The sequence below is a fragment of the Stylophora pistillata genome, chromosome 12, assembly GCF_964205215.1.
Source record: "Stylophora pistillata chromosome 12, jaStyPist1.2, whole genome shotgun sequence".
NCBI classification, from domain to species: domain Eukaryota; kingdom Metazoa; phylum Cnidaria; class Anthozoa; order Scleractinia; family Pocilloporidae; genus Stylophora; species Stylophora pistillata.
The window spans coordinates 4,901,459-5,037,500 of record NC_142530.1 but is presented as its reverse complement, the minus strand read 5'-3'; the positions used below and the strand labels follow the sequence as shown (position 1 = coordinate 5,037,500).

The 136,042-nt window shown below is 39.0% G+C and overlaps 5 protein-coding genes and 4 pseudogenes across 8 annotated transcripts in view; 4 read left to right on the top strand and 5 right to left on the bottom strand.

Annotated features, from left to right (window-relative positions):
- The first annotated feature begins 22,658 nt into the window (after positions 1–22,658).
- LOC111340970 (uncharacterized) lies at positions 22,659–26,295 on the top strand (annotated as a pseudogene). The gene is made up of 5 exons (XR_015994057.1): positions 22,659–24,809; positions 24,893–24,980; positions 25,168–25,422; positions 25,682–25,757; positions 25,976–26,295. The product of XR_015994057.1 is annotated as an uncharacterized LOC111340970 (transcript).
- A 339-nt stretch (positions 26,296–26,634) lies between these two features.
- Positions 26,635–74,455, top strand: LOC148718499 (spondin-1-like; annotated as a pseudogene). Its single transcript, XR_015994134.1, has 9 exons — positions 26,635–26,682; positions 37,175–37,582; positions 37,947–38,059; positions 41,361–41,604; positions 41,752–41,777; positions 48,612–48,705; positions 53,198–53,250; positions 65,539–65,562; positions 74,047–74,455. The product of XR_015994134.1 is annotated as a spondin-1-like (transcript).
- A 5,148-nt stretch (positions 74,456–79,603) lies between these two features.
- Positions 79,604–81,452, bottom strand: LOC148718498 (uncharacterized; annotated as a pseudogene).
- Positions 81,453–82,908: 1,456 nt separating this feature from the next.
- On the bottom strand, positions 82,909–83,863 carry LOC148718497 (uncharacterized). Its single transcript, XM_088741561.1, has 2 exons — positions 83,695–83,863; positions 82,909–83,525 (listed from the first exon to the last, which is right to left on the bottom strand). The coding sequence occupies exons 1-2, from the start codon at positions 83,861–83,863 to the stop codon at positions 82,909–82,911; spliced, it is 786 nt and encodes a 261-aa protein (XP_088597687.1).
- Positions 83,864–110,476: 26,613 nt separating this feature from the next.
- LOC148718486 (uncharacterized) overlaps positions 110,477–136,042 on the top strand; it is a 153,811-nt gene continuing 128,245 nt past the window's right edge. The window contains exon 1 of the mRNA XM_088741008.1: positions 110,477–110,503. The gene's annotated coding sequence lies outside the window, so the exon portion shown is untranslated. The remainder of the gene's footprint in view (positions 110,504–136,042) is intronic.
- Positions 113,737–114,654, bottom strand: LOC148718496 (uncharacterized). The gene has a single exon (XM_088741560.1). It carries the CDS (start codon positions 114,652–114,654, stop codon positions 113,737–113,739), a length of 918 nt encoding a protein of 305 aa, XP_088597686.1.
- Positions 114,701–116,302, bottom strand: LOC148718495 (uncharacterized). The gene has a single exon (XM_088741559.1). The coding sequence runs from the start codon at positions 116,300–116,302 to the stop codon at positions 114,701–114,703; it is 1,602 nt and encodes a 533-aa protein (XP_088597685.1).
- On the top strand, positions 119,030–120,080 carry LOC148718494 (uncharacterized). The gene has a single exon (XM_088741903.1). It carries the CDS (start codon positions 119,132–119,134, stop codon positions 120,011–120,013), a length of 882 nt encoding a protein of 293 aa, XP_088598029.1. The 5' UTR covers positions 119,030–119,131; the 3' UTR covers positions 120,014–120,080.
- On the bottom strand, positions 120,939–126,580 carry LOC148718493 (uncharacterized; annotated as a pseudogene). Its single transcript, XR_015994275.1, has 6 exons — positions 126,476–126,580; positions 124,338–126,278; positions 123,814–123,850; positions 123,225–123,326; positions 122,354–122,500; positions 120,939–122,175 (listed from the first exon to the last, which is right to left on the bottom strand). The product of XR_015994275.1 is annotated as an uncharacterized LOC148718493 (transcript).

The following is a 136,042-nucleotide window of genomic DNA, read 5'->3' as shown; positions in this document are numbered from 1 at the left end:
GTTGATGTGTTAGGGCCTTTCCCACCTTCTAACAAAGGAAATAGGTACGTTGTCGTTTTTAGTGATTATCTTACTCGATGGTCCGAAGCACTTCCTGTTCCGAGCGTTGAAGCAACTGTAATTTCTCGTCTATTAGTGAATGAGATCATTGCCAGACATGGTGCACCTAGAGTTTTGACAGAGGAAAACATATCTTGTCCAAAGTAGTCACAGATGTTTGTAAGATCTTCCATATTCTCAAAGTTAATACTTCTAGTTACCACCCGCAAACTGTTGGCTTAGTTGAAAGATTTAACTCTACTTTATGTCAGTCACTTTCAATGTATTTTGCAAAGAATCAAAAGGATTGGGATGATTTTATACCGCTAGTTTTGTTCGCCCATAGAAAATCAGTTTTAGAAGCCATTGGCGTTTCCCCTTTTTACGTTCTGTATGGCCGTGAGCCCTGCTTGCCTGTGGATGTCGAGTATTTACCGCTAGTCGATGACCACGTGACTGCTTCAGTTTTTGAACACCGTAAATGGATCGTTGAGAACATTGAATTAGCGCAAAGTTTGGCTAGAGAAAATTTGCAGCGTGCTCAGGGAAAAATGAGGGATTATTATGATCACAATGTTAAAGAACCAGCGTTCGAAGTTGGTCAACGTATTTGGGTTTATACTCCTCGAACTAAAAAGGGTTTATCTAGGAAACTTTTACAAAAACCCCCAACAGAGGTAACCCGTGCGCAGAACGTCCACCTTTCTCTGTATAAAGCACAAGCTGATACGAAGGGTTTCTTGCTTCTTCCTCAAGACAGATGTTTCTTCCTCGAACTTGACATCGATGATGATTACAATCTTCACCCGTTTCTCGCTTGAGTACACCTTTCGCGTATTACAGTTATGCTTCTATGACTGCGTTCCTTTTGTCTGTAATCTCTGGCTCGTATCGTTCCGGACCCAGTTGTTCAAAGAGCGGATAACACTATCCAGCTGATAAGTGTTACCAAGACGTACTGGGCTATCCACTAGATAGAGATTTATCTACTAGATAGCGTTATCCGACCTTCGAAAAACTGGGATCTGTTCTATAACTTTCACGATCCAGTATGCATAAGGATTTCGAATGAATCATTCGAAGTAACTGATCTTCGTCCGTGTATTGATTGACAGGAAACCACATGTTTTACGTTCTGTGCTTCCATTGTTGTGTGTGAATCTTGAAAATACGCGCGGAAATTTCTAAGATAAGAAATTTCTAAGACCGCCCTTTTGACGACATTCCAAGCTTATGGACCTTTTCATAGATTGTGTGACGTAGGCCTGTCACTCATTTTCACTCATTTTCTCATTTTAACCTGAGTATAAATAGTTATGACATGTGTCAATCAATGATAGAGCAATGACAATGTGGCAATGGGTGTATAAAAACGGTAGTAGTAGTAGCGTAAAAGAAAAACTGAAGAAAACATGTCTAAAAAGGAGACCTATGCGTCTGTCACTGCAGAGGCTATTCTGAATTCTCCAGAGGGGTATTTTTATTTAAATGGTCCGAAGTTAAAGGGTTTGGTGTTTGGCGAAATTTGCCACTTCATTTCACAAAACCATCCGCAATTTGTGAGAGAGAAACGGAAAGATTGGGTACATGGCGTCAGCTGTACTCTTTCGCGTATGGACTGTTTTCAAAAAGCTATTGACCGTGATGGATGGATGATACATCCTGATTATCTTTGGAAGTTTACTAAAGAGAAAAGGTAAGTCTGAGCTTAAGTCATGTCTTTTTGGCTGAACATGATATCCGTTAGAGGGAAAGGTCTCTATCATCTAATATTTTAAGACATTCAATGTAGAAATAGAAAGTATAGATTAATACGCAGGAATTCCCTCTCTCGTAGAGTCAAGAACGAACAGGTTGAATGAAGATCGAAAAGAAGACACAGTAGCGACCAAAGAGAACTCATCCTTATAAACTAAAAGAGAAAATCCCACCACCGTCTTTAAAGAAGAATATTCCAGAGACTTTACAACCAGGAATGACTGTAGACCACATGTCTGCAAAGACATGTCCATTGAACACACTGGTAGGATCGAACACAGAGGTGTCGCAAGTATCACTTACTGGTACAGAAAATAGTGGAGTTTGATGTGATAGCAGTTTTTAATGCAGGGAAATGAATGTAAATGGCAGATCATGTACATTTCTAAACTTAGCATTGTCATAAATAAAATTCGACAAAAATTGTTTACAAAGTGATTTTATTTTGTCTTTGTTTCGCGTAAAATTACACACATACTATCCCCCTACTACAGTGGTCACACGGTACTCATTCCCTCCTCTTTCTCATTATCATCATCATCATCATCATCGATTTCATCCAATAACGGTTTTTTGATCAGACGATTCAATAAGAATTTTCTCCTGTCCACGGCTGCCTCTAATACCTCTCTCCAATCCATACCTTCTTCATTCATCAATCGTCAAGCGGTACGCATGACTTTCCTGTGTATTTTATCCTGTTGCCATTATAAACCAACAGGCTTGAAGTTAAGTCGAAGGAAAATACAACATCGCTCGTTTTCTGCATATTCGATAGGGCAGCTCGAAGAAAACCATCCAGGCTGTTCAATAACCATTTTAACTCGCTGATATGAAACATTATAAGCCAATTTGTAACTGGTAAAAAAGCTAAAAAGTAAAAAAATGATGGAGCAGTCGTCGACTGCAGGCAGACATGACGGCGCATACAAGTAGTATATGCATCACTGTCATGTCAAATCATGATAAAAAATGTTTAGAGGTAAGTTATCAAAAGTTGCGCTGCTAATTCAAGACCACAACTGCACAGATTTTAAAGCCCATTTAAATAAAGGAATAAAGCACACCAAATGCCCTTCTGCATTTATTCACTAGTCTTTTGCATCTAGTTATATGTGAGACAAATGATGAGGAGGTATTTTTATGCATGAACATGTACTGATTTTAAGATTTTATTACCAGGAAGAATTGAATGTGGCTAAAGACATTGTGTACAGTTAAGGCTTACATGTAGCTTGAGACAGTGATGGCCAGCAGCTTTTTTGCTTTCCCTGATAGTTTTCTGGTACACTGTTATACTCCTGAGTGTAAAAAGTTACAATAAGATGTCAATTGTCGACCCAGAAAATGGCGTAAGACAGCTTTTGGGTCTCCATTCAGAATTCAATCCACTAGATATAAAGCCACATTACATTAAGGAGCTATTAGACAATAACTTAAAGCTTTAGTAACAAGTAGTACTGCACAGTGGTATGACTAAAATAGTGTTTATTGCTGACTTTTTTCTGAATTAATAGGAGCTAAGAATTGGAGATTATGAAGCTGCACGTAAAACAGGAGCAAGTGGAGCAACTGGAGCAACTGGCTCAACTGATTTTTCAGGTCTTGCCACAACCTCAGCCTCAGGAGGTCCTTTGGGATGGACAACTTCGACAGGATTTGGTTCTACACAGAAAACAACAACTGGGTTTGGAACCACAGGTCTGTACGTGTAAATAATTGTGATATTACTCTATCTTGTTAACTTAGAGATCTTAAGCCTGTTAGTTCCCTGTCTAACATCTGAATTGTGATTTTAAAGCTGTGTTTTTTTTTTACAAACCAGTTAAAAACCTTGCATAGTATCATTTAACTATTGGTAATGTCTTTTATAGTGGATAAGTTTGTTTGATCTCAATACAATATGCCTGTTTGTATGTTGATAATGTAACCAGAATGTATACTTCACACATTTGGAAGGGTTCAACTGGTAAATGTACAGGTGAGTAGGAGATATTGGGGTGTCAAGCAATTTGAAAAATCAATTTAAGTCCATCCTGGTCCATTCTTAAGAGAGTGTCTCTGTAAAAGCGGTCCGGTCAATTTTGCTTGAGACACAGAGTTCCCTCATTTCTTGTGTGTTGTAAGACATTCACGTGCCTATAATAAAACCACAATCCGTTTGATCGGATCTCTTTATTTTTCAAAGTTTTACGGAATTGAAACTTCACTCGAGCGAAGGCCTGTCGTGACACTTTTCAAGACTTTAATTTGAGACAACTTTGGAGGACAATTTAAAAAAACTACGGAACTCAGCAAAAAACAAATACCACAGCCATGTATATCAACGCTATCTTATCCATCGAGGCGACTTTCGTGAACATCACATCTCAATCAAAGAAACAGGAAGACTTCAATGACACATTATCGGTTCGCTTAAGTCACACACGCGAAAACCAATAAAATTTAAGGTAAATTTTTGAAAAAGTGAGGCGTTCTTAACTGATCCAACTAACATAGCTAGGAAGAACACGCCATAGAAAAGGTAACTACAGAATAAAACTTTGCGGCATGACCTTTGGGAAAACTTTATAACGCCACGAACTTACCTGATTTTTGGCAATCTCCGAGTTTGGCCGCCATTTTGAAGGACTTGTCAACATGAAGCGTAACAGATATAAACCGAGCAGGTAGATCTAAAACCGTCTGAAATACATACGGAAGCAATTCAAATGAACTTTTCTTTCAATTCAAGCGGTAATGTTTGCAATTGTTTGTTAAACTTACCATTCCTACATTTCCAAGCGACCATTTCTTCCAACAATTCAAACACTACAACTAATGTTCGAATTCCCCTCGTCGATTCCACCGTAAGAAATAACCTGTGTCCCCCAAGCTTCGACTCGAATGTGAAGTACGAATCACATAACACAACTGCTTCATCTTCGAGGCAATATCAGCTTGGTTTTTTTATTTTCTGATCGACAAGAACGGCGATTACGAAGCGATTGCCATGTTTACCTAATAAACGAACCGCTGACCAGCCGCTAAGTGAAAACAGTACGACTCAAGGGTGAGGGGGAGGGTGTGGGGTGGGTGCAGGCAGATTATCAGAAGATTTTTGGGAACATTGGAATATATTCATTAAAGCATCATAATATACATTACGATTCTCAGTCAGTTTGTGCAAAAGCATGTTTTGTGTTGCAGATCTAGACAACTTTTGTTTTGCTCCGGGTACTCTTTTTCTCTTTAAATACGTACATTTCGTTCCAAAAAGGATCGGCATCAGTTCATATATTTATAAACAAATCTTTGCCAATGTAAATAAATGTGTTCAGATAGTCGAGATAACCATTGAACCTCTTGTATCGCATCAGTGGTAAAGTTTCTTGTCTTTGCTCAACTCCGAGAGCGTGGAGCGGCAAAGACGCGACACATGAGTCACCAATCTCGCGGCTACTCCATGCTCACAGGATACGCGTGACCTCACTATATTCAAGAAAAATAAGAAACTGCTCGCAGTCTGTATTCTGTTTAACTATTTCATAGGAGTGACGCGAGCCTCTTCAATTGAGTGAGAAAGTCACAAACCCATTCTTTGCCTAGCGAGCGTAACCACAGACCACTCATGAATTGCTCCTTTGGCGAGGAAATCAGTGAAATCGTATCGAGTATACAAAGTTAGAGCGAGTTCCTTTAGACCTCCCGAACTCGTATCGCGTTGGCAACAATTATAGGTACAGGAAGAAGTCTTAAAATATGTTAGATAAATTTGTTTCATACTTTCTGAAAAGTTAAAGAAATTCGGGAGCTTTCCTACAAAGAAACTAAAATGGTAGGTAACCGACTTAGTTTTTCAGATAATTTACAATAACTGAAAATCTGAGTGTCTGTTTGTGGACATTACGTCTTGCCCAAAAATATAGTTGCAAAGATGTTTATAGTTTGTCCACGCGATTAAGCTCTTTTCTTGTAACCTGTCATCGTTTCACAAACACCACGGCAACGCAAAACCTTTCCGAGCCTCCTTAAACACGGTGGTTGTCCAACCACACCTGTATTGTTTTTAACAGAGAACACTTGCTTCCCATGTATTTGCCCAGTGGTTGTTTTGATGACATTCAGGCCACACCTCATAAACTTCGTGATCCCTTGTGGACCCCAGGTCAGAGGTTAGCGGAGAAAGTTTGCGCCAAATCTCAACACGAAACATACTTATAAAGAATTGTAGAGGGTAACTGAAATGAAAAAGAAAAGGCGTCCTGCATAGTAGTCTTTCAAATTTCTTTTTAGCCAACAGGGAGTCGTGCAGAGGCATGGGGCGAAAGCAACCAAAAATTAGGAGCAGGCCGGGGGGAGGAGCTTACTGGCCGGCCTTTTCCATGTTTTTGTGTATGCAAGCGTGGTACACCAAACATTCGGTTTACTTATAAAACTCTTTGTCGTTGTCGTATGAAAAAAAAATGGACAATAAATTTGAAAATGAAAACGGAATAGGAATATAGAGGCAAGACCGATACAACGTAGATAAGTTTTAAGACGGAGCACTATATTTCGGCTGGCCAAACCAGCCTTCTTCAGGTACCTGAAGAAGGCCGAAGTTCTTCTGGTGCCTGAAGACGTTGTATCGATCTTGCCTCTATATTTATATTCGTTATTTTGGGCCGATTAGATCATGGCTGATCCAACGTACAAGAGTAGGATTATCGCTCACGGTTGCTTGCTGAACATTTCAAAAAGAATAGGGTTTAGTGATAAAAGGTCAGATCGATTAAAAGTATGAGCTGAGACTAAAATGGTTCACTTGACAATTTTATGTCGAGCTTATAAGTGGGAAACATAAAAGCCGTAAAAATCTTGAACAAAAACTCATCTTTCAAACCGGCAGTCTAAATCACACAGGGATCAACGAACGCTTTTCATTCCACTAATTTATTCATGTTTTTCTCGTTGCCATCCTCCCACCAATAACGTAGCTCCATTTTCTGCCTTTAAAAGCACACACAACCCACAATTCCCCTATTCGCTCCGACGAAGGGCTAACGCTCGAAACGTCAGCTTTTGTAATCACTACGGTGGCCAATTTACCATTTCAACTTTGTTGATATATACAAAAAATTGTACATTGCTAGTTTTATTAACGCCATACGTAAATGACATTGCTTACTGTTGCGGGAAATCATATTTTAGAGTCAGCTTTGTATATAAATCAATGATTTTGCATGCATTCTTGGGAACAGCAGAAATGACTTAGAAAAAACATTCTAAGTACAGTGTTCATTCCGTGCAATAGGGCATAAATAAAAGGTTCTCGTAAAATAGACACCTTATTTTTACCACAGAAGACAAGCAAAAGGTAATATGGGTACCCCGGTTAAAAATACATCGATAACTCTATGAGTTAATACCAATTCTGATTTAAAGGAAAAAGTTATGAGAACAAAATAAAAGTAGTCCGTACCACTAAGCATGCCTTCACGGTTTATACTGGGAGTCCCAAAGTTTTTTAAGCATGTATTCTAATATCTTATGACTATAAGTCCCCACCCACCCAACCCCACACCGTTCTGTTTTCACTCAGCGGGTTGTCAGCGGTCCGTGTTTGAGGTAAACATGGCGATCCCTTACTGAACACCGTTCTTGTCGATGAGAAAATCAAAATACTAGCATGATATTGCCTCGAAGAAGAAGCAGTTGTGTTATTAGATTCGTACTTCACATTTGAGTCCAAGCTTGGGTGACACAGGTTATTTCTTATGGTGGACTGACGAGGGGAATTTGAACACCAGTTGTGTTTGAATTGTTGGAAGAAATGGTCGCATGGGAATGTAGGAATGGTAAGTATTACGAATAATTTCACATTTTGCTGCTTGAATAGAAAGTAAAGTTTACTTGAATTGCTTTCGCATGTATTTCTGACGGTTTTAGATCTACCTGCTCGATTCGTGTCTGCAACGCTTCATGTTGATAAGTCCGTCAAAATGGCGGCCATACTTGGAGATTGCCGAAAATTAGGTAAGTTCGTGGAGTTATAAAGTTTTCGTAAAGGTCGGGCCGCAAAGTTTTTTTCTGTAGTTACCTTTTCTATGGCATCTACGTCCTAACTATGTTAGTTGGATCAGTTAAGAACGCCTCACTTTTTCAAAAATTTTCCTTGAATTTGATCGGTTTTCGCGTGCGTGACATAAGCGAACCGATAAGGTGTCATTCAAGTCTTCCTGTTTCCTTGATTGAAATGTGATGTTCATGAAAGTCGTCTCGATGGATAAGATAGAATTAATATACATGACTGTTGTATTTATTTTTTTGCTGAGTTCCGTAGTTTTCTTTAAATTGTCCTCCAAAGTTGTCTCAAATTAAAGTCTTGAAAAGTGTCACGACAGGCCTTCGCTCGAGTGAAATTTCATTTCCGTAAAACTTTGAAAAATAAAGAGATCCGATCAAACGGATTGTGGTTTTAGTATAGGAACATGAATGTCTTACAACCCACAAGAAATTAGGGAAATCTGTGTCTCAAGCAAAATTGACCGGATCGCTTTTACAGAGACACACTCTTAAGTCCTTTAATTTTGGACTAGATCGAGTCAGTTGTACAAATGCATTGTACAGTTGTACGTTCATATATATCAGAAACATGTTTAATTGAATTTTCAGGCATGTTTTGCACTGGTAATACCACAAACCGTAATCTGTTTAACCAACTACTACAAACAACTATAGGGCTCTTTGGTCAGCAGGAAGCAGAGGGACAGACCTCCAGTGGACAGACAGTAATTAAGACTTCTTTGTTTTCTATTTTTTAAGTAACAAGCTAGTGTAGGCAGTGTTCTTCTTTTCAGGCGGTCACCAGATACAAACCTATTCATGTATGCTGACGACCATCAGCTATATGAGACAGGGTGGGAGCACAACTTCGTATCTTCCAGGCTACAGCATCAAGGAAAGTTAGCCGTGTCTTGGTACTGGGATAACTTTCTACTTGCCAACACAGAGAAGTTTCAGTGTCTCACTATCAACCCAAGAAACATTGACTCAGATAAAAAGACTGAAACACTGCAGGATGAGGATCAGATCATCACTGACACTTCGCAATTTAAACCGCTTGGAGTTGAAATAGATGACAAGCTTAATTTCACCAACCATGTCAATAACATTTGCATAAAATTGAAGCAAGTCAAAAAGTTGGTGTCCTAGTATAGAGATTGCGAAATTGATACCATGCAAAGCAAAACTGATAATTTACAAATCACCCATCCTACCTTACTTAACATATTGCCATCTGGTATGGTATAATTGCAGATTCTCTGACAGCAGAAAAATAAAACGGATTCAAGAACGTGCATTTAGAGCAGTATTTATTATAAATCGCACGAAAACCTTTTGGCTCGTGCAGAGCTACCTTCACCATATATTAAATCGAAGACTGCAAGATATCGCCATATTAATGTACAAAGTAAAATATGGCATCACACCGAGTATTGTTGACGAACTGTTTAAGCAGAAAAGCACTATTAATTAGTTATTCACTTAGGAACGGTGATTTTGAAATTCCTACTATTAACTATTTATTCAAACCATTCTCTTAGTTATCAAGGACCTCATATATGGTCAAAACTGGATGATAAATTGAAAGGCTCCCTGAATGTTGAATATTTTAAAAAGAACATTAGGAAAATAGACCTAGCGTCACTCTTAAAGAACAGCAATAGCTGCTGGGACCTGTGCAACTTAGTGACCACCTGTTATATATCTACCTACTGTGTTCGGGAGAAAATTCCCCTGTGACGTTGTTTTCAAAGAAACTAATTAGCAAAATACCATCGGATAGTTAAGCAACACCGTTTATTTATTCACAAGGTGTGACAGTTCGGTGTATATATAAGATTCGGCATATTCAAGAATTAGTCTGTTATTTTTCGGAGGGATTTCTAAAGCTACGTATCATTTTAGTAAAATTAAACATGTTCTGCGAAACATACTGTTTTGATGTACAATTTATACATTTTATTCATATAAATTATATGTACATCCTTCATAATTTCTTATTTGTAAATAATTCTATTTCATCTTACCTATTAATTTACTTGTTTTATTATTTCTTTTTTGAGTCCCCAACTAGTTGTGAAAACTAAATACATAGAAACATTGATAAAGCTTTTACTTGCTCACTTACTGTTGTGACCGATCTGGTAGGCAAATAACGGAGGATTACAACGGATTGAACCTTAAACGATAGCTTTATTCCACCTACACGAGTAGTGGTCTTTTACAACTACAGTCATGCGTTACATGCCCCACTGAAGGGGAGTCTGGGTCCTTGAACACTACACTTACAGTTAAAATTTCCAGCAATATTACTTTTTATCACTGCCTAAAATGGCTTGGAATTCTTGAAAATTCAACAGGCAACAGGATTGCTCATATTACCAGCTTGAGATTTTCTTTTACCTGTCTCGACTTTGTACTAGAAATGATTTGTTACAATAACTGGATTCAGATTTAAAGTCTGCATCTTTCTTCGTATGATTTGTGTTTTTTCCATTTACAGTTGACTACCACACGGGTTACAAAGAAAGTCGCCAAAGAAGCGGTTAAGCGACCGTCAACGAAAAAGTGGCGAGGAGAAAAAGGTAAAGAGATTTCACACGTTATATTCGTAGCTTTTATTATCCTTTTAATTTTTCTTTATTTTTTTTTTTTTATAATATGTCTTTTTCCCGTGAATGACCTTTAAACCCCAAAATCACACACAGCACCCTTGGACCGCCTGTGGCTTACCTTATATTTGCGTTTAGAGTACATTTCGCTTTCATTTCGAGTGGACTTTGAACAGGTGGAATTTATTCCTAACACTAGTAATAACCAAAGGTTAGGAAATGCAAGCGAGGACGATGTATTTTTAGCTATTTGGAGGCCCATGGGGGAGAAAGTATTTCTTTTACGGGGTTGAAATTTTAGTCAATGACGACACCCCCTGTATTTGCTGTCATTTCACCGTGATAGCTCTACGTTTTGACCGAGTACTGTTACAATACAGTTGACTTATTTCGAGGTGAACAAAGTGGTTCAATGTTAGAACTGTGGCAAAACTGTGCCGATAATTTATAAACAAACCGATGTGGGTGATATGCTGACAGCTGAGTTGGAGTGAAATAATATGCACACATGCACGACGAAAAATCAAAGCTTCTCTCTACGTGTGTACAGCGGAGATGCGCGTGAGAAAATAGCGTTCTTTGCATTCCATGCATTCTTAGTGGAAGACTTACGAATTGAGCAAAAATCGAGTCAGAGTCAGGGCCAAACTACACAACTGCCGCGCATGCGTTTGCAAAAGCAATGTTGAGATTAGGATTACGGGCTCCTCTTGTCGTCCACAATGAGAAGGCTGCTACAAATCACTACTACCAAGGTGAGTATGTTATTAATTACATGAAAAAGTAAAGATATTTACATATTATGCTGATTATCCATTTTTCTTTTCTCTAATCGATAATTACCGCTGGTGAATGAGCACGTCGCCGATCTATTTTAGGATCATGCTAAAACGCATGATTGTTTGTTCGCCATTATCAACCGCCACTTGATCTGAAAATAAGACCAAAATTTTTGTGCCAACGGCTTAATACCTTCGTGATATAAGAGATTAATGGTTTTGCTCAAACATACATAGTCCGTGAACCTAAAAGATAATATCCGCTTAGCATCAATGAACCGTGTCGCTGGCCTGTAATTTGAATACTTCCTTTCTCGAGGCATTCAATTTCACCTTTGAACTATGGCTAGCCAAACATGACCGCTTGATTTTTCTGTTTAACCAGCGAAAGATGTGTTTTAAATTTTCCAAGTGCGACCGCTCGAACCGAGCGAGTGAATTGAATGTCTAAGTCAATGCAGCACGAATACTGTTTTTCGTTGTTTTTCGGTAATTTCACATGGTGTCATGCATTTTCCTTGATTGTTTGCTTGTTTCACTATTTCACTCAGCGTGGTTTGAAATGAGAGAAAATAGTTTAGACGGATTACGGCAGCATTCTGAAGATAAAGGCCGATAGTTTCGAAAGAAACTGTTTGGGGCTGCGTCGGGGGGGCTAACCCGTGCCATACTCTATTTCTTGAGTTTGATTCTAAAGTTGATTTAATTTTTTTTTTTAGCAGCTGCAAGATTTTTATGCACCGCGTCATGGAATTTCTCTCAATGAAAAGGGCATAGTTCCCTCGAAAGGTGAGTGGCCCTTTCTTTTCATGTCACTATCGTACAATAAAAATGTCATACTTAAAAGAAAAAAGGCAATTGTTTAAAAACACAGTTAAGCTCACCCTAGATTTATAGTTATAAGTTCTGATACGAGAGAATTTCGAACAAACTTCTCTCTCGCAGAATAGGCATAGCAACCAGCTCAAGATGCTGTGAGTTAGCAAATTACTTACCGTCATCGTGGGTCTGTCTTTTTGCACTTCAGTGTGGGTCTTTATTATTTCAAACCGCCTCCCGGTTAGATCAATTGGTTAGAGCGCCGGATTGTGTTGTGTGGGAGGTCGATGGTTACAGAGCTTTAATATGTTGTACGACTAAAGAGACTCGAAGAGCGAAATTTTGATCAAACTACCGTGTTTTTACAGTGCCGGTTTAGATCGTTTTAAAGTTATTTCAAGGGCGTCGAATGTGTTTAAAAGATGTAATGTCTTATTCTTGCTCTTTACAGAGCGTTATGTCGTCAGATTCGCAATGGTTAAAGTACGATAGCCAAAAAATTTTCCCAAGAAAAGGGGTTTTAAGTTAAAAGCATTGCCAAATATGAGCGCGGGAGTTTTGAACTCGGGCAGTCGAGTTCCCCTGGGAATCTACAAAGGAAAAACAAGAAAGTGACTACAAGCCGTTTCAGGATTTAGGTTAAAACCAGAATTTCCAATCGTCAAAATCCTTTGAAAATTTGTACAAGGCCTCCTTAAATGTCAGACTACCATAACCATATGCTAAAACAGAACATTTGGATTCAGTTCATGAAAAATCAAGCCTTGATGTAAATCAAAAGCGACTAACGAGTGCCAAAAAAACCCCTATTTCAAGGGAAAAAAACAGAACTTATAGGGGGACTGGAAACTCTGTGATTGTAAAATATATTTTATTAATACCTTTTCTATAAAAGCCGTATGCTAAAACTAATGAATGTTACGCAGTTTCGTCAAAATATTAAAATAATAAGCCTTGGTTGACAATTTCAGGCCATTTTCTCCGGCTATTGTTTGGCATGTTCTCGCCGACGAGATTTCAAATTTAGCGCGGTTGGCTACACAAAAGGACCCGGATGTGTCGCTGAATTCTCGGCAATGTCATGGTCTTTAACTAACTGAGAAGAATTTGCTACCTTTCTATGATATGAAGAAAAGGATAGATATTCTAGTCTTCTCGGATAAGGACGAACAAACAGTAAGTCCCGTCTCCTGCAGGGCTGGAGTAGGAGACGTTAATTTCCCACACACGAGATTACTGTGTGATGGATGTCCTCCCCTGGGGTGGGATGGGTGGGATATTGGGCGCACTTAATTTGGAGCCTCGCTCTGTTGTGCGACCCTCACCATACTCTGGTGAAAGTGATTAAATTAAATAAATAAATAAATGCTGCTATGAAGGTATTGGATAAACCATAAACCATAAACCATAAACCAAACCATAAACCATAGAAAACAATTTCTATGTCATTTTCAAGGAGCGAATTAAATGGAAAGAACTTGCGCTGCCAGAGACTGTCGAAAATCTCATTCAGTCCATTCCACTCCACTCAGCAAGGGATGTTGAGGATATTGTGATTCAGTTTCAAGAAGTTCTGCAGTTGGAACCAGCATCTCTGACCAGTCCAGAAACTGAGACGAAAAACGTAACATGATTCGTGGCCTTGTCCTAAGAGCTAAATCTGAGAAAAGGGATGACTTGGTGAGGCACTTACGAAAGGTCACGCCTGCTGGTACTGCTGGTGAGTGAAGGGAAGTTGAGATTTTTCCCCAGGCTCTTACGGGTAAGGGGAGATAGTTTTCTAAGATTTGAAGAAATACTCTCGTAAGCTTTTTTTAATATAATAATAATAATAATACAGTCTTTACATTGCGCTATTTCTATCACTATCCAATAGCGCTGGATAGTGATAGCATTATTTTAATGCTCCTTTCCATGCATCATTAAAATAATGTCAACGCGTGCTTGATTTTATTGTCCTGTTGTATTTGTTATTCATGCCCTTTTGATCTGCGCTAAGTATTATTTTGGTTTTAAGTTTTCTAAAATATATTCCGCTGTATTCATCTTTTTCTTTTATGTTTGTTTGTCTCCACAGGGCCGTTGTTGAATGAGGATATGTCAGTTGGTTGCATGCCACTTGAACAAGACAAAGATTTGACGCTCAGCCTCTCGGGTAGGGAATAAAGTTGGCGTCTGTACACCCATTTATTTACAAACCAGTCGTCACTTTTAGTCGATTTCATGGGTTATCGCCCTCACCTCTTAGAATGAACCTGGATAAATCTAGGCCCCGACAGGATTCGATTTTGCAGATGCGTTTGCGGATCAGTTCCGTAGCAATTTGCACCAATTAGCAACACAGTTAAAAACAAAGTTTGGTTTAAGGCGCCGCAGTCTGTTTTTCATTTTGTAAAACAATATGATATGTTGTTCTCCGTAGGTAGGGACGAGTGGAAACTTTTGGCAGAAAGGCTGGGTTTCTCTCAAATCGATATTCGCTTTCTAGACAAGAGAGTTGTAAGTCCTTCTGACGTCGTCCTTGGCGCTGTGGGAGAGCATCGCCACCTGAGTGTTGGAGAAATTTATGACACATTGGTCGACTGCGACTACCAGTTATTGCAGATCTCATGTAAATTAGAAAATGAACACCGAAGGCAAGCGACAGAGCAAGAAGCAGAAGCGAAGAGCAAGGTAATGGTAGGAGACATTTTCAAGAGGTGCACGGAACAACAAATTTCCTGAGCTCGCAGGATATGCGCGTCGAAGTGTATCGGGCATTATTTTAGCAGGTAACTTGCAATTGCACTTTTATAAAGTAAGGAAAATAATTTCAACATACACTGATTGTATTTGAAATTGTGCCTCGTTGTCCTAGCGAGTATAGTACACAGGTTTTCTTCCTGTAGTTTATCCATATTGCATGTTATTCTAGCTTTTAATGTTATTTATTAAATCTTTCAATAGTTGTTTTTGTTGATTTCCATTTAGAACATTGTTTACTTTAGAAACAACAGTAATGATATCAGAAGTTAGCCAAGCCTAAAAGCAGAGCTAAAGCGGTTTTCTTTTCCTTTTTTCGTTTTTAAGTAAGGATAGTGTGTGGGGAAAGATAGGCAGTCAAGGTTATCTTCTTAGTGGTTAGAGAGTGGGCTTTTCAGGGTGGAAATATATTTGTCATGCATGTAGACACTATACTTTTGGGGCTGATTTCTGTGTCCTTCTGAATGTTTTTCACAAGTAATGAAGGAATCAAGAAAAACCAAGATTTATTATATTGGAATATTCTTATAACATTAAAGCCAGGATTCACGGTGTATGGAAGGGATGGTATCTTCCGCTAAAGAAATTCGAAAAAGTAACATTCAAGTCTATTTTGAAATATAATCGTAGCCATTCAGTGTTTCTTTGTGATTCAACACTGACAAACTTTCTTGAACCGCGGAGCTCGAATGAAGTGACAAGGTTTCCTTGTGCATGTAACGTCTCTGTATTGGTATCCAGTTTTCTTATTTTTTGAAATAAGAATAAGACACTTTTCGTTTCAGAAAGAAAAACATCAGATTAACCATTCATGTCGTGGTTACCCACTGATACCCCCTTGGTAAAGAAAACGTTTTGAGAGTGAAGTGCATTACTGAAGAATAATGATTTATTATAGTTCATGCGCACTGAAATATACTCGATCTTCGGCTGTGCATGAATTCGTTTAGAGTATAACTAGCAGCCCATTTTATCTTCCGCTTGACCTATATGTATGCTATGTATGTCAATATCAAGTCAAAGTAAACTCGTGTGCGTTTATCGTGTGATTGAATAAAAAAAATCAATAAATCTTGATTCGATGAAAGAAAGTGAAAGATTTAGTTAACCACTTTTTCCTTTCCATTTCCTTAAATTTCCCTTCTACATTGTGATTAACCAATCGTACTCCTGAATAGAGAAGTGCATTGTGAGAATAATATGTCTCCCATAAAAACAGAACACAATGAGCTAAACAGGGCAACTGAAGCTCTCGATCAGCAGGAGTCCACAGCAATAACTATTGTCACCCCCACTGCCCCCCCCCTATTTTCCCACAGCGCCATGGCCTGATAATGCTCCATTTTGTAGTTGGACTTTTCACTCGAGCGTTTATTCATTGACGATCATAAACCTTCTTCAAGTTAATTATTTACCTTAATAACCTTTTCAGCTCTCTCTGTTTCCTAAATTGAACCTCCATGACAGTGATATAGGTACTTAGTTTTATGACTTTAACTAAATGAATTTATTTATTCTGGATGTTTGAAAACCTACCGGTCCCCAAGCTGAGACTATCCAGTAATATCACCTCTCTGTAAATTCAGTGATGAAAAAGAAAGATTAAATGATAATAACAAACATCGAAAAAATTGCGATACTCCTTGCGCGATACTCCTTCTGAAAATCAAATACCAAAATGTAATTTGGGCATGTGACTTTGTTAATGACACAGATTTCTCAGTAAAAGCTTCTAATTTTAAAGAGCACGATGATCTGACACCAATTAAAAGGGCGAAGTGGGTACTCCATACATTTTGAATTCTGTTTCAAAATGTATGACTGCTTGACTGAACCAACGAACATTATTTTAAACGCACAGAAAATATAACACAGATTTTGTAACTTTTTGCTATTTATATTTTTTTTCCTAAGTTAGCTTTAAGGAATGTCTCAGAAAAAGTGGTGTTAAATCCTAAAATAATTTCTTCAATATGTGCGTGATAGGTCCCGAGAAGCAACATGAAAAAAGCTTTGAGTCAAAAGCCCTTTTTCATAATCCAAAGTCTGCTTCCATGTAAAAGAAAAAAAGAAGCATTTTATCTCGAATTTCAGTTGTTCACCTCTTGGTTTTTTAATAAGTAGTTCTTTAAAAACAGAGTTGAAAGACCGTCTTACTGGCTTCAAGTTGGATCGACTTTGATCATATAAGACGAACAAAGTGCACAGAAATAGAAGTACATAGAAAATCGAGCTTTACCTACTTTTTCGGAGATTTCTTTAATACTGTCGGCATTAGTCAAGCCAGAGATCAGAGCAGCAACCGTAAGTAGAAGTAATGTCATGGTTTTCATCATCTCTCAAGGGTTTGATTCCCGGCTCGATCGCTACTCGGAAAGGATTTCAATCTAGTTCGACTCCACGTGTAAACGACGCTGTGATGAATTCTAGAATGCCTTTATATAAACCCTTTCCCACAAAGACCGGAGGCGTGCATGAGACACTCAAAAGAACATCTGCAAGTCGAGCATGTCCTTAGTCTCCCTCGCAGCCCTTTGTTTTGAATGTCTCGCAACGCTCCCCCAAAAGAACGGCTGCTGACAACCGAACTACGTTCCTTTCTCATTGTCCTTGCGGTTTGGTCGCGGTCTATTGAACAGACCAATCACATACCAGAAAATCTGAATGACATACGGTTTCACGCGAAAATTGTGGATGTTGGGAGAAACACTGAAGAAACTTGTCGATGAGAGCTCGAAATGTTTCACTTGTTCATCGTTGTGCCCTGGTAAAGATAGAGTATATATTTTGGGAAAACTTCTCACAATTTCGTTCAAATTATAGAATCTACGCTTAACATAGACGTCAACTGCTACGCCAACGACACGAAGGCTAGATTGTTTGAGCGGTTGTTAAAGTTTCAGCGAGCAACTGAGAAAGTGGAAGAAGCTAAAAACTGAACTAAAACTCTTTATTTGCACTATTTCAAGAGGTTACTACAGATTATAAAAGTCAGAATATATAAGAAACAGTAAATTACATCAATAATCAAAAGGAAATACAAGACGCCTTTCAATCTAGGCCAAGGGCTAAACGCTTGCTTCGACCTACAGATGGAAATCAGGAGGAAAAAAGCGCGTGCTTCCCGTCAACAAACCGGGCGAAGCTTCGAGAAAACTGCAATTTAGGTCGGCCAACGTCTCCTACGCTACTTCTTCATTTGCCAGTCCGCTGCTAGCTGGAGCGAACCCGATTAGTTATGTTCGTGGCTTCTTATCACCGGTACAGGAAATCGACCCGAATTATCGAGTGTTTCCGCACGTTGGTACAACGCAACAACAATAACAATAATATGACCACTTTCATCGGTAACATGGTCAAACACGAGCGGGAGTGCTTGATATATTAACGATTTCCCGGATCCTGTAGGCAACTTAGCAAAAACATCTTCTCTCTCGACTAAAAATTTTTTAATTGCAAGCTTCTGGTGAGCTTTAAGCTCGAAAACTTTGAACTTTGACGACGCTTTGCGAAAAGCTCCTTCAAGCACCGCCGTTTGTCTTGTGTTCTCCACATGAAGATCGCGATAGAAAACGATATCTGATTGGACGAGTCTTAAAAGGTGTGTCTGGCGCGAAAAGGTTCCTGAAAATGAAACTCGAGCTGTGATTGGCCCAATTCGGAGAAAGGAATGTAGTTCGGTTGTCAGCAGCCGTTCTTTTGGGGGAGCGTTGCGTGACATCCAAAAAAAACGGCTGCGAGGGAGACTAGCATGTCCTCACATGATTAGGATCTTCTATTTAAAGAGACAGCAAAAACGACGCCTGAGCGTATCGCTGGAAAGCATGTTTAAGCATGGGTGGAGGAGTGAAGATTAGTAAAAGCTACGTTTATATATTCAAAAGACACGTGGCAAGAGGGAAATGATTTGGGAGAAAACCATTCACACTGTGTGGGTATCTAGCTTCCTATCGAAGAGCTGATTTTAGAAATTTAATCATCTGTGTTAGTTGTTGCTGATTTTATCCACTGCTGGCAAGTTGACGTTTCTTTTGAGAGTCGAAACCCGTGATGTACTCTCTTTTCGTTTTGATTCAATTGACAACGCACTTCATGGATCAAAAATTATATATGTTCAAGCTAAACTCACTTAACTTCAATTACTCCCCCCATACAATCCGGAAGAAAATTATCCTGAAAAGGCAGTTGTTTTCATAACAGTTGTACTAGCTAAAAAGATAATTACAGCTCGAGTGCAACTGAATCTTCTTTGTAGTTTGGGCTTTCGTGAGAATATCGTGTAATTTACGATACTGATCAATACACATCAAAAGTTCCTTCCTATACAAACGACTTAATTTAGTCGCTCTACTATCTAGATCCTGAAACGAAAGAACTGTTTTTTTCTCACACATCTCAAGACCAACTTTTCTACTAAGTCTTTTTATTTAGTACGTTTTTTTTGACCGAACCTGATAAAACATTCTGCAAGCATTACTGACTAGGGTTACGTCGGAAAAATCTCTGACTTTCATTTGCCATTGCCAGAGTCCAAGCCTTAATCTAAATTTTTGTTCTTAACGCCCAGAGTGAAACAGAAGAATAAATAAAAAAGTTATCTAATTATGATCTCGTAGAGCCTTAATTGACATCGAGGTTATGAATTACTCGACACTTTCAGTTAAGGATTGTTTTGGCTTCTAGACTCTAGAATAATTGTATTGTCGTTGAAAGCGAAGTACTTCTTTTCATTTTCCTTTGAAATATGTTTATCGTCAGTTTCCCCTTGTTAATATTGAGTACATGCGCTTTTATCAAAATTTTTATTGATTGAGGATTTTAGGTTTTAGAAGTTGGTCGTGTTTTCACTATATTTTTTTTCTTTTTGTATAAAAAGGAAACCTTCATATCACAAAAACTTCAGGGTAGTTGACTCATGGCTGGTTTTTATTAAAGAAAACACGCCCACTCCAAATCGAATACAAAATACAAAAAAAAAAAAAAAAAAAACAGGCCTCCGATCGACGGTTTTATGAGCAATTGTTGAAGTGTTATCTGTCAAGCAATACGGCTTGAATCTAACGAATTGAAGGTTTTCTTGACTTCTTTCGTATACAGATTGCCTGAACTGTTTTAAGGATAGAAATCGGTCTTAAGCGCTCTTCAGCAAGACCCCCCAAAACAACGAGTCCTTTAACGTAATTCGAAATTTGAAATATGAGCATCCTCACAAGCCTGAGATTAACTTGAATCAAGACAGTGGAATTAAACTATATAAATTCAGTGATGGTCGAAAACAAGCGGTCGAAATCCACTTAAACGCGCCCACCCCAACACGTTTTTCTTCCAAACACATCTTGCAATATATATATAAACTGAAAACGTTTTGAACGTGGAGGTGTAAAGATTTCCTCCGCTGATTCGTGTCTATTTGATAAAATCAGGGACATCTAATCCGCGATGAACTTTCATTCATACATCATGTAATGGATACGAATCAGTGTGGGAATGAAGCGTTTTAAGAAGATTTAGACAACACAGGTTATAATAAGTTTTCAAGGGATCGCCATAGTTAGTCAAAAGTAATATATCGTTTTTCCTAAGGTTACATTGATCAAACTCTAGGTACAGTTTGACTCGAGCACGTACGCAGTTAACATGCGTCAACCTTTTTGAGTTCGAACTTTATATAGGTATTATTATTATTTTTTTTTTACAGACTCTGGTGAATACATTTATATTTCAATGGGCTGAAATAATTCATCCAGTCATTTGAGCTTATGGACATAGCTTAGTGATATAATTCCATTTGTTCCGAGCATTGTTCCTGGAAAAGGCTCATTGCTGAATATAATTTATCATAACTTCTGAGACAAAACCTTTTACTTGCTAAACAATGATGTAAGAATAAAAACAGAACAAAAACAGAAAAACTTGAGTTGTAGAAAATTGCTGTAATTACTAATTCTAACTTGATTTAAAGTGCCTATGAAGTAAATGTTTTTGCATAATTTTGTAGTTTATTATGTCCTTATTAAGGAATGACAAAAGAAATTTCAAGAAAGGAAATTTAAATCGGCTTTTTGGTGGCTCGAAGTCCATAAATTAGACGCTATCGCTGTTTCCGGAAACTGGGAACGAGTTTGGCTCTGATGACCTCGTTGGTGGTTCTGGCGCTTTGTTTACACATGGTTTTGTGTGCTTTAGATCGAAAATCTCGCTGTCAAAGTTCTATTTGCTTCGATTTCCTGGGCTTAAACGCAAGTGTGTCTGATAGTGACGATCAGATATCATCTTCGGCATCTATGATTTCAAGCGATGACCAGCTTAGCAGCGATTCATCGGAAGAAATGGAGGTACTTGAACAAGTCCAACCTTACGCGGACGAACCGCCAGCTCACACGAGTGATGAAGAGGAGGACGCTGAAGAGGACCAGGATGGTCTTTCTCCAGTAGTATTAATGTCTAGATTGGAAAGAGAAGTACCTTTGAACGAATGGTGAGTTTTTTTCTTGTATTCGCTTGCTGAATCCTTCGTTGCCAACTTTCCATGCATTGGCTCATTTAGACAAATTGTTTCAAGGAAGCATCTAACTGTCAGTAGTGATTCTCTATAGTACGGAGAAGGTATTATTTCATTTATGGTCCCCTTCGTGTAATTATTCCAGCCATGCCATTTAGTGTGTTCTCTTTTTTCGAATCCATTTTGGTAGAGAGCCTGTAATTATTTTGAAATTAACAGAATAAGCCAGCCAACGTAACTCGTTATTTATTCTTCATTTAAGGGATAGGAAGAGGCGGCAAGCACTCCAACCATTATCTACCATAACAAGTTGTAATAATTCTCATTTTTACAATCTTCCTACCCATCCAAACTCTTTTTCATGTACATCTATGGCTTTCCATTTAGAAAAGGTCTGGATACATCTCTGCAAGCGCGCAATATGATTAACAACAGGTTTTCTCAGGTGTTGGGATTCTCAGCAATTTAAGAGGGTAGTGGAGTGGTTTTATCCCTAAAGTAAATCGTTATTTTGATTATATTTCAGCGTAAAGGAAGATTAATTATTTCCTGAGTACTCACGGAACATGGCGGCTGAATGTTTAATAATTACCAATCATGTTGTTTCTAAACTTGTAATGGGGCGGACACTGACAGAAATCATGCAATTCAACAACGCCGCGTCGGGAAAATTTCTAATATTAACGGAACCTCCAAGCGTCTATCATTCTCAACTGGTTTATTAATCACTTGAAAACTCGTAATATCTGAAATAAAATAAATTAAAATAGGTCATTACCATGCAATAATGACGCTAATCGAAATGTCCTAAACTAGAACTCGCGGGGCGTGTATAAAGGTAAATCAATGAAGACAAATATCTTAAGCGAAACAAAACTACCTTTGTTTATACACGTTTCGGTGTATAAATACAAAAATAAATAAGATGACATACCTCATTCCCCGTTCTAGTATTCTAGTATATCGACAATCCTTCGATATGGGTATGCTTGCGACTAACACGTGTCTCGTGGTCGAATGAAACATAATGCCGACAACTCGAGAGTATGTCACACAAAACAGAACAAAACAAAAGGGTGTTGAACGTCACGCAAATCCCAACTAAAAATAACCTTCGTTACAAAAATTTTGGCGTAATATAACTTAAAAGTAAATGATGAATATATTTACACAATATGTCATACTATCATTTTTCGAATATTTGCAAGTAATGCAATATTTCATTGCTGGACTCTGAAGATATAGAACCAACAAAACATCATAAAGGAAATTATTATTATCCTAAGGGCCACTTACACCTATTTATCTTACTGCTGTACGAGAGCCACAGACTATAAGTTTATGACCCGCTAAACTATCATTCTTGAAATTACATCTTCAGTGCCTTTGGAAATTCAAGCTCGAGGTCCTGAAGCTGTCGAGGCTTATGACAAAGCACTAACAGAAGGAAAGGCCTGCATAAAGAGAATACCTATAATGTTGATCGGGCAGGAGCGGACTGGGAAAACTAGTCTTAAAAGGTCCTTAAAGGGAGAAAAATTCGACAAAGAAGAAGAAAGCACAGATGGAATCGAGACTGACCCTTCATACTTTAAAGTATCTACAGAGACTTGGAAAAGCGGACAAGCGTGCGAAGAAATGCAAACTGAGCTAGAAGTTCCATTCGAACACCTTGCAGCAGCAACGGTGATCGTCGATCGTTTGAAGAAAGGGGAGTCACTTTTATCAGGGGCTGAGGCAGAGTCAGAGTCCAACTCAGAATCTCTAAATGTATCAAGTACAAAAAGTGTTCGTAAAGTCTTTCGTAAAACCCCTAAAGAAACCAAATCTTCTCAAAGAAAATTGCCAGAGGAACTAGCCAGGCTGGTTGAAAAATTGCTTCGTGAAGGAGAAAGTGCAAGCGAAGACCAAATCTACCCAATCCTGTGGGATTTTGGAGGGCAGTCCGTTTACTATGACACCCATCCAATTTTCCTCACAGAGAAAGCCATCTATGTTTTGACATCTGACCTGAGCCGTGACCCAAACGAGAAAGCCAGCCCGCTTGTCAAAACAGGACTTTTCAAGAATAAAGTGGACACTAACTGCATTAAAACAAACCTTGAGTACCTGGACTTTTGGATGTCATCGATTTATTCTTTGACGGGTCTAGAGGTAAACAGCTCCCAACAGAATGCTCCATATTTAAGCGATACTCTGCCGGGAAGGCTCCCCCCGGTGTTTCTAGTTTGCACCCATGCCGACGTGCCGTTTGGTGGCGCTAAAGCTAGAGACCTAGCGCTAGAATTATATGGCTTTCTCCAAAGCAAGACGTATGGAGAACACCTGTATAAAGATGTTTTCGTCGTAGATAATACAAAGTCAGGGAGTGTGGAAGAATGTATTGAGATAGTGCGCCTGAGAGAAGAGCTTCTTGCTGTTGCAAAGGAACTGCAACTGACGAAAGAAGAAATTCCGGTGAAGTGGTTGAGGTACGAAAACAACCTTCGCAAGAAGTGTGATAAGTGGATAACACTTGATGAAGCCAAGAGGATTGCAAATGAAGAGTGTGGAATCCAAGAAGATAATGAGTTTTCCACTTTGATGAATTTTTTGCATGATCAGAGAATTGTGATTCATTTCTCAGGCTCTCCAGCTTTGGAAAGGATGGTGATATTAGATCCTCAGTGGCTTGTTGATGTCCTCAAAAGCATTATAACCGTAAGGCGTTTTAAACGGACGGAACATCCTGTCAAAGACCTATGGATCCAACTTGAAGAAACTGGAATATTAGATGAAAGACTCATAGACCATGCTTGGAAAGACTTGATCGACAACCAAGAAAGTCAAAAGAGCCTTATTGCTATCATGTAGAGATTAAGCTTGCTTTCCCCCTGGCCATCATGTCAAGATAGCAAGCAGTACCTGGTGCCATCCATGTTGAAGTCACCCCCAACAGACGACGTCCTACAGCTTCTCGACTCTGTAAAAATCCCTTGCCTTTTTGTAACATTTGCATCAGGTCGAGTGCCCCCTGGTCTGTTCTCCCGACTTACCCTATTTTTCCTCCAGTTGTGTAGCGAAGAATGTTACAGCGAAATAAGCCCACATTTGTTTTATAATTTTGCCATGTTTCGCATTCTTCCAGAACAAGGTATCTCCGTTATTTTTTGGTACCATTCCTCATCCATCGAGGTCGCCGTTTACAGCGGAGACGATGACCAGATAAGAGCAGATATATCTCGTACTGTTCGCTGGAAATTGAGGTTTGTATTCGAATGCATGCGGAAAGAGTTTCAATGGCTCAACAACATGAAGTACGATATGTGTATCTGCTGCCCAGTCTGTTCTCAACCAGGGTCGGTCAAATGTCACGAACATAGCGTACGTGGATGTGAATGTCTACACTTCCTGTCAGAATCTGATTTGAAAAAGCCGCAACTTTGCAACAGACGCAGCCTTCTTGGGGATTGCAGGATTCGGATCCAGCAGTTCGAATGTTGGTTCTCATTTGGAGAAGAAGAGAAGAGTACCGGAACATCAACGAATCAGGTACGTCGCTAATCCCATTATTATCCCCGAGGTGACGAGACGCTAATACTTTTTCAGTTCAATGTAATTGCTTTTGAAAATAGTTTAATTTGTTTGTTTCGCAGGTGCAAGCTCTTCATGCAACGCGTCACAGAGGCCCTCTCGATGAGAAGGGAATATTTTCCGTGGAAGGTAAGGGGCCCTTTCTTTTCATGTCGTTGTAGCAAATCCCCTTTCGTATGATTTTAGAGAATTGTTCATAAAATTTTTTCCCTGGTACAGACCTTTAGCCAACTCAAGATTTCTGGGCATTAGGGAATCACATTCCATTTACTTGAATCTGTCCTACTTTATTTTGGCTCAGCTTTGTTATTTCAAGGATCGAAACGGAAAGATCTTGTGCTGCCCGAGAGTGTCAAATCTTCCATTCAGTCCATTCCGCTCCATTCAGCAATTGATGTTAAGGATATTGTGATTCAGTTTCGAGAAGCTCTGCAAGTGGAACTAGCATCTTTTACCAGCCCAGAGCCAGAGACGAAAAATATGATTCGTGGCCTTGCCTTGAGAGCTAAATCTGAGAAAAGGGATGACTTGGTGAGGTACTTACGAGAAATCACACCTGCTGGTACTACTGGTGAGTGTAAAGAAGATGTAGTTTGTTTTCACGCGGGAGGGAATGGAAAGGTTTCTAAGACATAAAGAAGTACTCGCGCAAAAGTCCTTTCTCTGCAGCGTTGAAATCATATCAACGCGTCCTTAACTTTGTTATGTTGTTTTTGTTGTTGATGCCCTTTTGATCGGCTCGAATGTATTTTTATTTTTAATTTGGTTTTGAGATTTTTAAAATACATTCAACCTCATTTATCTTCTTTTCTGTTTGTTTTTCTCTACAGGGCCGTTGTTGAATGAGGATATGTCAGTTTGTTGCATGCCATTCAAACAATACTTGGATTTGACGTTCAGCCTCTCGGGTAGGAAATTAAGATTGCGTCTGTGCACCAATTTCATAAACTAGTCTTCACTTTAACTCAAACTCATAGGTTACATCTCTTGACTCTGAGAAGGAGCTTGGAAAAATTTAGGTCTCGACATGATTGCACTTTGCGGATGCGTTTGCAGATCATTTCCGAAAAAATTTGCACCATTTAGCGCCAGTTTATAAAACAGCATGATACGTTGTTCTCCGTTGGTGGAGAAGAGTGGAAGCTGTTGGCAGAAAGGCTGGGTTTCTCTCAAATTGTTATTCGCTTTCTAGACAAGAGGGTTGTAAATCCTTCTGACGTTGTCCTCAGCACTGTGGGAAAGCATCGCCACCTGAGTGTTGGAGAGATCTATGACACGTTGGTCGACTGCGAGCTACCAGTTGTTGCAGATCTAATATAAATAAGAAAATGAACACCGAAGGCAAACGACACCACACGAAGCAGAAGCGAAAAGCAAGGTAGCGGCAGAAGACATTTTCAAAAGGTACACGGAACAACAAGTTTTCCTGAGTTCTTAGTCGAAGGATATGTGCGTTCAGATGTATCGGTCATCATTTTAACAGATTTATGGTAACTTGCAATTGCACGTTTATAAAGTAAGGAATATAATTTCAATGTCGATTGTATTTGAAATTAAGCGTCGTTGTCTTAGCGAGTATAGTACACAGGTTTTCGTCCTTTAGTTTATATATATTGGATGTTATTCTAGCTTTTTCATTTTATTTTTTAAATCTTTGAATAGTTGTTTTTTGTTAATTGATTTCCATTTATAACATTGTTTACTTTACAAACAATAGTCTTGATATCAGAAGTTAGCCAAGGCCAAAAGCAGAGCTTGAGGGTTTTTTTTCCATGTTTAAGTAATGGTAGTGTATGGGAAAACATGGGTAATGAAGGGTATTTTCGTAGTGGTGAGAGCAGGCTTTACCGTGACATGGAAATATATTTACCATAGATGTAGACACTATATTTTTGGTGCTGATTTCTGTCTTTCTGAATGTTTTGCTCAAGTAATCAAAGGAACCAGAAAAACGAAGATTTATTATATTGGAATATTTTTTACAACACAATAACTGATATTCACGTTGCAGGGAAGAGATTTGATCTTCCGCTAAAGAATTTGAATAAAGAACATTCAAGTCTAGTTTGAAATGTAATCGTAGCCATTCAGTGTTTCTTTCTGATTAACATTGACAAACTTTCTTGAACCGTGGTGCTCGAATGAAATGACAAGGTTTTCTTGTACAAGTAACGTTTCTGTATTGGTATCCAGTTTTCATACTTTCTTGTTAAATGCACTGTGAAAAAACAATGATTTCGTGGATCGATGTAAGAATAAGACAGTTTTCGTTTCGTAAAGAAAAACATCAGATTAACCATAATGGTTGCGTTTACCCATTTATACCTCTGGGTAGAGAAAAACGTTTTCAGAGTGAAGTGCACTATGGAAGAAAAATGATTCCTTGTAGTTAGTACTGCACACCACATATATTCGACTCCCGGCTGTGCATCAATTATTTTAGAGTATGACTAGCAACACATCTTATCTTACGCTTGACCTATATGTATGCCATGCATGTCAATGTCAATTCAAAGTAAACTCGTGTGCGCTTATCATGTGATTGAATAAAAAAATTGATAAATTTTCATGCGATTGAAGAAAGTGAAAGATTTAGTTGACGACCTTTTTCTTTTCCATTTCTTCACATTTTCCTTCTAGATTGTGGTTAACCAGTCATATCCCTGAATAGAGAAGGACACTATGAGAGTAACATGTCTCCCATTTAAAACAGAACATAATGAGCTGGACGAGGCAACTGAAGCTCTCGATCAGTCAGGAGTCCATAGCATTAACCACTGTTACACCCACCCTCCCATCCTCTCCCTCGGTGCCATGGTCTAATGATGCTCCATTTTGTAGTTGGACCTTTCACTTGAGTCATTGATGATTATGAACCTACTTCAAGTTAATTATTTACCTTTTCAGCACTAACTTCAGCTTTCCCTTTTTCCTAAATTGAACTTCCATGACAGTGATTTAGGCACTTAGCTTTATCACCTTCACTAAATGAATTTATTTATTATTGATGTTTGAAAACCTACCGATCCCTAAGCTGAGACTATCCAGTAGTATCCCCACCTCCATAAATTCAACGATATAAAAAAAATAATGATTACATAATGATAACAAACATCAAATGGACTGCGATACACCTTGCACGATACTCCTCCTGGAAATCAAATACCAAAATGTAATCTGCAGGGGCATGTCACTTTATTAATGACACAGATTTCTCAGTAAAAGATTCGAATTTTTATAGAGCGCGATACTCTGACACCAATTTAAAGGGCGAAGTGGGTGCTCCATACATTTTGATTTCTGTTTCAAAGGGTTTTATTGCTTGACTGAACCAACGAACATTATTTTAAACGCACAGAGAATAGATCAGACAGATTTTGTAACTTTTTGTTATTTATAATTTTTTTCCTAAGTCAGCTGTAAGGAATGTCTCAATACATTTGAGGGTCGCAGTGCAATATACGTGTAAGAAAAAGCAGTGTTCAATCTTGAAATAGTTAATAATAATAATAGCAATAATAATAACGCGAATATTTATACAGGATAACCTATCAGTTCTTAATAGAAAAAACTATTATCAAAAGGGTCCTGTACTTAACTCATAAATAATTAAAAATAGATAAATAACTCTTAGAAATCTAAGATTTACATTAACTTAAAAGATTTAAAAGAGTTATGAGTTAATTGGATACTATTGAAAAAACTCTTTTAAATTACTCTTACTGAAAGAAACCTTGAGTTTAAAATTCTTAAACGCCGAGGCGAAGTGTTGTAAACTAGAGCCCCTTGAAATGCAAAACTTCTCCGTCCAAATTCTAATTCGACTTTGGAGAGATTTAGTGAACATCCGTTGTTTCTAGTGTTAATGTTGTGTTCAATTTTGATGAAATATCCTTTAAAAGTGATACAGACGTTATCCTGAAGACAGTCAAATACAAGCTGGCAGGACTGTCTCTTTATTAGACTCTCCACTGTTTGGACTTGGTAATTTCCACCAATAACTTGCTGACCTCGACGTTCAATGCTTTTGATTTGACTCTTACAGGAACGTGACGAAGAGAGACCCAGGGTTCCACAATATGTAAAAACAGGTTGAATCATTGCTTTGTAGATTTTCTCGGCACTGCTCTTGTCGATTAAAGGTCGGATTTTCCTGAGTAAATTACAGTCAGACTAAGTGAGGCGTACCCCTCAAGATTACATTAATGAATTGATCAATTAGATATTGAACCCGCCAGTCGTTTCAAGAATGCAATAAAGGATTGATTATTTAATCACTTTCACCAGAGTGTGGTGAGGGTAGCACAACAGAGCGAGGCTCCAAATTAAGTGCGCCCAATATCCCACCCATCCCACCCCAGGGGAGGACATCCATCACACAGTAATCTCGTGTGTGGGAAATTAACGTCTCCTACCCCAACCCTGCAGGAGACTATTTGAATATTGAGATTATTTGAATATTGAACCCGATAGCCGTATCCGTTTTGAAAAGGTGCGGACTTTTGTTAAAATTAGAAGTCCATTTCTGCAGTCCAATAAGATTGTTCTATTTGACGAGGAATCCTGAAAATGAACAAACTGCACTGTAAAAACACTGCGAAAACAGTCGATCGCAAATATTAACGAAATAAAAAATGTCTTGCGATGGCTTCGCCCGTAAACTATTTTGTTCGACCATGAATACACACAAGAATTTCTACAAGTTCGTCAAGATGTAAATAGGCGAAAAAAGCTCTCGATAATATTCCATTTACAACATTTACAAGAAGTTCTACACAACACTCGAGCTCACCATTCCTCCCATGTCTGACGCCATGTTGAAATAGTTCTGATCCATCATCACGCGTTCGCATAATCCAATCAGAAATGGACTTCTGATTTGAACAATGATCCGCGCCTTTCAAAACGAATACGGCTATCGGGTTCATTATTCGAATAATCAATCCAGTATTGCATTCTTGAAACAGTTAGCGGGTTCCATGTTCAAATATTCAACTCGTTATTGCGCTCCTGAAACGATTAGCGGGTTCAATATTCAAATGATCAAATAATTAATGTAATCCTGAGGGGTACGCTTCACTTAGTTTGACTGTAAATCTACCAGCTGCTCTTTTATACATTATGTCAAAGTGTGATTCAAGATTTAAGGATGAATCCAAAATTACACCCAGTTTCTTCAAAATGTAGCATGATATGTGGGTCTCGAGAAGCAACATGAAAAAAACTGGGTTAAAGGCTTTTTTTCATTATTCAGAGTCTTCTTCTATGTCTGAGAAAAAAAAAAAAGAAGTATTTTATCCTGAATTTCAATTATTCACCTCCTGTTTTTTTCAATAAGTATTTATTTAAAACAGAGTTGAAAGACCATCTTATCGGCTTCAAGTTGGATCGATTTGGATTAAAGAAGACGAACAAATTAAAGTACATAGAAATAGAGAAACTCAGAAAATCGAGTTTTACCTTTTTTCCGAGATTTCTTCAATGCTGTTGGCATTAGCCAAGTTGGAGATCAGAGCAACAAACGCAAGTAGAAGTAATATCGAGCTTTTCCTCATCTCTCAAGGGTTTGATTCCCAGCTCGATCGATACTCGAAAAGGAATCTCAATCCAATTCGACTCCACGTGTAAACAACACTGTGATTAGTTTTATACAATGCCTTAAGATAAACGCTTTCCCAAAAAGACCGGAGACGTTAAACGGTCAGAAGAACATCTGCAAGCCGAGCATTTCCTGAGATGACTAGGATCTTCTATCTAAAGAGACCGCAAAAACGACGTCAGGAAGTATTCCTGGAAAGCATGTTTAAGCATGGATAGAGGAGTGAAGATTAGTAAAAGCTACCTTTATATTCAAGACACGTAGCAAGAGGGAAATGATTTGGGAGAAAACCATTTACATTCTGTTGGTATCTGGCTTCATATCGAAATGCTGATTTTAGATATTTAATCATTTGTGTTAGTTGTTTCTGATTTTAACCAGTGCTAGCAAGATTTACGTTTCTTTTGAGAGTCCAGCGAAACCCATGAAAAACTCTCGTTTCTCTTTAATTTAACTGACAACGCACATCATCGATCAAAAGTTATATATGTTCAAACTAAACCACTGAACTTCAATTACTCCCTCAAACAGTCCGGAAGAAAATTGTCCTGGAAAGACTGTTGTTTTCATAACAGTTGCACCAGCTAAAAAGATAATTACAGCGCGAGTGTAACTAAATCTTCTTTGTACTTTGGACTTTTGTGAGAATATCGTTTAATTACAAAACTGATCAATACACATCAAAAGTTCCTTCATATACCAATTGCAACGACTTAATTTAGTCGTCCTGCTATCTATATCCTAATTTTTAAATCTCCTGCATCTCAAGACAAACTTTTCTACTGACTTAAGTCTTTTTATTTCTTAAGGTTTTTTTCCACCAAACCTGAAAACTGATCATTCTGCAAGCATTCAGTTACTAACTAGGGATACGTCGGAAAAAAATATCTTGAAAAAATATGTATCTGACTTTCATTCACCATTGCCAAAGAGTCTAGACCTTAATAAATCTAAATTTGTGTTCTTAACACCCTTAGTGAATCAGACGAATGAATGAAAGATTATTCATAGGTAGTTGTGATCTCAAAGAGCCTTAACTAGACATTATGGTCATGGATTATTTCATACTTCAAAGGATTATTTTGATCGTATATTGCCATTAAAAGCGAGGTACTACTTTTTATTTGCATTTCAAAGGTGTTTGTCGTCAGTTTCTCATTGTTAATAGTACACGTGCTTTTATTAAAATTATTGAAGATTTTAGGTTTTAGAAGTAGGTCATGTTTTCACCATACTTTGTTTTGTTATTGTATAAAAAGGAATCCCTCATATTACAAAAAGTTCAGGGTGGTTGATTCATGGATGGTTTGTATTAAAAGGAAACTCGTTTGCGCCAAAAAAAACTGAAATCTGGTCGACGACCTTAGAAGCAATTGTTAATTTAACAAAGGTGTTATCTGTCAAACAACACGGCTTGAGTTTAACGAAATGACAGTTTTACAGATTTATTCTTGTATAAAGATTACCTGAATTAATTAAGCATAGAAATCAATCTTTAGCGTCCTTCAGTGAACTTCCCAAGACAAGGAGTCCTTTAACATCTTTCAATATATAAGCTGAAAACGTTTTAAACGTGGAGTTGTAAATATTTTCACCGCTGATTCGTGTCAATTTGATAAAATCAGGGACATATACGTTTTCCATTAACGTTCAGTCACACATCATGAAATGCATAGGAATCAGCGTGGGATAGAAACGAATTAAAAAGATTCAGACAACAGGTAATTCTAAAAAGTTTTCAAGGGATCGGAGTAGTTATTCGAAGTAACGTCTATTTTTCCAGAAGTTGCATTAATCAAACTCTTTTTACAGTTTGACTCGAACGCGTATGCATTTAAGATGCGTGAATATTTTTTAGTTCGAAGTCTCTGACATTATTAATTTTTTTCACGGACTTAAGTGAAGATCGTTCGCATTTGGCGAATTCGCTGATAAGATTTATTCAGTCATTTGAGCTTATGGACTCAGCTTAGCGATGTAATGCCATTTGTTCCGAGCATTGCTCCCGCTGAAAGAAGGTTCATTGCTGAATATAATTTATTACAACTTTTGAGAAAAAAACTGTTTGCATTCTAAACAATAATTTAAAAGATTTGAATTAAAGAAAATTGCTATGATTATGAATTCTGATTTGATTTAAATTCCACTGACAGAAAAAATAATTTCCAGTTTAAGAGCTCAATTTCTTGTTTATAACTTTTTAAACGTGATTTTTTTAACATGACCCTTATGAAACCTATGCAATGCCCGGCAATCCGAATCTCTCGCTCAATAAAGAAAACTGAAGTTCACAAAACTAGAAACACCTAAATATCGCTACGAGTGATTCTATATCACCTGTCACACTTGACAATAAAGCCTTTTGATGGCAAAGAATACTCTTCTTTTTGCATTTTTTATCTGTGTTCACTCTACCTGCAATGACTCAGAAGTTTCTTATCCTAAAGGTCTACAGAGGCGTGGCTGTATAGAATAATCATTGACGGTCTTGAATGACCTAAACCGCGTGTAATTACTGAAGGCACTTTGACACAAAAGAAGTCAAATATGTTAGTTAAACTGGACTGCATCATTTGCAGTCATAAATATACAAATTTATACATTCGTTGGATTCATGTTAGTATCGGATCAACTGACGCATCAATAACTCACTAATGAAACAATCAAAACGTAGTTAACCACTTCCTTCGGAGGTGCCACACAGCTTTAATGAAAACTTCACACTGCAAGTATTGCATTTCATTGGTTTAAATATTGGAGACACAGCACTAAATTCTATTTAAACAAAACGTCATTACGTGATAGTCGTAAGCCTGTCCATGCACTTAAATTCAAACCGCTGACTGCGGAATGCAGATTACTGTTTGTCAGAGAAACAATTTGATGGCGCTCGGAAGGAACGCGTGCGTTGGTTTTTGAAGCATTAAACTCTTAAAAACTATTGCAAATGGAATTCGATTGCATCCGTAGAGAAATCCTGTAAAAAATATTCATCGGAGTTCCTCTTTTAAATAAAAAAAAAATAAGGTTTTGAGCGACGTGAAGTACGGGAGAGACTGAAATGCTGACCATTTCCTTTCTGATATGTTCTATATCCTTAAATAGATTCTTCGCAAACGAACGTGCAATTAGAAAGCCGTACATTACGGTCAGTTCGAAGTATTCGTTTTCAGAGAATTGCGATTTTGATTTATATTCTTCATCTTCTGACCTGCTATTTCTCAGGTAACGACTCATTCGTTTGACTACGTTCGATGAAATGTTATGGAATTATTAGTAAAGTTAGTCGGGTATTATCTCCGTACAGCCCCACCTTCTTTATACATAGAGTTCTTGAATAAAGAAAACGATGGCGACTAAACACTTATTTCCTTTAGGACTACAGTTTTGTTTTTCAATAGCTTTGGGCTATGTGGAAATCTTACCCTTGTTGAGTTAGATTCCTTTATGTTTTTCGCTTTTGGAAAGTCCAACATGATTGAGCTTGTTATACGGCAAGATTTGCGACTACCCCATGCCTCCCTATACATGTACTTCGTCGATAAAAGAAAATAGAATAAACAGTAGATAATCCTTTGAAACTGAGGCTTTGTTTTAGAGCACATTAGGGCTACACGAGAATTTCTTCCAAGCAAAGCATGACTTCAATTCTCACAATCATCTTCTAAACTCAGTTTTTCTTAACTGTACTTCTAACCCTTACAACCATCAATACGTTACACTTTAGTCAATGACTATGTTTTAGTCCTTTAGTCAAAGACTATGTTAAACTCAGTTTTTCTTAACTGTACTTCTAACCCGCACAGCCATCAATACGTTACACTTTAGTCAAGGTCTATGTTTTCCGCAAGATTTTTCGTCCCGATCAGTTTTCATCACTTTGTTCGCACGTTTGATTATTTTTCCTTCTCTTTCATTTCCTATAGCAAACAGCGTATAATGACTATGTTTAGTTTTTTATTTCCTCACGTTCAGTTACTCAATGATTGAAGATGGCATAAGCATGCCGAAACATGTCTCTCAAGAAAGTTGTCTATTTTTTACAATATTCATCGGTTTATTGAAAACTAATAAGTCCCTTGGTCTCGACAAAGTTAGCGTGCGTCTTCTAAAAGATGCTGTCGAAGTTGTTACTCCTTCTTTAACGGCCTTATTTAATTTAACCCTTCAAACAAGAACTTTTCCTTCTTATATGGAAAACAGCAAAGGTTATACCCTTGTTTAAAATGGGTGATAGACAGAACGCTTCTAATTACAAAACAATTTCCATTCCAGTGCCGACAATAAGCAAGATATTAGAGAAGGCGCTTCATACTCAGTTTTATGCATATCTAACTGAAAATATTTAAATTTCACCCAACCAGTTTGGATTTAGATTAAAGTCATCTACTTTTACTGCGGCCTCTCAATGGTTGCCTGACTGGTGCTGTGTTCTTAGATCTTGCCAAAGCGTTTGACACTGTCAATCACACATCACCAGAAGTCGGGGACATTTCGAGCCCCGTTACGAAATATCAGCGGTATATCGTATTGCAGACAATTCCATATGGCGGCGGTGAAAGTGAAGGGAACACGTTACTTTCTATTCTTGTAAAACCTCACCAGAGAAAGGTCCGGTACCTTTCTATTCCAGAAAGCCATAGGAGACGTCAAAAAGAAAAAAGGAAATTGGCGGCCAAATTGTGCAGTTGCCGGGACTTGCATCTTTCGTGTTCTTCCTTCCTAAAATTGGGGTATTTAAAAATGGCGTATTTGGCTTTTGAGCTCTGTGAAAATTGGAAGAGTTTCCCGGCTCGAGGAAAATTTGTGGGCCAACATATTCAACCGTTTAGGAGCGATTTAGTTGAAAAAACTTCTGCAGAATTTATATCGATCTACGCAGTTGCAAATCTTCACAAGGTTGTTCCCACGACAAAAGAATTGTAACACCTAGTCGACGCAGATTTTAAGAGTTTGTATGGGAAAATGGAATCAGAATTATGAGTTTACTTGTAAACGTTGGGAAAAGGAAGGCTTAAAATTGAGTATTTCTTTTTCGTACCGATGGGCGCTTTAACCTATGTAGGCTGCATTTCTAGGTACGCAGCGAAAGAATATTCCATTCTTAGACTTTGTTTATAGAAAAATGACAAAGATACCTTGCGCTTGATAATAACTAAGTCACTTTGGACTATTAGCGTGACGTCTCTTGAGGATCGAAACACGGAAGTACAGATAATCAGTTCAATTTCATTTTTTAGATTAATTTACATAATCTGGCAAATGTACACAGAAGAACGTAAGAACAGTCATGTAATCTAAGAGGGTCTCCATGGGGTTAATTATCAACCGTCAAATGGCCAAAATATGAACTGTCAACCGTCAAGAACGCGATATTTTTAACGTCGACCGTCAAATAAGCAAGCCAGTGTTAATTGTAACCGTCAAATGTATCAGACATCCTGAATTAAGAACTAAACGATTGCCTTAATTGGGGTCAAGTTCTGTTGTTTAAAAATGAAAGTTTTGACATATCACAAAGATGCTGTTATATAAGTCCGTTAACTTCTAGTCGCGAGTAAAACTGGTTTACAACAGAACTGACTTCTGGTGTGGAATCAGTTCCGGTGTCGTAAAACGTCAATCACTTATATTATTAATAAAAGTTCTTTACAAACGCGTCATTATGAGAAATGACAGCCAAATTCACCCGTTTAGTTCGTTTTATAGACGACGTTCCAAAAAATTAACTATCAACCGTGAAATGAACCCCTAGTTAACCATTAATCATCAACGTGAACCCCATTAAGAAAACTGCTTCAGGACGGGCCGAACTAAATCTCGTTAATCTGGTAGATCAGAATGAACGCATTCGATAAAACAAACGTAAAACTCTACGCGCTTGCTGAAAGCTATCAAAGAAAATTTTTTGAGGCATGTCTGAGATGGAAGCAGCCTCGACGCAGCTAAACTCCTGTGTTTAATTTTTACATACTCTTTACGCAATCTTTCAAATTTTCGCTTTGTTGTTCACAGTTTAGGTAATAACTTGAGAGTAGAACGCGGACGCAAAGCCATCAATATTTTACACTTCGTTGTAAAAGACTGATTGAACTGAGACCCGAGTTCCAGAGCGGCAATCGTTATTTACGTGACCAAGTTATTGCGCTGTAATTTCTAGCAGGACGCGATCGAGACCGAAATCGTTTCATTCTCACTCCAATTATCTTTACCTTTAAGACTTGATAAAAAAAATTTAATAGGCGCAAAAACATCTGTCTATTGAGAGCTAAGATACAGGAGTATTTATCTTACCTTATCCAGGCCAGAACAGACCAAAACAAACGCAAAAGGTCCAAAAGTCGCTTCTTTTCGAAGTACCGAGAAACTTAAGATATATGGAACAGAAAATTAGGATTAACTCCACGTTTTGTTTGAGCACAAATTTTATGGAGACGGCGGTCCTACCCCCTCCTCCTGCACCCTTCACAATCGCCAACGATCATGCAGCCAATCAAATGACAATAAAATCCAAATTTGGTCACTGCAAAGCTTTTGCATCACGCAGAACGATAATTGTTCTCGCGACATTTACTCGCCTCTGTAGTATTAGCGGCGAAGCATATACTGGCTGATTTTTCTTGGACGGGAATATGAATAATTAATTATGTACACGCATTATGCCCATTGGAATTCCTTGCCTTTTTCAACCGCTTAGAAACCAGGAAGATCTTATGTCATTTAGGAACCGCGATTGATTACAAAAGCGAAAGATTGTGATGCTTGGCTCAGAAGGCGCCGTCGACGTCGCTGTACTCCGCGAAGCTGCGAAGTTAGTTATTGGTCTTCATGGAGTACGTGCAGCACAGATCAGTGCAGACAACAAGGATCCCAAAGGCGATCAAGGACTGTCGAGTCCTCGCAATATTGTGGGGGAGCACAATGTCCTGATCTATACGAAACACGGCTGTGTTATGGAAGTAGACCTGTGTACTGTGACATAGGCTACTGGTCAGAGTGGAGCGCTTGCACTACTGCGTGTGGTGTATCAGAGAAACAGACAAGTTCTTGTCACCGGATAAAAACAGAACAGTGCGGAGGAATATGTACATCTACCTTTTTTTTTATAAAACACGATCCTGCCCTCTTACAGGTTGTTTAAATGGAGGAAGTTTAAGTGGAGAAACATGTTTCTGTGAAAAAAAGTTTCGGTGAAACTTGCTGCGAGAACTACATAAAGAAAATTGGAATTATAAAATTACAAAATGCTAGTTAGCTACATCATGAATCTAGAAGAAAGATGTGAGCGATTGCTATTCAACTTGAGCTCATTATTAAGACTCCGTTTAAGCTTTTGAGTAACTCGTGTCGCCCCTAAATAGTTCATGATGAGCCCCTGGGGCTTAAACTAGATACTCCAAAATATGTTTTCGCTGGATCTATTACACTGGCTTGAGTTTTCAGTAACGTTTACTCTGACCCTTTTAATTACCTCGTGAGTTTGTTATCTATCATAGGTAGTACATCTTCATCAACTGGCGCATTTAGTGCGAGAGTCTTGGTGCCAATTGCATCACTTCTTATTGCAACCGGCGGTTACTATGTGTACCGCAAAAAACGGCCTGATCAGGTCCACCCTTTCGTCATCTTCCACCAAAATTATGTTTCCGCTCCGTCTACAATAGGGAACTTAAGCAGTCACGACGGCAACGCCACGGAAGACGTCGATTAAAAAATGAGTTTCTACTTTTTAGTTAGAATTTCGAAAATGGCTGCATGTGTTTACCGTCTTATAGGGCGCCAGACCTCAAACTCAACATAACGCATAAAAGTACCGTTGAGTTCCAAATGTAAATTGAAGTAATTTGTTGCCACGGTTTCGGTTCGCAGACGGCGCAAAATTTGGTGATTTCGCGTTGTTGTCTTACAAGGGACGGCTAAGAAATGTGTTGGGGGCTTTTATCACTCGCTTGGACGACTTAACGAAAGGTACCAAGGCTCTGTAATTTTCTTCTTTATTCTCTTCTGGAGAGCTGCTACAGCAACGCTCTATGCATCTAATAATAATCATGCATTAGCGCGAGGAACCAACGCCTTAAGTTGGAAAATCGTAGGCATGTTTGAGTTAGCTGACCGTGAGAGTTTCCTCAGGATATTCGCTGTTTTGCAAAGGGGGAAATTGGATGGCTCACTCCGAAGTACTTGGCGAGCACCAAGGAACCAATTAAACTCCAATGATCGAGCTGCATACGAGAATCACGCGCACAAACAGGATCTTAGTGTGGGTAAAACTCAAGGTCAGTTTTACCAAACCAAACATGACCACCTATGAAACTAATTATTCTCAACCATAACTAGCGATTGAAATGTCTAGCACGACAAGAAGGAAATCCGCGAACTGAGCCGAGTTCAAGCACACACTAAAAATAAAAGATCAAAACTATAGATTTACCAAAATAACTCGTAGAAGCAAAAAGGCAAGACTCATCAAAACAAAAGGTAAACCTTAAATACTCGAAATAGCAATCCTTTAAAACACTCTACAACAAATCAACACGACAACGCGCCAATAGGTGGTTTGCACGTTACGTCATTGCCGCCATGTTGGTGGACGTGAACAATAGATATCTCACCAGCTTCTTTTGTTCGTCCACCAGCATTTGTCCCTTTCACTATTGTTTCCTGTGTCTCTAGAGATTGGTTGCAAACCACCTTCTGTCACGCACTCACCGTAAATAAACTTTGATCCGCGAAATTCGCCCGCACTGAAATAACAGTTTGGCGTGTTGGATAATAAATACCTTATTAGATGTTGTGTAGTATCGCTGAGTGTTTTTATGAGTTGTGCCGTATTTTGACGAGCCTGTAGGGCGAGTCAAAATACAAATAACGAGTAAAAATACTCAGCGATACTACACAACAAAACGTCTAATATGATTTAGAACATAGCCAGCAGAGCCGCGCAATCAATTTCATTATACGTAAGCGTGCTCAAAATCCCAATAGTGCACGCTGATAGCGTCAGCAAATCGCTTCGCCAGAAACTTTTTTTCGCGCGAGCGGCCATGGTAAGTGCGGGAAAGATAATATATATAACGACAATAATGACTACAAACACAGATTCGGTCTACTAGTCCCAAAACGAAGACAATTTTTCGACCTTTTCCCTTGGGCTAGAGTTCTTAAATGAGGCAGAAAAAGAGAAAAAGAACTGAAAAGGAGACTCAGCGTCAGCGCCGTCACGAATTCGCTTTAATTGATATTTTCTGTTGCAAAGTAAGCTAAGTCGTTCGATTTTTTTTAAGTGACCTAGACAAAATATGCTTTAGGTAGCTAAATGCCACCGAAAAGTTTTAAATGATACTTTTCTTCAAAATCAGACAGTTCGTATTTTGTTCGAATTTATAGAAAAGAAAAAACAGTCTCGGGACATGTTGCGTATATAGATGCAAACGCTACTGTCAGTAAATTTTTTTTGTCATGTAATCCATTCTGAACAGGCGGGGAAGGAGGAGTGTAAATTAAAAAAGAGGTCAGATGTCAACCCTTCTTCGATCCCTAAAATCTGAAATTGCACAAAAGGCACCGAGTCTTGGATTGAAAGGGATATAAAAATAAAGTTTTAGCTGGGCCAAAAAAAATACAGCATGACAAAAACGTAGCAGTTCTATCACAGTTAATAATATGCGGATAAATCTTTACAATTTTATTGACCAGTTAAAGCCAGTCCAGAAAAGTATTATGTAATACGTGCTTTCTGGTTTAAGGAACACAATCTGAGTTACATACGAACAGAATTTTTTATTCTTCTTCCTAAACTTTTTCAAACAGCGCTAGCAAAGGCGGAAAGTTTCTAAAATATAAAGAAACTGTGGTACTGCGTCGGTGGGGGTCCGGTAGGTGACTTGGTTATATCTGACTAAGTTGAAATTGTCAATTGGCCATCGTAACAAGCTAAAAAGCTGACGTTTCGAGTGTTAGCCTTTAGACATTCGCTCTAACGAAGGGTAACGCTCGAAACGTCAGTTTTTTAACTCATTACCGTGGTCAATTTACAATTTCAATTACCTTGTTCAAATGGTGCCCATTTTAAATCAAACACTGCTATCACTTGCATGATACGTAACGAGTTTCTTTACCATTTACATCGACATTTATCGAGATCCTACGCTCTTTTAGGAGCCATTTAATTAATCACTTGGCAAAGATATATTTTGTCATACGTCATCTATATTTCGTACCTTCTGTGCACACAGTTTAACGCGGATAAGGCTGGAAATATACCTCCGTGTTTAAATACGAAACAAAGGCCATCTCAGTCCTTGGACCAGACTTGCTTTTGTTCGTGTGTTCGTTCCCAAATTTGATTCCGGAAATAGGAAAGGATCACTTATACTGTTCTCACTGAAACACCAAACGGAAATTGAGACTTGGTTTTGAAAAACGTTTCTCCAAACGGACTCCCCATAAAAGCGATGAGTTTCTCACGAACAACTAAGAAATCGAGATCACCTTCACGAGCCCTTAACACCGCTAACAGCCAATCAAATTCTATCCAGCTGATGAACATGAGTGTCTGTGACGATAGCACGCCACAAAAGTGGGCGCCCTCCAACATACACAACACACGAAACATAAACAACCCCGAGAGGACACGCCACAACAGTGTCTCAAAATATCAACAAGATTTGTTGCATCCTAATGAATTGAATACGTCGAGCTGGGAGTTTTAACAATTGAGCTATTAGAATTCGTGCTTCGTCTTGAGGAAGGCTCGTTATATATATTAACTGAGACAAACGATTGCTGGGCAACCAAAGTTGCTGATTCAGTGTTTACCGCGCTCTTAGTTTATTCAAGATAGTCATCAGTGGCTCCAGAGGACATAACGAGGATGCTCGAGGCTACAAGTCTCATTGCAATAATTGTAGGCGTATTGTTCTTTTTTTTCTCATTCCGATGCTTGGAGAAGACGCCGTAGTCGGAGGTGTACAACACAAGACTGTGAAGTTAGTTTTTGGTCGTCATGGAGTCAGTGCAGCGCAAACCAATGTGGACATGAAGGGTCTCAGTCTCGATCAAGACCGGAAATCAGTTGTTTAAACGGAGGAAGCGGGAAAGATAGAACGTGCTTCTGTAAGCAAGGTTATGGTGGAGATTGTTGCGAGAATGAAGGTAAAGAAACGTTTAATTTATTACAACACTATCATTAATGAGATCTCCCAGAGTAAAGACTCTGCAGTAGCTAAGATACACGGGAGTAGACGCGACATAAATAGGGAAACATTTTGATATAATTTTTAACTTTTCCGTTACATTTAGAACTAAACGGCTGCAAGCGGATACAAGTAGAAGTCCCATACCGTACTAAATTTTATTGTCTAGTTCCAAACCTGTGCATTGCCTCCGATAGATGCATGTGTCACTGGTGTCTCGATTTTCCCTCAACAGCAAATTTGTGTTACAGTCATCAAGGGCCTATCCGCTTTAGCAGATAAAACTAGAATTGACCCGACAAAATCAAAGGACAAATGTTTGTCTCCTCTTTTGCATCCTCACTAAAAATGTCGAAGCTGTTAGATTTGTCAAATTCGATTGACAGCCAAAAATAACAACGATACCATATTTTACTGTAATTTTATTTGATTTAGCTTTTCCTTTCTCTTTGCTTTGAGTGGGTACATCTTGATCTTGTGCCACATATACTGCTTTATTGTTGGACTGATAAAGTGGCATCTAGAAAATCACTCCACTGTTGTATCTTGCCCCGGCTTCATTCAGCGCCTGACCTGTCGATACGACTGGCCGCTCTAATTTGCCTATGGATTCAAACTCCAATGACTAGGACTCATCTTAAGTTGTTTGAAGCTGTTAAGTCCGCGAGTTTCGCAACGAAAGACAATTACAAAAATATTTTGGTAAACTTAACTCAGTTCAATTATCACACAAGTGATGGCGTTTTACGACAAATGATCGACAAGCTTATGACGCCTTTGTTTATTTAATCAATCTCGCCAAGGTTTGACCCGGGAGAAATTTTGTCGGAAGTGCGTTTGAAAATTTTTCCGCCTCGGCCAAATAGTCACGACAAAACATTTGCACTTGTAAAGTGTTCGTGATGACAGAAAATTCGCTTAAATAAATAATTTTGTCACGAAGGCAGATATGCCCTAATGTGAGTGTTAGTTGTGAACTTTGACCCAACCAAAGCTTGCCAATGCAAGTTTAGTTATAAGGACTCACAAATCGCGAGGAAGCGTCTGAGGTCCACTTTTTTCATGCTTATCATCTGCTTGAAACAATGACAAAAAAAGCACAAAGCCCACGACATTTGTGATCATAAGTGACCTTGTTGTACTCGTCCCGCAGACTAAAAAAATATTTTTATTTCCACAGGGGACAATAAGGGTGTGTTTACAGGCATCATAACACCTTGTTTGATTGTAGTTCCCGTTGTCGCAGTCGTGTTTTATGTACTTCATAAAAAACGGGATGTGTTGTCTAATGGAGCGATGATCCAGAGAAAAATGCAGTTTCACGAATATAAAATAAAAGTTGAATGAAACCACGTCAATGTAGCAGCGATCAAGAGAGGAATGCAGTTTACCAAATCCACAATAAAACCAAAATGAAATCGTTCATTACCTGTGACGATGGCTTTTCTATCTTTAATAAGCATCCAGTGCATGGCATGGAAAAATTCCCAATAAGGTAGCAACGTAGCTCAAAGAAAGCACCGCTTATTGTAGCCGGCAAATTATTTTGAAATATGTATAAGACCGAGGCTAGTCGTTGACATGGCTATCATTCCTACTGTTAAATGATGGAAAAGTTTTTTCATATTTATCTAAATGAATTTTGTCCTGCGACGCTCAGCTTTTCTTAAAACTATCCATGTATCGTAATGAGTTATGGATGTTATTACCCACCCGAAGATATTCAACCAAACCAAGGCTGGTGAAAAAATATCATTCACGCACTATCAGTGGTGTGGCTCAGAGCCCAAAGTCATGATACAAAATAATATTTTTTATTGGGCCACGACTTAAGTTATAACCTCTGACGTTTCTTCAGGCTGTTAGGGAGAGGAACGATTTGGTATTCAAGGAAGAGCAAACAGACTAAAACAGAAATCTTTTATTATTTATTCAGTAAATAACATACTGATGCTCTTGCGGAAATATCAACGAACATAATTAATGGCTGCTCGGAATCCCTAGTCGATCAGAGTTGATATTTGGCTCAAAAGTTAAAACATATTGGAGTAATCAAGTTATTCCTGAGACAGTTTGAGATAAACAGGCTCTCGAGCGCCTTCTGGCTTCTACTTTTTCTTTCGGTTATAATTTTTGCCAAATACACCCGTACTTGTTTAATACAAGTTGCTTGGCTTGAAATCATTTTATAAACAATAAATGATAACAAAAATTAATGAAAAACACAAAGAAACTTTTCAATAGCCTTGTTCAGCTTATTGAGCTCTGCGATTGCCCGTGAAACTTCTTTCAGCTTGAGCACACTCCTAAAAAGCTTACAATGCTGTAGGTATTCAGGGATGGGCTGCCCTTGAGTAACACATTTCCAGACTAGAGGTATATGCGCGCTTTTTAGGAGAAAAACCAGTGCAAGTCACTCAGTTTTGAAGTAAAACCCCTCTTTCGTCATTCTTCTTATGGTTTAAAAATGATACATAGAGAATATTGCTTGGAACTTATGGCGTAGAATCCCAAAAAAAAAAAACATCATAGAATAACAATTTCAACCCTGAGGATGGCAAAGTTTTCCATTTTTCCAATTTTGATTTTCATCAGATGCACGAATGTACCAATTAAATCCTCTTAATGCAGGATTTTAGGATTTAAAAGTAGGTCGTGTTTTCACATAATTTTTTTCTTTTTGTATAAAAGGAAACCTTCATATTTAAATCGTTCACAAAAAGGTCACTGTAATTGATTTTAGGATGGTTTCTTTCATATAGAGATTGCCTCTCCATTTTAGGCGTAGAAATCGATCTTCAGCGTCCCTCAGTGAGCCTCCCAAGACTGCACGTCCTTTACCATCTCTCAATATATAAACTAAAACCGTTTTGAACGTGGAGATATAAAAATTTTCTCCGCTGATTCGTGTCAATCTGATAAAGTCGGGGACATTTATGTCTGCATCATGTATGTATACATCATGAAATGCATGGGAGTCCGCGTGGGAATGAAACGTTTTAAGAAGATTTGGAGAATGCAGGTTATGAGAAGTTTTCAAGGATCGGGATTTTTACTCGAAGATATGTATATTTTTCCAGAATTTGCATGCATCTATCAAACTGTTGTTATCGTTTACTCGAACACGTGCGCAGCTAAGACGCGTCAACCGTTTTTGTGTTCGAACTTTGTAAAGCTGGTAATTTTTTTCTCGGACTCTGGTGAAGATCGTTCACATTTTAATTGGCTGATGAGATTTATCCAGTCATTTGAGCTTACGAACTCAGCTTAGCGATAAAATGCCTTTATTTCCGAGCATTGCTCCCAAAAAAGTTCTATTGCTGAATATAATATATTGTAACTTAAGAGACAAAGCCATTTAAGTTGTAGGCAATAATTGAGACTAACAAACAGATCATGCAAAAAAAAATTGAAAAGAAAACTGCTGTAATTATGAATTCTAGCTTTATTTGAATTCTTCTACAGAAAAATATAATTTTCAGTTGAAGAACTTAATTTCTAGTGGTTAACTTTTTAAACGTGACTTTCAGGATGCTGCCAATTTGAAACATATGCCATGGAAGTCCATTAATCCCACGCCTAAAACAAAACTGAGGTTCACAAAATTAGAAACACTTAAATATCGCTACGACTGATTCTATATCATCTGTCATACTTGAAAATAAAGCTTTTTGATGGGAAGAAGAACTAGTCATTTACATTTTGTATCTGTGTTCACTTTACTCACAATTGCAATGACTCAGAGGTTTCTTACCTCACGGGTCTACAGAGGCGTGTCTGTATAGAATAATATTCGACGATCTCAAACGACCCAGTTCACATGGAAATAGGGCACTTTGACAATGAAGAAGTCAAGTATGATGGTTAAACTGGTGTTCATGATATTGAACTTCAAACTACTCAGTAAATCTCCATTTTACAGACCTTTCTTTATTTGAGAAGCTCATCCGCGCATCAGTTGCAGTCATAAATATACAGTTGTTGGATCCATGTATCTGAGTACCTGACGCACCTATAACTTACTTACCTAGCAATCTGGAGCCCGACACAGCTTTGATGGATACTTCACACGGCAATCATTGCATTTCTTTGGTTTTAACGGAGTCGCCACACTAAATGTAACGAAACGTTGTAACGTGATTGCGGTCCATGCACTTCAGTTCAAACCGCTTACTAGGTCATACAAACAATTTTTGATAGTACTTGAGGTTTTGGAAGGGACGCGTGCATCGGTTTGAAGCAATGAGGTGTCACATTAAGTGAAAATTAAATCTTGCACCCGTAAGGTAATCCAATAAATGGTATTTACTTAGGGCTCCTTGCTTACCTTTTAAAGTATCGGAGACTAATACGAGCATAAGGTGATCAATCGACATTAGGAGATGTTGAATCATATTAAATCTTGCGAACAATTTCGTGTATGTCTGGAAAAAAAAGAAATATATCTTGAACGATACAAAATGCGAGAAAACGATGGCCACTTCCTTACTGATATGTTCTGTGTATCAGAATAGATGCTTTGCCAAGTGCTAACGTTGACGGGCAGCTCTTTCGCTAAGGTTCCAAAGCATTGTTTCATTCACAATTTTTTTTTTTTTTTTTTATGTTTTGATTCTCATCCCTTAGCTTATTGTTTCTAGTATGTTACGACTGATTGAATACGTTCGAAAAAATTTGCTAAATTTTAGTGTAAAACTGGTTGGTTTTATTTCTCCACAACTCACACTTCATTATGCATTCAGTTCTTGAATTAAAAAATAAAACAATGATGGAGGCAATAAATTGTTTTACAATACTATGGGGCTGTGGGGAAATCCTAGCATCGTTTGCATTACATTTTCTCTGGTCTCTCGCTCATGGTAAAGTCAACTAACAAAACGGTAAGATTGGCGTATAACCCCAAACTTATCATGCGAGTAGCACAGCAATAGATTGTCCCTTAGGAATGAGGCTTTGTTTGAGAGGAGATTTGATTGACGGAAATTCTGTCCAAGTAAGCTTACATTTTCAAAATCATCTTCAAACGTCAGTACTCTTTTTCATTAAGCTCTAACTCTCGCAGCCATTCTAAACGTCACCTTCGGCCTCGAGGATCGTGTTTCCCGCTGGTTTTTTTGTTCCGATGGATGTTCATCCCCGTGTCTTTTGTTTACTTTTTCTGTTTTCTTTTCATTTTTTTTTTTCTTTTCTATTTATCTTGTCGTTAATTTTATTATAGTTTCGCACTTGTGAATAGTCAGGTCTCGTATATCTCCTTTTTTTTTTCTTAGTACAATCTCCCTTGTTCTTTAACAAGGTAATTTATTGACTGATCATACTGGGTTGCATATGTAGTTTGATCAATAATGGTTGTGTCACGTTTATCGTATTTATCGAATTGTTTAGACAAATGACAATGCTAGATTTTAGCTGTTTACAAAACACGTGGCAGTGCTTTTTCTTTCGAGTTCGCTTGTTGCAATAAGGTGTCAACTTCAATGAATGAGTTATTTTATCGGTGTTCTTTGCAATCATTGATCGTGCTTAGCAGTACAATAATGAAATAGGCGTAGATATCCCCCAGAGTCGTTCTCTAAAAGCCTCCGATCAAATTTAAATTTGAAAAGTCATCATTTTATATGAATAGTTAGATTAAGCACCGCGAAAACGGCGAACGCTGAACGTCGGCTAGCCGTTGTCGTTTGCCGTTCCGTCCGCGATGTTCGTCTGTTTAAGCTTCCCGACGACACGGCATGCGCAAGGCCCATAATTCTTAATTGTACAAAGGCAAATTTTCTCGGTCGCCATTCACTGCGACTAGAAATAATGGATACAAAGAAGTAATGTATCTTCCGCTTGAATTTTAATTCTATTAGCTTTACAAACAGTTCATATAGAAGTAAGATGATAAACAAAGCTTGGCTATTAAAGCAAGCAATCAAAATGTAGAAGTAGTCGGTAAAAATGGGCTGCAAATACTCACGTTTTCGCGTTCCCTACAAACAGGAAAAATGTCTTCCTCGAGTAGAAACAGCGGCCGGCAAACGGCAAACGCGGGAAATGTCAGGTCAAGTGACCCTCTCTGCCGTTCGCGGAAAAAAAAAAAAAAAAATACGTGGTACTTAATCTCTCTAATGTCATTCAAACATAACCTAGTCCGTGAATTGAAATCCAAGCAAAAAGAGACGACCAAAATATTTCTTATTTAGCAATAGTTTTAATAGTTGGCAGAAGCTTCCAAAAGTAAACGGAATGAATACGCTGATTGGTAAGTGAGTGGTTCTAGCCTAGCTAAGCAGGATGAGTTGAGGTAACTGATGGTCATGACCAAATCAAATGGGGTGATTCCTCGTTAGACCCACGATGTGCGGGCCTCGTCTGTTTATTTAAGCGATAAACCACACTTTCTATCGGTTTACCGGCTGATAAACCACGTGGGATGTTAAAAGATCAAATTTTTCATCAAATAGATGATTAAGTCTGCGCAAAAGTAGAATTGCTAAAACGTCCTGGAATAACGTCTCCTTAACGGTCTCAAGCCCATTGTATAGAGTTGCGGGGATCATGCGATTTGATAGACGCAGATTATTTTATACTTAGTCAGAGGACATATCTACAACAACAAGACACGAGTTGTGGCGATTTATGAATTCTCACGACCTACTGAAGTCGCCAAAGTGAAGTTTGTGATCTTTCAGACACACTGATTAAATAAATGGGCAAAAGATATGCTGTATAAGCCAGCAATTACGACAAAATCTAGATCGGTTTAAACAAGTAAAATTCTCCAAGCACAAGAACAAGCTTTTCTTTAGTTCTTTAAAGTACTATTTACTGAAAACAAATAACAGTTGTTTCCTTCTCTCCTTTTATAATCAACAAATAAAAGGGCTTAGAAAAATTATTTGTAACCCCTGCTAAGGCTAACACCTAAAGTGGCAACATTAGTGACGTCATATCTTTTTTTTTCTTCTCCGCAACTTAAAGGAATCTGGTGACGAGGGCAAATTGTTTTCTCCCTTATTTCGCCATCTTGGAGTATTTGGTCCAGCGTTGGAAATATTGGAAAGGTTGTACCAAGGTAAGACGATTTAATTGTGATAAAGTAGCTCAATACAAGTAGAATTGGCTTCGATGACTCAGTACCTTGAAGCGTCTTAACGTACACTTCAATCTGAAACATATTAAAACCAAAGCGACTTTTGTTTGTTACTTCGCATCAGCTTGATGCACGGCTGTGGCGAAGTTACCTCCACTATCTGATGAATGTTTTTCATTCAGGACAGTGTATGGTGTTGCCTCCCTTGTACTTATCTAATACTTCAAAGAACTAAGTTAAAAAACCAGTCATATAACGACACAATGTTTAATTATCATAACTTCATGTGACTTAAAACTTCGTGTTTAATGGATACACAAAATACCCCGCAAGGAGCGTTTCTGTTACTAAACTTCCCGGCTAGTTCGTTCGATTCAGATTTTTCCGCAATGAATGGCTCTCAGTCTATAATTTCGAAAATGACCTTATAAACTAAATGCACTCTAATGAAAGAATGCCGGAATCATGAAAACGCTCCAAAATTAATCATAAAAGTGCTTTAACTCTCAAAGAGTGTGAATCCCACAACACAACTGTCCGCCGTTTCAGCTTGCACTCTGTATATTACGAGATGTGACATAAACATGGGATGATCTTGCATTATGAATTCGAAGAGTCATGATTTTGATTTTAGATTTATAGTTTTCAGTGCATGGTGCAAGTTAAGCACCAACCATGCACACGACAGGAAGAAAAATAATTATTTAGCCGCAGAGATGAGAAATGAACATGGAAGTGTTCAGGTTTTGCGAGTATGTCACGGGCGAAGGAACAACTCAATAACTCAGGGCATATATCCCGTTTTTTCTATCATCGCTGTACCTTTAGAGAGTTAAAAGCGTAGGGCAGAGTTTCATTTCGAAACAGCTTTTCAGTGACGTTTTCATGCCAAGAGATTATAATTTCTTGTTTCATGCAAATCAGATAAGCTAACGTGTAATTAGGGTTTTTTTACCGTGACCTCCGCTTTTTAGTGCATCATTTCAGTTACCAAATATGCATAACTACTAGTAAGCAGTTCTTAAAGAAATTTAAGCTAACAACATGTTTTCGCTAAGAAATTGCTTTTTTTAAGAGCTGAATGACTTGAATTGGTCCTCGTTATGAAGTTGCATTGCAAATATAATAATTTATAATTTGAAAGCACTAAGGGAATTTATTTTTTGATTGAAAGATGGACGCTTCAATGATATCGCCCTGGGGAAAATGGAAATTTTTTTATTTACTGATTGAACTGTGTATTTGATGCGTGGTGGTCTATATGCCTTACTTTCCTTCTTCTGTTGAAGAATTAGTAAGATTAAGAACTGCATCGTAGTTCTCGTCAAATTATCTTATCGTACACAGACTGCATTTATTAGACATGAGATAGCGTTCGATTTATGTCTCGTTGTATTTTCTCATTCTCACCATTGTCAAATGGATAAGTACAAAACAACATTTAGAATACATATTTAGGCAGTAAAGCAGAACGTGAATATTTTACTGAGTCCATATCTCTATTATCACCGCAGTAATTATACTAATAGAAGTTATACAGTCTTAAATATAGCGTTAGACTGCTAGGGATACAATATTCCAGCCTTAATTAAGCTCCAGATGAACATATGCTGAAAATGACACAATATCGTTGATGAGGACAATCGTGTAAAGAGTGGGTTCTAGTTGTCTAGGTCTAGCCCAGATTGTGAAAATCATTAGTACCCCCTGCTAAGGCTGAAATCTAAAGTGGCAACATTAGTGATGTCATCACCTTTTTTTACTTCTGCATAACGTAAAGGAATCTGGTGACGAGGGCAAATTGTTTTCTCCCTTATTTCGCCATCTTGAAGTATTTAGTCCAGTGATGATAATATTGGAAAGGCTGTAACGAGAAAAGATGATGAGTTAATTGTGATAAAGTAACTCAATACAAGTAGAATTGGTTTCGGTGATTTAGAACCTTGAAGCGTCTTAATGTTTACTTTGAAACATTTTAAAACCAAATCAACTTTTGTTCGTAACTTCGCATCAGCTTGATGCTCGGCTGTGGCGAAGTTATCTCTACTATCTGATGAATGTTTTTCATTCAGGACAGTGTATGGTGTTGCCTCCCTCGAACGTATCTAATACTTCAAAGAATTAAGTTCAAAAACCAGTCAGATAACGACACAATGTTCAATTATTACAATTTTATGTGATTTAAAACTTCATGTTTAATGTGATGCACAAAATACCTCGCAAGGAACGTTTCTGCTATTAAACTTCCCGGCTAGTTCGTTCGATTCAGATTTTTCCGCAATGAATGACTCTCAGTCTATAATTTCGAAAATGACCTTATAAACTAAATTCACTCTAAGGAAAGGATGCCGGAATCATAAAAACGCTCCAAAATTAATCATAGAAGTGCTTAAACTCTTATAGAGTCTGAATCGCACAACACAACTGTCCGCCGTTTTAGCTTGCACACGGTATAATACGAGATGTGACACCAACATGGGATGTTCTTGGATTATGAAGAGTATTTTGATTTTAACATTTATAGTTTTCAGTGCACGGTGCAAGTTAAAGTGCACCTAAACCCAAAAAATTTTTTTTCGCTTAACGAAATAAGCGTATTTTTTGGAGTATTTCTGTGCAAAAATTTTATTATTTGCTCAAATTTTCAATTTTCTGTGCCCAGTCAAAATATGGAAAATTGGCCGCCATCTTGTGCTGTGACGTCAAATAGTGAACACGAAAGTCTGCATTTCACACATTTTCACTTGTTTGGGAAGGTTGAAGTCGATACTGTCCGAAAATATGCAGACTAAGTGCGTTGTAGGAGGATTTAGCAACGTGCGAAATTTGCAAGAGGGTATCGCGCTTCATGCATTCCTCATACAACACACCTAGTCGGCATATTTCGGACAATATCCACGAAAACCTTCCCAAACAAGGAAAAATGAGTGAAATGCAGACTTTCGCGTTCTCGATTTGACGTCACATTACCCGCTAGAACCATTCCTCTTTAGACTCGGTCGTGGGGCAAGATGGCGGCCGATTTTCCGTGTTTTCACTGGGCACAGAAAATTAAAGATTTGAGCAAATAAAAAATTTTTTGCACAGAAATACTCCAAAAACTAAGCTTATATCATTAAGCGAAAAAAATTATTGGGTTTAGGTGCACTTTAAGCACCAATCATGCACACGATAGGAAGAAAAATAATTATTCAGCCGCAGAGACGAGAAATGAACATGGAAGTGTTCAGGTTTTGCGAGTATATCACAGGCGAATGAGCAACTCAATAATTCAGGGCATTTATCCCGTTTTTTCTTTCATCGCTATACCTTTAGAGAGTTAAAAGGGTTGGGTATAATTTAATTTTAAGACAGCTTTTCAGTGACGTTTTCATGCCAAGAGATTATAACCTCTTGTTTCATGTACATCACATAAGCTAATGTGTAATTAGGGGTTTATTACACGGGACGTACGCTTTTCATTGCATCATTTCAGTTATCAAATATGCACAATTCCTGGTAGGCAGTTCTTAAAGAATTTAAGTTGACAACATGTTTCCGTCGAGAGATTGCGTTTCTTAGAGCTGAATGATCGGAACTGGTCTTCGTTATTAAGTTGCAGTACAAATGAAATAATTCATAATTTGAAAACACTAAGAACGTTTGTTTATCGATGGACGCTTCAATGATATTGCCCCGGGGAAACTGTCAATCTCTTTGTTTCAATTGTGTATTCGATGCGTGACAGTCGATATATCTCTTTTTTTCCCCATTCTTTTGTGGAAGAATTAACAAGTTTAGGAAGTATCGTGATTCATGTCAAATGATCGTATCTTACGCTGAGTGCATTTATTAGACATGAGATGGTGTTCTATTTAAAAGTCTCTTTGTATTTTCTCAGTGTCACCATTATCAAGTGGATAAGTACAAAATAACATTTAGAATACATATTTAGGTAGCAAAGCACCACATGAATATATTACAGAGCGCACATCTCTATTTTATCACCGGAGTAATATACCAATAGAAGTTATTCTTACATATAGCGTTAGACTGCTAGGGATACAGCTCCAGCCTTAATTGAGCTCCAGATAAATCTACGCTGAAAATGATACAATATTGTTGACGGGGAAAATAGTGTAAAAAATTGGGTTCTAGTTGTCTAGGTGTGGCCCCGATTGTGCGAAGGTTGCATAACACTATCCACTGGATAAAACACCCTCGGTGCATGGATAACTTCCGGCCATACGTTTTGCTATCACTCATCCGCTGGATAGCGATTCATCCGTTGGATATCGTTATCCGCTTTTTATATGACTGGGCCTGGATGATTAGATTGGTTTAGTTATGTAACATTAGTTGACTCCAGTCAAGCAATATGTTTGCTATAATTTGGTGCTCTTTTCACAAAGAACAGCCAATCGCGTCTCTCAGTATTTATAACTCTTACAATCATCATTTTATCCTTCAAGTTTTGCCCAATTCCTGATTTTAGGGCTCAAGATATTTAGCAGAATATGGGGACTGAGGCAAGCAAGTCTAAAGAAGGTAAGTAACAAGCGTTTTTATACATGGGAGAGCTTCAGGCGGACATTCCGGTTAAATTTTTAAATTATTTTTGTCAAGTGATGAAAAATGTTATTATATCAACTGGGGTGTTTTACAAAGATTTCCTGCCCTGAGAAAAGCAGCAACAGTGCACGTGTAAAATAACGGTATTTTTTTCGTGTATTTGATAACGCCAATCAGCTGCTGACACGTCACTCACCTTTCGCGCCACTCTGACACGTTGACAAATGAAGGCCAGGAATAGAGAAGCATCTAAACGTTCTGATTAATGCCTAGGTCGCTTGTCGAAATTTCGTTATTGCTTAAACACTGACAAAATTCGTAACGCTCACAGAAAGTGACGTTCAAAATTTCCTAAGGGCAGAAGAAAACCTTATCTGTAGTCTTATCGCCCACTCACTCTGCGAAATTCCATATCTACGCGTGCCCATCTATTATTCTCCATCAAATTCTTTAGTAAGACACTGACCGGGGTGGTTTAACGGCAAATAAACGCCTGGACTAGAAGTAAATTGAATGGCAAAGTAAAACGCCTTCGGAAGAGCAAGGGGCAAAGGGCAGCTAGAAAAAAAAGTTTTATTTTAATTGAATAGCTACTTTCTAACTTACGGATTAGAGGTCACTAAGATCTTGATAATTTCCGATGTCTTTTTCATACGGCTCCAGTCCTGCGCTGGGCGGTCAAAATCTCAAAGGCTTCAGAGTTCATCTCTGACGAGTGTAAAAAACTCGTAAGATACGAATCGTTTCGGTAATTCTTGGTTTGAAAATTGGTGTACGGGAAGTAAAGAACCAATGGACGCAAAATCTCTCGTTATAAACATTTATAACGTGTCGGTCATGTTATCTTGTTTTTTCTTTCTGTGCGGCTCACACGAGGCGTGTAACGCCGCCGAATAAGCCAGCATCTAGCCATATAATGTCTTGATGGATGTCCCGGAGAATTTTTGGCAATTGCTGTTGCTGGAATATTCATTTTATCACTAGAAGTAAAAATTGTTTGGGAGCGTTCGATTGCTTAAATTTCATTGTTTTTCTTGACCGAAATGAAATCCTTACGGTAAGGCATGTTTGGGGCTTGCGCTGTCAATAATTGCACCTTTACTGATATGATGTCCAGTACAGCCCATTGTGAAATCTCCGAGCGAAATTTCCTTGTTTTATTGCCTGCAAATAGAGTACTTCTTTATCACCTGCAGGGTATGTTGCGTGACAGCATCAGAAATATTTAACAATTATTCGCCGAAGGCGAGGTGAATATCGTCGAGTAATTCCCGAGACGAAGTCGAGGGGATTATTCGACAATATTTACGAACCTGAGGCGAATAATTGTTTTAGCATAATTTCAGAGCTGAACAGCAGAGGAATTTCTAAAATCATAACGTTTTAGTAACATTTAGTAACATTCTATTTAAACATTTTATGTAAACCGCGTGGAGCGGTTTATATAGCGTCATATAAGGAACCACTCGACCAATCAGATTGCTGGAAACTCTTTGCTCAGCTCTGAAATTATACTAATAATTAATACAAATCTAAACAAAACGGGTTATTTACAGATCCAGATCGGTCTGTTTGGGAGAAAACTGTGTCCCTGGTCATGAGAATGATCAGAGGCTTAGCTGATGAGTGAAATAACATAAATTAAATTCTTATTCAGCTGAAATCCCATGCGGAGCTTATATTTTAGGCTTACTTACTAATCACTTTAGTTACTTCTAGCAACTATTCCATCTGTAACTCTATCATTGTAGACTATGCAAAATTTCTTGTGAAACACCAGTTTTGTGTGCAATAGATATAGCCGAAATAAACTGCGCTTAGTGACTTATGAGATGCATGGTATAAGTGACTCAACCCACTAACCGCCCCCTTACTGTACCTATTGTTTGCATATCGTCCTTATGCGTAACCTATATTCTTTTATGAGTATCTTTCCAATGTGTGACATGCGCTCAGGAATTTGAAATCGACGAGGGACTCTGTTGACTTTTAAAAGGTGTATCTATTTTCTATACAAAATTTTTATTATAATTTTGAACTATTTAAACTTTGCTTTCAAAGTCCATTTTACATGAAATTGCGCATTCAAGTGTTGGCGAATTAAAATACGTTCAGTGACTTCAATCCCTTAGGCTTTTAAAAAAGTGAGAGGCGAAAGTGACTCACCTTTACCCTCCTCTTTCTTAGCATGCATAGCCTCCAAGTGGTTTATATACGCTTACCAAGTTTGCATAGATAACTTGGCTTTCCAGACTCTGCTGATTGTAAATTCCCTTTCCTTTAAACCTGTCAATAACATTGTAAGTGGAACCAGATTCAACAAGAACTCCTTTCAGTCGAACATCTCCTAGCTCAATGTCTACGGTGGGAATATCTCTCCCATTAGACTGTAAGGTGAAGGCGAAATCATCATCTTTGGTGACTTGGCGTATATTTCCTTTCCTGGGTCTATTAGTATCTTCTTCCTTCGTTTTGGAAACTTTTCCAAAATGTCCCACTTTTTAACATTTCATACAAGTAGCCAGTCTTGCCTTAAACTCCGGATCCTTTGCAAAATTTCCCTCGCGTCCACACCGATAACAACGTCCTCCTCCACGTTTAGGCGAATCAAAATGTCCCCGCTCTAAGGAATTGACAGTCCCGCTCCGTGAATCGCTTTCAATCGACCGTGACTTTCGGCAGCTTCCATGGATCTAGCAACGTCTCTAGCCTTCTCAAGTGTGAGTTTACCATTGACAGCGAGTAGTTTTTTGCGAAGATCATGTGACCGACATTTATCGATTAACTGATCGCGGATTTGTTCTTCCTTGGATGTTCCGAAAGTGCAATTCTCGCTAAGCTGGAAAAATCTGGTCACAAACTGGTCTGTTGTCTCGGACTCTTCCTGTCTTGCTTAACAGAGCTGATGCCGCCAAATAGATGTTAAATTGTGGCAAAAAATGTGCGTCCAGTAGTCTCATAGCTTTTGCATATTGCGTTTCTTCTTCTGGGGTTGGTCCAGGGTCACTTATCTAGTCCAGCGCAATGCAAAAGTAACGCTTGTTTTTGTGAATCTTTTGTGATACCCTTGGCCTCGAGAAAAAAAAACTTAAAATAACGTTTCCATCGTCTCCAACGAGGTCCCACGTTTTTCGGATGGCCTGTGCAATCGAAAGGTTGTATGTTTCCAAATTCGATGTTCACGGCCATACTTGCTCTGCATATGTCTGAAAATTTCCTGTTTATCGTCGTCGCCAGTTGCAGAGTTTTAATGTGCGTATTTAAACAACCAATTAAACCGGATTACACCGCAGTCCTTAACTCTTCGACTCCATACTCTCTTCTCGCTCCTATCCTATAATAGTCTTTCATATATCCCGGCAAACACTACAGAGAAGAAGGTAATTATTTGTGGTAATAAATCATAGAAATCTTCATTTAACAAAGCGTTAAAAGTAACACAATTAAGGCTGTACACAGTTTTTATGGGTATTCGGTAAGTTAAATGAACTTGATTATCATAGCAACAGCACACACACAAACACACACACACACACACACACACACACACACACACACAAGCGCACACACACACACACACACACACACACACCAACAAACAAATAAAATAAAACAAAAGAAAAAAAACAAACAAACAGGAAGAAGGTAAATATCTGTGTAAATGAATTGTGGAAGTTTTCATAACCACTGCCAATAGCTAATGAGCTTAACACTAAACCCTTTAAATGACTATCACTTCCCCTTTAAACATGGTCCTTATCCGTTTAATGAGCTTACACGAGACAATTCCGCTCTCTTGTTATCATATCTGATTGTTGACTTGATAGTTATTTTAATCTTGGAGTATTTAAAGCTACGTTTCAAAGTCCCGCTTACGTGAGTTTACCACGGATCAGTAGTTTCACATTCAAATGTTACTTACTTAAAATACACTGAGTGATTTAAGTCCCTTAGTATTTTAAAGAGGGAGGGTGAAGTAGCTGAAGTGACTCATCCTAACCCCCTCTGTCTTTGCATGCATACCCATCCTGAGGTTCATAGATGCTTACCAAGCCAGAATGGACAACTTGGCCGATGCAGACTCTGCTGACTTCTAATTCCTTCAGTTTCCTTTATACCTGGCCGGATTGCATTTGTTCAATAAGCTTATAGGCGATAAAAGATCTCTTATTTAGAAGTATTCTCACAAAGTATTTTAAGTGCCACTCTAAAGCCGAGATCGCACACACTCCATATAGATATTTTCCAAATGAATTGGATTCAACTATTCAAATTATTTTGTAAAATAATTGTTTCAAATGGAGTTGGAAGGGATGATTTTCTTGAGAAGGGTAAAGCGTAGCTTTTAAGAGGCGTAAAAACGACCTTCTTGACCGTGTGTATTTTAAAGTATCTGAAGTCTTGAATGACGCTAGAATGATTCAGTGAACAACGATTTACTTATAGGGTATTGTATAGGTTTATGCACATTGTCTCACAGAAAAGGAGACAACTACAGGCTGACAGGCAATGGTGCCTGATGACAGGCAATGGTGATTTTGTTTAAAAAGATAACGTAATTGCCAGTGATCTATCCGTTAATTAAACTACCGTCTTTACTACTTCACACCCACATATCTACACGCACACGCACACCCACGCCCACTCACAGACACAGATAAGGACTAGAGCCTGACAGTGTGGCTAAAACTAATTGTTTTTGCAGGTTAAGAACGTGTCCACGTAAGATCCAAGCAATATCAAAATTTTAGTCTACATGGTATCCTCCAGAATCTCATACTATTTTGTGTACATACTGGTATAAGTCCAAGTTAAGAGCCTGCCAAACATTTTTCCCAAAGTCCGAACAGTTCACGAGATACAGTGGCTCGAGTGAAATGACACAATTTTAAGTAAAATCATGGTAAATTCGTCCATGAAGTCTAAAACTTGCTCAGAGACTATTGGGTGCAGATACAATTAAGAATCTTCGTAAATTTCAAATGAATAGTATACTCGTTCGAGTCAACTAAATTTGAAGAGGATGCGATAACTATGTTCGAAAAATTAATGTTTCAAGAAATCCTTCAAAAAATCGAGATTTTTTATGATTCGAATTTCTAGTGAAAATCGCTTAGTATATCTCGGATGCGGCCATGTCTCTGCTGAGAATTACTCCATTCCCATAAAGTTTATTTGTTTAGGAGTATATAGAGACTTACGTATCGCCATGCGAAACAGATGTTTTGTATCGGCATTTCGCTCACGACAACAGGCGAATGACAAATGGGGCCTATGACCGTGATCTGTTGACATCTGGTTAAACATGCCACTGATTCTGGTGAAGACATTCTGGGCTCATGTTATATTTGAATGCACAATATTAGGTTTATAAAATGTACCTGATGAAATAAATCCAATTTAGAGTGCTAGTAAAAGTACACTTGCCAAGCATGGTGTACGCGGAAGCTACCGGCCGGTCGGTCGCTGACTTTATGCGCTCAACTGTATGCAGCATTTTAGAATGATGGCTACGGCTGAAAAATGCTCAGAGATTTTTCAGGACTCACACTGGCCACTTGTCGAATCTCTCTTTCCAGTGGCTCCAGATCTTGGTCACCAATGTTGATGTCGCTGGCCCACGGCAATTTTCCGGTTTTCCTTAAGGTCTCCAGTCTATGAAAATAGCTTGCAATCTGTTGAGCTATGAGCCACTCTTTGTCGAACAAACGTTGTTTAGTACCCACCCGACATAGTGTGCGTATTCCTTTTGAAGCATCAGGCGGGGTCACCTTGCGCCCAGTCTCTTCACCAACAAGAAATAGCTTGAGAAGGAAGTTATTCACCCGTTTTGTAAACTTGCTGCACTTCCATGCCTTGAGGGCCCAGCCACCAGGCACACTGTTGAAGCTGTTGGCATTAGAATTAATGGTGGTCTTATGGGTCTCTGGTATTTTTGCTTTCAGAGAGGAGCATTTCGCCGCCCCTTGCCGTCTAATATGATCATACTACGTTTCTCGGTGAAGTTTGTACTGGTGCTTTCCGAAGTCGAGATAGCTGACAAGGTAGTGGTTACAGCGGTAGCCTTTAGCACACCCGTCCTCAGGACATGAAAGCGAGGCGTTTGCAGTTTCTTCGCAGTTACGTTCCCCCACATCTTTCACTGATGGTGGATTTCTTCACCGAGAGCCTTGCTTTTTCAACGCGCCTTTTGCGATGTCTTGTGCGCGAAAAGGCTTCAAAACGTTTCTACCCGTCACCTGCTTTGTTGACTCCATGAGAAGAGCCTTTTTCCGAGATCCTACTCCCACACGAAATGCGTAAACAATCCATTTTGGTTTATCTCGCGTGCAAATAATTTATTTCACTGGTTAAGGCTCTGTAAATGATTTATTTCAAAAGTATTCGGCTCCCCCCTCCACCACCCCCAAACATTTGGGGTGAATAATTACGTAATTGATTTAATGTTGCAGGTGCAGCTGTTAAAATACTCACTTGTACCCTGACAGACCATTACTTCTCTGAAGGGGGGAGAGACAAAAATTGTTTTGCATGCCAACAACTTATTATTTTCCTTTTCGCAGCGGCAAAAAATTTATTTGGGGGGTTGCATACAATTTATTTCGGTTTATTGCGCTTGCAAATAATTCATTTCAGTGTTTACGGTTCTGCAAACAATTGATTTCAAAATTTTCCTTTCCCCACCCCACTTGCAAATAGAGTATAGTATACATTCGACTGGCACTCGCTGGCAGGACTTTTCGAAATGAAAACTGTATATGATATCGGTACTAAAGCGAAAAATCTTAAGTCGACAATGAATGACAACAATAGGGGTCAGGTTAGGAGACTGTCATGTTGCGGGTGAAATCACTTGCGAAAACAAACGAAGGAACAAACATCATGACCATGTTTGAGAGATCAGCGAAACGCCAACGAATCGATTTATCGTTAGAGGAGAGAATTGAGTTCATCAAGTGCTCGTGCACCATGTCTTGGTACTTACAGTTAGTCAGTGCATTATGCTGCATAAAATTGCCTTAAGGGTAAAACCTCAATACACCGGACACCCCTCTAAACTGGAAATTTCCTCCGGTCCCAAAGACGTCTGGTTTTGAGGGGTTCCACTGTACTATTTTAACTCGGAAGCATGACAAAACTTATATTTTATCTCATGCTGTGTTTATTTGAAAAAGTAGCGGTAATCCGACACAGCATTGTTACAATGAGTTATCTTGTCCAGTCTGGCAAAGCTCACCAAAGTGTAAGTGTATTTGGAAAGATCTCCGTTTTACCCCATACCGATAAAAAACAAAACCGTAGTCCCAAAGGAAATCTGTTGTTTTGCCTCTGCTTTCTTTTATCCAAGAATTGAATGCATAACGAGTTATGGGGTTATACGGAAATCTTGCCGTATATTTTTCTCGACATCTTCCTGGATATCCCTCTCTACCGTTTCTGTTTGCTCTGATGCTCAGAATATTTACAAACTTTACTTGGCCGCCATCCCAAGCCAATCCAAACATAATTTACCGTCCTGCTCTACTCCCTCCCGGGAGGCTTTGTAACAACCATACAAGTGCTATTTTCTGCTGCTAGAACAATTCTTAACAATAAAAATAGATCTAGCGCTCTTGTTTCGAGCAGAGAGGTTACATATTGGTGAAAGAACAAACACATTTAAAATCGCCCATGTTTACGAAACGTCTGCTGGTATGGTTGTGCATGGAAAGCGTGGGAAATGTCGGTGACTGAGCGTGTCAAGCAATCCTCTCAGCGCTTTACCAAAGTAAAGCCGTCGGAAAACAAAAATAGCCAAAATATTTTGGATTTGCATTTTCAATATACTTGATCATTACTTTGCTTTTACTACAAACAAATAAGAACTTTTCTTACTTAAAATGGCCTAGAGGTTGCGGTGCAATAAAAAATAATCATAAAATAAAAAGCGGCCGGGCCTCCCATATGATTTTTAGATACGATAAAACTGGAATGAAACATGAAAATGGTTTTTCAAAATACTCTTAAAGATCTTCTCAAAGTTTTCCTTGCGTTATGGAGACCTATAAACAAACGGACTGTGTGTTACAATACTCTGGCACGTGTCACGTGACCCACCCAAGCACGCCAGATTGCCGTAATTCAAGGGAAAATTTTTCATCTAAGATGCAAACATCATACACTTCTATTTTTGTAATTACTTAGATCATCAATTGCGCAAGCTGGAAAAACCATTGAAATGAATGAAAACATGGCCGCTTGTTTGCTTTTTCCCGCTATTTTAGGGGTGTTTTCCGTTACTTCGCAAAATGGTGAAAATTATCAAGTTTGATTGATGGCTCACAAATATAAAAACAGACAATCATATATTTTTATATTTGTACATTAAGATCTAGGTTTCTACTTTCACTGAGTGAAATAATTTTTGTTGGCTTGAGATTTTGGAGAATCACCCACATCATGAATTCACTACATTTTTGGCACGGATTTTTGCGCTTTTTTTGAAAAAAAACTTAAAGCTAGTATAGCTCTCTGAAAAATCAGTATCTGGATAAACCGTTTGGTCGAGATTGTAGGTTCATTGTGGAAAACAAGTGAGCCAAATTTGAGCGAATTCAGTGGGGGTCGTGTAGACTCGTCTGCATGGTTTTCAGGTGGACAAGTTCTTAAAATAACTTTTGAATTTATGGCTCAGAGAGTAATCTGAGTGGTTTTCATGGAAAATAAACGGATACTTTATCGGGGTAAAGTTAACAGGAAAATCGAATACGACCCAAAAAGCACGTACCCGATTATAGCATGACACAAATTTCAAACACATGTCAAAACTATTAAGTTTGTTTATTTCTCGCTAGCTCACGAACAAAGGTCTTTCCAATTGTCAGTTTACTTCAATCTTTATATATTTCATACTTTTTTAAAGTCTACTGAGTAAAATGCAGTACATGCTAAGGATAACTCTTAATAAAAGAGGACCATATTTGAACTCCCGAGAAGAATATCGTTAAGGTGAAAATTCAATGTGAGTCTACGAATTTGAAGAAGCAAGAAACATTGCGTGGCAGTTAACAAAGGTCCGATCGATCCTGTGATCAGTAGAAAACATTTCCTGCGAAAAGCGGTCACGTTAACTCGGTATCCGTTAATATAGAATACTTCATGGAAAGTACGCGCGTACGGTGTTTACACACGAGTTGTGGTGTATCAGAAATCGAACAAGGGAGCGAAGCGAACGAGTGAGATTTCTGATAGAAAACAACGAGTGTGTAAACACCGTACGCGCGCACTTTCCATGTGGTATTATGTTTGTTATATACATACTGAGATTGAACACCCTCCTTAAATTATGACAAGCTTTATTTAAACAAATGTGGTCAAACAACAATCACTGAAAGAAAGCAGCTTCGTAAAAAGGGAAAGAGCTCAAATAAAATCCAAAAGTTATGAATCGTGGATAACGAAACGCTTTTCGCTCATGGATTTCGCCGAGACAGGAACTTTCAATATTAACGATAGAAGAAATGCAAATAAAAACTATTTGCAAAGCGATGGCTTGTGCGGTGTACGAAACCGCGCCAACCAGCCTTGAATGAAAACTTCAACTTGCCGTACGGCTCACACGTGAAAAAACATGATACGCGGCTTGTGATTGGACGTATCGCTTCTCTCACATGTGGGAAAAGCGATACGTGACATTTGATTGGTTTACATCGGTTTGCGAACGAAAATTTACTCTGCGGCTTTTCAGTGAGTAAATCTCATTATGTATATCATAAAAAGCGTTACCTTCTAGTTTTTAGCGCTAGGTATTTTGAGAGTGTTGGCTTTATATTTTCACGTCGTATTCATTAGTTTTTGCCAAACATGCTTTTGTGTCTTTTTCCAGAGGTAGATGGATCTTTTAATGGCCATGTAATATCTCTCAACCTTGCCTAGTTTAAAGTATCCTTGAGAATAGCGTTTTGTACGGCAACGATGAACGGCGAGCGATTAAATTAGCTTCACAAAAGATAGCAACGTGGCTCGTTTTTAGTCTCGACATACAAAATATTTTATATATCCAAACCTACGTGTTAGGATATCCAACAGCTGTGTTTGGGAATAAATCAACCATAGAATGCAGTACTTCAACAAATGCTTGTTTGTTTTCTTGTTCGAACAAGGTTCTGGGAAAGGCTATGCAGGTCTTCCAACCTTCCAACCTTCCAATACTTTGAACACGGTTAAGATCGTAATCTTTGGACACAATCCCCAGCTAGAGTTAATGATTTTTTTATTTCTCACGCGTAGCATGCCAATTTCGGGAAAATCAACAAACCACTTGTCTTTGTACTGTATAGTACTTTTGGACTTCGAAAGCTCGAGAAATAAAATTATTTGGCTGTGTTAGGGAATCTTTGTGATTTTCAATTTACCCCTAGTCTTATGTACACGTTGCACACTATATGCTTAACACTTAACCCCTATTTTATTCGACTAAAATAGTTAAGTAAGGCATTTGATTCAAACGTCGAATTTAACTCTGTCGCATTTAACTCTGTTCGCTGTCAATATTCCCAGGCGCACTACTTTAGACCCAGTTCAAACGTCGAATTTCACATGTGCCGAACTTAACTCCTATTTTGGTCAACTAAAATAGTTAAATACGGCATTTGATTCAAACGTCGAATTTAACTCTGTTCGCCTTCGATATTCCCAGGCGCACTACTTATTTGCTAGACGAAGACGTCTATTGAGCGTTTGCTTAATTGCTTCACTAATGCTCTTGTTTTGCTGTTTGTTTTTACTTTTTTATCTTGGCTTTTCGTCATGATACTTTCACTTGATTCACGTTCCATCATTTCATTGCAACACGACCCACAATATGCCACAGAGTTTCCTATTTTCCACCCAGGAGTGCCCTCTTCGTTTTCAAAAACCGAACACCTAATACAAAAGTAATTACCACACGTCAAAAAACTGTATTTTGTCTTTTCAAAGCAAGAAGTACAAATTCCTTCGTCTCCCACCATTTTTTTTGTGCTGTTTTGGCTTTTTCACGCATGGCATTTATAGAATTCCTGTCGAGTTATGGGTAATAAATGAATTATAATAATTTCCTGTAATTCATGCATTAAGTTCGGCACATGTGAGATGCGTCGTTTGAGTCAAAAGTCGAACCTAAGTCGAATCGTCGACTCTTTCAGTCGCAGATACGGCAAAAGTCGCATTTAATTTAAAACAGTCGAATTTAATTGATTCAAACGTCGCACTTTGCATGCATTTAAGTCGCATTAAGTTCGGCACATGTGAAATTCGACGAAGGGCTAACGCTCGAAACGTCAGCTTTTGTAATCGTTATTGTGGCCAATTGACCACTTCAACTTTGTTGATATATCCAAATTACTTCATTACTCCCACCGACGCAGCCCCAAACAGTTTCTTTCGAAACTATCAGCCTTTATTTAGGAGCGTTCGATTCCTTAAATTACAGCTATCATTCTCCTTAATTTCATTGTTGTTCTTGACCGAAATTTAACCCTTGCGTCAATGCATGTCTGGGGCTTGCGTTGTTGGTAACTGCACCTTTACTGAAATGGTGTCAAGATACAGCCCATTGTGAAATATCTTCCAGCAGAATTTCCTTTTTTTATTGCTTTCAAATAGGGTACTTCTTTATCACCTGCAGTGTATGTTGCGTGTCAGCATCAGAAATATTAATACAGCTCCTAACAAAGCGGGTTATTTACGGGTCTAGATCGGTCCTTATGGGGAAAAAAACCTGTCCCTGGTCATGAGAATGACATGAGGCTTAGCTGAATGAAGTAAGATTAAATTCTAATTCAGCTGAAATACAAGTGGAAGGTATATTTTCGGCTTACTCACTAATCATTTTAGTTACTTCTAACAACTCTTCCAACTGTAACTCTATCATTGTAGACTATTGTTTTTTTCTTGTGAAAGACTAGTTTTGCGTGCAATGAATATAATCGAAGTAAACTGCGCTTAGTGACTTATGAGAACGGAAGATGTGATATGGGATAAATAGCTCAACCCACTAACCGCCACCTTACTTTACCTATTGCATATACATCGTTCTTGTGCATAACCTCCTTTTATGCATGAGTGTCTTTCCTATGTGTGATATGCACTCAGGAATTTGAAATCTATGAGGGACTCAGTTGACTTTTAAAAGCGTATCTATTTAAGCATTCAAGTGTTAGCGAATTAAAATACGCTAAGTGACTTGAATCCCTCAGATCCTTTTTCATATTCGATCGTAATTTTTCATTTTGTTTTTTTTAGAGGAGAGGAAAAGAAGATGGCAAGGTAACTATTTGCGGTAATTAATCATAGAAATCTTTATTTAACAAAGCGTTAAAAGTAACAAAATTAAGGCTAAACACTGTTTTATGGGTTGTTGTTAAATTGAATGAACTTGATTATCATACCAACAACACACACGCACACACCCACAAACAAACAATTGCCGTTTATGGAATATTCGTTTTATCACTAGATTATTTTGGAGCGTTCGATTCCTTAAATTACAACTATAACTCTCGTCAATTTCATGGTTATTCTGACCGAAATTTAGGTTCTGTCCTGGTGTACCGGTTCACAAGGGAATTACCATTGTCCTTTCTTTGTTTAGGAGTCATTGGATAGCTGTTGTGTATTATTCGGTCTTTTGTATCGGCTCTTGTGAACCGATACACGAGGACAGAACCGAAATTTAACCCTTGTGTCAAATCATGTTTGGGGCTTGCGTTATTGATAACTGCACATTTACTGATATGATGTCCAGATGAAGCCTACTGTGAAATGTTTTCCAGCGAAATTTCCTTGTTTTATTGCTTGCAAATTGAGTTCTTCTTTATCACCTGCAGGCCGGCATGTTGCGTGACAGCATCAAAAGTATTAATTAATACAGCTCCTAACAAAACGGGTTATTTACGGGTCCAGATCGGTCTGTTTGGGAGAAAACTGTGTCCCTGGTCATGAGAATGACATGAGGCTTAGCTGAGTGAAATAAGATAAAATTCTTATTCAGCCGAAATCCATGTGGAGCGTATAGTTTAGGCCTACTCACTAATCATTTTAGTTGCCTCTAACAACTATTCCGTCTGTAACTCTATCATTGTGAGACCATACAAAATTTCTCGTGAAACACTAGTTTTGTGTGCAAAAGATATAGCCGAAATAAACTGCGCTTAGTGACTTATGAGAACCGAAGGTGTGATATGCATGGTATAAGTGACTCTACCCACTAACTGTCCCCTTACTGTACCTTTTGTTTGCATATCGTCCTTATGCAAAACCTATATTCTTTTTATGAGTATCTTGTTCTTTCAATTTTGAACTATTTAACTTTGGTTTAAAAGTCCATTTTACATCAAATTGCGCATTAAAGTGTTAGCAAATTAAAATACTTTCAATGACTTGAATTCTTCAGCAGGCTTTTAAAAAAGTGAGAGGCGAAAGTGATTCACCCTTACCCTCTTGTTTCTTAGCATGCCTAGCCTCCTAGTGGTTTATATACGCTCACCAAGTTTGCATAAATAACTTGGCTTTGCAGACTCTGGTGATCGTAAATTCCCTTTCCTTTAAACCTGGCCGGCTTGCATCAATTCATTAGCTTCTAAGCGATATTTCAGCTATGACATAAAGGTAATTCTCTGTGGTAATAAATCTGAGAAATCTTTTTTTTTTTTCGGCAACGTATTAATTGCAGCAGAGTACGTAATTGCTGGTATTCTCTTTTACTTTCACAATTTAAAGAAAACAGGCTTTTGCAGTTTTATCACCCAAGTTTTGTTTGCTAAAAATTGCGTTACAGCCTTACAGGAGATATAAGAGACAATTTGATAGACGTTGCACATTAAAGCCATGATTGTACACGATCGATATCGATATTTTTCAATTCGTATGAACTAGTACTCGATACCAACAACACAAATCCTTTCATAGCCTCTTTTTATCTTATATGCTCGCCTAGTCTAAATAGATAAACTACTGACTCTACTGACTATTAATTCCTTCCCCTATAAACATGGTCTACATCCGTTCAATGTATGAGCTTACAGGCGAAATTTCAGCTCTCTTCTAATTATATCATATATTATCATAAAATCAGGGCCTAGATGCTTTTTCATACTCGACAATTACACGCGACAATTCCGCTCTCTTGTTATTATATCTAATAGTCGACTTGGTACTTTTTCATAGTTGATCGTAATTTCTCATTTTTATTTGTTTAACAAATAGAGAAGCCTTGACTGTGCTCTGTTCTGTAGTAAAGCTCGCAGGAAGCGGCTAGAGCACGAAAGAAGTGAAAGGAGAAACACGAGACGTAGTCGTACCGTTGCCATGGCGACATAAATAGATATAAACAAGCAATTAGAATCGGTTTTGTTTCTTTGTGGAAAATCTAGTTATTAGATTTTCTTTATAATTTGCATCCAACGAGCTTGTGACGATACTCACAAGTTAACACCATTTTGCTAACAATGTAACAGAGAAATCTTTAATTATCCCTTGTCGAAGGTTCAGTCGATTTTCTACAATTTCCTTTGCTTAAAATCAATTTTTTTCACTACTTCAGTTATTTCCTAAAGTATTTTCGTGCCAAACTTAGTGAAATTCTAATGAGTAGTTCTCAAGAAATAGGCATATTTCCGAGAAAGCAATTTTCCATTCAATCGCAATACTTTTACTTACTACGCATGCGCTACATTTAACTGGGTTCTTTCGGTAACGAAGAAAAAGCTGGGAATTGCTGGGTTCTGCTCTCTTGTTATCATATCTGATAGTTGACTTAATAGTTATTTTAATCTTGGAGTATTGCAACATAAATTTGAAAGTCCCGCTTACGTGAGTTTACCACGGATCAGTAGTTTCACATTCAAAGGTTATTTACTTAAAATCACACACTGTGACATAAGTTCCTTAGGCTTTTTAAAGAGGGAGAGGTGAAGCACCTGAAATGGTTCTTCCTAACCCTCTCTGTCTTTGCATGCATAACCTCCCTGAGGTTCATAAATGCTCACCAAGCCAGAATGGATAACTTGGCTATACAGACTCTGCTGACTTCTAATTCCTTTCCTTTAAACCTGGCCGGTCTGCATTTCTTCAAAAAACTTATAGGCGATATTAATCTCTCCTATTTAGGAGTGTTCTGACAGAGTCTTTCAAGTATCATTCTAAAGCCGAGATCGCACACATGAATTGGGTATCAACAATTCAAATGCTTTTCTAAAATAGTGGTTTTTAATGGAAATGGAAGGGATGATTTTCTTGAATAGGGTAAAGCGTGTAGCTTTTAAGGGGTGTAAAAACGACCTATTTCACCCTTTGTATTTTAACGTATCTGGAATCTTGAATGACGCTAAAGTGATTCAGTGAACAACGATGTACTTACAGGATATTGTATAGGTTTATGCACGTTGTCTCACAGAAAAGGCGAGACAGCTACTGGCTGACAGGCTGTAGATTAATCTCTTTCTTGTTCATCTGGCGATTCTAACGTTCAAAGGACTAACAAACTGCTAGAAGTGCTGATTATTTGTTTGTCTACGTTCTGGTGCTATTGATGAGCACATGTAAATATGCGCTATATACAAAGTGGAAGCAATTTGGTGTTGCTATGTAAGAAAAAAAGGCAAAATGCTTCTTGTTGTACCCATTGAAACCGAGTGAGGTGAAGAGGCGTGGGGTTAAAGACCTTATCGAGCTCCCTTCCTCTTTACATTCATAGTCTCCTTATAGTTTATACATACCGTGAGGTTGAAATGTGTGAGATGACTCCGCAGATTCTGCTAATCATCAACGTCCTTTGTACGCAAGGTTTGCATCCTTCCAGTTGGCTAATCAGTGGCATTTCAGGCTGTTCTGTGTGGGAGTGTTCCCATCAAATCAGCAGGGGACTGGAATTTCTTCTTTTATTTTGTCGCAATTCCTCTATTTGTTTTCTTTTCGGAGAGTCAAGAAAAAGGTAACTATCTTTGGCGATAGATCTTCATCATCACACAGTCTTCCACGCAAAAAAAAAAAAAAAAAAATAGATGATATTGTTTAAAAAGATAATGTAATTGCCAGTGATCTATTCGTTAAACTACCGTCTTCATTTCACACCCACATATCTACACCCACACACACCCATGCCCACTCACACACACAGATGGGAACTAAAGCCCGACACTGGTTAATATAAGTTTTGAATTTATGGTTCAGAGAGTAATCTCAGGGTTTTTCAAGGAAAATAAGCGTACACTTTATCGGAGTAAAGTGAACAGGAAAATCGAATACGACCCATACAGCACGTACCCGATTGTAGCACGACTAGTTTCAAACACATGTCAATACTAGTAAGTTTGTTTATTTCTCGCTAGCTCACGAAACAAAGGTATTTCCGATTGTCAATTTACTTCAGTGTTTGCATATTTCATACTTTTTAAAGTCTACTGAGTAAAAAAATGCAGTATATGCTAAGGATCACTAATGATAAAATAGGACCATCTTTAAACTCCCGAGACGATTATCGTTCACTGAGGTGAAAATTCAATGTGGGTCTACGAATTTGAAAAAGAAAGAAACATTGCGCGGCAGCTAACAAAGGTTCGATCCATCCTGTGATCAGTAGGAAACATTTCCTGCGAAAAGTCGTCACGTTAACTCGGTTTAGCATACGTAGATCCATTAAAAGCGTTACCTTCCAGCTTTTAGCGCTAAGTATATCGAGCGTGTTGGCACAATATTTTCACGTTACATTCATTGGTTTTAGTCAAACATGCTTTTGTGTCTTTTTCCAGAAGTAGATGGATCTTTTGATGGCCGTGTAATATCTCTTAGCCTTGCTTGACAATGTAACGTAGTGTACAGTATCGTCGAGAATAGCGTTTTGTACGGCAACGATAAACGGCAAGTGATTAAATTAGATTGATAGCGTAGTTACCAGAGAACTGTTTTTAAAAAGACCATCCATTTTAACTGATGTATTGAAAGCCTTATCTTATCTAACGCTTGGAAAATATCTGGAACGTCTTGGCGCTCTATTTCCCCAATGGGAAAAATGTTAAAGTTGCACAGCAGAACTATTATATGCTTAAACCTTGTACCCCAAGGGTGAGGCAACCTCCCATGTGCACTTAAAAGTAGCTACGCTTATTTGAATGCCCTGGTATTTTTAATTAGAGATTCTAACAACTCGAAAACAATGAAAGCGCTTGTTTCACTTTCCCCAATCTCTCATTTCCCCGACGGCTGATCGTGTTTAAAGAGACTTTGTAAACCATCCAAGGTTTTTACCCAATAGAGAATAAACCTGCTGTAAAACATTTCTATTTAACGTTCCGTGGTTAAATAGCTATTGACTCCCAAGATATCTGTTTGATTACCATGAAAAAGCGTTATCATTATTCAATTGTTCACTCGCGCGGCAACAAAGTCAAACAAAGTCCGTTGACCGATGGACGGCCGATCGTAAAACCTTTTAAAAGTCGTTGATCAATCGACGGCCGATCGTGTTTGAAAAAAACTTGAAATCAATCCATGGCCTACACCCAGAAGACGAGTGCAACAAGTGAATAATAAAAAAACGCTTCTTCAGGCGTAAATCATGCAAATATATCGGGAGTGAAGGCTATTTAACAACGCAAATGTTAAAATAAAAATATAGGGATTCTTTGAAATGTTCAGCGATAATCCACTTCAAGACATGTCATGATTAATTTATGGTAAACGTCATTTCTTTAAGAGATACAACAAAAGGGAAAACTGAGCTATTTCCAGAATCCTTCTTCTTTGCAAACATAAGTAATCATTCAAGTTTTATCACGCACGAGTATATTCTCAGCAAAATCAGTTGGGGATTGAGATGATTTATATCTTACTCACAGTTTTCTCCAAACTTCCTTTAAATAAATTTATGATCTTTTACGCAGTCCTCTCTCTTGGTATAGCTTTACAAACAGTCCGTCATCACTCCCGACAACAGCAACTACTCCAACTACGCGACCAGGTTCTTATATTTATTTACAAAGCTTTTCCAGAACTTACCAGAAGCTTACAATATAACTATTTTAGTTTGATCCTATTACGTCATACAGTACTGTGTAAAAGTAATGCAAAGAATAAGTTACAACTCTTAAGTTACAACTATTATTCTCCGAAATTTCATTGTTGTTCTTGACCGAAATTCAACCCTTGCGTCAATGCATGTTTGGGGCTTGCGTTGTTGATAACCGCACCTTGACTGATATGATGTCAAGATGCAGCCTACTGTGAAAGGTATTCCAGCGAAATTTCCTTGTTTTATTGCTTGCAAATAGAGTACTCCTCTATCACCTACAGGGTATGTTGCGCGACAGCATCAGAAATATTAATTAATGCAACTCCTAACAAAACGGTTATTTACGGGTCTAGATCGGTCTGTATGAAAACAAAACTGTATCCCTTGTCACGAGAATGGCATGAGGCTTAGCTGAATGAAGTAAGATAAAATTCGAATTCAGCTGAAATACAGGGGGAGCGTATTTTTACGGCTTACTTACTAATGATTTTAGTTACTTCTAACAACTATTCTTTTTGTAACTCTATTATTATAGACTATTCAAAATTTCATGTACTTAGTGACTTATGATAATGGAAGATATGATATGGGATAACTGACTCAACCCACAAACCGCTCTCTTACTGTACCTATTGTTTGCATATCGTCCTTATGCATAACCTATATTCTGTTATGAGTGTCTTTCCCATGTGTGATATGCAGTCAGGAATTTGAAATCTATTTGTTTTCTCTACAAAAGTTTTGTTATTTTAATTTAGATTATTTAAACTTTGGTTTTCAAGTCCATTATACGTGAGATGACGCATTCAAGAGTTAGCGAATTAAAATACGCTCAGTGACTTGAATTCCTCAGATCCTTTTTAACTCGTGAATTGCGCACATGCGCGAGTTATAGATATTATGTGAAGATTGGCACTCGTCCGCTCACTTGATTGATCGATTCCTGTAATCTTTTTCTCGATTTGAGGCTTTTTAGTGTATTTAATAGCTTTTGGCGAGTAATAAATTAACGAATGCGACCTTTGTTGCTAAGAATAATGCTGGGGTTGAAAAAGAAGCCAATGATAATCTTAAAAGAGGTCAAATTTTACATTCTTCATCCGTGAATTAAAGTTTGACCAATCTCCGATTACACTTTTGTCTCTTGCAGCATATATTTCATTTATGGCGTCAATGCTTCTATTTTTGAGTGTATATCTGTAGGAAAATGATTATTGTGTCCGAAAACAAAAAAAAAAACAAAACAAAGGAAGAAAGTTAAGCGATAGGTTGCGTATGTGTGCAAATAGGCACGCGGATCATATTTCAAAAGGACTATGCAAATTTGTCCCTGAGCGAAGAGATCTCAAGTTTTATGGAATCTGTCAGTAGGAAGCAAGACGAAAATGACCAAGAAATATTTCGAGACGACAGTTTTATTCAGTTCTTGATTTGCTGTTATACGCGAAAACGCACGAATTTTTTACGAGTACAAAGCCCGCGCGGTAAAATACATCATGCTTAGGTTGTTGTTCACTTGACTTCATGGCCAGAAAATTGCGTAGCGTTATGTTGGAAATTCTGAAAAACTACGAAGATCTTCTATCAAACTATACTTTTTGAACACATTATTACTCGAACATAATATTCACCGGGCCATGGAATCGTCATATTGTCGCTAGGCCCTGCTTGAAGTCCGTAAGTTCGGTTTCCAATTTACGTCCACAATTCGCATGCCTTAAGAGAGAAGCGTACTGTGGTTGACTCGAGAGGTTATTCTGTCACCTTTAAGACCTTGATATCCATTATTTTCCATGGAGAGTATTCTGTAGCTACTTTATATTCTGAGTTCAACAAGGTCTAAATCGATCGCAAAAAAGACGAAAACTCTGACTGGAAAGTTTTGAAGGTCGGCTGCGCGGATGCCATATTTTCAAATTTCATCACTTAGTATGAACGCACAGAATGATGTCCCTCTAGTACCCCATAAAGCCATCAAAATATATGTGCAAACGACGGATTCTGATTGTTTTATTGATTTCCAAACTATAGAGGAACTTTGAAGAGAAAATTCTGCTTAATAGGGGGAAAATCCTGCTTAGGTAGAGGGAAAAGCATTCGCGCGCGAGCTAATCGCGCGGTTCGGGCGGTTACGGGTGGTTAGGCAAAACGAGAAATTTACTTTCGCGCTGCAGATTTGATCCAACCACTCCTTCGAAACAGGGAAAGTTACTATGATTGTGGTAGTAACACAAGGCCATCTACGGCGTGACTCACTAGACAGGATAGGCATAAAAAGGAGGCAACCTTTTGATAATCTTATGCATATGTGCTTATCCTTATGTCCGAGTGTCCCTTCAGCGCATATTAGCTTTTATAGGCTTATCCCTACGCTTATATTGCAATTAAATGCCTAGCTGAAGGTTGCAACAATAGTTTTTTGATAAACAAAACGGCGCTCTTTTGAACTTTCTTTCCACAAACGTTTTGGTAAAATCTTGGAACAGTGATGACCTTACACTAATTCCTACTCAGACCATATTTTCTGTCTGAGGCCTAATTTAATTTCACATTAGACTCCTCAAAACGCCCATTTACCCGAGTCCAACACTTCTTAGAACGATTCATACCTTAGCGGTATGGAAAGCAAACGTCAATTTCTATTCACGACACGTAAATTATATTGGCTTATCCAATTCACGAGTTGGCTCACAGAGCCTTTGATTCCTACTCGATCATAATTCTTAATTTTTTTTTGTTTTCAGAGTATAGAAGACGAACAAGACAAGGTAACTATTTGTGGTATTAAATCATAGAAATCTTCATTTAATATAACGTTACAAGTAACACAAGTAAGGCTCTACTTAGTTTTTATTGGTATTTGATAAATTGAATGAACTTGATCATCACACCAACAACGCACACACACATACCCACTAAGAAATAAAACAAACAAAAAAAAAACAGAAAAACAAACAAACAGGAGGAAGGTAACTATCTGCGTAAGTGAATTGTGGAAGTTTTCATTACCACAACATTTAAAGAGTTTAACACTAAACCCTTTAAATGACTATCAATTTCTTCCCCTTTAAACGTGGTATACATCCGTTAAATGAGCTTACACGCGACAATTCAGCTCTCTTGTTATCATATCTGATAGTTAAATATCAGATATTGAATGAACTTGATTATCATACCAACAGCACACATACACACCCACAAACAAAGAAACTATAATATTCCTAGAAGCCACTAAGGTCAATTTCTCGAACAACACACCGTCACCCTCCGAACTCCCGCTCTTTTTCACATACACGCACACTTTCTCGGTCACCTGACCACTGTGTATATTCACGGATGTCCACAGGACACCAAATCTTCCTCTTTCTACGTTCATAAACTCTGACATAAATTTCAACAGAATAGCATGAAAAGTGTCAACATTGTCCGATCGGGTAAATAGAAAACTGTAAGTACAATACGATCAAAGTCAGTGTCACTTGAAAACCATAACCCCCATCAGGTGGTGACATAGTCACTGAGTCTCTCATGAGGTCGGATGACTCTCCCTGATCTCCTTGGGAACAGCTGTGGCTGGATAGGGCTCTGGTCCTCCACTGGCCATGCACTGGCTCCCATCTCTGGGCTGGGTGTGAGTCCTTGTCCACACCCTTGTTTACATGGTACTTCTGCAGGCTCTGCAGGGCTCGGTCCCTTTGGCTCTGTAGCTGGTGTAACAAATTCCTTGACATGCTGAATTTTTCGCTTGTATTGCATGCCTTGAGGTGACTTTAACTGGACTTGATCCCATGACGTGCTATCACCTGGCATGGCTCTTTCTCGTAATGTGGTGACAATTTATTCTCCTTCCTCTTCTCCAGTAACACAAAATCTCCTTTTTGTATGCATTTCTCTGCTGCCTGATGCCTCTTGTCGGCATGGTCAGCCCCAACTTGCTTTTTTTTCTGCATTGCGATATCTGGCCTGCTCATATCCCGGGTCCTCAGATTCTTCTAGATCAGCAATCTGCGTAAGTGATCTTCTGTGTAAGTGATTCTTCTAGATCAGCAATCTGCTTAATACAATTTCCTTCCGAATAACAGTTCTGCTGGGCTCTGGCCAGTTGTTACATGCGAGGTGGAACAGTAGGCCAGAAGATACTTATTCAACTCTAGTCCCCAGTCTCTCTTCTCAGCATGGGCCACTCTTATTGTTTTCAAAAGGGAACGATTGTTTTTTTTTGACTTTCCCATTTGCCCTAGGCCATAGTGGTGTGGTCAATCTATGCTCGATGCCCATTTCATTCAAGTGTTCTTCCATTTCTGCGGACCCTAGGTTGGGTCCGTTGTCCGTTCTCAGGGTATTAGGTACCCCATATCTGGAGAACTGTTTATCTAAACACTTGATGATCGTCTCAGAAGTGGTTTGATTTAATGATGTCAACTTCCACCCATCGGCTGAAGTAATCCACCAAGACCAGCAGATATTCTCCTGTTGGCATAGAACCAAGTAATTCCAGTACTAGATCATGTCATGGCCTCTCTGGCATCTTGGTTATTTAATTAATTTAATTATTTAATTATTGAATTAATCCGCATTTAGCGTGTATAATTTTCATATACAGTCATTTGTGTATTAGCAAAAAGGATACTCTCTGCTTCCGGAAATTATAAAGATAAAAAATAAGAATAAAACTATAATCATATTTACTACGATTCATTATTATGCACTCTCTCCCCATACTAAAATATCGCTGAAATACCGCCGATATATCGCGATAACCGCGATATTCAGCGATTATCCTTTGCATTACTTTTGCACAGTATTGTATGATGTAATAGGATCAAATTTAATTAGTTATATTGTAAGCTTCTGGTATGTTCCGGAAAAGCGTTCGTAAATATATATGAGAACTTTGTCGTGTACTTGGAGTAGTTCTTCTTGTCGGGAGTGACCGACTGTTTGGAAAGCTATACCAAGAGAGAGGACTGCGTGGAAGATCATAAATTTCAAAGAAGTTTGGAGAAAACTCTGAATAAGATATCAATCATCTCAATCCCCTACTGATATTGCCAAGTATTGCTGAACATTTCAAAAAAGCCCTATATTTTAATTAATATTTGCGTTGAGATTGTCTCCTTTGTGACCAGTTGGCACCCCTAACATTCCCGGCACTTCCGTTCCACAGCCTTATTAACTCCTGGCCACCACACTTTAGACCTGAGTCTCTCCTTCATTTTGACGATTCCCTGGTGACCTTCGTGCGCGAGTTCCAAAACCCTTAATCTCAGCACTTTGGGTATCACAATTCGTGTTCCACGTAGTATAACTTGACCAATGAACGTCAATTAGTTGCGCACCACCAAAAATGACCGTGGGCCCTTCTCCCAATTTCCACCAACAAGGCAATTATGCACTGCTTGTAACTCCTCATCCTCTGCAGAGGCACTCTCTATCTTCTGGATCTTAATGGCCACGAGGACTGCTTTAAGAGCAACCATCCGAACATGTTCATCATCATAACGACATTTCTCTGATGCTTGGAGCGTTGTCAGACGTGACAGGGCATCAGCAATATTATCTCGTGATGCGACGAAGCATACCTTGTAACTATATGGTTGCAACCGCAACACCCAGCCTTCAATGCGTGCTGATGGCTTGAATCCTCCAGAGTAAATCACCTTCAAAGCCTCATGATTTGTTACCAAATCAAAGGTCTGCAAGCTGTACAAGTATTGGTTGAACCATTCTAACGTCCACACTAATGCGAGCGCTTCTTTTTCTGTCTGACTGTATCTCCTTTCTACGCTGCTAAGGCTCCTGCTAGCGTAACAGACGACTCTGCCCACACCGTTCTTCTCCTAGACTAGCACTGCACCTATCCCCACCGGACTTGCATCAGCTATCACTCGAATATGTGCCTCTTTGTCAAAGTATGCCAGAACAGGCGCCTTGACTAACTGCTGTTTCAGTTCCTGAAATGACGCTTCTTGCTCACTGTCCCATACAAAGGGTACTCCCTGCCTAGAGGTCGCTCGTAGAGGTTCTGCAATGGTGGCAAAGTTGGGAATAAAACGTGCATTGAAGCCGACCATCCCCAGGAAGCTCCTAACCTCTGTTGGTGTGGTTAAGCGGCTTGATTCAAGTACAGCACGGAGTTTCTCTTCGGTTGGACCGATACCGTACTTTGACACTAAAAGTCCCATGAAGACTACTTTGTCCATCCTGAATAGCCCTTATCGCATTTGTGTCTGCAGAGTTATTAGAGGGAACTGGTTATGAAAGCCGGCGAACTTCAAACGATGGAACTCTTTATGTTGGTTTATGGCATGTCACGTGACCGCGAAGGTGCACAAAATATGGAGATGGCGGCCAGCGCGTAGCCTTGCTTCGAGTTTATTCTTTATTAATAGAGAGATCCATTTCATGTCAGAGTGGCAATACCAAAGGAAGGAAAGATAGGAAGAAATCTTGGGAACAGGTTACCGATGCCAAGTTGCCATGCCAAAAAAAGTCAAACTGTAAAAATGCTGTGTACTAGCATGACTGTCACAGCCACAGAATTTTGAAATTTCCTGACAAAAGAATTCTTTTCCTTTGATCTTTAAGTTTCCTGACCTGTCTCTTACTAGTAACTCGGCTGAATAGAGCAATTATTAAAAAAAATGCACCACCCTATTGAAGACAACTACAATTGCAAGGTGAGTCCCTTTTGAGGATGCACATGAGTGGAATTCCAGAATCTAGATATGCTACTGTATTTAAGCGAAAAAGAATTTCCGATTGCTCGTTAGAAATTTCATTGGAATTCTAGGTTTGTCAGGGTCAACACAGAAGTCAAGTTTGTGCAGAGTTAATAGAGGGAACTGGTTATGAAAGCCGGCGAACTTCAGACGATGGAACTCTTTGTGTTGGTTTATGGCATGTCACGTGACCGCGAAGGTGCACAAAATATGAAGATGGCGACCAGCGAGTAGCCTTGCTTCAAGTTTATTCTTTTTTTTTACGGATAATCTAGAAATAATCTAACTGAAATATTATCTTAAAAGGATTCATAAGTGATGCCAGGGGTCAACTGCTCCGTCCTTGGCTGCGGATCGAGTAAAAGATCGAAGGGAATAGGAATTTTTAAGCTGCCTGTCGCGAAAGATGAGGCTCATCCAAAATGGCGCAACAACTAACTCGGAGAAGTAAAAAGCACACAAAATAAAAGCACACAAAATCGACCAGGATTTCAGGTAGCAGATAAAAAACGACAAAGTACACGCTTGCGAGAGACACTTCAAACCCGAGGATATTGAAATATGTAAGTATCGCTTTATTTTCAGTCCAATATGTTAGAAGAAAGCTATTTGCAATTATTATTATGCTTTTTATTTGTTGACAGGTTTAGAAATAATAAAATGTGGCTGACAGGATCAGTGCACAGGCAATTGGATTTTATTTTAAATGATAATCTATGACAAATATCTCCTTACTCAAATTATTCCAAATCATTTGTGGTTATATTATTAAATCATCCATATTAATAATCAACATTTTGTTACAGGTTTCAGTTCTTCATCCGTTTGGTTACAATAGTAACACAATTGGAATAGAGAGATCCATTTCATGTTAGAGTGGCAATACCAAAGGAGGAAAAGATAGGAAGAAATCTTGGGAACAGGTTACCGATGCCAAGTTGCCATGCCGTAAAAAAGTCAAACTGTAAAAAATGCTGTGTACTAGAATGACTGCCACAGGCACAGAATTTTGAAACTTCCTGACAAAAGAAGAATTTTTTTCCCTTGATCATTAATTTTCCTCACCTGTGTCTTGCTAGTCACTCGGCTGAATAGAGCAATTATTAAAAAAATACACCACCCTGTTGAAGACAACTACAACTGCGGGTGAGTCCCTTTTGAGGATGCACATGAGTGGAATTCCAGAATCTGGCTATGCGAAAAAGAATTTCAGATTGCTTGTAAGAAATTTCATTGGAATTCTAGCTTTGTCAGGGTCAACGAAAAAGTCAAGTTTGTGTGACTAAAACTAGAAACCTCGTTAGAGAGGCTTGAGTTTTTTGCCATATGTACTTCTATAAATATCATCCATACCTCTCCCACAGAAGGAATTTTTTTTAAGACCCCCTCCCAACACTCTGGAAATTGCAATTAAGGTTCATACATTTCCTTGAAGTTTTTGGCCTTTGAGATCCCCCCATCCCCAATAATTTTCAACCCTTTCTTTAACCGGAGAATAGACATTTTCTGGAACTACACAATGCCAATTAGGTTGAAGCCTTGCTTCTGCAGTCGTACAAATGTAAGATGAAAGAAAGCATAGGGAGTGTTTTTTTTTAATGTGAAATTGAGAAGAACATTGGCACGCCATCCACAAATGCCAGTATTAAATAACAGACCACTTTTTCACAATCAAACAGTGATTACTGGGATAAAATGTTTATAGAATTAAATAATTCATAAGCAGTTTTCCATAATCCTCCAAATTCCATTCAAAAAAGCTATGATTTTATTTACAAGAAGTTCCACATTCACATGAGAAAGTTTTACTTTGGCATTGTCACATTGTTTGAAACTAAACATTAGAAACTAGGTTCTTCTAAATAATGTTGTAAAACAACTTTGCTATTTGTTGTTCACAAAAGCAAATTGAATATAAATGAAGAGCTTTAACTTTGCTTCCCTTGTTCATTTTCCTAGCAACTCCGTCTAATGTCCTTGCGAAGAGGCTTCCCCTTTGTTTGCTTCATTTTGATCTTGTTTTTTCTCAATCAAATCCTTTGTGAAGGAGAATGAGCGTACCCGTACATACAAAGTAATAATGCCATGCAATACATCCTTGATCATTTATGACCAATCCATAGCTAGAAAGAACATCACTATCACTAGTAGCTTTGAGAGTTATTGTAACAGTTTCAATTCCTTGTGAAGCCACTTTCTGAGCTAGCTGGCGGAAATAGTGTTCTGCCACTACAAAAATCTTCCGAGCTGGCTCTCTAATTGACCATAGCCCACCACGGTTCAAACTTGAAATCAGATTTTCCTTTGAATCATTGATACAGTCAAGTTTGCCAGCCTTTAGTATTACCATAGCTTTCTGGCTCTCCACAGTACCGGTTCTTGCATGTTTCTTGTACAAATTATGCAGCACATAACCTCCTAGGTATTGTAAGCCAGCCCTTCCCCTCTCAGATAATACTATAGTGGTGGGATAATTGTCACCAGAGTTCTTGCTTCTCTTACAGTATGCAATGAGGCAGTTGGCAACTTAAGTTGACAATAATGTGGCAGCATTCTATGACAGTCCAGTGAAGAACTGTGTAGACTTCACAGGAACTGTTGCATAATATTTCTGAAAAACTTCTCTAGGTTTCCATTCTTTAAAAACCTATCATACAATGATTTTATACTAGTGAATTCGAAACTTCCCTCCTCTGGCTGTTGAAAAGAATACTTGCTTAGTTCATCCCTCAAGCTTTCTGTAAACATTTCAGTTTCATTTATTTTCCTGATTGCGGAGGCCACGACTTCAGCAAGTACACTGAGACTTAAAGGCTGAATAGATCCTTCGTGAAGACTGCTGTGTTTCAAACTTCTGTGTCGTTCTAAACCTCCTTGGCTTTATACTTTTTCCCACAGTCTTTGCAAATAATTTCATTTTGCTGGACCTACAACAAACAAAGAAAAATTACAATTCGTGCAACACATTGCAACAACTAGCTAAAATTCGATGCGATACTCTGAACTCAGAGCTGTTTCCAGCAAGTGCTTCTTATATTAAACGAGACATTCAGTGTAAAACATATTCTTAGCTTCTACAGAAACACTGGTCAGTCATTGCAGGTAGGACATGCATATCAAAGTAAAATTTTTGGGTGTAAAATTTTTTTCAGGTGACTCGAGTAACTTGCCATACCACAAATATATATGACCGAGCGAACGTTTTGGGTCGGTAGCAAGAAATTAGATTAGACACGTAAATTAGCACAATTGGAACTTACATTGTTAACTGTTGCTAAAAACTGCTGTTTGACTATTTCATCACCTTCTAAAATGTCTAAAATAACTTCGAAATCGTCTCCCCATAGCAAGAGATCGTCTACTCCATCCGCCATCTTGTTTTGCATGTGTGCACCTTCGCGATCACGTGACTTGTACTTTCAACCTCAGAGGGCTCCTATCGTTCTTATCGTTTGAAGTTCGCCGGCTTTCATTACCAGTTCCCTCTATTAACTCTGGTGTCTGCAATGCAAAGGGTCCGCGGAGTTACAGTTTCAGGACGAGGCTATCGGGTCACCGTTTCTCGAGAAACACCAGAAGCACTCCATGTCTGACCATATAACTCTGGAATCTGCGTATTTTTCTGCCTAGGAAAAGGTTAAAATTCTTAATCCTGGCATCACGAAACGAAGATTGAAAGAATGGCTGTCATTTCGGAAAGGAACGGCAAAATTTTGTCGCGTTTTTTCATGACTACGGTTGTTTTTCCTTTGTCGGCCTTTTTAAGGTTTAACTCAGAGTCACGTTTCAAGGCCCTCAGCGCCTTGTGTTCGGCCGGAAGCAAATTATCTTTTCGCTTTGTAATTTCTGAAAGGTCACTTTTTAGCCTCTTCTAAATAGCTTTCAAGGGCTACTGATTTTTCTGTTGGTGGTATCCATGTAGATTTGACGTGGCAGGGATGGGTATTTTTGTCCTCCCCTCGGAACATGTAAATCAGACGTATTCTCCCTGCGAACTGATCAAAGTCACACAATAGTTGTTGTCTGATCTGTTTTTGTTTTGTAGCGGGTATTGAAATGAATTTGAGCCCTTTTGCCAGTAAATTAATCTGGTCGTTTGTAAGTTCTCTATTTGAGAGGTTTTTTATGTGCGTTTTCTTCTCCTCTAGTTTGATAGTTGAACTTCTTTGGCAAGACCGCGCTTTCGATCCTAATCTTGTGGATCTCGTCAGTTGCCGATTCACTGAATAGACTGTTGCACCCGTACGCATTACAATGTCTAATCATGACGAGAACACGCTGTATCCTTAGGAAAATGCATACAAATGCCTCCAAACGTGGCCGTTTGCTTCGATTTTACCTGAAAGCTTTATCTGTGTGACCCGAGAGCCTCGTTTCGAAACTTCAAAGTCCGCTGAGCTCTCGTACAGTGGGCGTAAATGCAATAAGGGCTATTGACACTTCTGAGGGTTGAGGGTGAGATTCTTCTAATCGCTGCAAGACTTTATGAAGATGCCTGTCATGCTTCTCAATATTCCTGCCATGCACTATCAAGTCATCGGCAATGTTCTGAATCCCACCGATATCAGAGACCACTTGTCTTATTATCTGCTGATACTTCTCAGGTGCTGAGTTTACGCCGAAACTCAACCTCTTGTATCTGAATAACCCATCATGTGTGGCAATTGTGGTTATATCTCTGGAGTCCTCATCTAGTTCAATCTGATAGAATCCCAGACAAAGATCCAAATTTGAAAACACTGCACTGCCATTGAGATTTCCCAACACCTCGTCCACCGTCGGGATGGGTATCCTTTCACGAATGATAGCTGCATTTGCCTTCCTCATATCTACGCACAACCGGATATCCCCTGATGCCTTTGGCGCAATCACCACAGGACTAACCTATGACGTCGACCCATTTACTCGCTCCACTATATCCTTAGCAATGAGGTCTTCAACTTTCGCAGTTACTTTCTCTCCCCGTGCAAATGGGACACGCCTTGGTTTCTGAGCCACTGGTGTCACCTTTGAGTCGATGTGTAGTTTCAGTTTGTAGTCTTTCAGCTTGCCGACGTCAACAAACACTGTTGGATACTTAGCCTGAAGAACTAGGGCTAAGTTCTCGCCAACGACATTGCACTCCACAAATTGACTACTGACGCTCGAACTAATACAAAGCAGACTCAGAGCTTGTGAGGTTTCGTGGCCCAGCAGACACCTTCCACTCTTAGTGACTACCAAGTGCGAACCTATCCTCTTATCACCTGCCGGGAACTCAACTTTAACGTGGCCAATCACTTCCAACTGTCTCCCGCCAGACGCATCCAACAGCTTGTGGCAGTCTTCCATCTTCGAGTTAAGGCCTTGGACCTTAAGTTCTTCATATTCTTCCATTCCTATGAGGTTACTTACTGACCCTGAATCAATGAGTACTCTTGTTGTAATGCCATTAATATTCAATTCCAGCACTGGTTCTTTGAGACGGGATGGATTGCATGTTTCTCCTTGATTCTCTGTAACTGCAAATGGAAAAGCACAGTCTCCTCGCTGTCAGATGCGTTCTGATCGCCCACGAAGTCAGCATTGTGAGACTGGCGTCTATCAGAATCTCTGCTTCGCTGATCCGGTTTACCTCCAGTTGCATAATTACCACTCTGTACCTTAGAACACAAAGCAAAATGACCATACCTCCCACAATTTGCACATTTCTCTCCTTTTGCTGGACAACTCCTAGCAATGGGCAGATGCCCCTCTCTTCCACAATTCTAGCTCTTTCTGGGTTTATCATCTCTTTGTCCTTGTCTCGTCTTGATTGCAGTGACGGTGTCTCCTTCATTACCACTGGGTTCACAGTCATGTTTGTTGCTTGTCTCCCAGCCGCTTCCCAAGCACGAGCTTTATCTAAAGCTTCTTCCAGTGTAATATTCCTGTGTTCCAACAATGTCGTCTTCAGCTCAAAATCCGTTAACTACTCAATCAGCTGATCCCTCAAGTTGTCGTTCAAACTCGTTCCGAAATTGCAATGCCTAGCTTGTTTTCTTAGGCGCACCATAAACTGGTCAGCGGTCTCCCCCTCCTGCAGTGACAGCTGGCGAAAAACATGGCGCTCGTAAGGAATATTCTCCTCGACGCGAAAGTAGAAATCCAGCTTGCGAATAGCGACCTTATAAGCGTTATCACCCTCGCTGGGATAAGACCAGGATCTTGAAAGTTTTCGAATATGTCTTGCACTTACATACCGGCGAAATGAAGAAGTTGAGACGTCTTCTTACGAGCATTGTCCATGCCCTTTCCTTCGGCATAATATTCGAAGGCGCGCTTCCATTTACGCCACCTGTCCGCGACTTGCGGAGCTAGTCCGGATAAATCCAATGGTGGTAAGTGCTTCTCACTTATATTTGGACCATCCTCGTCACCAATGTAATATTCCTAGAATCTACTAAGGTCAATAACTTGAACAACACACCGTCACCTTTCGAACTCCCGCTCTTTTTCACATACACGAACACTCTGTCGGTCAGCTGACTACTGTGTATAGTCCCGGTTGTCCACAGGACACCACACAAACAATTGCCGTTGCTGAAATACTCATTTTATCACGATAGATGTACAGATTATTTAGGAGCGTTCGATTCCTTAAATTACGTACAGATACATATTGAATGCATATCATCTATCCCTACGTACGTGAAGTTAATTTTTGTGATAGACGCTAAGGAAATATAAAATCGATGAGGTGACTCTGTTGACTATGCACACTAGAAACTAGCTAATTGTTAGTTATTTTATTTTCGGACCAGTCAAACTTTAGTTTCAAACTCCAGCTTACGTGAATTTACCACGGATTTTTCAGTCTCACATTCAAATGATACTTAAAATACGCTGAGTCGCTGAGAGACTTAAATTAGTTTTTGCCACGGAAGTTTAATTTCTCCCTCCAGAGGTAAATGGATCGTTTGATGGTCATGTAAGATTTAGAAACCTTACATCGAGTCCTGTAGCAATTATGATTAATTTATAACAAATGCTCCTTACTGAAGAGAGACAACAAGAGCTTACCCCTTTTTCATTTATACATACATTGATTATGAAATAAATAGGGGAACTGGCGATTGACTTCTCAGAGGTGGAAAAGACAGAAAGATCAGAGGCTGCGGTTATTGATCATTTTTTCTTTAATAATTTCAAATTTTCTTGGCTGCAGACTCTGAAAAAATACATATGGCACGTCTTTGTCGGAAAGGGTTAAATATCAGTGAGTTTTTTTGGATTTCAGAAAGAAAAAAATTTTCATTTGACAGAAATTTTTGTTACTTGAGCCTACTTTCACAGTGTCTAGCGGCTCAAGGAACAATATGATGCTGCTCCCAGGCCCCCTTTTGTACCTTTTGTACATAGCAACTATATAATAGGTAAAATGAATTTTAAGTTAACTTTTAAGAGAAGTTGCACCCGATACACTCTATACAATCGCTAGGGCAGTTTTTCAAACTTAAAAGTATTTCTTTACGAAAAGATTTTACGCGATTTTAGGCTCAACTTGTTTTGCTAGGATTCGTTCGAAAATGTGATTAAGAGCCGGAAGAACAGATACGGGTCTGTAGTTCTTTTTACAAAATTCATCGTCCTTTTTTAAATAAAGGGGTCCCTTGCCCCATTTTCTAGCGTAAAGGATAGTAACCTAGATTGATTAAACAGTTAATTATTTCTGCAAGAGGCTCTGATATCACAGATGGAGAGTCCTTCAGTAATCGTGGAGGCATAAGGTCATGGCCACAGGATTTACGCGTATTCATTTGTAACAAAAACTTCTCCACTTGCTTTGAGTTAATAGGTTCAAAATCGAAATTTTTCGTCATGTTTCAAGAACGGTGAGTTAGTATGTCCTGAATGCTTGGATGGGTGCTGCAATCAGTTCCAAAGTCTTCCTCAATGTATATGCCATTACTAACGCTTGTGCCACTATGTCCACGGCCTATACTTAGAAGACGAGTGCAACAAGTGAATTGTAAAAAAAACGCTTCTTCACGCGTAATCAAGCAAATATCTTGGGAGTATATTCTCAGCAAAAATATACTCTCACGACTGTATATATTCTTAGCAAAATCAGTAGGGGGATTGAGATGATTTATATCTTACTCACAGTTTTCTCCAAACTTCCTTGAAATTTACAATCTTCCACGCAATCCTCTCTCTTGGTGTAGCTTTCCAAACAGTCGGTGACTCCCGACAACAGCAACTACTCCAGCTACACGACCAAGTTCTCATATATGTGTACAAAGTTTTTGCGGAACATACCAGAAGCTTTCAACATAACTATTTTAATTTGATCCTATTGCATCATACAATACCGTGCAAAAGTAATGCAAAGGATGATCGCGGCTATCGCGATATATCGGCGATATTTGAGCGATATTTTAGTATGGGGAGCGTGCAAGGTAATGAATCGTAGTAGACATGATTATAGTTTTTTCTTGTTATTTTTAGTTTTTATCCTTTTTATTTCCGGAAGCAGAGAGATATTTTTTTACATGTTACACTACTTATCAGAAATACAGATTCTTGTCAAAATACAGATAATATTTATCCAGTAAGGGTTATTCGATAAACAAACAGCAATTTGTTTTGTGTGGTATTTGTTTTTTCTTTGTTTGTTTTGGCGTTTTAGCGTTTGAGGCTCTGAACAAGCTATCAAGAAAAGAAAGCAACAACGGCAACAGCGCTTTTTTCGTTGTTGCTTTTGTTAGTAACAGCAACATGAAACAACATCAAAGTCACTTTAAATATAAGATCTCAGTCCGTCATTCGATTTTGTGGATTTGGTTGGATTTGATTTGATATGATTGGTTCTAAGTTGGTCAGGCTTTTGCATTCTGGACTATTTCCACGTTTGTTCTCGGAAACCTAAAAAATACAGACTCAGTCCAAGTCCAAAATCTTAGTAATTTGGATATATCAACAAAGTTGAAATAGTAAATTGGCCACCGTAACGAATACAATAGCTGACGTTTCGAGCGTTAGCCCTTCGTCGGAGCGAATAGCGGAAGTGTGGGTTGTGTGTGCTTTTAAGGGCAGAAGATGGAGCTACGTTATTGGTGGGAACATGGCAGCGAGAAAAACACGAATAAATTAGTGGAATGAAAAGCGTTCGTTGATCCCTGTGGAATTTAGACTGCCAGTTTGAAAGATGAGCTTTTGTTCAAAAGTTTTACGGCTTTCCGTGCTACTAAATGTAAGGAAAGACCGCAGATTGCCATATGTTGCTTAGAATGATTAGGTAAATTAAAATGTATAGCGACTGGTTTCGATGTGTCCTTGTCATTCTTTTCCACGTCGAAGGTGTTCTCGGAATCGGTCACCTAGTCTTCTGCCTGTTTCGACGATGTACATGTTTTTGCAATAAGTGCAAGTTATGCAATAGATTACATTGGCGGAGGTGCACGTGAAGTGATCCGTGATCTTAATGGATCGTTTAGGTCCCGATATTTTATCAGTGTTGTGAATGAAAGGACACGTTTTGCATCGTGCACGAGCGCATCTAAAAGTGCCTGGTTGGTCATTAGTCTGAAAAGAACTTCTGGCCAAAAAATTGCTTATGTTTTTGTCGCGTTTGAATGAAACGAGCGGAGGCTGCGAAAAGATAGTGCTTGTCTCTGGATCGTTTTGAAGAGATTTAAATTTTTTAAGAATGATGGATTTAACTGAGTGGTTGTGAGGGTGAAACGTGAGAGTGAATAGAATGCGGTCGGAATCTTCCTTATGCGACGTTTGTAGTGCTGAATGTTGATCAATAAGTTGGGCGCGGTGGTAACCCGCTTGAACGACAGAAACAGGGTAACCACGTTTATCGAAAAAATGGCACATTGACTCTGATTTGTGGTGGAAATCAGAGTCATCACTAGATAAACGACAAGGTCTTAGAAACTGAGAAAAAGGAATGGAATTCTTAACGTGGGATAGATGCGAAGACGAATATAACAAGTAAGTATGCGAGTCTGTAGGTTTGTAATACACACTAGTGCATAAAATGTTACCTTCAATTGAAACTTTGATGTCTAAAAAGGATAAAGAATTGTCAGAGATTTCTCAGGTATATTTCAGGGCCGGGTGAAAAGAATTGACTGCGGTTATGAATTGAGTGAGCTCCTCTCTGGTAGAGGAGGTAGCGCCGATACAGTCGTCGACGTAGCAACCGTAGAGTTCAGGTTTGGACCCGTTGTATTGGCTGAAAAATATATGTTCGACAAAACCTATAAAAAGATTCGCATAGCTAGGCATTTTGGTGCCCATGGCTACACCATTGGTTTGTTTGAAGAAGTTATTTCCGAATGAAAAATAATTGAGTGTGAGCACTAGTTCGGCTAAGCGTAGTAGTGTTTTAGATTTAGGTTCCTTATCAGTAAGTTGATGAAAAAAATGTTTAAGGGCCAGAAGGCCTTCGCCATTAGGAATGACATTGTAGAGAGACGTAATATCCACGGTGAAAAGAAGTTTGTTTTGGCCAGGGAAATTAAAGTCTCTAAAAATTTGAAGAGCTTGTTGGCTGTCTTTAATATATGATGGTAAAGTTTTGACGATGGGAGCCACAGTCGCTAGACATTTTAAATTACCTAACCATTCTAAGCAACACGTGGCAATCTGCGGTCTTTCCCTACACTTAGGTAGCACGGTAAGTCGTAAGACTCTTTAACAAAAGCTCATCTTTGAAACCGACAGTCTAAATCCCACAGGAATCAACGAACGCTTTTCATTCCACTAATTTATTCGTGTTTTTCTCGTTGCCATTTTCCCACCAATAACGTAGCTCCATTTTCTGCCCTTAAAAGCACACAACCCACAATTCCTCTATTCGCTCCGACGAAGGGCTAGCGCTTGAAAGGTCAGCTTTTGTAATCGTTACGGTGGCCAATTTACCATTTCAACTTTGTTGATATATCCAAATTATTTCGTTACTCCCACCGACGTAGCCCCAAACAGTTTCTTTCGAAACTATCAGCCTTTATTCAATATCTTTGTACTTCATTTGCCCATGTGGGTTTTCAAGGTTTATAGATTCATACATTATACAAATTATCGAAAGAATATTATTCATTCTACTTTTCCCAGTTATTTCTCCGACAAAAAAGAAAAAGAAGAAAAACGAATGCCATCAGTGCTTGTCCTTTTATGAAAAGGCTGTAGTACTTTTTTCTGAACTACTTAGCTTGGAAGTGAAATAATTTTGCTAGACCTAACCTAATTCAATCTTTCCTATTTTCATAATTATTATCGTTTAGTGATTTTTATGTCATGGTGTTTCAATATTCACCGTACACACTACACGATGAATATGTCGGTTTGATCAAATAGAACACACATATTCAATAAGTAAAAACGTGGAGCAAGGCTATTGAATTTCTAACCTTGTGATTGGTTGGACGCAAGCATATCATAAGCTTGTAACCTAGTTCCGACAACTATTGTCTATCGAATTTGAAAAATGTTTCAAAACGAAGCAGTTTTATTTGCTAAATTTGAAACATTTGTTTACATGTTGTGATGACATTAGTTCGGAGAGTGAGAGGTTGAGGAAAGGTTAATATCCATGGCAATAGATCATAGTTGCAAATCAAACTGGAAGAAAACTCGTGGGTCCTACTACGAGGCCTGTGCACCCTTCTTTCTTCTCCTGCGTTGAATCCTTTAATTGCACTTTTAGAAAAATAGCATGCCATTAGCTACGCTGAAAGGCACATTTAAGAATGCTATCTCAAAGAAGAAAGTCTGAGACATTATCAGAAACCTCTTGAATGGACCAGTCTGCCTATATGAGGCTGGCACACTTTCAGTATTTATCGTTCTGTTGTAAACATTTTGCTTAAGTATTGATCAATCTTTAGTTCAAGTAATCACGAATCGCCCATTGAATCCAAAGGTTCTTAGAGGAACTGACCTGCGGCTTGGTGTACTGAATTGTAATCCCAGTGGGAGATAAGTCTCGTCCCACCACTACTCATGCGAGAATGGACTGGTGTAAATTGAATTCTGCTAACGATCAAGTTATTCCGTTTTAAGAGATACGTTAAAAGCGTTACCTTCTCGAACGGTTACTTGCGCTAAGTATTTGAGCGTGTTGGCGCTTTATTTTCACGTTGAATTCATTAGGTTTTCCTACGAATGTTTTCTGTCTCCCTACAGAAGTATATAAATCTTTTGATGGACATGTAGGATCTCTCTACCTTACATCGAATCGTGTATTAAATATGATTAGTTTATAGCAACTCTTCCATACTTGAGAGAGACAACTAGAGCTTGCGTTATTTTCGCCTTTTTTAACTCGTGAATTGCGCGCATGCGCAGGAGCGAGTTGTAGGTATCGTGTGATGAATGGCGCTCGCTAGCTCGCTCCGCTGGTCGATTCCTGTAAATTTTTTTATATTCTAGGCTTTTGAATGCATTTAATAGCTTTTGGCGAGTGATAAACAAACGAAATGGCGACCTTAGTTGCTAAGAATGGTGTTGGGGGGAAAAAGAAGCCAATGATAATCTTGAAAGAGTAAAAAATACGTTTTTCATCTGTGAATTTAAGTTTGCCCAATCTCCGAATACCCTTTTATCTCTTGCAGCGTATATTTCATTTACAGCGTCAATATTTCTATTTTAGATTGTATATATCTCGGAAGATGATTATGGTGTTCGAAAAAGGAAAAAAAGAAAACAAAGAAAGGAAGTTAAGCAGAACGCAAAATTTACTCGAGTGCGGAGGATTTGAACCACCTACGTAGCTTCCCCTAGAACGATATCTACAGCACTGCTTTTTATCGGAAGGCCACTCAAGCACCACATTATAATTATTTGAAACTTTATCTATATGTTCATTTTATATTTAAAACGCTGCTAACCATAGTCCAATATTGAAGTGTCACACACGGCCAACTGCTCGAAAAGTGACTTGTTTGAGGCATGTTTGGTATTCCTGGAGCTGTATCGACGTTGGAAAGTGGTTCACAAGTGGGAACTGAAGCGAAATAAGCTCAAGCATAAGTTCAATCAATCGGTATCCTGTTCCTTCAATGGTGTAACTCGCACTGTGTATGCGTAGGTTATTAGTGTGAACATCCTTGTACTTGTTTTCATTCTCCTCCTAATAATTATCTCAGAAGTGCAAAACAGGCTCCATGCGCGGTACTCAGTTGCAACACAAGGATAAGCATAAACATAACAAGTTAATGCGCAGGTGGGCATAGCTGCAACAGATATAAACATGAGCACAAGCGCTCAGTCGATGTTATGTTAAATAGGGACATGGTTGGTATAAGCAGTATAGTGCTTGCTGATTGCCGGAAAGTCTTTCGCTTATGTTTATCCGTACGCTCATGCCAACCAAGTCTTAACTAGACAGTGTAAGCGTAAAAAGAAGGCAACGTTTTGATAATGTTATGCATATATGCTTATCCTTATGTCCGTGCGTTCCATCCAGCGCAAAAGCTTTTACATGCCTATCCCTATACTTGCATGGCAAGTAATTACTGAGCTTAATATTGGAACAATAGTTCTGTGATAAACAAAACAGCACCCTTTTGAACTTTTTTTCCACAAACCTTTACAGTAAAATCTGGAACAGTAATTGTCTTACCCTAAATCCTAATCCGGCCATATTTTCTGTCTTTGAGGCCTAATTTAATTTCACATCATATTCCTCATAATGTTCATTTACCAGTCTAACGATTCATACCCTAGTATGGAAATCAAACACCCATTTCTATTGACAACACAGATAACATTCGCTTTTTCAATTCACGCGTTGGCTCAAAGAGCCTTTGATTGCCTTTTGCTTTTCTATGACAACCTTATTGCAATTAGGTGTATATTTTTCCACTCCGGAAGTCAGTTCTGTCGCTAACCAATTTCACTCGCGACTAGAAGTTAAAGGACCTACATAAATGTGTTTTTGTGATATCTCAAAACCTTTAATTATGAGCAACAGAACTTGATCCTTATTAAGGCAATCGTTTTGTTCTTAGTTTGGATATCTGAGACATTTGGCGGCTGAAATTTGGCTGAAATTTCGGCTGACATTTGGCTACTTATTTGACGATTGACGGTAAAAATATTGCGTTTTTGACGGTTGAAGGTTAATATTGTGGCCATTTGATGGTTGACGGCTGCCTCTTTTGGGATCCTCAATTAAGCTCTACAAGTGTATACAAAAGATACTGTCTCATTGTATGTTATATGAGGTCTACATTTTGTCTTCAGATTTTCATTCATCGTATTATGCGTTGGTTTTGTTGCTACAGCGAAGATAGCGTTGTTGCAGTGACAAATATTTTCTGCGATAGATATCCCATGTAATTAACCATATTAATAAATAAATAAAAATTATTAAAAAAAAATAAAATATGGTCTATTAACTTTTATTCCCGTAAATAAAACAAACTTGGAGTTCGGAGATATTTTTTCAGCTAAGTTGGTGTTTCATTATAACGACACTTCGCGGGAGCTAATGCTTAGAAAGAATGATACATTATACAGCTAGTCAGCTCATCAGTAAGGGACTTAGATGATTTTGTAAACCTTATCCTTTGTTTCCATTTTGTTTTTATTTCGTACTTGATAGTAATTCCTCTCTTTGTTTTCTTTTCAGAGCTGGAAGCAGGTAACTATCTGCAATAATAGATTATGGTCATCATAGAAATGTCTATTAACAAACAATCTTAACATACTAGCTACTGAAGCGACTTCACAGAGTTACTTTGTATGTTTGAATGATTAAAGTAAATACACTCAGCGATACTGATTCAGGTTTGTGTTTTTTCATTTTATTTTTATTGCACATTCTATTACATTAACTAATTAAACCATCTTTCTATACATGATCAACAACATCAACAATAGTAACAAGGTCAAATTAAAAGAGTCTCAATGGGAGAGGGGTTCACGTTGACGGTTTATAGTTAAAAAGAAGCCCTTTGGACGGTTGACTGTTAAATTTTGGGTTATTTGATGGTTGACGGTTAATTTTTGGGAATGTCGCTTATAAAACGAGCTTAACACGCGAAATTTGCCTATAATTTTTCATAATGACGCGTTTGTAAAGAACTGTTAATTTATATCACCTTTTATTGATAAATGACCAACGTTTTACGATACCGGAAGTGTTTCCACACCTGAAGTCAGTTCTGTCGCTAACCAATTTTACTCGCGACTAGAGGTTAAAGAACTTAAATAAACGTGTTTTATGTAATATATCGAAATTTTTATTTATGAGCAACAGAACTTGACCCTTATTAAGGCAATCGTTTAGTTCTTAGGATATCATAGACGTTTGACGGCTAAAATTGGCTTGCTTATTTGACGGTTGACTATAAAAATATTGCATTTTTGACGGTTGATAAAGTTAATACTTTAGGCATTTGATGGTTGACGGCTAACTGAGCCACAGAACTTGGCCCTTATTTAGGCAATCGTTTAGGTCTTTGTTAGGATGTCTGAGACATTTGACGGCTAAAATTCGCGTGCTTATTTGACGGTTGACAGTCAAAATATTGCGGTTTTGACGGTTGAAGGTTGATATTTTGGCCATTTGATGGATAACGGCTAACTCCACTGAGATCCTCAATTAAGGTCTGCAAATGTATGCCAAAGTTACTGTTTCATTGTATGTTATATGAATTTTGATCTGTTATAAGCGTTACCTTTTCGGACAGTTACTCGCGCTAGGTATTTGGGCGCGTTAGTGAGTTTGTTAGTTTTTGCCACGGAAAATAATATTTCTCACTCCAGAGTTAAATGGATCGTTGATGAACATGTAAGATCTAGAAACCTTACATCGAATCGTGTATTAGTTATGATTGATTTATAGCAACTTCTCTTTAGTTGAGAGAGACAAAAAGAGCTTATCCTTTTTCATACAATATAATTTTCAAATTGATTTTTTAAAAACAATAGAGGAACTGGCGATTGACTTCTCAGAAAGGGAAGGGACACAAAGATCAAAGGCTGCGATCATTACTCATTTTTTCTTCCATAATTTCAAATTTTTTGCCGACTCTGAAAAAATACAGATGGCCCGTCTTTGTCGGAAGGGGTTAAATATCAGTTACTTTTTGTATTTCAGAAAGAAAAACGTTTCATTGTGACTGAAACTGTTTTTGCTTGAGCCTACTTTCACAGTGTCTAGCGGCTCAAGGAACAATATGATGCTGCTCCCAGGCCCTCTTTTGTACCTTTTGTACACGGCAAATAATAAGAAAAGTGAATTGTAAGTGAGCCCCCTCTCCCCATCAACCCTTCACTCTTTCCTATCTGTGACATGCACATAGTAATTACTAATAGTTTAACTTTTAAAAGAAGTTGCACCCGATACACTCTATAGAATCTCTATGGAATTTTTTTAAACTTAAAAGTATTTCTTTACGAAAATTTTACGTGAGTAATGCCTTCTTGTTGTTTATTTTTGCAATTAAAGTACTAATCATGCACTTAGTGGGAAAGGAATAACTCATGATTCAGCGCAAGGGAGACAACAATTTTTTTTCGAAGTATTCAGACCCCGTAGGGATTAGAAAAGCAAACGTAGACGCGACAAGTAATAAGCTGAGTGCACAAATCCTAGTGCAGTCAAAATCCCGGACGTGCGTTTACATGTTGCTGACTGAAAGCGCATCCTAGATGATACTGATTTCGATTAAATGCTGCAAACAACTGAGCTGTTCCTTTTAACAGATCTATCAAAAGCCTGACTTTAAACCTACAGTTGCAAATCTCTTGAGCGCTTTGGCGCTTAATTTTTTTTATTGTGAAACACAGAAAAGTTTATTTTCACCATTGCTAACGGTTGTGCCACTATGGCATAATGTGCCAACCGCCCATGCAGACGGATCCAGCCAAGAGGTTTAATTTCAGATTATATTTCGGATTTAATATTTGATTCTAGATCTCTTTCAGACCGCATTCTTTAGTGCTCAGCAGAAGATATTTTTTTTATCACTAGAAGTCAACAATCGTCTGGAAGCGTTCGATTCCTCACATTACAATTATTTTTCCCTTTAATTCCACTGTTCTTCTTGACCGAAGTTTAACCTTTGCGTCAATGTATGTTTTGGGCTTGCGTTTTTGATAACCGCACATTTACTGATATAATGAAAAGATGAAGTCCATGGTAAAATATTCGTCATAATAGATCTCTCCTTTATAACCTGCAGGTTATGTTTCCTGACAGCTTTACGAATATTAATTAATACAAATCATCCTGACAAAGCGGGTTATCCACGGGTCTAGGTCGGTCCGAAAGGGAATAAAGCTGTGCCCTTGGTCAAGGGTACGGCCTGAGGCTTACGACCTCGGGAAAAGGGTTTTCCCATACGGACCACCCGACCGTTAGATAACGCACGTATTTCAGGCACTCTGAAAATATCTCGATGCTTGCGAAGCTCGAAAAACATAGATTAAACGCTTATAAAAACTTAAAAAGAAAAAATCGTCGCCATTCCAGTCTAGAATCAATCCCAACCAAGAGATTATAAACAGTGTATAATCTCTTGATTCCGACCAGAAAGTTATCGCAGTTCTGTTCATGCCATTGTAAATGCATAACGTGTATCGGGTTTTAAATAGAAGACTGCACTTCTTCTAACCTCTTTGTAACAAAGACGTGGTCTGACAGTAGTCGAGATTCTTTAGTAACTAAAATTGTTAAGTGAGTGAGGATGATTCGGTAGGACAACATGGTTACATTGCCTGCTTGTGTCCAAAGGAGGTGTGCATTTATTTATGTCCTCTTGTATGATTATGAGTCGTTCATTAACTGAATATAACTCCAGACTGTTGTGATAGGAATAGCCATCCTTCATTGAATACCATACAAACTTGAGCTAAGAATGAAACCGAAATAATACTGGCGATTAGGACAATTGTATTTCAACTGGTTTGTTGTCGGCAAAATCTGACAGTATTGTGAATTGTTTGTTTGTTTGTTTTTTTTTTTGTTTCTGTTTTGTTTTGTTTTGTTTTGTTTTGTTTTTTTTATCAAAGGTAAAGAAAAGCTTTTAGCTGAACCCGTTGAAAACGGGTGTTGTAAACCACCTTACCAAAACACCTCCCTATTTGCAGGCATGGCCTCCTTACCTCTATGCAGAAATGACTGTCTATGAATTTGTGAATATGAACTGCGGATTAATTGAGAAGTAACCATGAGATGGAATTATGACACAATCGCGAATTTGAAATGGAAGAGAGTATTCCGTAGATTTTGTTAATCATTACAGTCCGTTTTACAAGATGTTTGCATTTTTGGCATTGGCGAATCAATGATAATGCAGGCTCGTGTGAATTAAAGTTACATCAAATTAGCGGAAGACTCGGAAATTTCTTTTCATACTTGATAGTAATTGCTCTTTCTGTTTTCTTTTTAAGCCTTGAGAGGCTAGGAGAAGGTAACTATCTGCAGTAATAGGTCATAGTCATCCTAGAAATGTTTATCATCAGACAATCTCAACATGCTACTTAAGCGACTTCACAGATTACTATGCATGTGTGATGAAAGTAAATACACTCTGTGATACTGATTCAGTTTCATCTTTTTTTTATTTTATTCCTATTGCACATTCTATGAAATTAACTGATTAAACCATCTTTCTGTCCATAAACAACAACATCTTCAACAGCAGTAACAAGGTCAAATTAAGAGGGTCTCCATGGGAAGGGAATTGACGTTGACGGTTGCGGTTAAGAATAAGCCCTTTGGACAGTTGACGGTTAAATTTTAGGTCACTTGATCGTTGACGGTTAATTTTTTGGAATGTCATTTATAAAACGAGTTTAACAGCGAAATTTGTCTATGATGGGTCATAATGACGAATTGTAAAGAACTGTTAATTCATATCACCTTTTATTAATAAATGGCCAACGTTTTACGACACCGAAAGTGTTTCCACATCGGAAGTCAGTTCTGTCGCTAACCAATTTTACTCGCGACTAGAAGTTAAATGCTTTGAAAGAATGATGCATTATATAGCTGGTCAGCCAATCAGTAACGGACTGAGATAATTTTGCAAACCTTATTCTTTTTTTCCATTTTGTTTTTAGTAATGAATAATTCAAAATTATTAAAAAATAAAATATGGTCTGTAAACTTTTATTCTCGTAAATAAAAGAAACTTGGAGTTATGAGATTTTTTCAGTTAAATTAGTGTTTAATTATAACATTTCACAGGAGCTACTGCTTAGAAAGAATGATAAATTAGACAGCTAGTCAGCTTATCAGTAAGGACTGAGATGATTTTGCAAACCTTATCCCTTTTATTACTTGATAGTAATTCTTCTCTTTGTTTTTTCAGCGATAAAGGGCTTGCAAGGTAACTATCTGCAGTAATAGATCATGCTCATTATAGAAATTTTATTATCAGACAATGTTAATATGCTACTGAAGCGACTTCACAGAGTTACTCTGTATATCTGATTAAAGTAAATACACTCAGTGATACTGATTCAGGTTCATGTTTTTTCATTTCGTTTTTATTGCACTTCTATTACTTTACTACTTAAACCATGTTTCTATACATTATCAAGGATAGTAACACGGTCAAATTAAAAGGGTCTCAATGGGAGGGGGGTTTCACGTTGACGGCTGATAATTAACAATATGCCCTTGGGACGGTTGACTGTTAAATTTTGAGTTATTTGACGGTTGACAGTTAATATTTGGGAATGTTTTTGTTTTTATTTCGTACTTGATAGTAATTCCTCTCTTTGTTTTCTTTTCAGAACTCGGAGCAGGTAACTATCTGCCGTAATAGATTATGATCATCATAGAAATGTCTATTAACAGACAATCTTAACATGCTAGCTACTGAAGCGACTTCACAGAGTTACTTTGTATGTTTGAATGATTAAAGTAAATACACTCAGCGATACTGATTCAGGTTTGTGTTTTTTCATTTTATTTTTATTGCACATTCTATTACATTAACTAATTAAACCATCTTTCTATACATGATCAACAACATCAACAATAGTAACACGGTCAATTTAAAAGGGTCTAAATGGGAGGGGGCTTCACGTTGACGGTTTATAGTTAAAAAGAAGCCCTTTGGACGGTTGACTGTTAAATTTTGGGTTATTTGATGGTTGACGGTTAATTTTTGGGAATGTCGCTTATAAAACGAGCTTAACACGCGAAATTTGCCTATAATTTTTCATAATGACGCGTTTGTAAAGAACTGTTAATTTATATCACCTTTTATTGATAAATGACCAACGTTTTACGATACCGGAAGTGTTTCCACACCTGAAGTCAGTTCTGTCGCTAACCAATTTTACTCGCGACTAGAAGTTAAAGAACTTACATAAACGTGTTTTATGTAATATATCGAAATTTTTATTTATGAGCAACAGAACTTGACCCTTATTAAAGCAATCGTTTAGTTCTTAGGACATGTTTCAACATGTAGGAAGCGATTGAGAGTGTAGAAGTGTATTTATTTTAATCACCAAATAAGGTAATGCCCAAATACGGCAAGTAGCACATGGCGTGTCATACAACATCGTAACATCTCCCTTTCTTTGTCAAACAAAGCTGAACATGGCCATAAACTAAATTTCAAAAAATAAATAATAGAAATGCAAAACGAACTTAACCCGACACAACGAGGAAACGAAGTAAAAAAAAATTCAAAAGGTTCACTGAAACTAATGTCTCTGTACAGTCCTAAGCCTAAGTTGCACTTTAAGATCCAAAGACCTAAGTTGAGTAGTCACTTAGCCTAGCGGGAGGTTTTATTATTCTGGTCCTTGTTCTCTTGACTGCTGGTGATATTGGCTTGGGTCCAGGGACCATCGCTGGCGGTGAGCTGTGCTTTGAAGGCTGACTTGTGCTGAGATCAACTATCTTAGATGAGGGAGTCGGCGCAGCTGGTTTCTCAGCTGGTTTTAGGAAAGCACGGTTTCGACGGACCAGGTGGTTGTTAGCCTCCGTCTTCACTACATAGGACCTGTCGGAGAGTTTCTCAACACAGGTACCTCTCTTCCATACGTCGTTCTTCTGTAGAGGGGCCACCCTGACGTCCTGTCCTATTTCAATTTCGGGTAAGGGACGGGAGGAACGATCATGATAGAACTTGGCTCTCTGTCTTTTTAGCCTGAGTAGTTGATCCACATTTCCTGGTACTTTCGGGTACAGGAGGTTAGTGGCAGTTGGAAGTAGAGTTCTTGTGCGTCGGGACATAAGTCTCTGTACTGGACTTGAACCTATTGACTCTGTAGGGGTATTTCTTTGATCAAGCAGTGCTAGCCAGGGGTCTTTGTGGTCCTTAAGGGCTTTTTTTAGTAAAGACTTGGTCACTTTCACGGCTGCTTCTACCTTACCATTCGACTTGTGATGGTGTGGCGAAGAGGAAACATGGACCACTTCCCAACTGTGTGCGAACTGCCTGAATTCCTGACTTGTAAATTGGGAACCGTTGTCAGTGATCAAAGTGTCTGGTATCCCATGTCTGCTAAACTGCTCTTTTAGAAACTCAACCACAGCACTTGATGTGTTCTCTTGCAACATCTTCACTTCGATAAAATCCGAATAGAAGTCTACGAGGACTATGTAATCTTTTCCATTAAGCTTGAACTGATCCGCCGCAACTCTACTCCAAGGGCGGTCCGGAATCTGATGACTTTGCATTGGTTCTTTCGGATTTTGGGATTGCCATTCACTGCAGATGGAACACTGTGAGACTTGGTCACGTACATCTCCAGTCATGTTTGGCCAAAACACGGAGTCTCTTGCTTTGCGAAGGCAGGCTTCTATGCCCAAGTGACTTGAATGTATCTTGGACATAACTTCAGGCCGCAAGACACGTGGAATTATTACTCTTGAACCCTTGAAGAGAACTCCATTGTGTATTGACAGCTCATCACGATAGTTCCAATATTCTCTGATGTTAACAGGTGCTTGATCTTTCTGAGCTGGCCAGCCACTGAGGATGGTGGTCTTTAGAACTTGCAAAGACTCATCCTGTCCAGTGCAGCGCTGTAGCTGTTCCAGTCGTTCAGGGGATATCTTCAAGGCTTGCATCGGGTTACTTTTCTCCAAATCCACTGAAAACACTTGAAAGGTATCTTCGGGCACTGTGTTTTCATGTTGTGCTGCTCTTGACAAGTGATCTGCTAGTAACATCTGACTCCCAGGTTTGTAGCTGACTGCCAGATTGTATTTCTGTAGTCGTAACAACATTCTCTGTAGACGGCACGGTGCTGCGAGCAGAGACTTCTTGAAGATGGACTCAAGGGGTTTATGATCCGTTTCTATGTAAATCTTCTCTCTGCGAGCCAGATACTGATTGAACCTCTCACATCCAAACACTATTGCAAGGCACTCTTTTTCGATGGTGGCATATCTTTGCTCTGTCTTAGAGAGAGTTCTGGATGCAAACGCTACGGGCTGTCCATTTTGTAGGAGAACTGCTCCTAAGCCTTTGTCACTGGCATCTGTCTGAATAGTTGCCTCTTCTTCTTCATTGTAAAATTTCAGAACTGGGTGCTGGATGACTAGCTGCTGTATGGTGGTGAAAGCTTTATCATGTTGTCTGGCCCATGTAAACTTGGCTGGACTGATGGTAAGTTCTCTCAAAGGTGCAGACACATCCGAGAGTTTGGGTAAGAATTTAGACAAATAATTGACAAAACCAAGTAGGGTCTGAACTTCACTCGTGGATGTTGGCTTTGGCATGTTCTTTATGGCTGTGACCTTGTCTGGATCAGGTTTTAGTCCCTCTTTAGAGATTACACGACCCATAAATTTGACCTCGGCTTTTCTCAGCTTGACTTTGGACTTGTTAAGCTTTAGGCTTATTCGTCTTGCTCGCTCCATTAGGCGTGCGACATTTCGATCATGATCAATTTGAGCTTCTGCATCTGTTGCTCCGTATCCTACCACCAGGATATCATCTCTGATCACTTTGACTCCATGAAGATCAGCTAGACATTCTTGAAGTTTGCTTTCAAATATTTCAGGAGCAGGACTTATCCCAAAGGGCATTCTGAGGAAACGGTATCTTCCAAGAGGCGTCCAAAAAGTTGTTAATTTACTGCTTTCCTCATCTAAGCTCACTTGGTAAAAACCATCTTTTGCGTCAAAGGAGCTAAAGACTCTAGCTTTACTTAGATCAGGCAAAAGTTCCTCTAAGGTTGGCATTTGGAACTTTGGACGCTGTATAGCCTTGTTTAAATCTTTGGGATCTAGACAGATTCGGATCTTATTCGGTTTAGCTACTACCACCATGCTACTTATCCACTCTGAGGGTTCCTCAGCTTTCTTAATGATCCCTTTTTCCTGAAGCTCGGCAATCTTCTTCTTCACATCTTTTCGAAGGGCTACCGGAACACGACGAGGAGAATGCTGTACCGGTGTAACATTCTTGTCAACCACTATTTTTGCATTTCCAATGTGTCCCAGGCCAGTGAATACGTCCTGATACTTGCTAAACAGGCCTTCTTCTGACAGCGGCTTCTCTGCACTGTTAACTTGGTGCACTGTCTGGGTGAGGGAAGAATTGAGCTTGATGAGTTGCAACTTCTCACAGGTTTCGGCTGACAGCAGAGGTCTACACTTGCCTTGAACCACTTGAAACTTGAGTGTCTGCCTGGTACTATGGTGCTTCACATACAAGTCACATTCCCCGATGGGCTTCAGTGTTGACCCCCCAAATAGCCTGAGCTTGACCGTTGACCTTTCAACTGGAGGATCTCCTAGCTGGGTTATGGCTGACAGGTCATCTAGGCAGAGTACATTGCATGTGGCTCCAGTGTCCAGTTGACATGTGATTGATGTGGTGAAGTCATCTTTTGGAGATTTGAAGAACTGTATTTCTGTAAACCATTGTCTGGCCTTCGTATCAACTAGCGATATAGTTTCCAAGGTTAGGCACATTTCGTCGTCACTTGACGTTTCAATATCTTCAAACTGATTTACTTTCTTCCTTGCGAGACACACTGACGCGAAGTGGCCTTTTTTGTTACAGTTGCTGCATGTTTTTCCGGACGCCGGACACTCCGTTCTCTTTACATGACGTTCTGGGCGACCACAATATTTGCATTTGAAACCAGGGCGTTCTTCTACGCCCGAATTCTTCGGTTTATCATCGGATTTCTGCTGTTTCTCTGGAGCTTTCTTGAAGTGACGTCTTCTTGGAACCTTCTTTCTGTCAACAAGCTTCTTAACCTCCTCGGCTTTGTCCTCTGTGTTCTGAATTTTCTTCATTTGTTGCGCGGCTACTTCGCTCGTAGTGCACATTTGGATGGCTTTTTTAAGATCCAGATTCTTTTCTCTCAATAATCGTACTTTGTCACCATTATTCTTCAGTCCTATGACTAGCCTGTCCCTGATAAGATCGTCAGTCAGCTCTCCGTATTCGCAGGATGCGGCTAACTTTCGCAGTCTTGTTACATAACTTTGAGTTGACTCGTCATTGCCTTGCATGCATGTGTTGAAAACGTACCTTTCGTAAACTACATTTCTTGTGGGCTTGAAATACTGATCTAGCGCTTCTAGACATCTATCGATATTCTGTTTGTCGTCTTCTGATAGGTTCAGGTTTAGGAAAATTTGGAGGCATTCTCGGCCCATTGCAGATCTCAAGGTCGCTAGGCGAATGGTATTTTCACGGTGAATGAGGCCCGTGGCGATTTCGTAATCGCTCCATTGATGTTTGAAAAACTCCCAGTTTCCAGCGACGTCTCCACGGCAATGCATTGCGTTTGGCAGCGGAAAATTGTGCGGTATTGCTTGTGGTATATATGCCGGCGCTAATGGTTGAATACTGCTTGCGCTGGGTGTCTCCTCGTGGGCACTTTCTGTCGACATCTTCTTTCGCTTGCAAGGAGCGAACTGATTCAGAATTGTGATCAGGCGAAGGGAACAGAATTTGCGGGTAGCTTCCACTGGTTTTTCACTCAGACGCGAGCGAAATTTAGGCAAGTAAAGCGGAGTTTACTCCTGACACCATGTTTCAACATGTAGGAAGCGATTGAGAGTGTAGAAGTGTATTTATTTTAATCACCAAATAAGGTAATGCCCAAATACGGCAAGTAGCACATGGCGTGTCATACAACATCGTAACAGGACATCATAGACGTTTGACGACTAAAATTGGCTTGCTTATTTGACGGTTGACCGTAAAAATATTGCATTTTTGACGGTTGAAGGTTAATACTTTGGGCATTTGATGGTTGACGGCTAACTGAGCAACAGAACTTGGCCCTTATTTAGGCAATCGTTTAGGTCTTAGTTAAGATGTCTGAGACATTTGACGGCTAAAATTCGCGTGCTTATTTGACGGTTGACAGTCAAAATATTGCGGTTTTGACGGTTGAAGGTTGATATTTTGGCCATTCGATGGATGACGGCTAACTCCACTGAGATCCTCAATTAAGGTCTCCAAATGTATACCAAAGTTACTGTTTCATTGTATGTTATATGAATTTTGTCCTCGGATCTCCCTTTATCGTAAAATGTATTAGTAATTATTTATAATGGACATTGCTGTCAACTTTTATTCGCGTAAATAATACACACTTGGACGGGGAGGATATACTTAGTGTTTTTTTATAACAACACCTAGTGGAGGCTTATGGTCAGAAAAAAACTATGCATTCTTCTTATTTAATACATTGACGTTAAAGGGAAAGTACGATGTAGAAAAAGTTTACTTATAGCAGAAGTTCCTTGCTTGCATAGTTCTAACTGGCTATTCATTTGAGCTAAAAAGCCTTTTAGTGCGAAGAAGTACGTTCCTAAAATCGGCATTTTCAAATTGAAATCCTTTTTTTCTTTTGAAATGAACAATGACATCCGTACGTGGCCCCTAATAGGATTAAAAGCCATAGAATTGAAAGGTTATAACTGCATCCGAATTTGACTACCTTTTATCGATTTTTTTTTTTTTTTTTTTTTTTTTTTTATGGAACGGCACCTAGAAAAAAATGAAGAATAGTACCTGACGACCAAAGAACAATCTGTAGCACTTACACAGCAGTTTGCGGTGATACTTAACGGAGAAGAAATACGCACTCTAGATGTTCACAGACAATGAGTATGAAAAATTAAGTGTGATATACCTAGGAAACTCGAGTCACCTGTTTACGTGTAAGGGCTCATAGGTATCAATTCCATTTTTTTCGCACTCATCTGGCTAAAGCTACTTGCCTTATATGACGGTTCCTGTTCGGGAATAAATCCATCCTTAATGCCATGTAAAAGTGGACTAATTTTTATTAAATGCCGCACGCGACTTAACGGTGTCGTAATAACTTAGAGATCTATCAAAGGTCTGATCTCATAAGACTGTTGCAAATCAATTCGGAGTCTTGGCCCTCTATTTTCACATCGCTTCTGCAAATAGAAAAGGCGGAGGTTCAATTCAAAATGGAAGGAATCTCATGGGCCCTACTACTAAGCCTGTGCTCCCTTCTCTCTTGTCTTGCGTCAAATTCTTTAAGCAAAATGTTTACAATAGAACAATAAATGCTGATGGTGTGGGGGCCTCATATGGGCAGACTGGTCCATCCAAGATGTTTCTGATAGTGCCTCAGACTTTCTTCTTTGAGATAGTATTCTTTAATGTGCCTTTCAGCGTTGCTAATGGCATGGTGTTTATCTAAAAGTGCAATTCATTCATTTTTGATAATCTTTAGTTGAAATGATCACGAATCGCCCATTGAATCTAAAGGTCCTTAAAAGAACTGTACCGCAGCTTGGTATACTGAGTTGTAATCGCAGTGGGAATGAAGTCTCGTCGCACCACATATGCCAGAATGGAGGAGTGTAAACTGACTTATGCAAACGACTGAACTATTCAATTTTGACCGATCCGTTAGAAGCGTTACCTTTTCGGACAGTTACTCGCGCTAGGTATTTGGACGCGTTAGTGCTTTATTTTCACGTTGAGTTTATTAGTTTTTGCCACGGAAAATAAATTTCTCCCTCCAGAGGTAAATGGATCGTTTGATGGACATGTAAGATCTAGAAACCTTACATCGAATCGTGTATTAGTTATAATTAATTTATAGCAAATTATCTTTACTTGAGAGAGACAATAAGAGCTTACCCTTTTTCATACAATATAATTTTTATATTGATTTTTTAAAAAAAATAGGGGAACTGGCGATTGACCTCTCACAAAGGGAAGGGACACAAAGATCAAAGGCTGCGATTATTGCTCATTTTTTCATTATTTTGACTGCAGACTGAAAAAATACATATGGCCCGTCTTTGTCAGAATAGGTTAAATATCAGTGACTTTTTGTATTTCAGAAAGAAAAAATTTTCCATGTGACTGAAACTGTTTTTGCTTGAGCCTACTTTCACAATGACTAGCGGCTCAAGGAACAATATGATGCTGCTCCCAGGCCCCCTTTTGTACCTTTTGTACACGGCAAATAATAAGAAAAGTGAATTGTAAGTGAGCACCCTCTTCCCATCAACCCTTCACTCTTTCCTATCTGTGACATGCGCATAGTGATTTGAAATAGTTAAACTTTTAAAAGAAGTTGCATCCGATACACTCTATACAATCTCTTTGGATTTTTTTTAAACTTAAAAGTATTTCTTTACGAATATTTTACGCGAGTAATGCCTTCTTGTTGTTTATTTTTTTCAATTAAAGTACTAATCGTGCACCTAGTGGCAAAGGAATAACTCATGATTCAGCAGCAAGGAAGACAATTTTTTTTGGAAGTATTCAGACCCCGTAGGGATTATAAAAGCAAACGTAGACGCGACAAGTAATAGTGCTGTCAAAATCCCGGACGTGCGTTTACATTTTGCTGACTGAAAGCGCATCTCAGATAAAACTGATTTCGATTAAATGCTGCAAACAACTGAGCTGTTTCATTTAACTGATGTATCAAAAGCCTGACTTTAAACCTACAGTTGCAAATAATTAAAACAATTAAGCGCTTTGGCGCTCAACTGTTTTCATTGTGAAACACAGAGAAGTTTATTTTCGCCATTGCTAACGGTTGTGCCACTATGGCATAATGTGCCAACCGCCCATGCAGAGAGATCCAGCCAAGAGGTTTAATTTCAGATTATATTTCGGATTTACTCTTTGATTCTAGATCCCTATCAGACCGTCGCGTTCTTTAGTGCTCAGCAGAAAGTAATCTTCGAGTAGTGGAAACGATTTCGAGCGTATTAATTAGCGCTTTGTTTTCACGTTGTATTCATTTGTTTTTGCCACAATTGTTGTTGTCTCCCTTCAGAGATAAATTAATGTTTTAATGGCCATACAAGAGCTCTTGACCTTTCATCGAATCGTATATTTAATGTGTTGAGTTGAAAGCAACTCCTAATTACTTAAGAGAGACAACAAGAGCAAAAATCTGTTATCTTCTTTTTCTCCCTTTCTTCGCTCTTGTAAGTTTAATATTGATGATTCAAAAAATAGGAGAGGAATGGCAGTTAACTTCTCAGAGATACACAAAGATAGGCTGTGATTACTGAACAGTGTTTCTTTCATTAGTTTCAAAGTTTTCTGTTGCTGGCTCAGAGTCCTATCTTTAACCGAGAAAACACGATGTGCACGGGCCTTTGTTCTGTTGAGCTGCTTGGCTTGTGATAATGTCTCGTGGGAGAGAAATCTCAACTGAATGCATGCGCCACCTACAATATTAATACACTGACTTCGACCTAGTTCCGCAAACTACTAAACTGTTCCATTTTAACTGATTTTTTGAAAGCCTTATCTTATCTAACGCTTGGAAAATATCTAGAACGTCTTGGCGATTTATTTCCCCAATGGGAAAAATGTTAAAGTTGCACAGCAGAACTATTATATACTAAGACCTTGTACCCCGAGGGTGAGTCAACCTCCCATGTGCACTTAAAGGTAGCTACGCTTATTTGAATGCCCTGGTATTTTTAATCAGAGATTCTAACTACTCGAAAACAATGAAAGCGCTGGTTTCACTTTCCCCAATCTCTCATTTCCCTGACGGCTGATCGTGTTTAAAAAGACTTTGAAAACCATGGAAGGCTTTTACCCAGTCAAGTATAAACCTGCTGTAAAACATTTCTATCTAACGTTCCGTAGTTAAATAGCTATTGACTCCCAAGATATCTGTTTGATTACAATGAAAAAGCGTTATAATTATTCACTTGTTCACTCGCGCGGCAACAAAGTCAAACAAAGTCCGTTGACCGATGGAGGGCCGATCGTAAAAACTTTTAAAAGTCGTTGATCGATGGACGGCCGATCGTGTTTAAAAAAAAAACTCGAAATCAATCCATGGTCTACACCCAGAAGACGAGTGCAACAAGTGAATAATAAAAAACGCTTCTTCAGGCTTAATCAAGCAAATATATTGGGAGTCAAGGCTATTTAACAACGCAAATGTTAATATAAAAGCATAGGGCTTCTTTGAAATGTTCAGCGATAATTCACTTCAAGAGTTGTCATGGTTAATTGATGGCAAACCTTCATTTCTTTGAGAGATACAACAAAAGGGAAAACTGAGCTATTTCCATAATCCTTCTTCTTTGCAAACATAAGCAATCATTCAGGTTTTATCATGCAAGAGTATATTCTCAGCAAAATCAGTAGGGGATTGAGATGATTTATATCTTACAGTTTTCTCAAAACTTCCTTGAAATTTGTTATCTTTTACGCAGTCCTCTCTCTTGGTATAGCTTTCCAAACAGTCGGTCATCACTCCCGACAACAGCAACTACTCCAACTACGCGGCCAGGTTCTTATATTTATTTACAAAGCTTTTCCAGAACATACTAGAAGCTTACAACATAATTATTTTAGTTTGATCCTATTACATCATACAGTACTGTGCAAAAGTAATGCAAAGAACAACTTACAACTCTTAAGTTACAACTATTATTCTCCGAAATTTCATTGTTGTTCTTGACCGAAATTTAACCTTTGCGCCAATGCATGTTTGGGGCTTGCGTTGTTGATAACCGCACCTTAACTGATATGATGTCAAGATGCAGCCCATTGTGAAAGGGATTCCAAGGAAATTTCCTTCTTTTCTTGCTTGCAAATAGAGTACTCCTCTATCACCTGCAGGGTATGTTGCGCGACAGCATCAGAAATATTAATTAATGCAACTCCTAACAAAACGGTTATTTACGGGTCTAGATCTGTCTGTATGAAAAAAAAAACTGTGTCCCTTGTCACGAGAATGGCATTAGGCTTAGCTGAATGAAGTAAGATAAAATTCGAATTCAGCTGAAATACAGGTGGAGCGTATATTTACGGCTTACTTACTAATGATTTTAGTTACTTCTAACAACTATTCCGTCTGTAACCCTATTATTATAGACTATTCAAAATTTCATGCGCTTAGTGACTTATGATAATGGAAGATATGATATGGAATAAGTGACTCAACCCACAAACCGATCCCTTACTATACCTATTGTATGCATATCGTCCTTATGCAGAACCTATATTCTGTTATGAGTGTCTTTCCTGTGTGTGATATGCAGTCAGGAATTTGAAATCTATTTATTTTCTCTACAAACGTTTTGTTATTTTAATTTTGGATTATTTAAACTTTGGTTTTTAAGTCCATTATACGTGAGATGACGCATTGAAGTGTTAGCGAATTAAAATACGCTCAGTGACTTGAATCCCTCAGATCCTTTTTTAACTCGTGAATTGCTCACATGCGCGATTTGTAGATATTATGTGAAGATTGGCACTCGTCCGCTCACTTGATTAGTCGACTCCTTTTAAACTTTTTTCGATTTAAGGCTTTTGAGTGTATTTGATAGTTTTGGCGAGTAATAAACAAACGAATGCGACCTTTGTTGCTAAGAATAATGCTGGGGTTGAAAAAAAGCCAATGATAATCTTAAAAGAGTTCAAATTATACATTTTTCATCCGTGAATTAGTTTGATCAATCTCGGATTACACTTTTGTCTCTTGCAGCATATATTTAATTTATGGCGTCAATGCTTCTATTTTTGAGTGTATATCTGGAGGAAAGTGACTATTGTGTCCGAAAAAGAAAAGCGAAGACAAAGAAAGAAAGTTAAGCGATAGGTTGCGTATGTGTGGAAATAGGCACGCGGGTCATATCTCAAAAGGACTATGAAAATGTGTCCCTGAGCGAATAGATCTCAAGTTTTATTGAATCTGTCAGTAGGAAGCAAGACGAAAATGACCAAGAAATATTTCGAGACGACAGTTTTATTCAGTTCTTGATTTGCTGTTATAAGCGAAAAACGTACGAATTTCTTACGTGTATAAAGCCCACGCGGTAAAATTCATCATGCTTAGGTTGTTCACTTGACTTCGTGGCCAGAAAATTGCGTAGCGTTATGTTGAAAATTCTGAAAAACTACGACGATTTTCTATCAAACTATACTTTTTGAACACATTGTTATTAGAACATAACATTCACCGGGCCATGGAATCGTCAAATTGTCGCTACGCTCTGCTTGAAGTCTGAAAGTTCGGTTTCCAATTTACGTCCACAAGTCGCATGGCTTAAGAGAGAATTGAACTGTCGTTGACTCGAGAGCTTATTCTGTCACCTTTAAGACCTTGATATCATTATTTAATGAAGAGTATTCTGTAGCAATGCTACTTTATGTTCTGAGTTCAACAAGGTTTAACTCGATCGCAAAGGAACGAAAAATCTGACTGGAAAATTTTGAAAGTCGGCTGCGCTGACGCCATATTTTCAAATTTGATCATTTAGTATGAACGCACAGTAAGATGCCCCTCTAGTACCCCCTAAAGCCATCAAAATATATGTGCAAATGACGGATTCTGATTGGTTTATTGATTTCCAAGCTATTGAGGAGATTTGAGGAGAAATTCTGCTTAGTAGGGGAGGTAGGGGGAAAAGCGTTCTCGCGCGAGCTAATCGCGCGGTTCGGGCGGTTACGGGTGGTTAGGCAAAACGACAAAGTTACCTTCGCGCTGCAGATTTGATCCAACCACTCTTTCGTAACAGGGAAAGTTACTATGACTGTGGCAGTAACACAAGGCCATTTACGGCGTGACTCACTAGACAGCAGAGGCATAAAAAGGAGGCAACCTTTTGATAATCTTATGCATATATGCTTATCCTTATGTCCGAGTTTCCCATCAACGCATATTAGCTTTTATATGCTTGTCCCTATGCTTATATCGCAGGTAAATGCCTAGCTGAGCAGTGCAACAATAGTTTTTTCATAAACAAAACAGCACTCTTTTGAACTTTCTTTCCACAAACCTTTACGGTAAAATCTTGGAACAGTGATGACCTTACACTAACTCCTACTCAGACCATATTTTCTGTCTGAGGTGTAATTTAATTGCACATTAGACTCCTCAAAACGCTCATTTACCCGAGTCCAACACTTCTTAGAACGATTCATACCTTAGCGGTATGGAAATCAAGCATCAATTTCTATTCACGACACGTAAATTACATTGGCTTATCCAATTCACAAGTTGACTCGATCGTAATTTTCCATTTTTTTTGTGTTTTCAGAGCACAGTAGAAGAAAAGAAGAAGAAGGTAACTATTTGTGGTAATAAATCATAGAAATCTTCATTTAACATAACGTTACAAGTAACACAATTAAGGCTCTACTTAGTTTTTATGGGTATTTGATAAATTGAATGAACTTGATTATCACACCAACAACACACACACACACACACACACACACACACACACACCCACAAACAAACAAAACAAACAAACAAAAAAAAAACAGAAAAACAAACAAACAGGAGGAAGGCAACTATCTGTGTAAATGAATAGTGGAAGTTTTCATTACCACAATATTGAAAGAGTTAAGCACTAAACCCTTTAAATGACTATCAATTCCTTCCCCTTTAAACGTGGTATGCATCCGTTAAATGAGCTTACACGCGACAATTTAGCTCTCTTGTTATCATATCTGATAGTTTACTATCAGATATTGAATGAACTTGATTATCATACCAACAGCACACATACACACCCACAAACAAACAAACTGTAATATCCCTAGAAGCCACTAAGGTCAATAACTCGAACAACACACCGTCACCCTTCGAACTCCCGCTCTTTTTCACATACACGCACACACTCTCGGTCACCTGACCACTGTGTATAGTCCCGGATGTCCACAGGACACCACACAAACAATTGCCGTCGCTGGAATACTCATTTTATCACTATAGATGTAAAGATTATTTTAGGAGCGTTCGATTCCTTAAATTACGTTCATATACACATTGAATGCATATCCTCTATCACTACGTACGTGGAGTTAATTTTTTGAGATAGGCGCCAAGGAAATATAAAATGGACCAGGTGACTCTGTTGACTATGTACACTAGGAACTCGCTGATTGTTAGTTATTTTATTTTCGGACCAGTCAAACTTTAGTTTCAAAGTCCAGCTTACGTGAATTTACCACGAATCAGTCAGTCTCACATTCAAATGATACTTAAAATACACTGAGTCGCTGAGTGACTTAAGTCCCTTAGGCTTTTTAAAGAGGGAGAGATGAAGTGGTCGAAGTGACTCACCAAGACCCCTCTGTCGTTGTGTGCATAGCTTCCCTGAGGTTCATAGATGCTCACTGAGCCAAAATGGACAACTTTGCTCCACAGACTCGGTTGACTATTAATTCCTTTCGTTTACACCTGGTAAGTCTGCATCCTTTCGATGAGTTTATAAGCGATAAGGTCAATTTCAAAGTGAGTGCAGGAATTTGAAGAAGCAAGTAACATTGCGTTGCAATTAAGACAGGTCCAATATATCCTGTGATCGAGAGAAATTTTTCTTGTAAGAAGTGGTCACTTGAACTTGGTTCATCTTTAACGTACGCAGATTCATTAAAAGCGTTGCCTTCTTGTTAATGTTTCCAGGTATTTCGAGCGTGCGGGCTCTATATATATTTTTTCAAGCTGTCGTCTTAACTTTGTGCCACAGATATTTTTGTGTCTTCCTTCAGAGGTAATTTGACCTTTTGATGGTCATATAAAGTCTCTCAACCTTACATCGAATTGTGCTTTCGATATGGTTAGTCTATAGCAACTCCTCGTTACTTAAGAGAGAGAATAAGAGGAAAATCTTTTACCTTCCCGAGATGGAATGAACACAAAGATAATAGGCTGTGACAGGAGCCATTATTTGGAGCGTTAGACTCCCATGGTGAGCCTATGTTAAGGCATTTTCACTGAACGCTTTATTTTTTCGACTATCTTTTCGCGGGAAATAGGCTACTCCAGCTCACATAGTCACGAGTCAAGTTATAAATTAACTACGCGCTAATCGTGATTGGTCGAAGGGCTTTCGTGGGGAACCCATTTCGCACTCTTAGGATTTCATTTATCACACAAATTTCATTTGCTCAAGCCTTTGTCGTGTTGCAGCTCAAGGAAAAGCATGGTGTTGCTTCCTGGTTTTACTGTACTTTGTACCTTTTGTGAACGGCAAAGATTAATTAGAGTGAGTTTCAAAAGACCCACGTCTACCCCCCTCCCCGCCCTCTTTTATGCGCAGGTTTCTTACGTGTGATGTGTGTTCAGGAATTTGAAATAGGTGAAGCGACTATGTTGACTCGATCTTTAATACATGTCCTTGTATGCATGTTCGGAATGTTGCACATGATGTTTTGGTGATAGAAAATTAGCCAGGTTTTTTTTTTTTTGCTCTTGTGCACGAGAGGTTTCTGTAAAATCAGTAGATTAGTGAGATGATTATCATTATTTAACCTCGCTATCAAATGTTATATTTGAAGTTTTGTTTTTCAAAAGAATGTCGATGAAAGCTATCGGCTATTATATCGATCCATTTTTATGCGTTAAATCAGGCTGTGCTTAGCCATTACATTTGGCATCGAAGTAGTTAGATTAGTCCCTCCAAAAATGTGACCAAAATTGAACTAAACTTTTCATCGTTTAGTCCACAATCAATTATTATCGGTACGGTACCTCAAAAGGTAAACGGTCGTTTCGCCAACGTGTCAGTTCGTCAACGTCAGTTCGCCAACATATGAGCTCGATTCGCTAACGTCTAATGTCAGTTCGCCAACGTCTCAAATAATTATAATTACAAATGACCATGGGATTAAAATTTTAGTTTTTATGTGTTCACGAGTGTTCGTAGGTTAATATCGTTTGAAATTGTTCGTTTCACTCTCCCCAATCTCTCATTTCCTCGACGGGTGATCGTGTAAAAAAAATAGAGTTTGAAAACCATGTAAGGCTTTTACCTAGTAGAGTCAGTATAAACCTACTGTAAAAACGCTTTTTGCGTGTGAGTCGCCTGTTCACGTGCACGTGCTTACGGTGGCCCATAGGAGACATGACACATTTTTTTTATCGCACGATAAATGGAGATTATTGCGCGATAAATGGAAATTATCGCGCGATAAATGGAGATTATCGCGCGATAAATGGAAATTATTGCGCGATAATTTTTATTATCATCGAACGAAAACCCCAGGAGGCACGACTAGGTTTCGGCGTTGTAGCAGAAGATGATTGGGAGTGAGCGGCTCTAAATCACTGGGATCGTCACTGGAAGGACAAATAGGACGACTGTTCAAGATTGATGTGACTTCAGCAAAGACTGTACGCAACGTCTCCAAACTAACCAGCGCACCCTGACTACCGAGAACAGCCTTCATAGCTTTCCTGACACTTCTAATGAGCCTTTCCCAAACTCCTGACATGTGGCTTGCGGCAGGAGGTTGAAAACGCCACTCTGGTAGTTTACAGCTGTACCATTCTACTTCACGAGAATGTAACTCACTCTTGATGCGTTCTTCGTTCAGATTTTGAAGCGACAGGCGAAGTTCCTTCTGAGCCACCAGTAAAACTTGTACCATTATCCGACCATATCTCCTTTGGGCAACCACGAACCGAGATGAATCGAACCAAGGTTTGGATGAAAGTGTCCGTTTCCAGTGAACTGACATCTTCAATATGTACTGCTCGGCTATTGAAGCACACGAAAATGCAGCCATACACTTTCACTGCACTGCGACCTCGCTTCACGTAAAACGGTCCGAAAAAATCCAGACCTGTGAAAGTGAACGGAGGCTGGTAAGGTACTAACCTCTCCTTGGGAAGATCAGCCATAACTTGTTGAAGAGGAGGCGAGTTACGTCTGCGGCAGCTCACACAACTGCCTACAACGCGGTGCACGAGGGCTCTTCCCCTCATGATCCAGGAACGCTGACGGATTACGGATAATACATGTTCGCAGCCTGCATGACCTAATACATGGTGGTAGTAGCGAACTATTAAGACGGAAACGTGATGGGATTTTGGAAGGATCATTGGGTGTACGGCCTCGAAGGCGATTGGTGCGCGATGAATCCTACCTCCCACGTGTATAACATCATCAATCAAGATTGGACTGAGATTAGCTAACTTGCTGTGACGTTTCACTTGTCTGCCTTCTTTCAGACACAAGTACTCCTCAGGCAAATGTTGTCGCTGAACTAAACGCACAATTTCTCGACTTGATTGCTGCAATTCTACCAGCTTGAGTGTACTTGACTTAGGATACTCTGGAGTTTCATTTCGAACTCTCTTTACGAAACGAAGCACCCATGACATTACTCTCAGTAGGTGGGACCACCATGAGAGTAATGGTGTCAATCTGCGGCGCATGTGAGACGAACATAACGTTTGGTGACTTCCGTAATTCCACGTCGTCATCTTGAATATCCTTTACTAACACACTTGGCCACGCAAATTCAGGTTCCTAAAGGAAATTTGGACCTAACCACCAGCGACATTCAGCGTGAAAATATTGAGCACTAACACCTCGTGAACCTTCATCAGCAGGGTTTAGGACACCGGGAATATGGTACCACTGCTCTGGAAGACTTGTTTCAATGATTTCCTTGACACGGTTGGCGACAAAGGTTTGAAAACGCCTTGTTTCGTTATTGATATACTGTAAAGATGTCATTGAGTCGGACCAGTAAAAGGTTTGATCTATTGGTAGATCGAGTTCCTTCAATATTGTCTTGCTCAGACGGGCTGCTAATACTGCGGCTTGTAGTTCTAGGCGAGGGATAGTCCACTCTCTAATGGTAGCATTGCGGGTTTTTCCCATGGCAAAGGAACAATGAATCAGTCCTTCCTTATTGACGAAACGCAAATATGAAACTGCTGCGTAACCGCGTCTGGATGCGTCGGCAAAGTTATGAAGCTGGACGGTCGATGTGTTGTCAAATGACTGAGTCTTGTAACACCTTGGGATATCAATGGCAACAGCATGTGGTAGTTCAGCCAGCCAACGTTGCCATTGAGAGAGGTACGGTTCCGGAATTTTCCGATCCCAAGGGAGTTTATCTCTCCAGAGTTCCTGCAGCAGAAGCTTGGCGGAAAACACAAATTGTGTAAGGAATCCTTGTGGATCAAACAAAGAACTTACGATCGAAAGCACCCCTCGCTTGGTGGACGGTTTTTCCGCCTGAACAGCTTTAAACTTGAAAGTGTCAGACTGTGCAGCCCAGTACACACCTAATGCTCGCTCTAATGGTAACTGATCTAGATCTAAGTCTAGTTGTGGATTTTCTCTCAACTCTGACTGGATAGATTGCAATACCTCTCGACTATTGCTCGCAAACTTTGTGAGCCGGAAGCCTCCTTTCCTTAGCAAATTAGTTAGGTCAGTTGTCAGATGAACAGCCTGTGCTGTGGTTAGAACGGACTTTAACACATCGTCAACATAGAAGTTTCTACGAATCGTTCTGATGGCTTCAGGCGAGTATCCTCCTTCATTGTCTTGTGCAGTCATGCTTAAAGCTTTGTTGGCGCAACAGGGCGAGGATTTTGCACCGAAAATGTGGACCAGCATCTTGTAATCTTCTGGTGGGTCGTTGATGCTATTAGGCCACCACAGGAATCTCAGCGCATCAGTATCGCTTTGCGTCACATTGGTCTGGTAGAACATACCTTCTATATCCGCGGAAAAGGCAACCTCTTCTTCACGGAAGCGGATTAGGACCCCAGTAAGGTCATTTGTAAGACAAGGCCCTTGCAATAGCTGATCATTTAAAGACATTCCGTTGAACTTTGCGGCGGCATCAAACACTACCCTCACTTTCCCTGGCGTGTTAGGGTTTGTTACAGGATGATGCGGAATGTACCACGTGATATTACTGACTGCAGCAGCTTCTTCTTGGCTCAGTTTTCTAGCGTACCCTCTATTTACGCACTCCTGAATCACATTTCTGTATTTAACCTCCAGCTCAGGGTCGCCAAGGAAGCGCTTCTTCAAGTACTGTAATCTTGTTTCGGCTAGAGGTCGGTTGTAAGGAAGTACAGGATTGTCATCTCTCCACAGAAGGCCCATCTGGTAATGGCCATCTAGCAGGCTGATTGAGTTGTCAATGAGCTTTAGAGCTCTTTAATCTTCCACAAATAATGGTTTGGTTTCAGGCCTTGTGGCACCGTAGGACTCAATCTTCCAGAAATGCTCGAGCTGGTTGTTTAGGGAAAGATCTTCACCACCGATGAGGTTAACTTGTCCTTGGCTATGGGACTGTAGGTTTGAGGAGCCACCTAGTATGCTCCAACCAAGACACGACTTAATGGCGAGTGGTTCATTACGGTTTCCCTTTCTTACATCAAGAGGTACGAAGACTTCTTGGATGTTGGTACCGAGTAGGATAGAAATCTTCTTTCTTTCCACCTCTGAGAAAGGCACTTCCTGTAGATGTGGCCATTGTTCTACAGATCTCGACAACTTTATGTGTTTCAAGGGAATGGTAAGATCCTTTACAGTCCATGCAGAATTCACGGCAATCACATGGTCACTCTGGCTATCCAATGATGCAATTTTAAACTTAACCTTCATCCCTTTCTCTTCGACATCAGCACTGTTCACTGTCGCGAGAGAGAGCTTGCTTGGTGTTCCTTCAATGTTTAACAACTTCACAAGAGAAGGGTTAACCATGGTTATGTCAGACCCTGAGTCAATAAGACCATAGGTCGTGATTTGACGGCCGCCATTGCTTATTACCTTCACTGGAATGACTTGAAGTAGTACTTCTGAGGAGTCAACGGCTGTGCCGACTGAACGTGTCGAAGTATTGAATGATGAACCTTGGTCAGGCAACGAGTCCCGGTTGACCTCATTGTTTTGGTTCACAGTTCCCTGGCTAACCTCTTCCTTAGGCTCAAGAACATGTAACAACGTGTGATGTGCCCTTCCACAGCCTTCCACTTTACACCTAATGGCTGACTTGCAATTCCTTGAGTAGTGTAGAGACGAACTGACACAATTGAAACATATGTTGTGCTGCTTAATGAAGTGGTTTCGTTCCTTAGGAGATTTGGATTTAAATGTCTCACACCGGTATAGGCGGTGGGGCTGATGACACACCGGACAAGACTCATCCTTTACTGCTGTCATGTTGACATAACAGGGGGATTTAGGCATCAAAGGCGGCTTTACTCTTGCCTTGATTCTGGTAACTGCATTCTCAGGACTTCTATCACTGAAGAAAGGATGATTCAAGACAAACGCTCGCTCCTTAAGGAAATCCACCACATCTTTGAAGGTTGGCATTACATGACCCTCACTCTCTAGGCGCTTTAAACGTTCAGCAAATTTGGCTTGCATCCACTTAAGAAGTCGCATGATGACCTTGTCAAGGTTGTCTGTATTCATTTCATTCAAATATCCCATCGACTCTAGGGTATCATAACTAACTTGAGCCATATCTGCATATCGCTGCAAGCTGTCCCTCTCATTAGGTTGTATAACAGGTCCCTTTGTGAGGGATTCCAAAGATGCTCTCACCACTTGGAATGGCTGACCAAAACGATCCTCCAATGTCCTGAGCGCCTTTGATAAACCAACTGGTAATGGCTCATACCGTAGAACGGCGAGGAGCGCAGGTCCCTCCAGGAATTGTAATAGGCGGGTCATTTTGACAGCATCATCAAGTGGCTTTGCATCGACCAGTTGTTTGAACCTCTGACGAAAGGCGGGATATTGTTGTGGCGAGCCATCAAACTTCTGAACTCGTATATGAGGGAGATCATGGGAAGCGCTTCTCCTCTCCATTGAGGACATAATCGCTGCAAGGCTTTCATTCGCAGTTGCACCAGACACATTAGGCGTGACTGAAGAGGACGTACTGATAGCGGTCACAGGAGTCAGTGGTTGTGATTTAGGTTCATTTTGACAATCACCTCTGATGGGTTTGGACACATTACTCTCACCAGTGACTGGCTTAAGTTCTATTCTTGGAACCGGAAGTGGATCACTAAAGCAGATTCCCCCAGTAGCATGTATGGAGGTAGTGGCTGCGGGGTTTTCTACCGCTGGTGTAGATGTGAGAGGCGGGTTGCTGACTGACACAGGCGCAGGAGTAAGGCTACTAGAAATCACTGAAAGCAAAGAGGCGATTGGCACTTCCGGAGGTAGCATCAGATTGTTCTTTGGTTGAAATTCTTCAACTTTCGGAGACCATTTAATACCTTCTTGTTCATTGGTCAGTTCAGATATTTCTTGTTCTGCCAGAAAGACCTCAAGTTTGGCTAGTTCTGCCTGATCCCTTGCGGCCACAACCTCCTTTTCAGCTTCCAATTTGGTTAGTTCCAGTCTATGTTGGAGTTCCAATTGAGTTCGTTTTATTTCCATCTCGACCCTTTTCACCTCCTGCTCAACTGTCCTTCTACTTCTCTCTTCAGCTTGTTGCTGCATTAATGCTGCCTTTGCTGCTTGGATTTTAGCTTCGCGCGCTTTCGAACTAGATAGACTTAATCTTGAGGAATAGCTTTTTCTGGATTTCACAGATTCCGGTTGGGAATTTTCCCTTTTCTCCTTTAATTCTTCAGTCACTCGAGCATTGTAGAATTCGGAGGCGTCAATAACAAATTGTTCAATGTTTTCATTGTAAGCTTGTACCCTTACGCGTTGAGTGTCACGGTCTTTCAAAACACTCTGATATTTTCCACAGGAAGTGTCAAGCAAATCATCATATTTATCACAGCATGCACAGTATTTCTCCTGTGCGGTATTAAGTTGAGTTTGTTGAGTCCGTACCTCAACAATGTTTCTGAGACTGGGACGAGGGGCGAAAGATGGCGGTCACGCCGAAAATGTGCTCGTAGTATCTTTACAGTTTCGCAGCCCTAGTGGTGGTTAAAATATATTTAACAACCATTCGCAATGCCTGACGAATCATCGAACAAGAAAGGAGCCGTGGATAAAGGCAGAAAACGAACAAGGGAAGGCAGCTCTCAAACAGACGAGGAAGACGAGTTCGATCAACATCACAAACATGGATGCAAAAAGTGCCTCGAAACAACAAACTCGAGGCTCTCCGGTATTGAAGAGAAACTCAACATGCTATTAACTGTACTTCCCGAGTTGGAAACTTATAAAAAGAGGATTACTCTTCTTGAAGAAGAAAACAAAACCCTGCAAACGAGCTTAGAGAACTCGCAAGCAGAGATAGAAGACCTAAAAGCCATTGTTCATGATGTTAATTTAAAGCAAGGAGCAGCCGACACCTCCAGTGAACGCATCAAGAGCGATCTCAAAGAGCTACATCGCCGACATGTTAAACTCGAATGTCACAGCCGTAGAGGAAATATGAAATTCTTTGGAATAACGGAACGTGAAAACGAAACAAACAATGACACCGAACTCGCCCTAAGAGAATTCATGCGTACGAAGCTAAAGATCCTTCCAGTCGACGAAAAAAACATTCATTTTGACAGAGTCCACAGAATTACTTCACGCCGTTCACAATCAAATCGAAGTCTTCAACCGCGACCTATTATAGTTAGGCTGACGGATTTTCAAGATAAATTTTTCATCAAATCCTATATCAAAAATCTTCCAAGGGGTACCGGATTTGGAGTATCCGACGATTTTCCCAAAGAAGTTGACGAGGTAAGGAAAGTGTTATATCCGATCCTAAAAGCGGCGAAGCGCGATAAGAAGACTGCATACTTCAATGTCGAAAAGCTGATCATCAATGGTGCTCTTTACCGTGGCGAAGAAACATCCCAATTTCCTTTCTATGGGCGTTTAATGGACAACTAAGCTGAAATGAACGCTAAAACCGTAGTTAAGTTGAGTTTGTTTTTCTTTTTTTGTACGGAACCACCTATTTGAGAGCTGCGGCTTTTCACTTCGATATCCAGTCAAAACGCCGCACAAAGCTTTAGGTAAGTCTTTAATAGTTATGTGTTTCTGTATATGTTTCCGTAAGTGTTTTCCTTTTAGCTTTATCTTCTGTTATGTTGATCAATGTTTCCAAAATCTGTAAGATTTTCATCTAGCGTTTTACACACCTCTGTAATTGACGACAAATGTCCTCGGCGAGATCTATCCAGCGACTCTAACCTTTCATGGAGAATTCCACGTTGCGACATGACACAAATATTGAACGACGGCGGTTTCTTTCGATGAATCGGCGATTCTCCAGTTACAGGTCACATACTGCGTAAATAAGCACAAATTCCACAGCAAGAAGCGATGACAACCATGTGGTTTTTACAACAATGTCCGGTTCGGACACATATAGCGGCGTTGATGGCGAATAACAACAGAACGGCTCATTAACCCAACGAATTTAATGACGGCGAAGAATTCCAGTGTTTACAAAACCACCCGGTCGCCCTTTCATCATAAATTACGAGGCTCAGGGAGCCGTAAAAACCACATGATGAAAGGCGGTAAAGGAAAGAAAAGAAAACAGTTTTTGCGTACCTAACTCATTCACAAGCGCTTTTCCACGTGCGTAAAGGGGCTCAAAAAAGAAAAAAAAAATACTACTGAAGGATTGTGGTCTACTGACATGCAAAAAAAATAAGGAACGGAACGGACTAACATAAAACCTTGTTGAGGAATAGCCTCAACATTCAGTAAGTACTATATAAATTATTTTTATAATAAATGCAATAAGCATCGAAATGCCAATTCCTCTCAAATCTAAAAGCTATAACTGGAACGGTAACACGAAAAATACCCTAAAGCTTCCTTTAATTATAATTTCGTTTACTTTACTGAATAAGTACAGCGAGTAATACTGATATTAATAACGCAATTTCCTCTGAATAAAAGTGAAACATCCTTTAAACAATTCGCTTTGTAATAATCACACTAGTTAGAGTAAACTGTGTAAAATTAGCCCTATTTAGGATTGCCAAGTATTCCGAGATGCACAGCAATGACGTAGTTCTCGTGTGCAGATTTAACTGCGAGTTCAAACGTAGTCAATGTCCCAATACTCTGAGGACAGTATGTTGTTCCATTCCTCTCGGAACAATGGAAAGGATGGAGATGTGGCAGGGAGATCCAGCACTGCTCCGCAGGTGTGTGCGACTGGTCGCCTTTCCGCACCTTCCAGGCTGTTGAAATTGAGGGTGATCTTTTCAACGCACACCATATTAGAGCCAGTACAAAATCTCAAGAACTTTGTTAATTTCTCATCTTCCATTCCCCGAACAAAGCGTTTCAAATAGGATAAGGCTTCCTCCTGTGCTCTGGTCTCCGGGTTTGCTTCGAAAAGTGATATGATCTTCTTGTTGGTTGGCTGGCCCCGTACGAAGATCTCCAGAAGGCAATCTGGAGATGAAAACTGGCGGTGTAGCGGTGACAACGGTGTGCTCCAGCTGTCTACAATATATCTCGGAGTTTGAATGAACTCTTTGTGGGCAATCTCCAATACGACATCTTTGACTTGTTTCACTTTGGGAACAGTCTTACAGTCAAAGCGTTCCAGAACATCTAACCATTCGTTTTCTTGTTCTTCCTCCAGCTTCCCATTCAGGGAGAGGTTAACCAGTTCTCTTTCGTCACCACTGAGGTATGCCAGGAACGATTCAAGCAAAATATCTTCTTTTAAAGCTTCTTCGCCAAAGAGACAGGCTATTGTAAAGGCTCTGCCCAGTTTAATTGGAAAAAAACCAATTTTTTGATACCCTTTCACAATTATTCTGGCTATGGCCTCTCACTCAGCAACTTGAAAGTCGTGCCTGATGGCTGGAACTCTCTCATCTTCGCCAATAGTGCACGAGTCATAAGAAGAGTTCCAAAACGCAGATAGTACATCAAGGAAAACGCCGCTATTATCCAGTCCGTCCTCTTCTTTTCCGAAAGAATTGATCATGACCACGTTAAGAGTGGTGTCCACGACAGCTTTGTCTTTGAAAAGATTTATCATATCCTTCATAACTTGCACTCTCCTTATCTTTACGATCCTGAAAAGAAAAATTTTCATATGTTACATCAAGTAAAGGACGTGTTGGTTTGAGCGGAAGATTTGAATGTGTCAAAAATAGGTGTCACGAGTTTTCCTTCTTTGAACAGAGGCAAATTCTCTATTAAAAATTAAGTTCACCCAAACACGTCCAGTGTGTGTACCAATGAGAGACTTACTTGCAATGTGATTCTGAGTTGCTTTGCTGCTCTTCCTCAGTGGAATTGTCACCGACTATGATAACGTCATCAGTGGGCACATCAACAGTGGGCATCACCACCTGGGTATCGGTTTGGCTGTTCCCCTCTAGCTCATAGTCTTCATCTCTGTCTTCCGTTTGAAAAAAAGGTACCCCCTCGTTTTTCTTAGAAGTACTCGAGTATTTTAAAATATTTGCAAGTGTTATGTTTATCAAGTAGTACTTTACTCTGGAGTAGCCTGCTGCTACAGATGAATTTCAGGCCTAATTTTCAACATCCCACAGAAATTTAACCGAGACATATGTGGATACCTTACCAGCAAAGAATAACACATTGGAACAAAGATACCGTTGACTTGATGTATTTGAAATAATGTAAAAGAAATTGCAGAAAGGGAAATTTTTGCGCTTTCTGAGTGGTTAATTTCTATCCCAATTTCTTATTTGCGCAGGTTTGGAGCGGTTGTGACCGTCATAAGAATACGTTGTCAAGTCAAACTTTTTCTTTGACATACTGTACAAGGTCACCTAACTAGAACGGGATAGTGTACAGCTCGGTCGGTAGAGAGCCAATTGGCCATTTCCGATATACTAAAATTCTAACTATGCTCCGAGCCTTTGGGGAATAAAACAAAAGAATCACTTATTCATTCCTCAACCTTAATACTATTTCTTTCGTTTTATTCCCCAAACCTCGGGAGCAAGTCTGAATTTTAATATATGGAAAACGATCTATTCAAGTAATCATAACTCCAATTGCCATTACTTCAGTGATAAAGATTTTTCCTGAAAAAAAAAAACCGCCATCATTAATCGGTCTACAGTATGTTTTCTTTATATATCTTCCTGACCTGTTCTAGCGCTAACTGGGCTAAGTAGTTCTGACGGAAATGCCGCCCTCGGTCTGGCGATAAGCTGCTGGTACCCGTCCTAGTCAAGGAAGCACTATTTCTCTGTGAAGAGCAACAAACAGCTATTATATGTTGATTTTATGGGCGTCGTGGGCGAAAGAGTACCAGTTTGTATCGTCATTATCATCATTATATATATATATATATATTTAACAATTATTCCACGAGCGCGCGTTGGATATGAGATGATAGATAGCCAACGAGGCGCGTAGCGCCGAGTTGGCTATAATCATCTCATATCCAACAAGCGCGAGTGGAATAATTGTTTTATTAAAAACGCCCCCAAGAAATTATTATTTTGTAAGAAGAAACTGGATTTTTTAGCTCCCTTTTGATCTTAAGCTGACGCGTACACTTACCATATTTGTAGATTATGGTATATTGGCTGATATACCATAATGGCTAAGCCAATAAAAAGTCTTGAATTGCATTATCCAATGATCCAGTTTTTAATAAATAAATATATATATATATATATATATATATATATATATATATATAATAACAGCAGTGATATCAACAAACCAACCCTTTTCTTCTTTTTGCGCCTTGGAGCAATTCCGTTACTGCAAGAACAATTTTGAAAAGTACATAGTAAATACTACTGATTCAGTAAAATCATCCCTTGCTACCGCAAGAACCAGCACAAATTGTCCTAGATAAAATAATAGATAATGGATGATAACTTAGCCAAGCGATAAAGTTGGCACGAAAATAATGGCGATTGGCTAAAAATTGCGGAAGGAGAGTTGGACAGCGGCGCACTTAAGACTATAACTTTAAGGGTATAACTTTGGCCACGCTTACTTAGTTGCTTTATGGACAGGAATGTTTTCTTAATAATAAAGACATTAATGACAGAATCTAGGTACACGTACTGAAGAGCAAATATTCTTCTTTGTTTTTGATCGCTGACCTCCACCTCACTGTTTTGACGTGGGATAACCTCCACTTATTCCGTAGATGTACATTATGTGATCCGGCTATTCTTTAAGAAGAAAGAGGGGTATTTTATATCGACACCGAAATAAGAATAATTTTGAAGTTACTTACTTTGGACTGCCATCCTCCTCGCTATCCGCCTCCTCAGCTAATAAATTTAAGGGCGGTGTTGTCCCTATTTCGCCGAGGGCGAAGAGACAGTCGTCTAGTGCAGGTTCGACATTTCCATGTTGGCCAAATCCTTTAAATGTAATTTCTAGGTCGTCATCGCATAATGGAATTGGATCGTCTCTCGGTTCCACGAAAAGGACTTTACCTTCCGCATCCTATGCAAGTAAGGAGGAGTCTAACACATCGCCTGGTGCAGTGCAGAGGGAGAAGTAAACTGGAAATAACTGTAGCGAGCCAATCCAATCGTACACTGCAGCCATTGTTTGGTATGGTTTGAAAGCTCGCTTAACCATTCCCAAGTCGATGTGGCGCACACGAACATAAACTTGTGGTTCATCTTTGCCCGGTTCCTCAAACACTCTACCTAAGCGAGCGGCGTGAATTCCTTCGACATTCTTAGCTCTCCTAATTTCTTCCATCAACGCGTCTTCTTTCTGCTTGTTTTTTGCGCGATCGATGCCTAGGCTTTCTTCGCACTTTTCATCTTGCGTCTCTTGGAGTTGGGCCCGTTTTGCGAGCTTCCTAAAAGCCCAGAATGCCTCACCTCGGAGTACGACTCTCCTACTTTCGTTTCCTCTGATACACGTTCTTTTGTTTTTGTTTTCAGATACAGGCGAACACGGGTAAGCTTGTAAAGATTGAAATAAGACTGAAGGGAGAATTCGATCTCTTTCCCTTCAGGGGTGATAAGCTTATCAATCTTCTCGCCACTAAAGTTAGCTAAATCAGAATCCATTTCTAGCCATCTTCCAAACGCGGATCCACCTTGAGGAAAAAACAAGTTGCGAGCCTCGTCAATAATGTCGGATGTCCCGCTAATTCTAGGCAACGAAACTGACCTCGTTCCACCCCTAGTAGATTGTCTTACTGCGAGGTATCTTCCCTTCTCCTCCGAGAAGTGCAGCCAGCCAATTTTGAACTTTCGGTATCGTGACTTAGCGTTGGAAGTCGAGGAAGCTTTTTTGCCCTCCGACGCAGAGTGACGTGATTCCTTTGTTGATCTCAGTTTTTCAATCAAATATTGTTTTCTCTCCTCTATGTCCTTATTTTTCCCATTCTTTTCTTCCCTCTCGCAAAACAGACGGAGAGCGTACGGGTCACCTTTTGTCTTTAACCCCAGGTCCATCAGGAAGAACTCAGGGCAATATATCACAGCAGAACCGTCCATCTTAAATAAAAATACATAACCATAAATAGTAACGATAACAAGGACGATAATTATAATGTATGCAAAACGAGGATCCATGACAGAGCTAAGGCAATATAGTAGGGAATCAAGGATTCGTAACGGGTCTAGCCTTCAAAAGCAGGGGTTTTTAGGAGATTGCGTAACATTCTTCCCCACATGTGTAAGACGATCCTCTATTAATAACACCATCGTGGGAGGCTATGAAGTGTCACGAAATCGCTCCCAAAAAAAATTATAATAATTCCTTTCATTCTGCTTGTTCTTTCGTTCTTCCCTCGGCGACTCAATCGCAAACGCTTGTGATGAGCATAGTTACTTAAGAGCCCTACTGAGCTAGTATATATGGGTGTTCAGTACTTTTACTTCATATTATGTTTACAAAGTGACTGCCGTGATAAGAAAATTGCGCAATATCTTTCGCCATTGAACAGACAACAGATCCATTGTATATTTCCGTGTTCCCGCTTTACTCTTAAACGCTTCATCATTATTTTTACAAAATGAATACGGTATTTCAAATATTTGTGGATCAACTTAACTCCTGATCGAGGAACTTCAATCAGACGTGACCGTTAAAAAGACTAAATGGTTAAAACGACTAAATGGTTTACAGCTAACATCCTCAGCTTCTGTTCACGAAACCTGGCAACAACGCTCTTGTCGACACATCTGCCTTCTAGAAATGTACAAACCTGCAATGTAATCATAAAGATTAGATAATCTACTTTTGTTCTCAGACACTGACAGTCATCCCTGAAAGCGTCTCGTAGGGTTTCGTAAAATGAAGGTTTACTGTGCTGATTTAAAGAGCTATATGTAGTAGTATTGCAACGAACTGCTATATGATCTTTTTAAGTAAATAAAACGAACTATTGACCTCAAAACATACCTCCTCAACTGTAGCAGCCATTGTTGTCCACGGAAACAACGTGCATGACAGCCGATTACGTGCTCTGACAAGTTTCCATCTATCACGTGATAAATGATAAATTATCCTACGACGAAGCCTGCGCTCCTTTCTCTCTTCTCTGGCGTCAAATTTTTTAAGCATAATAGTTACAACAGAACAATGAATGCTGATGGTGTGAGGGCCTCCCATGGGCAGACTGGTCCATCCAACAGGTTTCTGATAGTGTCTCAGACTTTCATCTTTGAGGAAGTATTCTTTGTGCCTTTCAGGGTAGCTAATGGTTTGGTATATTAATAATAAATATTATCGCGCGATAAAAAAAAAAATGTGTCATGTCCCCTATGGGCCACCGTACGTGCTTATAGGAAGTAATTCTATTTTTTTTTTTTTGCGCTCATCTGGCTAAAGCTGCTTGACTTATATGACGGTTCCTGTTTGGGGATAAATACGTCCTTAATGACATATAAAAATGCAATGATTTTTATGAAGTGCCGCTCGTGACTTAACGCTTTCGTAATAACTAATTAAGTGATCCATCAAAGGCCTGATCTCATAAGACTGTTGCAAATCATTTCGGAGTCTTGGCCTTCTATTTTCATATGGCTTCTGCAAATAGAAAAGGCGGAGGTGCAATTCAAACTGGAAAGAAGCTCATGGGCCCAACTACGAAGCCTGCGCTCCTTTCTCTCTTCTCTGGCGTCAAATTTTTTAAGTATAATAGTTACAACAGAACAGTGAATGCTGATGTTGTGAGGGCCTCCCATGGGCAGACTGGTCCCTCCAAGAGGTTTCTGATAGTGTCTCAGACTTTCATCTTTGAGGAAGTATTCTTTGTGCCTTTCAGGGTAGCTAATGGTTTGGTATTTATCTAAAAGTGCAATTCATTCATTATTAGTGAATCTTTAGTTAAAATAATCACGAATCGCCCATCGAATCTGAAGGTTCTTAAAAGAACTGCACCGCAGCTTGGTATACTGAGTTGTAATCTCAGTGGGAAAGAAGTCTCGTCACGCCACACATGCCAGAATGGAGGAGTTTGAACTGACTTCTGCAAACGACTGAACTATTCCATTTTAACAGATCCATTATAAGTGTTACCTTTTCGGACAGTTACTCGCGCTAGGTATTTGGGCACGTTGGTGCTTTATTTTCACGTTGAATTCATTAGTTTCTGCCACGGAATTTAATTTCTCCCTCCAGAGGTAAATGTTTTTTTTGATGGACATGTAAGATCTAGAAACCTTACATCGAGTCGTGTAGCAATTATGATTAATTTATAGCCAATGCTCCTTACTGAAGAGAGACAACGAGAGCTTACCCCTTTTTCATATATACATATATTGATTATTAAATAAATGGGGGAACTGGCGATTGACTTCGCAGAGATGGAAAAGAGAGAAAGATCAGAGGCTGCGATTATTGATCATTTTTTCTTTAATAATTTCAAATTTTTTTGGTTGCAGACTCTGAAAAAATACATATGGTCCGTCTTTGTCGGAAGGGGTTAAATATCAGTGAATTTTTTTGTATTTCAGAAAGAAAAACTTTTTCATTTGACAGAAATTTTTGTTACTTGAGCCTACTTTCACAGTGTCTAGCGGCTCAAGGAAAATATGATGCTGCTCCCAGGCCCCCTTTTGTACCTTTTGTACAGGCAAATATATAATAGGTAAAGTGAATTTTAAGTTAGATTTTAAAAGAAGTTGTACCCGATACACTCTATACAATAGCTTGGGAAGTTTTTTAAACTTAAAAGTATTTATTTACGAAAAGATTTTACGCGAGTACTGTTTTGTTGTTGTTTATTTTTGCAATTAAAGTACTAATCGTGCACTTAGTGGGAAAGGAATAACTCGTGATTTAGCCGCAAGGAAGACAACTATTTATTTCCAAGTACTCAGACCTCGAAGGGATTAGAAAAGCAAACGTAGACGCGATAAGTAATAAGCTGAGTGCAGAAATCCCAGTGCAGTCAAAATCCCGGACGTGCGTTTATATTTTGCTGACTGAAAGCGCATCCTAGAAGAAACTGATTTCGATTAGATGCTGCAAACAATTGAGCTGTTCCTTTTAACTGATCTATGAAAAGTCTGACCTTAAACCTACAGTTGCAAATCTCTCGAGCACTTTGGCGCTTAATTTTTTCATTGTGAAACTTTACAGAAAAAAGTTTATTTTCGCCATTGCTAATGCTTGTGCCACAATAGCATACATACATACGTACATACATATACTTTAATTCGACTCGAATTTTCAGAGTAGCTCTGTTGAGCTAATATCTTCGAGAAAGAAAAATACACAGGTTTGTCAAATTATAAATGGAACAACTACCAATACAATAATTAAAAAAATTATTCCTAAAAGTTCATTTTCCTTATGGCTATCTTAAAATCTTTAAAAAATGTAATTGTTCTCATGCTGTGTGGAGATGAATCCCAAGTTTTTGCTTCTTGATATCGGATGCACTCAAGACCATATTTTGTTGTTTTTGGTATAGGTATAGTCAAAATATTCTTTCCTCTCAGTGAATAACTAGAATTACGAAGAACAAAAAGCTCTTTTAGATATCCAGGATACATAGAAACAAATAAGCTCTTGAAAACTACCATTAGAGATTTGTAAAGTCAGCTTCCAGTATATACGGATGCTATCTTTGCTTTCTTTAACATATCATAATAACTAAACAGTGGATCATTAAAAATAAATCGTAAAATACGTTTGTTCAAAGACTCTAGTTTATCACAATTTCTATTGCTAGAAAAATGCCAAAGAAGAGAGTAATATTGAAAGTGTGGTAGAACAAAGCTTTCTATAAACGCAGCATTACGTTACTGGTAATAATGTTTTTAAATCTCGTAAGAACAGCAAGTTGTTAATTAACCTTATCAAAGCCTTGTCGATAGTTACGCCCAATAATTCAATTGAATTCTTGACAGGAAAAGCAAATTCATATTCACTATTCGCACCAATCTCCATTGCCTGATTTACAATCATGTCATTTCACTTTTGCCAACTGTTAGCAATTCCAAGTTCGGAAGAGGTTTCACTGCTGTAATCTGGTCTATATGCAGAGATGAAATCTGATAATATATCTTGATAAAAAGGCTCAGTTTTTTTTGCTAGGATTCGTTCAAAAATGTTATCGATGACAGGAAGAACAGAAACGGGTCTGTAGTTCGTTTTACAAAATTCACCGTCCTTCTTAAATAAAGGAGTCACTTGCCCCATTTTCCTGCGTGAAGGATAGTAACCTAGATTGATTGAACAGTTGATTAATTTTGCAAGAGACTCTGACATCACAGATGCAGAGTCCTTCAGTTATCGTGGAGGCATAAGGTCATGGCCGCAGGATTTACGCGTATTCATTTGTAACAAAAGCTTCTACACTTGCTTTGAGTTAATAGGTTCAAAATCGAAATTTTTCGTCATGTTTAAAGAATGACTAGCTAGTATGTCCTGAATGCTTGGATGGGTGCTGTAATCAGTTCCAAAGTCTTCGTCAATGTATATGCCGCATTACTAACGCTTGTGCCACTATGTCATAATGTGACAGCCTCCCATGTAGACGGATCCAGCCAAGAGGTTTAATTTCAGATTATATTTCGGATTTAATCTTTGATTCTAGATCTTTTTCAGACCGCATTCTTTAGTGCTCAGCAGAAAGTAATCTTTGACCAGTGGAGAATGTTTCGAGCGTATTAATTAGCGCTTTATTTTCACGTTGTATTCACTCGTTTTTGCCACGATGTTGTTTGTCTCACTTCAGAGGTAAATTAGTCTTTTAATGGCCATACAAAATCTCTTGGCCTTTCATCGAATCATGTATCAAATATGAGTGAGTCAACCTCTCATGAAGACGGGTCCATCTGAGAAACTTCTATTCTTCCGAACTGCATTCAAATCGAATCTCAGATGTCCACATTTAAGATCGCATTCTTTTCAGTGCACTTAAAATAGCTATGCTTATTTGAATGCCCTGGTATTTTAGTCAGAGATTCTAAATACTCGAAAACAATGAAAGCGTTCCTTTCACTTTCCCCAATCTCTCGGCTCCTCGACGGCTGGCTGTGTTTAAAGAAGAAAGACTTTGAAAACCATCCAAAGCTTTTACCCAGTAGAGTATAAACCTGCTGTAAAACATATCTATTTAACCTTCCGTAAGAGCGAATGTCACCAACAGTCAAACGTTTGGTGGCAACAGCCAAGAAATCGATTCGGCTGATATTCTCAAGTTAGGTACGCCTTATAGTGCAACAAAGCACTGCATACTTCGTTTGCCTGAATATCGATTTGTTTTGGAGAAAATCGATAATAACTGAATTTCGACCAAATGTCGCTTTTGAAGCTCAAAATTTCACATAAATCTCGGAGCATCATGCCACGAATTGAAAACACTTGGACCGATTAAAACTACCAAATCTTGAAAAACAACATCAATACATAATTTGACAGCAATTTGAGCAATTCTTGATCATCTATTTACACAACGTAATTAAATTTATCCGACCTTCTTCTAACAAGATTAAAAATAGGTCAAAAGTAACCCGTTATTTAACTTTATAATAAAGCTCAGATATAACGCGTGCTGTCCTTGGTTAAAAGGGCGTGCTCTATCGGAGTATAGAACATGGAGTTGAAGCTGTCACGCCATCTGCCAATTTGTAACGTGGCGGACCAAATCCCGAATTTTTCTCTCGGATTTCTATTCGACCCAGAAGTCCTCTACGACCTAGAAGACGAAAGAGAAAACGAGCTATTAGAGTCGATCGATTTAGAGGATACTGTCAATGACAATGCGACCTACCTTTTAACTGAAACTGAGGTTTCCAACAAAGTTAATTATGAAAACAATGAGCGCGGCGGCAATTTAAACAGGCAGAGATTTGAAAACATGTCAAGTGCCGCAATAGACGAGATACTTGTAAGAACAGAAACAAAGGAAACCAAAACAATCGACCAAATAGGCTATCCGAGTTTTTGAAGGTGAGTTTTTCGTTGCAAAAATATAATATATGCCATATGAAAACCTCGAATAGAGTGGACGCACATTTGCTAAACTTTCCTGCCAAAAAAAAAAAAACAAAACAATCAAGGAAAGTGGAGGATTTTAAAACTGGCTAGCACACACACGTTTCTAATCAACAACTATAACTTTTTCTAGAAAATGAGCGCCAAAATACAAATAAAATTCTAACCATAGTGTCAGAGCCACTGCAATCACGCTCGTCATTGCATTGAACCTAGCCTGAGGAATTACAACAGTCGTCCATCCAGTGAACAGCTAAGGGCTTGTTCAGATATCCTCTCTGGTGCATTGAATGGAAGGCCATCGCAGCCAAGTTCCTCTGATGCAGCCACCAGTTCAGAAAATCCTCACGCTGCTGTAAATTCGACCGTTGTTTATTCACAGAACAACACAGCGTAACAGTTTGCCAAGTTCCAACCACAAGCTTTAAGCAGTTGTTTTCAAATTGTCACGTTGATAACGTCCAGGTTTTTATGGGCCAAAATTCGGCCGGATTTCATTAATCACGTTACTACAGATGCTGGTTTCCGTACATTTAAAATTTGCACTTTTATGCATCGGAATTATTAAGCAAGATTTGCGATTCTTCGCGATAGTTTTTGATGGTTTGACATTTTAAAAGCTTTGGTCTTGTTCATCCAATCAAATTAGGTTGCCCATTCTGACAAGGATTCTAATTGGCTTATTGTAAACGTGCTCTGTCAGAGTATAAAGCATGCTGACGACACTGTTGTTTGCTTTAAAAATAAAGTTTGTTTGGAAATTGCAAATAATGTGTGGGGAATTTAACGGATTCTTTATTATAAACCAAATAGAGAAGCCTTGACTGTGCTCTGTTCTGTATTAAAGGCCGTAGGAAGCGGCTAGAGCACTCAAGAAGTGGGGAAAAACACTCGACTACGTCTCGTGTTTCTCCCTTCACTTCTTTCGTGCTCTAGCCGCTTCCTGCGTGTTTTACTACAGAACAGAGCACAGTCAGGGCTTTTCTATTTGTTAAATGTGCTATACAAAATAATCGACTGAAAATCTCGCTTTTGGAAGTCGAAGTGTAGTTGTTTTCCATCTCCAAAGGATTATTTGGGGAAATAATTCAGTGCGATTTAATCAAATTTGAAAGTTGGATAAAATGAGCTGATTTGACCGTGCTGTGCTTGTAAAAGATGGTGCTTCCACACCGTTTGAAGTAAAGACAGGAGTGAAACAGGGTAGTCTAAAGGCAACAACACTGTTTTCCATCTTTATATCGGTCGTGCTTCTCATTGCATACCCAAGACTACCAGTACAGTTGATTGAAATTGCATTTCGCTTTGAAGGAAAACTCTTCGAACTGCGAAGATCACGTGCAAAAAGTAAGATCTCTATATCTGCAATAGTTGAATTCCAGTATGCAGATGACAATGCCATAGCGGCACATACTGAGGAAGATCTACAAACTATACTGGATACTTTTAACTATGCATATACAAAACTCGGCTTAAAGATAAAAGCCAAGAAAACTCAAGTTCTCTTCCAACCTTCTCCAAAAGGCAGTTAAAACTCCACCATCTATAAAAGTTGGAGAAACAGTCCTGGAGAACGTGGATAACTTTACGTATCTCGGCAGCACTTTATCTTCTCATGCCAATGTGGACGCAGAAGTCAATCATCGAATACAGCAAGCCGCTGCAGCTTTTGGGAAACTCCAGTCTAGAGTGTTTCAACACCGAGATATCAGGTTAGACACAAAAATCAAGGTGTATAAAGCCATAGTTGTAAACACCTTACTATACGGATCTGAAACATGGATAATCTACCGTAGACACATAGCAGCCTTAGAAAGTTCCAGCAACGATATTTACGGAAAATGATGACCATTAAGTGACAAGATAGGAGAACTAATCTCAGTGTTTTGGAACAAGCAACTATGTGTAGTGTGGCGAGTGTGTTTGTAAGGAACCAGTTGAAATGGAGTGGCCATGTAGTGAGGATGGAAAACAACAGACTGCCAAAAAAAGTGTTTTACAGTGAGCTCACAGAAGGTAAACGGGATGTAGGAGGGCAAAAGAAAAGATTTAAGGAAGGGCTGAAAAGTCACCTTAACCAGTGCGCTATTGACACTAAAGAATGGGAAAATCTGGCTATGAACAGAACTATTTGGAGGAAAGCAATAAGAGATGGAGTGGAAAAGTTTGAGGAAAGGTGTTCAAAAGGCATAAGGCTGAAGAGGGAAAGGAAGAAAGAAAGACAAGAACAGCCACGGACAGAATTACCACCAGGCCTGTGTTGTCCAGAATGTGATAGACAATTCAAGGCTCGTATTGGCCTTTACAGCCATTACAGAACTCACCATCAGTCAATGATGTGAAATGGACACCTATCTTCTATACAGAAGGGGAGCCAACGACGACGACACACTACACAATGAATATGTAGCTTTGTTCAAATAGAACACACATTTAATAAGTAAAAACGTGGAGCAAGGCTATTGAATTTCTAACCTTGTGATTGGTTGAAGGCAGGCGTATCATAAGCTTGTAACCTAGCTCCGACGACTATGGCCTATCGAATTTGAAAAACTTTTCAAAACGAAGCAGTTTTATTTGCTAAATTTGAAACATTTGTTTACATGTTGTGATGACATTAGTTCGGAGAGTGAGAGGTTGAGGAAAGGTTAATATCCATGGCAATAGATCATAGCTGCAATTCAAACTGGAAGGAAACTCGTGGGTCCTGCTACGAGGCCTGTGCACCCTTCTTTCTTCTCCTGCGTTGAATTCGTTAATTGCACTTTTAGACAAATAGCATGCCATTAGCTACACTGAAAGGCACATTAAAGAATGCTATCTCAAAGTAGAAAGTCTGAGACATTATCAGAAACCTCTTGAATGGACCAGTCTGCCTATATGAGGCTGGCGCACTTTCAGTATTTATCGTTCTGTTGTAAACATTTTGCTTAAGTATTGATCAATCTTTAGTTCAAGTAATCACGAATCACCCATTGAATCCAAAGGTTCTTAGAAGAACTGACCTGCAGCTTGGTGTACTGAATTGTAATCCCAGTGGGAGATAAGTCTCGTCCTACCACTACTCATGCGAGAATGGACTGGTGTAAATTGAATTCTGCTAACGATCAAGTCATTCCGTTTTAAGAGATCCGTTTAAAGCGTTACCTTCTCGGACGGTTACTTGCGCTAAGTATTTGAGCGTGTGGGCGCTTCATTTTCAAGTTGAATTCATTAGGTTTTGCTACGAATGTTTTCTGTCTCCCTCCAGAAGTATATAAATCTTTTGATGGACATGTAAGATCTCTCTACCTTACATCGAATCGTGTATTAGATATGATTAATTTATAGCAACTCCTCCATACTTGAGAGAGACAACTAGAGCTTGCTTCTTTTCGCCTTTTTTAACTCGTGAATTGCGCGCATGCGCAAGAGCGAGTTGTAGGTATCGTGTGATGAACGGCGCTCGCTAGCTCACTCGGTTGGTCGATTCCTGTAAACTTTTTTCTATTCTAGGCTTTTGAATGCATTTGATAGTTTTTGCCAAGTGATAAACAAACGCAATGGCGACCTTTGTTGCTAAGAATAGTGTTGGGGTGAAAAAGAAGCCCATGATAATCTTGAAAGAGTAAAAACGTATACGTTTTTCATTTGTGAATTTAAGTTTGCCCAATCTCCGAATACACTTTTAGCTCTTGCAGCGTATATTTCATTTATGGCGTCAATATTTCTATTTTAGATTGTATATATCTAGGAAAATGATTATGGTGTCCGAAAAAGAAAAAAAAAAGAAAACAAAGAAAGGAAGTTAAGCAAAACGCAAAATTTACTCGAGTGCGGAGGATTTGAACCACCTACGTCGCTTCCTTTTGAACGATATCTACAGCACTGCTTTTTACCGGAAGGCCACTCAGGCACCACATTACATTTACTGGAAACTTTATCTATATCTTCATTTTACATTTAAAACGCTGCTCACCATAGTCCAGTATTGAAGTGTCACTCACGGCCAACTGCTCGTGCAAAACAGGCTCCATGCGCGGTACTCAGTTGCAACACAAGCATAAGCATAAACATAACAAGCTGATGCCCAGGTGGGTACAGCTGCAACATATTTAAACATGAGCACAAGCGCTCAGTCGATGTTATGTTAAATAGGGACATGCTTGGTATAAGCAGTATAGTGCTTGCTGATTGCCGGAAAGTCTTTCGCTTATGTTTATCCTTACGCTCATGCCAACCAAGTCTTAACTAGACAGTATGAGCATTAAAAGAAGGTAACGTTTTGATAATCTTATGCATATATGCTTATCCTTATGTCCGTGCGTTCCATCCAGCGCAAAAGCTTTTACATGCATATCCCTATACTTGCATCGCAAGTAAATACTGAGCTCAATATTGGAACAATAGTTTTGTGATAAACAAAACAGCACCCTTTTGAACTTTTTTTCCACAAACCTTTACAGTAAAATCTGGAACAGTAATTGTCTTACACTAAATCCTAATCACGCCATATTTTCTGTCTTTGATGCCTAATTT

What these genes read in the sequence shown, in the direction of transcription:
- LOC148718494 (XM_088741903.1), top strand. Translation starts at nt 119,132, where the DNA reads ATGCCTGACGAATCATCGAACAAGAAAGGAGCCGTGGATAAAGGCAGA.
- LOC148718495 (XM_088741559.1), bottom strand. Translation starts at nt 116,302, where the DNA reads ATGGGCCTTCTGTGGAGAGATGACAATCCTGTACTTCCTTACAACCGA.
- LOC148718497 (XM_088741561.1), bottom strand. Translation starts at nt 83,863, where the DNA reads ATGACTGTGAACCCAGTGGTAATGAAGGAGACACCGTCACTGCAATCA. An exon ending in AAATGTGCAAATTGTGGGAG is followed by an intron (nt 83,526 to 83,694) that starts GTATGGTCATTT and finishes TTCCATTTGCAG; the next exon opens with TTACAGAGAATCAAGGAGAA.
- LOC148718496 (XM_088741560.1), bottom strand. Translation starts at nt 114,654, where the DNA reads ATGACGACGTGGAATTACGGAAGTCACCAAACGTTATGTTCGTCTCAC.